The 137,818-nt window shown below is 47.5% G+C and overlaps 3 protein-coding genes across 3 annotated transcripts; 1 reads left to right on the forward strand and 2 right to left on the reverse strand.

The window, feature by feature from the left end:
* Positions 1-27,753: 27,753 nt before the first annotated feature.
* On the reverse strand, positions 27,754-29,643 carry LOC144135499 (uncharacterized). Its single transcript, XM_077668151.1, has 2 exons — positions 29,454-29,643; positions 27,754-28,205 (listed from the first exon to the last, which is right to left on the reverse strand). Exons 1-2 carry the CDS (start codon positions 29,584-29,586, stop codon positions 27,940-27,942), a joined length of 399 nt encoding a protein of 132 aa, XP_077524277.1. The 5' UTR covers positions 29,587-29,643; the 3' UTR covers positions 27,754-27,939.
* A 1,614-nt stretch (positions 29,644-31,257) lies between these two features.
* LOC144113464 (uncharacterized) lies at positions 31,258-82,288 on the reverse strand. Its single transcript, XM_077646553.1, has 12 exons — positions 82,283-82,288; positions 81,507-81,576; positions 79,811-79,953; positions 77,123-77,280; positions 74,450-74,601; positions 69,006-69,095; positions 67,575-67,810; positions 61,804-62,032; positions 51,500-51,738; positions 44,605-44,830; positions 31,908-32,016; positions 31,258-31,347 (listed from the first exon to the last, which is right to left on the reverse strand). Exons 1-11 carry the CDS (start codon positions 82,286-82,288, stop codon positions 31,910-31,912), a joined length of 1,656 nt encoding a protein of 551 aa, XP_077502679.1. The 3' UTR covers positions 31,258-31,347; positions 31,908-31,909.
* A 38,668-nt stretch (positions 82,289-120,956) lies between these two features.
* On the forward strand, positions 120,957-130,975 carry LOC144113565 (protein O-mannosyl-transferase Tmtc3-like). The gene is made up of 4 exons (XM_077646706.1): positions 120,957-121,085; positions 121,828-121,929; positions 122,647-122,730; positions 126,754-130,975. The coding sequence occupies exons 2-4, from the start codon at positions 121,894-121,896 to the stop codon at positions 127,087-127,089; spliced, it is 456 nt and encodes a 151-aa protein (XP_077502832.1). The 5' UTR covers positions 120,957-121,085; positions 121,828-121,893; the 3' UTR covers positions 127,090-130,975.
* The last annotated feature ends 6,843 nt before the right edge of the window (positions 130,976-137,818 follow it).

Consider the following 137,818-nt stretch of genomic DNA (forward strand, 5'->3'; position numbering starts at 1 on the left):
GGACCGCGATTGCACAGGTTCATGTCAGGAGACGGCCTTGGCTCCTGCCCAGGCGAAATATCTGTGCCGACACTAAACCTCGATGACGAAGGAGACGCCGACGGCGGCCTCCGCTCCTGTCCAGGCGCGATAACAGTCTCGTCAATAGCGAAGCTGTGTTAAGAAGATGAGGACGACAAGCTGCTCTGGTCAACATCGGCCTCAGATATGTTGGCGTCAGGTAGGTTGGTCGTTCGTTCGTGCCTGCTGCTGCTTCGTCACCGCCTACCTGCTTCGTTTCCTGTTGGTGCCGGCGTTTCGTTTGGCGATGCCGTTCTACGTTCGGGGGTTTTTGCTAGGCTTCAGGGTAGTTCTGCTGACTCGGGTGATGTAAGGTTGTCGGCGCACTGTGTGTAGGCATGTCTTTCACCTCCCCGGGTGATGGCTCGGCAGCCTGGTTCACCAGGCTGCCGCCCGGAAGCTCGCCTTTGAATTCATTTCTAAAAACTGGTGTCAATTCAATTCCTGTGGCGCTTGTACCGGTTGGAAATGAAAGTTTCAAAATGAAGAATCCGAAAACAATACAGCATCAACTAAAAAGTCTAACCAGTCACTATCGCGACATCTATGAAGTGCGACCTTTGGGAAGGCGTGGCATTGTTTGTAATCAGAGTGGCATTGTTTGTAATCGATACGGTACCCAAGGTGCCGTATCGCGTGCCGCCTCTCGACAGCGTCTCTAAGATTTTCTCGCAACACTGTTTGCACTAATGATGTAGAAATGGCTTGTCCTAGGCAGAAGCGTCGTGCTTCAACCTCTCCTTCTAAGTCCGCCATTCCCCAGCTCAAGATAATAAAAGGGCCTTCCAGAGTGTCTTTCAAGTCAGATATGCTACAAGAGGCTGTTTCAGCCTCTATTCTCGAATAGGCATCATGGCGGGTGTAAAGGTTCTCCACTGGAATGGCCGCTCTATTGCATATTATCTTCCTGATTTAAAAATTATTCTATCTGCTCATAACCCAGATATTGTGATCTTGCAAGAAAGTTGGCTCTCCCCTGTTAAGTCATTTTCTTTAAACAGGTTTAGTGTTTTCCATGCGGACCGCATAAATGGTAGGGGTGGCGGGTTGGTGACCCTGATTTCGTCAAAATTGTGTTACCGGGCATTAATAACTATAGAGTAACGGATTCTGATTGCGAGCTTCTAGCTATAGATCTCACTTTGCCGCACTGCTCTACTGTCGCTGTCGCAAACGTCCATTTTCCAAATGGAGTATGCAGAACAGACCACCTAGAAAGCTTACTTGCAGACTCTAGCAGGGTAATCATTGCTGGAGACTTCAACTCTCATCATGTCGTCTTGGGTTCCTATACTGATTCGCATGGACATATGTTATGGGCTTGGATGTCAGCAAATGATGTGCGGTGTTGCAATTCTCGGGCCATAACCTTTATCCGCAGACTCTCGCGCTCAGTTCTCGATTGGTCCTTGGCAGCAAAAGGAGTAGGTATAGGGGCATGGTCCACAATTGACTGTCGCACATCTAGTGACCACCTGCAAATTACTTTCACCCCATTGGTGTACCCCCTCCAAAATCATGGTTCGTTCAGAAAATTAGTTAACCTAGCTTGCAGCCTGCATATCATTTTTGAGCGCCTCCCTTACATCTGATCTTTGTTCATGTAGGACCGACAGGGCTCAGCGATTGTTTTCTTCAATGTTTAAGGCTACGGAGAGCTCCCAGTTCACTGTGCGTTCTGCTATTCGCAATAAATCACCATCCCCATCGTGGAATGACGCGTGTGAGACATCTTTCCGTCGTAGGAAAGCAGCGTGGAGGACCCTTTTGCATAATCAGAGCCCGGAAAATTCGATCAACTACAAATTTTTCTCGGCCTCGTTTAAAAGAACCATAAGAAAGGCAAAGGATGACTACAAACAAAATTTGAACACATATTTGTCAACCCCCAAAATAGGAAGGCTTCGTATCGTTTTATGAAACGGAATGTGAAGTCCTCAGCCATGCAGTTAATCAGCTCGGTGGTGCTCTCTCCACATGAGGCGAGAGATGAATTAGAGTGAATTGCTCAAGGGCTTGCTTCACGTTTTCAGGAGCAGCGTAGAGTTCCTCTGTTCACCCCCTACCCCTGCTCAGACTATGTTGTGGTTGACAAATCACAGTTATCCACTGAAGTTTTTTAATGAAATCCTCACCTCCGGGCTGGGATGGTGTTACGATCGGTATGTTGAAAATCTTGGCGCAAGGCTTCACTCAGGACCTCCTCGATCTGGTCAATACATCATTGGAAACTGCGTGGTTGCCACAATCCAGGAAGGTGGCGAAAATAATATTGCTCTTAAAAGATTCAAAGAAAGGCTTCCATATTGATAACATAGGGCCGATAGCTCTAACATCCAATTTGGTAAAGCTCATAGAAAGAATTGTGCACAGCCGCATATCCGCGCATGTTTCAGTAGTGAACGCATTGAGCTCTGCCCAGATTTGCTTTAGCCGTGGATGCTCCATTTGGTCTGCCCATGTCGATTTAGAGAGCAGAGTCTGCCTTGCTATGCGCATGAAATGAGTATCAGCATTAGTGACGCTTGACATTGCTAAAGCGTACGACAGTGTTGAATATACGATCCTTCTCTCTAGATCGGCATTATTACACCCGCCGTACTACATTTATGCATAGACCGCGAATTCTTAACAGGAACGGCCGTTCTTTTGCTCTGACGGTTCCTTCACCTCAAACACATATGCCTAGACCAGGGGCGTTCCACAAGGTTCTGTACTTTTACCACTTCTATTCAATCTGCTGATGTGACATATTCCAGTACACCCTGACGTTACAATATATTTTTATGCAGACGACATAGCCTTCTTTGCTTCTGCAGCAGACATTCATGCCCTATATCGTTCTCTCCAGGATTACGTCAAGTCGTGTCCTCCACAATGGCCGAAAGCGTTGCCATTGAGGCAGCTCTAAAGAAGCTACGGTGTTGTACGCCTCAACCTACTGTCATAATTACGGATTCAAAATCTGCAATTCAAAGGTTAGATTACGGGTTCCCCACTGATGCCTTGAGTCTTAGATCCCTACGTTTGGTGCAGAATCTACTTAGCAAAGGCTTCTCTATACGCTTTCAATGGGTGCCCTCGCACATAGGTGTCTTAGGCAACGAGATAGCAGACAACCTCGGCCATACAGCTCTCTCCGGGATTCCAGTACATGGAGTCCCTCATGAAGTCAAGCAAATGTTCAGAGATGTGGTGTTGTGCCACTTCAGTTCTTTGTGGAGCTCTCCTCATCAGCCATGTGTGACCAAGGGTCTCAAAAGGTACCAAGCCACCTTGCTGCACCGCGTTCGCACGGATTCTGCTCGTACGCCGGCGTGGATGTATAAGACTGGCCTAGCGTTGTCACCATTGTGTTCAACGTGTGGTGTGTGTGGTGACATAGAACATTACCTCTTGTGCTGTACTTTGTACAACGCGGAACGGGCTGTGTTATTCGGATCCCTCAAGAAGGCAGGAGTTCCTCACAGTTCTCTTCAGGACATTGTTTTCCCGCGCGGGAGCCAGTCGAGTAGAAGGGATGCTTCTCGCCTTCTTCTATTTTACCTGCAGGACACGGATTTGGCCTCCACATGGTGACCTCAGGAGTGTCTATTTGGGTTTTTGCGGACAGTGTTTCTGTGATTTCTATTTAAGTGTCGCTATGGTGGAGCAATTGCCGGCAGCAACTGCAAGGCTAATCCCACCGGTAGTTTACAACGACTCAACTCAATGCGCTCGAGATTTGGCTGAATACATTAAATTTGGTATTAAATGTGCACACAAACAGCGTGCTGGTTTTTAAAACCAGCATGCATCTATATATATCGCTACACTATCGCTCGGACCGCATATCTCAGGTGGAATCGTTGAGGTATCTAGGCGTCATTTATGATGCCAGTATGGATTTGTGACCTCACATCGAATAACGTTGAGAAAGGTGAGCGTACACTAGGTAGGCTACCACGAATGACTAATAGGAAATTTGGCATGCGCAGACTGATCCGGAGTTCCCGGGTTCGAACCCGACCGCGGCAGCTGCGTTTTTATGGAGGAAAAACGCTAAGACGCCCGTGTGCTGTGCGATGTATGTGCACGTTAAAGATCCCCAGGTGGTCGAAATTATTCCGGAGCCCTCCACTACGGCCCCTCTTTCTTCCTCTCTTCTTTCACTCCCTCCTTTATCCCTTCTCTTACGGCGCGGTTCAGATGTCCAAAGATATATGAGACAGATACTGCGCCATTTCCGTTCCACAAAAACCAATTATTATTATTATTGGCATGCTCCGGGACACGCTTGAACTTCTCTGCAAAGTATATGTCAGACCCATTTTGGAATTTGGCTGCATACTTTTTTCTGGCTTCCCTAAATATAAGCTTCACCCGTTGCTGCTGTTAGAAACGCGGGCACTGCGCTTCTGCCTAGGTCTCCCTCCATCAGTTTCCACCGCAGTTTTACCTGGAGGCCCGCATTCCCGACCTTAACTCCCATTTTCACCTTTTAACTGTCAGGACTTTTTTGCGGGCATTTGAGTCGGCTCCTGGTGTGGCTACACCTATTTTCGTCTCGCACCGAGCCCTCTTTCTCACTTCTCATTGGCCAAGGTTCCGCCTCCCTCAAGTTGTTTTTACTCAGAACCTTTTATCCAACATTGGTATGGATCTCAATTTTGTATGCAGAGTTGGTAGGGCAGCGTCCCATGTGGATATTGATTTTGTTTATGTTTTCTCACCTAATGCGAAGCATCTGCCTGCAAGGCCATCAACTGGACACCTTTGATCACCTTGCCCTTTACCCGCAACATACTGTGATTGCTACAGATGCGTCTGGGCAGGCCGGAAGGAAGGGGTTGGTATTTTTTGACAGTCTCTCTCGTGGAGCTTTTCGGTTAGAGTCCCGGATTACACAACCATATTTCTAGCAGAGTTTATGGCTCTTGGGCTGGCCGCTTTGAAAATTCCCACAGCTGTTTCTCAGGTGATATTCCTCTCAGATTGTCTCTCTGTTTTTTTGGCACAGCAGTCCACACGAAACACTTTTTTGAGACGCTCACTAAAGTTTTTTATTCCTGGATGGGTGAAAGAGGTGCGCTTCGTTTGGATACCAGGCCACTGCGGTATTTTACAAAATGAAGCAGCAGACTTTTTGTCAATATCAGCTCTAAATGTATCTGTTGCCTGCAGCGCCCCTAATCTTGTTCTTTTCGGTATGACTCGATTTCAGCGTTTTCAGTGTATAACCGCCACGTGCAACGATCCCTTACTCTTTGTTGTTGGCTACCAACATCTCATGTAACCATGGAAGGCTCGTGCGTGTAAAACCCGGCAGTGTGAGGTAGCGATGACACTCATGTGGTGCAGGATTCCCCGTTTAAATCTTTACTTCTGTGGATGCGGGTTCAGTCCCACAAACCTTTGTGCGGCTTGTGGTGAAGTCGAGATATTGGAGCATTTCCTACACTCTTGGTGGAGGTTTGCACATGAGCGGAGAGCACACCTAGAAATTCCCATTACAAAGTTGGGTCTCAGCTTGTCGGTTCCCCTCCTCCTCTCTTTCTGGGCGAGCGCCAGGGTTTTTGCATTGCGTCAAGTTTGCGAATACCTCCACAATTATAGAACAGCTACCGGCAGATTCCCTTGCTAATTGTTTCCAAAATTTCCGCATTTAAAAGAACGTTTTGGGCATTTTCATATATTTACTTATTTATTTCTCAGATATTCCCTCCTGATATTTTCTTTCTTCCTTTTCTTTCTAAATTACTCTGAAATTTCACCCAAGGCACAATCATTAGCTTGACACCAGTTTACCCTATTCTATGGTGTCTCCCCACTGAACCCTGGCCAATCCCCCGTCGTGGGTACGTGCCATGTCACCAAGGCAACAACAACAACAACAACAACAATGTTGGCGTCCTTGGCCAAAACCGCAGCGCTGGCTGCGGGCTGCCGCGCGTGCTCCGAGAGCGGTTTGTCCTCAGCATCAGACTTTTCAAGGGGTACAATGGGCTCGGCCTCCGTACCGGCAGGCACACTTGGAGAGACTAAGGCTGACAGAGCAAGCAGGCACCTTTACTGTCGGCTTGCTTGGTGCATCACTGGACGCATCAGCTGTAGCCACCGGTTATTCCACACACTGACTCTGAGACGCAGATGAACCACCCGTAACAGCGTCGGTGTCTGAAGCGCCGGGCTCCTTGATGGCTTCAACGGCTGCCTGTGCGGCCGGCGGAGGTGCAGGTCGGGCCGCAGCCTCTGAGTACGAGGGCTTGATCGAACATGCCACGGTAGCGTGTGGATCACCACAACGTCGACATGGCAGCACACAACCTTGGGTCACCTGGGTCACCTGAGGGCTCATGGGGACGATGGCGACGCGCTCCTTGCCGTTGATGAGGCAGGACGCATCAACTATTGTAGCCATATAGTAGCTTCGCTTTTCACAGTTACTTGGTAATTGCGTCCACCGAAGTGCTGGACGCAGTAAACTTCTTCCAATCCAACTACGGATTCTGCCGCATCGACGACATCATCCGAACTAGCCCCCTCAGGGACGACGACATCTAAGGCAAGACCCTTTGTAGGCGGCTGGCTCACCATATTGAGGCGCCCGCCAGCCGAAGGACGCCCGAACAAAAGAGCACCACCGAAGGTCGAACACCGGCCTCCGACACAAGCCGGCGACCGGAACACACCCAGAAGCAAAGTCCAGGAGAAGCCACCACCGCGCACCGCCGCGGGTGCGCTGAGGTTGATGGTATGTATGCGTCGGTATGTCGGATTCCGGTCGAGGTAACAGCGGTTTCTTAACGTTTGTTCTCCGGTTCCTTAAGTCTACGGTTCCGACGAGGGAGGAACCGCTCATAAATTTGTTCTGTGCCGCATGTGTTACCGCATGATTTTGCAGTGAGCGCTACAAGATTTAAAGCCTGAGTTGGCACTCTAGTTGTTTTATTTTAGCCTGGCTACAAGAAAATCATTTTTGACGCCTTCGGGATGTTTGATGACAATGGCGGTGGTGGTGGTAGTGGTTTTATTAAAAATATAGTAAAAAGGAAGGAAAAGATTTTTGCTAGCCCCGGCATCTGCCATCGATACTGAAGCACCTGAGCTGGGGCAGCGGAAATAAAGGATAGCAGGCAGAATGGAGAAATGAAATGAAAGAGGTAAAGGGACAGGACGAGAGGATAGGGGAGAAGTAATATGTACAAACTATTCACACAATAAGAAATGTGTCCAGGTTGTGCGCGTGATTAGTTCGTTTTAGAGGAATTAAATCACACACGCGCACAGCACTGTGTTGGTTACAACTGGAGTGGGGCGTCCAGTTATTAATCGTTCAAGGTAGAACTCGCGGCGCGTTCGGTCACTGCGTGTAACTACCTGACGGAGAACAGACGGGACGTCAAGCCCGTGTGTTCGAGGAATGCACAGAGGCTCACCAAAGTTCGCTCACGAGTGGTGGGCGTTCGAAGCGGTGGGCGTTCTTCGGTGGGCGTTCGAAGCAAGTGGACGTGTTTTTTAGCTCTCTGCTCCTTCGGACGCTGGGCCTAAGGCTTCGCGGCGTTGCGGGGTCTCCCCATGGAGGCCACAGACACCGTGAACGAGCGAAGGCCTGCGTTCGGCGGTGACAATCAGCAACACAGGGCAGGCCGCTCACGCTCACGATCACGGAGACGAACGCCATCCAGAGGAAGGTCGTCCAGCACCATTCGGCGAATGCAGGCAGAGATCGCTGATCTGCGGGACACGGTAAGGTGCCTGACGGCGGCGCTCATCACCACCTCGGAGAATCTTGAGTCCGTCATCGGGACCTTGGACGTGTCGCCGCCGGATCCACGCGTTCTAGCCTTGAGGGACGCCATGGCGCTCGCTCACCAGACGCAGAACTCCATGGCGACTCCCTCCCCGCCATTTCTGGCCACCCCTGCGCTTCCTGCCGCCATTGCTACACCTGGGGAACCGGCTGTGATGCCCTCTCCCCCTGATACTGCTGCTGCGGGCTCACCGCGGACACCTGCAGCCGAGTAGAGCATGTGCACCTCAATGGACGAGTCTGCTCTCCGGAAACGGCGACGCTCAACGGGGTCCGAGGAGGAGATGGACTCGGAAACCAAAAGGGACATCGTGGTGGCCAAGCGGGAAGCTCGAATCCCCCCCCCCCCGTCGTCACTGTTCCCTCTACCTCCACACTAGATGGAGCAGGGCCTTCCCAGCACGAGCCCCATGGAGCCCACCTCCAGCCTGCTGCTGACAATGGCGGTAGCCAACGTTTATAGATATTTGCTTTTTGGGGAAGGGAAATCGAGTAAAATCTGGGTCACATATCGGCCGACTCCTGCACCGCGCCGTAAGGAAAGGGATAAAGGAGGCACTGAGAGAAGAAAGAGCTGCCGTAGTGGAGGGCTGCGGAATAATTTCGACCGCCTGGGGAATCTTTAACGTACACTGGAGGCAAAACGCTAAGGCGCCCGTGTGCTGTAGGCGAATTCTTATTAGCAATTTGATGCAAGACATGAAGTGCACTGCTGCCGATGGCGTCAAAAATTATTTTCTTGTAGCCAGGCTAAGATAAAAGAACTCGGTGCCAACTCAGCCTTTAAATCTTGTAGCGCTCACTACAAAATAATGAGGTAACACATGCGGCACAGAACATATTTATCAGCGGTAACCTTACGGCTGCAGACTTGGCGTACACGCAATTGGAATTTATGCGTAGGTCTGGCATCGATTCTTTCTTTTCGTACGAACAGCACGCGTTGTAGCGGCGTTGGCGTTCTTGTTTTCAACCATATACTCCTGCGAGACCATCATGTTACCTACGATGCGCTTGGACGCGAGCTGGCGTTCAACTGCACGTTTAACGCACTTCGCCTGAAAATTCTTTGCATCTATGCACCTGCGCAGTCTAATTTGGTCAACTAATTATTTAAAGATGTAGATGCGTATTGAAGCGAAAAGCTTCACTACGTGAATCAACACCGCGCTTCGCGCGAGTCGGCGTGTGTCGGAGCACGGGTGACGTCACGCACGGCGCAGGTGGCCGCAGCCCACTCTTTCTCTCTCGCTCCCTAGTCACAACTGCGCATGCGCCACTATTAGCACCGAGCCACAAGTCTTCCGCCACTGCGCAGCGCCGCGCGTTTCCTCAAAATCCAACTTTAAATTTTCTGTTTACTCTTTCTTCTGTCCCTCCCTCCTTTATCCCTTCCTTTACAGCGCGGTTCGGGTGTCCACCGAGATATATGAGACCGTTACTGTGCCATTTACTCTCCTCAAAAACCAAACAAAATAAGTGAGCCGACTGCATTCATAGAGTTCATTGACGTTGACAACTTTGCAAAAGCCATTCATTTTCACGAAAGGAAGGGCGCACAACCGGCTCCGTGGGTCTGTGGAGACCTCAATCTCGCGTTCGCTTTGTATATCCTTGATTAGCTGAGCTAATGCACATTAATTTCTTTTCTTGGAGGACGTAACGTTGTGATTTTGGGCGATTTCAACTGTGGGCTCGACACGGTCGCTGATGTGCAGGGCCCCGGTAGGGGCAGACCGGACTGGAATGCGCGCGAGTTGCGCCATCTAGTCAACCAGTTCATGCACACGGACGCTTATGAGCTCCTGTATGGCTGCATCTTTGTGTGGACTTGGCGTCGCGGATTATCCTCGAGCAGGTTAGACAGGGCGTATGTACCGACGGGCCTTTCGAAGACAGTGTCCGCTGTTAACGTAATGACGCTGCCATACTCGCCGGTATACATATCAGACCATGGCCCCTTCTATCACTCGGGATTCCGGCGCCTGCAGTGTCTCCTCACAGACAATGGCGTTTGAATGCGCGCATTCTTAACGACACGAGAACGAAAGAAGGGCTAACGCGGGCCTTGCGTTTTTCGGTTGTTGGGGTCGTGTCTGGTGACTGGGACCATCTGAAGGAGCAGTGGCGTCACCATTGCGCCGCTTCTGGTCGAGCCCTTAAGGCTCGCGTCTCAGATGAGGTGCGCGTGGTTACGGCGAAGCTGCGTATTGCTCAGCGCACCCCGTCGTCTTCGTCGCTTATGTGCGCATGGACAGAGGATCGAGCTTTCGGAGAGTCTACAGCGTCTTTTACGAGCCTCCTCTTTGACAGCGGCTGCATGGCGTTGTTGACGAAGTCCAACTGCTCATTTTGAGGTGCTTCAATTTGCTCGCCAAGAGCTGTTGTACCCTCAAGGTGCCTTTGCTTTTATATCTTCCGCCAGGGTTGTGGCCAGCCAGTTGGCAGGAATTTCATTGCGTTTTTCAGCCATTTCCGGGATATTGCTCAGTCGCTCCTCTTGGTTGATCGCGATGACGTTTCCGCACACCCGTTTTTTTTTTGCAGGCCTGCTGCAGGTTGCCGCTGAACTTCATGACGGCTCCGCCAACATCAGGTGAAATCAAGGAGTCGTTGAATTCCATGAAACGAGGCTCGGCGCCTGGAGCAGATGGCCTTCCTGTGGAGTTCTATTTACAATTCTGTTTGTTTTTTTGTAGGCCCCGTTTTCTCGGTTGTGTTAAAAATCTGCTTCACTCCGCATGTCTTTCATGATTCATTTAAAAGCGGCCGCATTGCCCTTATTCCTAAAAAATCTAATTTCTCGACATGTCCGGCAGATTGGCGCCCAATCACCCTACTAATTGAGATTACAAAGTATTAGCAAAATTACTCGCTCGTCGTCTACGGGCTCTCCTCCCGTCCCTCATTTCCTGCCACCAGGTTTGCTCCATCCCGGGTCGTGAAATACACAAAAAAAAATCTTCCGTAACTCGAGATATGCTACAGTGTACTATACGGCGGCGCGCACAGGGTCTTCTTGTTTCCCTCGATCAAGAGAAGGCGTTCGACTATTTAGAGCATGAGTATATTTACGGTACACTTGATGCTTTCGGTTTCCCACCTTCTTTCGCGCTTCTTATTCAAGAGACGTACAGAGACATTTCAAGCACTCTGTTCCTCCATAGCCGGGAAAGTACCGCATTTGATGTCGGCCGCGGCGTTCGTCAAGGTTGTCCGCTCTCCCCCTTTTTGTTTGGCTTAGCATTAGAGTCATTCCTCCTGGCAGTCAATCACCACTTTCTTATTAGAGGTCTGGCTTTGCCAGGCAGTGAGAAAGTACGCGTCACCGCTTATGCAGATGACATCACACTCTACTTAGCTGATGAAAGCAGCCTGCTCGAAGCTTTAAACGTTTTTCGTGAGTACGCCTTCTTGTCGGGGGCTGAGCAGGCGAGGAACAACAAAGTAATACATTCCCGGAGTCGGTTCGCTTGCTTTTTTTTTGCACGACGGCCTGGATACGATGAGGTTTTACAGCTTGAGCTTGTTTAATTTAATTCCAAGGAGATCTGCGACAAAAAAAAAAGGTGCCTTGGCTGAATGTGGGCCCATTTCTTAGACCAGAGGGAGGCTTTCCTCGTGTCGCTAAGCGCATATTGCGTTATTTAAGTATTTTATGGCCTTGCACAAGAGCTTGCATTTAGGTTCCACGCACGACCTGCGCTCTGGTATGGTACAAGGTATAAAATTCGCCAGAATAAGCAAAATTACCCGCCTTGAGGGTCAAATTATCGAACTCCTTTCTCTCTATTTTAATTACGCCACTTCTTGAAGAAAAGAACAGTGCTAGACGTGTTGAAGACACCTGAAAGTTATTTATTGAAGGCTGAAATATCTTCTTTTCGGGCTACTTATTATTTCCTTATTTTCAATTCTTTAAAATTTTGGTTAGTACAAATGAAATGAACGTACACGTGAATACGAAATGTAAAAAAAATGTGTCAAAAATGGTAAAACACGTAAGACAGAGGCCATATTCTCATTCAAAGCGTCACCTACGTGGTCTAATCTTGTCCATCATGGGTCTAGAGTTCAGAGCAAATTTCTCTCGGGTTCTTCCTTTCATTTATTTCTCAACGTTACTATTGCCACACGAAACGTAACGGTAGTCTCATGATTGTTAGCTCATGCAACGTGTTTAAGAGAAACTGCCTAGTGGAGAAAAACCTCAATCAAGAGATGCAATTTCTCATTGTCCTCGGAGCAGGAAGAATTCTATTTTAACCTCGAAGTTTCTAAGAAAGCTGCACATATTTCCTTTGTGGCTGTACGGCTGCACTCGGGTGAATGCCAGCGACTAATTACTTCCTTAATCACTCGATTATTAAGCTCAGCCACTTACTCAAATTGTGTTGCTGCTTAAGTTGAAAAAGAATTGCCGGAACTAAACTAATGACAAACGATAACGGCGCCATAATCTGCACAGACTTCTACGAGAGGCCAGCCGTATGATCATAGTTGATTTAATACTTGGTGGTGACCTGAATTTAGACATGATGTGTGACAATATTCATACGCGATGTTTCAATGTTGTGGTTAAGAGCAATAACTGTGAAAATGTCATTTCTAAACCAACTCGTGTTACTTGTTCTACTGAAACTTTACTTGATCTCTTTATTACAAATTATGACACCTCATGTGTTGAATCAGAAGTACTGCTATGTGACATTAGTGACCACCTTGGTATATTTATGGGTGTTGAAAAGACTAACCGCCATAAAAAAACAAAGTCATGTCACGCTACCCAGTTCGTCTCTGAAAAAAGCTTAGAAATGTTCCGCGATGATATTAGCAACGCAGATTTCTCTGAGCTGTATTCTATGGAAGACTGCAACGTCGCCTATGAATTGTTTATTGATACTGTGAAAAAAGTGTACGCAAAGCATTTTCCATATGTAACCAAAAGGCAATCGACACGTATAAGAAAACCATGGATTACACGTGATTTATTAAAGCGAATAAAGAAAAAACACAAAATATACAATAACTTTATCAAATGTAGAGATCCTGCAGTGTTTTCAACATTTAAAGCCTATCGAAATAAGCTAAACAAAGATATTAGGCTTGCTAGAGATCGATATTTCTGTGAATATTTTGAAGGATGTAGTAATAATTCAGACCTGCTATGGAAAAAACTTAATTCGCTGTTGAAGCCCTCGAGAAAGGAAGGCGCTATTGAAACCATAACATATGGCGATAATGTCCTCACGGGTGCCGCTATGTCGAACGCTTTTAACAGCTTTTTCACAGATGTCACAAGCATGCCTTGTGACAATACTGACTACCCCTACATTAATGATCGCTTAGAAAATAGCTTGTTCCTTCATTCTGTTTCTGAGGCTGAGGTTGTGTCGGCATTTTTGGAACTTTCTAATAGTTCGGCCTGTGATGCGGACGATATCCAGGTCAAGCCAATTAAGTTTGTTATAGACATATTATCATCGCCATTAAGTTATTTATTCAACTTATGTTTTTTAAAGGGCATATTTCCAAATAAAATGCAGGTGGCTAAAGTAGTAGTTATTTACAAGAAAGGTGACAAGAACTCCCTTGGAAATTACAGACCTATTTCTTTGCTCCCTGTCTTTACTAAAGGCTTAGAAAAGCTTATCTTCTCTCGACTGCAAAAATTCATAGAAAAAAATGATATTATAACAGGATGGCAGTTTGGATTTCGGAAGAATAAATCCACTGAGCTTGCGCTTCTTCACGAGAAAGAATATATCCTAAACAGTTTTGAAAAGAAACATATCGTGCTAGCTACCTTCGTAGATTTCAAAAAAGCATTTGATTCTCTAAATCACGAACTGCTGATTAGAAAGCTTGAAATGTATGGAATTAGAGGTCTTCCTCTGCAACTTTTAAACTCTTATCTTTCTAATCGTGCACAATATACAACCATTAATGGTATTGAGTCTTCTTTAAAGAATATAAAATGTGGAGTGCCGCAGGGTAGCATATTGGGGCCTTTGCTCTTCAACTTATTTATTAACGACATAGTAAACATCACCGACCAAGCATCGTTTTTTATTTATGCAGACGACACAAGTATTTTCCTCTCAACGAATGACTGCGATTCCCTGATAGACAAAGGAAACAATATTTTATGCCAACTAAACACCTGGACAGAACTAAATGGATTAAAAATAAATGTGAATAAAAGCAAGGCTGTTATCTTCCGACCAAGGAATAAACTTCTGCATACAAATAAAAAGCTACTACTTAATTCAGAGGAGATTGAGATAGTAGAAAAATTTAAAACACTTGGAGTCGTTTTTCACGAAACAATGTCATGGGACCATCATGTAGATACTATCTTGCCTAAACTCGCTCGAGTCGTAGGACACCTATATCGCCTGAAAACAATGCTTCCTTCGAGGATTAAGGAGCTCATATACAAATCGTTGTTTTTGTCCCATTTAAATTATTGTCACCTTGTCTGGGGCATGACCACTCTGAATAATCTAGACAAAATTTATCTACTTCAAAAGAAAGCGATAAGGTGCATATTCCAGCTTAGTTTCAACCAGCATACAAACCAGTACTTTGAAGATGCATGTATTATGAAAATTTTTGACATCTATAGTTTTCAACTGCTTTCGAGATATAAGAAGGAGCTACTTCGTCATACTGATTATTTGGGGAGACTGGCCTCCCTAACGCCGAGCGAGAAGCTGTATAACACTAGACAACACTCCCCGTGGCAGACTAAAACTCCAAGAACAAACTACGGATTACAAATGATTGCCTTCCAGTTGCCTAAACACCTAAACACGTTACATCATAAAAATATTGACATAATTAGTACGCCGATCCGTGACCTTTGTAAACATTTCCTGTGTTTCAAAAATTAGTCTGCTTTTATAATCTTTTCATTTTTCCTTTTTATTCAGTGTTTGCATCAAAAGTTTGTAGTACTAATTTTGTTATTGTGATACTGTTGCACAATATGTATTCTTTGTTCCGCTGATGCCTTTGTATATGTAGGGGCCGAGGGCTCGTCAAGCCTTGCTGGCTTTTTTCCTCGGCCCTTTTCATCGTTGTGATGAATAAATCTCTATTATTATTATTATTATTATTATTATTATTATTATTATGTATCGGTAGTCACGAACCCCATCACCTATCAAGTGAAACAATGCTGATTTATAAGCTGAAGAAAAATTTAAAAAACGATATGAGAGCAACCCGCCGCGGTGGCACAGTGGTTACGGTGCTCGGCTGCTTACCCGATAGACGTGAGTTCGATCCCGGCCGCGGCAGTCCCATTTCGATGGAGGCGAAATGCCAGAGGCCCGCATACCCTATGATATCAGTGCGCGTTAAGGATCCCCAGGTTCTCGAAATTATCTACAGCCGTTTACTACGGCGTCCCTCGTAGCCTGAGTGGCTTTGGCATGTTAAACGCGGTAAAGCAAAACCAAATATATCTGAGAGATATTGAAATTATCCGCTTTGTAGTCGGCACTAATTAAAATACTTTCGCTGTCAGTTATCGACACGCGAAAAATGGCAGCGTTTGCTTGGGCAGATAGGGGCGTTGTGTTTCCATTGTATACGCTGCTCGTACTAAAAAGAAACTGCACGCATTTAGTCATTTGTAACTGAACCGCCGTGCGCCGAAAACGCTGCAGACCCATAGCAAGCGTCCGCTTTTCTTAAATAATTAGAGGCAACAGCACACCGGCGCACAAAAAAAATTGTATTCTAGCTTGCCGTCGAGAGTTCGTGTGAAAGCATGGAGTTCACTGCAGGCAGTGTAGAAAGGCCTTGCTGCCATCCGGGAGAAGACGCAAATCTGAAGTGCTGTCACCGAAAGTGACTTAATTTTAACCAAAGCTGCGCCCGAAGAGGACAAAAAGAAAGCAAACAACAGGCAGCCGGTAAAGGGCGTGCCGCCATGCTGCACTCGACATGCCCCGAATAAGCGGAGCGGCGGCCACGTGCTCAGCGGGCCATAGCCCAACTGCACGGTCCAGGCCCCACATCGATTTTGCGTTGGCTGATCGTCCGCCTACGCGCTGATAAGCCGACGTACGTCGCACCGGTTTCCGCTGGTAATCCCGGAGCGCAACGTGTTATGTATGCAGTTGCGCACTGCGCGCTCTGCAATCACAGCGTAGCGTGAGACCGCAGCGCTGCAAAAGTAATGCGTTCCCATGTGAACGTATACGCTATTTGTTCCGGATCACGCGGTTACGTGCAGAAACGAATGGAGTGTCCAGTACACGCACGTGGCGAAGCCGAATGCAGGGCTGAAGGCACTCTTTAGTAGTAGGCCTAAAAAAAAAGAAACTTTGTCGTGCGCCTATCATAATTCAGAGCGGTGTTTCCTTCGAGGTCCTAAATTAACTGCCTCCACAGCGACAGGCAGGTCAGAAGAGTCGTAGGCAGGTGTATCGAAGTGTGGGCGCTCAGCTCGGCACACTCGGAAAATACCAGGCATGTGCTTCGAGCGTATTTTCTTCCGTAAAAAAATCTTCCAGTCAGAATCTGTCTTTTCTTTCTTCCTGCGTGCGCTGATAAGCACGCCTAGGTCTTGTAGACTTCTATGCTTCCATGTTCTCCTACTTGAATTGACGTCGGAAATAAAAGCGACGCGCACGACGCATACTTTTTCTTTCAGCTTCCGTTTTCTATGTTACGCTACTGGACTTGAGTGAATAATACGAGAGCTTATGATTAATTCTCAAAACTTGAAATATTAATCACAGGTGCCCTGGACGCTCTGTATATTCCAGAAAAAAACGCGATCGAAATTGTAACCACGAAATTCCTCCCACCGGCAGCGACCGCCATATTGAATGCTCCCGCGACGCCACAAGGGCATACGCGGAGCAGCGTCGGCTGCTATCGTTGCTGAAATGGGCGCAACGAGGTCTCTTGTTCCTTGTACTTTCGTGGGCGATCGAAGTAGCATGCGATCCTCATATATGAGTGACTGCATGATCCGCAAAAGCGGTACCAGAAGCGTAGGCTTTCGTCGATACAGTTAGGGTCTGGTCACGTAAGCAGATTCAGCGCTCATCTGCGGTCACTGGGCTGGTCGATATGCAAATTCCGTCACAGACTCACCGGTCTGTCACACTAAACCGACGAAGACGCCGGAAGGGCTGACGACCGCGTTCGTAGTAATGTAAACATTGAGTCTAGTGGGAAGCAGTAGAGTATGGTGTGGGGGCTAGTTGGTATGACATTCTATAAATTTATAAATTAAAAAAACCCTAAAAACTTAGTAGAAACCTCATGCTAGCAACGATGACATATGCGAATACCTTCCCCAGCAAAGATGTGCTTTCATTCAGCGCCTCCGCATAGAATACAGCGGCGAGGCAAGCGACACATGCAAAACACCGCGGGACGGTGCCGCTCGTCGCTTGCCGCCTTCGCTTTGGTTTGTGCGGCCGAGCGAAAACTTGACGCCCAGTCAGGCGACGGCCTGGAAAACTGCGCCTATGTCTACCTCATCCGTATAGGAACAAATGAACCGAGCTGCCGCATTTCATATCTTCAAACTTAACACTAATCAACGGTACACTTTTACCAGATTCTTAAATTTCAGTCGACCGTACCGCCAGCCCTTTGTTGACGAGGCCTATACAGCGAATCCGCAGAATTCGTGTGTGCGACTTCAGCGATTGCAGAAAGCGAATTCACAAGTTTAGCGCATTCAAATGGCCGCCGAACGTAGTTCTGGCCACAGTGGCCTCAAAGCGGCGATTGCTTACATCGCAGGACGCCCGTACAACAAGAGAGAAGTGCCGATGTGACCCGATCTGCCGAGCATGTGCTGAAGGCAGCCGGCAGCAGTCGTCGGCGTCGATTTTGGGCAACAAATTTGGCTGTTTTCATTAATGCAAGCGGTCGCCGAACGGATCTCTAGATACTGCGATTTTAACTCAAGTATTGGTGGCATTGAAGGCAGCAGATACAATTAGCGGGAAGCGCCGGTTCTGCGCGAACCGTTTCCCTAGCAGGCGATAGCACCATCGGCGCTTATTACAGTGTTACCGTAGTGTGTAAACGAATAAAACTACAATTTGTGAGCAATAATAGGTAATATTTAGGATAAGGAGAGCCCACCTTGCGTTCGATGCCATGCAAACAAGCAGTACTGTTTGTGTACGGCTAAACAACCAGAGCGAGGGCTGCAGCTGTAAGTGTCGCATTCTGCAGGAACTACGCGGACGTACAGTAAACGCTAAATGTTGCAGTATTGTCTTGAAACATTCCTTCAGCGAATACACGTTTTTGCCTAACACTTGCAAGCAGCAGAAAAAAAAGGGGGCGAGTAGTCACATATAGCCTCGGTAGCCGGGCGAAATGCACGGAGGCGGCTATTGGTCGGTGCGGGCCGTGAAACATTCGAGTCGCGTTAGGTTTTGCCAGCGGCTTGGTTTTACAAAAGGTTTGTACCAGCCGAAAAGAATGAATGTTCGACTGACATACGCACGCACATAATATATCTACTCAAGCATGCACGAAGCCGGGAAGACGTCGCATTCGCACTTTTCTCTGTTTCTTTCGTGCCGCAAGCTTTACTGCCACCTTGTGGTAATTTGAGTTTAATTACCGAGCCGACGAATAGCGGGCAAGAACTTGGTAGTCAGCAACGGAGCACCACCGCCACGCCCTTAACGACGCACATCACGAAACGCATGCACCACACCTGCCGCTTTTCACATTCGGGAGCACTTGGCTGCTAATGAGACCACCACCGCAACATACGCATAACATGCTTATAAGAGTAAATAATACAGCAGGGGCCATCGATTTCTGTTTCTTCAACAATCAGAAGACTGGCGCCGCGAGCAAGTCCATTTTTCGCTCAACTCGCGTACTGTCCTGAAGGCCTCCGAAAAGAAAACACGGAATATGCATTTTATTTCGCTGAGATTTAACAAAAAAAACTTTTCAAGCCACCGCTGTGCACGGTGTGCATGCAGTCACCTCAACGCAGCGAACAGAGCGCAGCAGACGATGCGGAGCGAGCATGCCCTTGTGACGTCAGCGCTCAGAGAATGCCAGACCAACAAGCTGTTCGCAAAAGAAACGTTTTAAGCATACCTACAGCACCGAATCAACTGAAACTTCGGGAAATTGTAATTTGACGTGTTGGGAGTTAAATGCACTAAGCAGGGTATGCACGAAAATGGGATGCATTGGCCCCTTTAAGGCATGCACCGTTGCCTCTTTTGCTGTCAGTCTCATTCAACCTGTGACGAAATGCAAGGAAGAGCAAAGTAACAACTGTAAATAGACTCCCAGCAACCAAAGCATGCACTGTGGGCACAAGGCGGCGGCTGCGTTTCGATGGCGGCGAAATACAAATTCGCTCGTGCGTTTAATTTTCAGTGCATGTTTAAGAAATGGTCGAAATTTATCCGAAGCCCTCCACTACGGCGTGCCACGTTGTCAAAGCCTTGCTTCGTTTGCCGCGTAAAAAAAAATAATTCAAAGCAGTGCTTCTGACGCTGAATGCGGCTTGCCTTTCATACGTGGCCCCCGTATTTGAGTTGATGCCGACTTTCAGTTTTAATTGCTTTCATGTCCGCTCTCATCTTACCACACACTGCTCCACCCCACGGGTATAGTGCATTGAAGATACTCTCGGAAGCGCTTGGTTTTCGTAGCTCTAGGTACAAGCACTTATGTGCTCTCCTCAAGGTGCGCACAGGTGCACCTAAACTTATAATTACTATGCCTCACTTACCCGCGTTTATTTCAATCATATAGCGCGACACATGAACAACGTCAGTCTTGGAGTCGCGATGCCCAATTCGGGCGCTCACGTTCGCTTCTAGATTATCTGGTTGTTTGACACGAATGAACGCACGAACAAAGTGATTTCGGGTGTCAGCCGTTTGTTTTTAGTTTCGAATACGGCATCCCAAAAGATGTCGCCTCTACTGCCGATAATGCCAGACATATATGCCAGGAGTGCTTAGTACTTTATCGTCTGATTATTCGTTTGAATGCCCGTTATAAATTAAAGAAAAAAACGGAAGGAAATATAGTTGTCGCTGGCGATTAAGATATGCGTTACGTGTCTTCTGACAGCAAATCTTTGGAAGACCTTTCCACAAGGGCAAATGGTTAGCGTAGATTAGCTAATACGACTGCCGTGTAAGATGTATTACCAGTGCGCCGCTTATTTAAGAGTGTAGAGAGCCAGTTTGATATCGGTGAAAAGCGTTTAAATACGGCAAGATAATTCTGTTTTTTGTTTCTTTTCATCTGCGTGATCGTTCTTTTCTGGGAACTTATTCTCAGTACTCGCACAGGGTCGAAAAGAGTTCACTGATCTTTCGGTTCCGCGCCATGCAGCGGTGAAGTTGAAAGCGAAGGGATCAACATGAGAGCGCGCAGACGGTCTGCGTCGTTGTAACGATGGCACCGGGAACGGAACCACGAGAGTGCGACGAGACGGGAGGATGGGGAGCCAGGAACGCGCAGGACTGCTTTCCCTTTCTCCCCACTATTAGGAGAGCGGGGAAGCGCGAAGAGCAGCAAAGCAGGCCCAGCTCGACGCCGCGAGCGCAGCGTGAGGGATTCCACTGTTATGCTGGTCCGGATGTGGAAAGATGGGAAACGAAATAGCTTCCGCGGCTGGAGAGTGTAAACGGGCGACCACCTACTTGCGGCCGACCGATAAGGAGAACGGCACGAATCATCGAGTCATTTCACGTTTAGGTATTTGCGCTGGTGGACCGCGTCACATACCCGTCGCGGCAATACAACAGTGATAGGCACGCCAGCACCAAGACTACACTGCTGTGTATTGTGCCCATTGTCGACATTTTCGTGTAGTAAGAAATAAAGAAAAAGTATTGAGCAGCGACGTTACCCTTTCACTGGTTTTATAATTTGTTCCCCTTCTTTCTTTTCCTTTCTTTTCTTTTATTGTCACCATTGGCCTGGACAAACTGCCGCGATCTATGATCTCGCATCTTCATGTTGTGTAGCCTGCGTGTGAGCCTCTATGCGCGCGTGGGGTGCGAAGCCTTATGAAAACCCACAAATATCTTATTTTTTAGTGGTTTCTGAGGAACGGACATGGCGCAGTAACTGTCTAACTTCTGCAGGTGGATGTCTCAATCGCGTCGTGAGGAAAGGGATGAAGGTGGGAGTGAAAGAAGGAAAGAGAGGGGTGAAAGAGGTGCCGTAGTCGAGGGCTCCGGAATAATTTCGACCACCAGGGGATCATTCACGCCCACTGACATCGCACAGCACAAATATCTTCGAAATAAATAACGGTGCGTATATTTTTACATTTCTTGAGAGCATCAGAAAGGCGCTAGCATTGGCTTTAATTGAGCGATTATGTATCTTGCAGGTTGACCCTACACGCCTTCTCTACGTGCAAATTCTATACTATATTGAAGGTGAGCGTGCAAGCCATGCGCTTGAAAATGTCCTCGTCGCAATTCAATGACAAAGAATGGTGGCGTGACCTACTGTAGTCGATTTATTCACAGCCCCATTTGTGATGCCTCTGAAGCTACGGACATCGGCCGCATTTCCTTACGGCTTTTTTGTTAGTTTTCGCGTGTGCCTTATGCTTTTAGTGATATCCAGTTGTTTCTTTGTAGATACGCTTCGTTCCATGCCAAATTCAAATTTCTCTGTTCACCAGTAATATTATGTAAAAGGAGCAGTTCGGACTTCTATGGGGAACAAGACAGTCCGATGTTCTGTGCATAAGTTTGGGTGAGAGTGGCTGCTTCCTGTAAGGTGTTCTCTCTGTCGCCGTCGCTGCCGTGTGTGGTCGGCGGTGTGATGTCGTCGGCATAGAGTGTGCCTAAGGTGAGGGATAGTTGCCAATTTTCGGGCGAGGGGGATGAGGGTGATGTTAAATAGGAAGGGGGGGAGGACGGACCCTTGAGGGGTTTCGATACTCTGAAGCGTGTTGGAGGGGGAAGAGAGAGGGCCAAAATGTATCTCAGCCGTGCGGTCAGTAAGGAATGCTTGAATGTAGGCGTAGGTGCGCGCACCCACATTCAGTGGAGATAGGGCAGTCATGTTCGCCTGATGTTCGATGCGAACAAAAGCTTTGGAGAGATCCAAAGCTAAGACTGCCTTTGTGTGAGCAGGCAGAAGCGGGTCGAAAATGTCATGTATGAGTTGCAGCATGGCGTCCTGTGCGGACAGATGGGGCGGAATCTCACCATGCTATGCGGGTATAGATTGTTGTCCGCCATGTGCGTTGTGAGTGTTGCTAACAAAACATGCTCGAGGAGCTTTCCGAGGCATGAGGTTAGCGAAATCGGGCGAAGATTTTGAAGTGTAAGTGTTTTTTTTGGGTTTGGGTGTGAATATTACCTTCGCGTGGCGCAAGGACTGCGGCAGGATACCCTCCCCCCAGCACTGGCTGAAGTATTGCGTAATTTGTGTGATCGATTGGTCGTCCAGATTACGGAGCATGGAGTTTGTGATTTGGTCTGCCCCAGGTGCGGAGTTGGTACGGAGAGTCAGGAGGGCCGCTCTGACTTCCGTCTCAGTGATGCCTGTGTCGAGTGTTGGATTGGCTGGTCCTGTGTAGGTGGGTAGAGGTGTGGGGGCACCCGGAGAGGTGTATGTGTTCTGAAGTGTGTTTATGAGGGCCTCAGGATCAATATGTTGGTGTGTGAGGCGTTTCACATGGTGTTGTGTTGATCATTTGGTGTTTGTGGGGTCGATGAGGTGTCGGAGGAGTTGCCATGCGCGTTTGCTGGACAGGTTTCCGGCGATGCCGTCACATATCTGTCCCCAGTTGGATCGGCAGAGCTCCTCCGAGTGTTGTTGGATTCGTGTCTGCAGCGCTACCAGCCGCGTTTTAAGTGTATTGTTATATTTATTGCCTTTCCAGAGTTCCAAGAGGCTGTGATAAGCCTCCCAGAGGTAGGCTATGCGTGTGTCCAGGGTAGGGGTTTCGGTGGTCGTTTCAATGTGTTGCGTGTTGTGGTGAACGTCATGCTTGAGTGATTGCACCCAGGCGTCGATGTCTGTGATGGGAGTGTCTGGGTGGGCGGTGCGTGCAGCGCGAAGTGCATCCCAATTAACCAGTTTATGTGTTGTATAGGAGTGACGGGCGGTTTCTACGGGACAGTGATTTGTATAATGTAATGATCACTGCCCAATGTATGTTGAGTTCTGTTCCAGGTAACACCACGGATGTAGCGGCTCAGCGTCAGGTCCGGACTGGTGTTCATGCTGACACTGTTGCCGATCCGCGTGGGCATCTGAAACGTGTTCTGAACAGCGAGTTGGAGGTTCTGCAGGAGCAGCCACAGCCTGCGACCTCGATGTGTCGTGGTTGTGTATCCCCGGTTAGTATGCTGACTGTTGAAGTCCCCACCGATTAGTAGAGGATGTTTGCCTGCTAGGTGGTGTAGCTCTCGCAGAAGTGATTCCAACGAGGCCATCGGCTGGGACGGGGGTGGTATATATTTGCTATAAAGACTGAAGAAAGTGTATGTGTGTTATGTATAAGTTCAGTGATCACGCAGGGTGTCTCAAACGTGATGTGATGAGTTTTATAGATGAGGCTGCGGTGGATGAGTGTGGACGCCCTAGATTTGCTAGTGGTGTCTGAGTGTGTAGATGTGTAGCTGGGGAGGGTTGCCCGATGTGCAGTCTCCTGGAGAAGAAGTATATGGGGAGTGGGCATGCGGGTGGGAAGGAGAAGTTGCAGAGGTGCGCGCTTGGCACGGAAACCGCGGCAGTTCCAAGTTAAAATAGGGAGAAAATTAGTGTTTCGCCCTTCTATATTGGAGAGTAGGGCAGTTGAGGGGAGTGAGACGGGTGTCAATTGGTATGTGTTGTTAAGCAAAGGGGGTTTGTGCTTGCGGAGGTATGGGGAGGAGTGGAGGTGGTCTGTATTTGGGTAAAGCGATGGGTAAGGTTATGTTCCATGAGCTCCATCACCTTGGTAAGCATAGCGTCCATGCGCTGCTCAAGTTTTTCGGTGAGGGTGGCGGCAAGGTGATTGAATCTGGCCTCAAGGCGGGCGTCTAGCTCTTTGAGTTTGTGGTCAAATTTGACATCCAGTGTAGCGAATTTAGCGTCTATTTCTAGGGGTACGGGAGGCAGTGTGGCGTCTGAGGTGCGCTGCTTCTTTGCAGGAGGGGTGCTCGAAGTGTCTGTGGATGGGGAGGTCGGGTTAACGAGAGTGGTGCGGGTTGAGTAAGCAGAAAAGTGGTGGGGGTTCTTAAAAGGGAGGAGAGACGGCTTACCTCGTCGCGCAAGGCCCGGAGTTCCTGGTCTCTCGAATCTTCTTGGGAGGACTGGGGTGGCGGGGGATGACGGGTGGTGTTGCCGGAAACGCGGTCTGCCTAAGTGAGACATGAGGAGTTTTTACTGCTGTTCTGTCGGTTTCTGGAATTTGACCGGGAAGCCGTCGAGCTGCGTTCGTTGGCTGTGCTTTGTTGATCACGGCGAGACAGCCGCGATTTAGACAGAGGAGAGAGAGCGTTCTTCGGGGACGCTAGTTTAGGGCCCCGTGCTTTACAGTTCCCAGTGCCGGTCATATGTGGGCCTCCACAGAGAATGCAGCTGGGGGTACATGAGGACACATCTTCATTGGGATGGGATTTCCCGCAGCGGGGACATTTATGAGATCTTGGGTGAACACACACATCCGCCCGGTGGCCTGGGACGCGGGAGTTCGTGCAGGCGTCTATATGCTCTCGGTACGGTGTACACCCGTGGAGGGCTCCTCCATAAGAATGGCGCGTGGTACAGGTCCAGCACGAAAGGTGACTAGAATGGAACGCGTGGCCCCCATTCGGCGGGCGTCCACGACGCATGGGGCTTCCGGGTTGCCGGTGATGATTTCCTGGAGGAGAGCTGTCGGGGTCTCATTCCGTGCAGTACGCATTGGAGATGACTCCGCGTACCGCTCCGTCCGGTGGTGCTATATAAGCTGCGACTGCGAAGTCCTTGGCTTGATGCTGCATCTGTGTTACACGAACCAGCGCGAGTGCGTCAGCTTGTAGGGGCGTGCTTACAGTGCAGGTGTTGTTGACTGGGTGAACCCTTATTTGGGTACGCGTTGGTTCTTGAAGCTGGGACGCCACTTGGAGGATGGTTTCCTGTAGTAGACGGGGCGGAAGCAGGTCCAGCTGCAGCCCGCCTCGAGACCTGAATATGATCTTGCATTCAGCAGCCGGGAGCGGCGGCTGCTGCCGCGAACGCTGCGTAGCTGCGCGCGTTGCTTGCAGGTACGACTTGTCAGCGCGTGCAGTATAGGTGAGATGGCGGCACCGCTCGCAGGCGCTGCGGTTTCCTGGCTTGTTGACGTACAGAGGTCCTTGGAGCGGGCAGGCGCACTAAGGACGTGAGTCCAGTCCCTTGGGTCATAGTCGCGGGGGTGAAGAATCTCTCCCTGCACCTGCACCTCCATGGTGGAGTGTTCACGGGGGCGCGACCGCGAGCGAGCGCGGACACAGGGAGAGGCGTCGTTCGCACAGCGCGCTTGTAATCCAGGAAACGGCGCGCGCGCAAGAACGCTCAGGCCGAATGCTGGGATGCGATTTTGTACGAAGGAAAAAACGAAAGTCTTCATGGCGGCGTCGCCGCGGGGCGCGAGAGGAAGCGAGGGCGGCGGAGTGCCCTCCCTCGCAAACCGCCCGAACGGCACGCTTAACGTAGGGCATAGAGGATACATGTGTATCCTCACATCTTATATGCCTTTACTATCTCCCGAGTTCTCTAGTCCCAGTGTGCCGCTTTATATAGCACTATGAAAGGATAGAAAGACACCACGGGACCAATTTTTTCAGCACCCGAGTAACCTTGGGCAAAAGCCCAAAATCCAGCTATTCTTGAAAAAAGTAATAAGCAGTGCACAACATTCATGCGCAGTATCACCTCCAAGAACATGATTTTTCGAAGCGGCATGCAGCGCCACCGCTTAATAGAATGCTCGCAGTGTAGGTCATGAAAAATGGGCAGAAACAGCGGACACATTACCTTTTTGCTCTCTTTTTCCGACAGCATAGTTTCTCAAATGCTTCCCAAAGGAGAAAAGGCGAAGGGCCCGCAGATGATAGAAGTACAGGCGCCTCAGTACACTCTCCCGTCTGGCCGCCGCGGACAACAAGGCTGGGGAATGTTGTGCCTCTTTTCCAGTGCACTTCTGATCGTAGTAGTTAGTACGCTACAAACCACGCACCGCTGTTCGTCTGGCCGTCGACTGGCAATTGTCTTACGGTGCTTCTCCGCCGCCGACTCTGTATCGCGCACGGATGAGACTGCATAAAGACCACCGTTTGCGAAGCACAGCGCGAGAAGCTCGCAATTTAACAGGCGGTGCGGAAGGCTGCGGCGACGGCTGCGTGGTCTAAAGCAGCGCCGGGCGAAGCTATTCTGTTCGCGCCAAAGCGCGTTTATTAACCTTTTCGTTATCATGACAAAATTCTACGTGGCGCATTAAGGCTGTTCCAAGCTAGCGTATAGGTAAAGAAAATGCTTAGTGCTAAACACCGCGGGCCCAACATAAGCTATAGCTATAGCATTTCTTAGCTATCGAAATTAAAATGCATGAGTCATTACAAGCCGCGGAAAAATTCAGAGTCGATCCGGCGTGCTGAGGAGGAGGAGGAGCTAGTTTTCGGCGAGTGCCACTGTAGCGTGTGGTGTTTCGCGCATTTAGTCACAAATAAAAGCAAATCTTAAGTTCAAGTGGGTCATATATGCGTATCAGCAACCTAAACGCGCCTCGTCCTAGGTGCTGTGCATAATTTCATGCATTATTGTGCAACTTAGTTGCCTTTCGCACGAGTCTGCCTCTTAAGGCGCAGAAGCGGAGGCGCGACGAGTTTAGCGCTGCCCATTTGTAGCCCATTTATACAGTGACAAGAAGGTATTATGAGAAAAGTGAAGGCTCAGTAAATTGAGTGTACACGGCATAAAGTAGACAGCTGTTACGAGAACGCTATGCGCAAATTGCACATCTGTTCAATGTAGCTGCAATATTCTTGAATGGAAAGGAATTGCTGTGCGTAATTTGTTTGCGACACTGTTTCTTCGCAAATTTTCTGCAGGCAATAACAGGCCCTCAGATGGAGTTTTTTTGATGTGGTAGCGAGCTGGCCTGGGTCTACACATGACAGCCGTGCAAGGTTCTGCTAAGTGGAAGTAACCATCCCAAGAGTGCTTCTCGGCGACATGAGGTATGCGTGCCGGCCTTAACTCATGATATCAGGACAGAGAGGCAGCCCAGAGTACCGGTAAGCAGAAACTATTTGGCAGAATATATGACCTCACAATAACATAACAGGTGCTCTCAACCTATGGAACGTTTGTTTTCATTTAGATACAGCAAGGCACAGATCAAGACGAGGAATACTGTGGAGAGGGCACTTGGAATATGGAAGAGGAGATTCCCGTGCCTGGACATGAAGCTTCAAATCAACACCAGGATGTCTGCAGTCGTAATAACAGCTTGTGCTGCACTGCACTATTTTGGCCGCCGTCGTGCTACAGAGGAAATGCCTCCTGCTCTGTTGCACACAAACACATGCAACTCTCGGCAGCCACAGCCTCAACCAGAGCTGCAATCATTGCCTCTGGACTCGCAAAGTGGGTCCAGAGGCAGGGGAAGCAACATTCGGCACCACTTTACACAAAATTAGGTAATACGAAGGGTATGTTGCTGGGCGAGTTGGTGGTGATCGAACATCATGGAATCGCAGCGCTAACAGCCAAGGACTCAGGGAGGACACAAACGACGCAAGTTTCAGCGCAAGTGTGTGTTTGTGTCCTCCCTGTGTCGTTGTCTGCTAGCGCTGCGATTCCATGATGTTAGGTAGCATGAATGAATGAGACTCGCTCCTTCAAGAAACAATGTGTTTATTGTTACTCTTTGTTCAGCTCCTTCCTCAACACAGCAATTTTCAGCTGCAAAAGTTGCATTTTAGCCTTTTTGTTCGCACTCTAGAGTGCATGCATCTCCACTGTATGCTTCATGTGCAGCTCATGCTCTGCTTTCATGTGTTTCACTCTTAACACATGTTCTTCTCTTTTTCGTTTGCTCTCTGCTACCACAGCCTCAAGACGGGAACTCAGCTCTGTCGCAAGCACACAGACTCTTTTGGGGCAGGCGCAGCCTTGCGTCGCTGATAGCCAGCCGGCTGTGCAGCAGGAAGAATGACTTCACAAGTGGTGGCCAGAATCGGCGCATTGTGGTCTCCGTCGCTGCACTGTTGCTCCTGCAGGTCTTGGTTGCTGTAGGCCTCCTGGTCGTCTGGGGCAACCTCCGCAACCTCAGCAGCCTCGCCACTTTCAGCTTGACTGTTTTTCGTTGCTCGACACCACGGGAAGTCGAACTCTGGAGAATTGTTCGTAAATTAAACATGTTTCATTAAACTATCAGTCTTGTGCTCATAACAATAAAATATCACACTACAATCCAAGAAGAGATGTAGTAGTGTGCACAGCATCATAATGCCACACATATGCCAGCTTATCTTGAGTGCATGAGAATGTTGCATTCAGAATGTGTAGCCATAGGCACAGAGAACAGCAGTCATGTTCGCCGTAAGGCAGCAGCAGCAGCAGCTGTATGTTAGGAGTCATAAACAACTATTTGGCACTTTTTAAATAATTCCATGCCAGAAAAATTTACACAGGCTTAGAAAAGGTAGGAAACAAAAGACAAGATGGAAACAAACATCTGGTGGTATGTTTCTTTTTGTCATCTTGAGTAGTATGAAAAAAAAAGTTAAGGCAAAGCTTTACAGCTGAATATGACAACACAAGCGTCGGCATAATCAGACTGATAGAGTACACAGATGAACCTGTACAGGCTGGGAATGTTGATATTTGCAAAGCACGCAGCTAGCATTCATATTGCATAGCACTTGATGATATTACAGTAACACAATTCTCTCACTCCGCAAACCACACAGCTAAGCACAGATTATTATGGCAGGTAAATTGCACTGAGCAACATAATCCCAAAATATCTGCAACAAATTTAGAAACTGCTTGTCCCTGTTCTGCCTTTTCTTTTTCAGTCCCAATGAGGCTGCAAGATCCCATCTTCAGTCGTTCATCCCTAAACTTCCATGCTCTAGGTAACAGCAAGTGGAAGGCCGCCTGAACAAGGCATGCTGGAGTTTGTCTTTTCAAAGGCTAAGGAATAAAGACATGGCCATGCTGAGGTTAAAATCTCTTGCAATATGCAGGGCTTATCTTGCTCCTGCTCACTGTGCAGGAAGTTCAACTATGCAGTCATATGCTCTCATTTGTTGGATGACGGCTAAAAAGTTGGTGCTGGCTAAGCAAGTGTGACCGCAATTTTTATTCCTACTTCCCGATTCAATAACATGACCCCTGCGCATCCCATGCTCACAGCTTAATTTGTGTTTCAGTTGCGTGGCTGACACAGCAGAATAACCCGGTGAATTGACACGTTTTATTCACAATCAATATTGCGCGAGAAATGATTAAAAAACTTCTAAGATTTATTATGAGCGATATTTCCAATACACACATGCCCTAAACTGTTGCCTAGCTTTCACGCCGGAGTGTATAATCGGATATATATTTAAAAGTACACAAGCAAGAATCATACCATCAGCCTCCGCCTGTGGCTCGGACTGCGTCGCCTCCAGCAGTGCGCCAACGGTCGGGGTGCACTGCAAAGGCCCGCTGTTGCTGTAGTGGCTGCCGTCAGTGTCAAATGGGTTATATACCCTCGTTCCCATATGGGACGCCACGTCTCCAACGCGGTGTAACTCTTCGTCCAGCTGGCTGGGTGGTGGCGGTCCGCCCCCTGAGAAAGGGCACAGAAATTAGGCAATATTGTTACTGAATATTCTTTAATTTTCGAGCGCCTACAAACGAGGCAAATGTCACATGAAAACAATGACTTCAGCGAAACGAGCAAGAACGGCGCCAGAAAATGAACAACGAAACGGGACCAGAAAATGTACAACATGAGTGCGTGTGTTGTTCCTTGACATCGCTTTCACGTCGCCATCCATGTTGCGGAAGGCTGCTTCGCAGAAACCACAAAAGATGACAAAATTAAATACGATGATGGAGGCAGAAAGCAAGCAATTGCTTTTTTTTACCAAGCAAAATAATGAAAGCAGACCTCACCTGTGCCGAAAATGGCTTTCACGTCTGCTGCCTTCGCTCTTCGCCACTTTTCTTTAAAGTTGTCCCAGCACTTGCGCAGCTGGGCCTCAGTGCGGGGCCGAACGTCGGTGCGGCAGTTGTACTGCTCAGTGAGCAGCTTCCAGGTCTTCTTTCTCTCCAGGGAGGCCCCGTCGCTCTTTTTGCATTCGATCACAGACTTGTGCGTGTTTACCAAGTCCGTCAGGACGCGGCGCTCGCTCTCCGTAAACGTTGTTCCTTTTTTTTTTGCTCCGCTTACACGTGTTACAAACAAATAAACAGGCAGTAAAATTCAATATAATATATACAGAAAACTTAAATTCTAGATTTACTAATTAAAGAAAACACAAACAACCAAAAAGCACAAGCGCACAAGCACAACGCACAAAGCACACGCACAACACACGAGGCACACGAAAATAAACAAAAACGGACGTCGGCTCAAATAAGCTTCTTATAGCGACGGCAGGCTATCATTGTGGCTAGATAAAAAAACGTGCGTCAAAATTAGAACCAAGTTTCCTAAATTCTCCTAATAAATGTATCTCCCGTATTTTTTTAACTACTTTATATGGGATAGAAAAAAGTGATGAGTGCAAGCACTAATGACGGAAGCTTTAATTTTTTTAAGCCTCGCAACCAAGCCTCTTACTTCCGCGGTTAAGGGCGCTGTCCGTAAGGACGCCGAAAGGTAGGTTTCTGAAACGCGGCTTCGCCTTTCCCGTACCTTCCACTTTCGGTAACCTTTACGAAAGTCGCCTCTCGAGTGAAGGTAAGGTAAAGGTAAGGCCCGTTTGTGAATACGGCAGTTAGAGATGCAAGGTATTGAGAACTCTTTTGGGAGGCAGTTATGATAAAGCCATTTTTCCGATCACTTTATTGCACGATTGTGGGCGGCATAATCGTGGGTGCGTGAGGGCTGTCCCTCGACGGCACTTAAACATTAAAAGAAAGTAAAATGCAACAGTTAAGACAATTAAAAGATAATAAAACATTATAAAGCACTAAGAACATTAAAAGAGCCACCAGAAGCTAAAGCAGGATTGGCACTCCAAACTGCAGTTCACGAATGGAAAGAACGCAATGATAGAAAATGTAAAACTGGCGAAAAGTGAATAGGAAACGCGAAATAATGAAAAATTGCGCATTTGAACTCTATTTCGAATGTGTTGCGCTCCTAATCTGACTAATTAAAGTAATGTAAGAGATAAAGAGGGCTTCATGCACTAGCGTGAAAGCTTTGGGTCCAGTAATCAGATAATGCAAGGAGCCATGAGAGTGTATTCTAAACAACCAGTGTCGAATTGTCCAATTATTTTTCCAGATGTCATGGCCGCCGAAGTTTCCTGCAGAAAACGAAAAAGAACATACGATGCACTACATTAATTATGACAAAGTGACAAAGTAATTAACGCGAAATGCGACAAAATTTCCGCTGGCGCAGATGTAGCAAATGGGTTGATTATGTAATTTTTCGAGTGTTGTTCGTTGTTTTATTATGCTAAATCGGTTCTCGATGAAGTGCATGTTACGAACGCATGGTGACCGCATCAGCGAGTGCCCGCGAGCAAATCACTCATGCCGTCACTTCATTGTCATACATTCTGCTACACAGTGGGAGGTGCAAGGTTCCGGCTTTCACAGCTCCTCTACGGACGGGCCCAAACTACAAAAATAGCGTCTCTTCCTACTGCACTTCATTTGGATTTGTAAAAAGAAAAAATCGAATGATCGGCAGTTACCACAAAGTTGGCACAACGCGATGGCGTTTCTTTTTCTCACCTTAGACTCTATGACGTAAAATTTTGTTCTCATAGCACAAAAACCCGAACCCAATTTAAGAACCCAGTTATCATTCGCCTTTTCAGTATAACGTAGCTTCTAAACAGCAAGTCTCGCCGCTCACTTTCAAATGTCTGACTCCCTGTAGTTCTTCCCAATAGCAGCGCTGCGTAGTGGCCGCCCGCTCGTCGACCGCGCGACACTCTCTCCATCCACCGTTGAAGAGGCCACAGCTGCAAAATTGAACACACACACACACAGCTGAAATTCCTGAGTGAGGCAGAAAGTAAAATTTGCTCTATAATTTGAAACGGATTTTCTGGACCATAATCTAAATTTGGTTTGTTATATTGGTTAGTACTACCAATTATACATAAAGAAAAGGGCGCCTCAGAAGCACAGCAGTTTTTTTTTCGTTTCTTTAACTGATATACGCACATGTAGGTAAGCTTTTGGTGGCACCTCCCACACAGCGAAATACAATTATATCACAGCTGAAATCAGTGGTCCACCATTATGTTTACATACGACCTCCAGTCGCACAACGACGTAATTTGTGCACCCCTAGACTTGTTGCTACCACGTAGGACCGACGGTTAGACTTATTTACAAGTGTGAATTATGGGACAGTAAGGCTTAGAGAGCACATCCCATATATCCGCTCCCCATTTTCGGCTAGCTTCTGATGCAGGAATCGAAGACATACACAGCGAGTGAATAAAGCAGTGCAGTTTGAGACATTTCGCCATTCATCTCTGGATAGCGTAACTGAGGGCGCAGTTCTACATTGTAGAGTCATGTTGCGTTTGTAGTGCTATGCAGCTCAGCCACGCTACAAACGACAGCAGACACCATTACTGAACTCACCTCAAGAATCGGACTAGTGTGCTGGCCAGAAAATTCAGAATTACTCGTCATACCTCCTAAGGTACAGAATTACCAAACCCCCATAGAAATCCGAATTCAGAGCAGACAAATACACCAGGTTCAAACCGTACGCATTCTAGGACTGTACCTTCAACGGGATGCAAAAAACAGAGACACAATTAAGCGACTGAAAAAGGCCATCGCAGCCACCACGCAACTCATAGAAAGGGTTGCTGGACGCGCACATGGGCTGAGAGAGGCGGACAACCTTCGCGTAGTGCGCGCCTATACCCCCAGCCGTTTTTTTTATGCTACGCCATACCTGAAACTAACAACCAGTGAGGTCCAGCAAACAGACTCCTTGATTCGGCAAGCCACAAATGAGCACTTAAATTACCAAAAAAAAAACACTAGAAACGAAAAACTGCTCGAAGTCGGAGATCATAACACCCCACATGAACATCGCGACGCCAACTTACAAGCACATTATAATAGACTGTGCGCCTTCAATCGTCGGCGTCTTCAATGTCCCGTTTTATGATTCACCCCGACCAAACGAGTTTTCGTACAACTCTTGATATTATAATAGACTACACGCTACAGAACCGGACGACGCATACTCAGTCAGCTAGGCATCACTATCCCTGCAAACAACCCATCAATAAGAACATCCCCCACCCACATTCAGACTTTAATATGTCGTACCATTACCCAGGAACATGCACCCCCATCATGACCAAGGTCGCAGGAAGGCGCGCGCGGCAGCGCTGCACAGCTGGTACGGGAATGAGCCTGATATTGTTTGGACGGATGCCGCCTGCGATGAGCACAGAGCCACAGCGGTTATCCACAACCCATACATAACACCCCTAACTTTCGAGCTTCCTTCAGGCACCACCTCTGAGGAAGCCGCGGACACCCCTATAGCCATTGCTCTGGCATACACATACGCCCGTTACAATATTAGTGACTCAAAAACCGCCATTATATATTTTTGGCACGGGCAGGGTTCATCCCACTGCGCAATGGCTGCTGCACATGCCCACCCGCCATCTCTTCCGACGCGCTGAGCTCATCAGCGTACCTGCGTACTCGGGAAATCCCGGAAACGAGGCCGCCGACTCCTTAGCCCGAAGGTCTAGAAACCGGCCGCAGGCGGACATAGTGGAGGATTTCTCAAAGGAGCTTATGCACTCCTTTGCAGATGTCACCGCAAAATCCCGCGCTCAGCGTCTAAACTACCCGCCACCCAACCAATCCCTCACTACCAGAGAACAGTCAATTTGGCGTCGCCTGCAGGCGGGAACGTTGCCTACACCAGCCAATCTTTCAAAATATATGCCGGTACCCCAATATGCATTTTGTGCTCCCACCCAAGGCCACCCTTACCCACATACTCTTATGCCCGGCCTCCCCTGGCTCGCCGGTCCGGTTCCTCTCCGAACTTGGGAGGACAGGGAGACCTCACGATGGTCAGCGTACCTCGCCAGGCAGAAGATCGCAATGAGCCGGGCCGCATACGTCATGGACCAACACCACATGAACGTCTACACTGTCAGTGGGGTCGTGCGGAGACCCAGGAGGCCTGCGTGCCTCGGATTCTCTAGATGAACAAAGTTTTCATCCATCCATCCGTCCGTCCGTCCATCGTCCGTCCGTCCGTCCGTCCGTCCATCTGTCCGGTCGTCCGTCCATCCATCCATCCATCCATCCATCCATCCATCCATCCATCCATCCATCCATCCATCCATCAATCCATCCATCCATCCATCCATCCATCCATCCATCCATCCATCCATCCATCCATCCATCCATCCATCCATCCATCCATTCCTTTCCATCCATTCCATTCCATCCCATCCATCCCATCAATCCATCCATCCATTCCATCCATCCATCCATCCATCCATCCATCCATCCATCCATCCATCCATCCATCCATCCATCCATCCATCCATCCATCCATCCATCCATCCATCCATCCCATCCCATTCCATCCCACTCCATCCATCCATCCTTTTTAACGCGACAGCGTTAAGGAGCTCGTGTCGCAGAAAAGCCGGTGTCGGCGTCGGCGGCGTTGGCCGTGTGCGAAATATCCTCCTTCTCGCAATATACCCCACTGCCCCAACAGATAGCGCTTGACGGCAGCGCCTCCCGCTCGTCTAGTTCGGGTGCAGAGAGGAGCGAAAAATCTCCTCCTCGCAATGTACCCTACAGCCCCAACAGATAGCGCTAGACGGCAGCGCCTCCCGCTCGTCTAGTTCGGGCGCAGAGAGAAGCGAAAAATCTCCTCGCAATGTACCCCACTGCCCTAACAGATAGCGCTAGACGGCAGCGCCTCCCGCTCGTCTAGTTCGGGCGCAGAGAGGAGCGAAAAATCTCCTCCTCGCAATCTACGTCACTGCCCCAACAGATAGCGCTTGACGGCAGCGCCTCCCGCTCGTCTAGTTCGGGCGCAGAGAGGAGCGAAAAATCTCCTACTCGCAATGTACCCCACAGCCCCAACAGATAGCGCTCCACTGCCCCAACAGATAGCGCTTGAGGGCAGCGCCTCCAGCACGTCTACTTCGGGCGCAGAGAGGAGCGAAAAATCTCCTACTCGCAATGTACCCCACAGCCCCTACAGATTGCGCTAGACGGCAGCGCCTCCCGCTCGTCGAGTTCGGGCGCAGAGAGGAGCGAAAAATCTCCTCGCAATGTACCCCACTGCCCCAACAGATAGCGCTAGACGGCAGCGCCTCCCGCTCGTCTAGTTCGGGCGCAGAGAGGAGCGAAATATCTCCTCCTCGCAATGTACCCCACAGCCCCAACAGATAGCGCTAGACGGCAGCGCCTCCCGCTCGTCTAGTTCGGGCGCAGAGAGGAGCGAAAAATCTCGCAATGTACCCCACTGCCCCAACAGATAGCGCTAGACGGCAGCGCATCCCGCTCATCTAGTTCGGGCGCAGAGAGGAGCGAAAAATCTCCTCCTCGCACTCCTTGCAATGTACGCCACTGCCCCAACAGATGGTGCGCGACGGCAGCGCCTCCCGCACGTCTCGTTCGGGCGCCGTGGGGCGGCACGCAGGAATGACGCGGTGAGCGGCGAACAACGCAGTGCGCATCCAAAGCGCGTTCACCACGAAGCTTGCGGCTTGCTGCCCGTTCGTTCGGCGCGGAAGCTATGCTGGCGTTCGGGGCATCGGGTTTGTCGAGAACGATGTGCCTTCTTTCACTCCCGCCTTTATCCCTTCCCTTACGGCGCGGTTCAGGTATCCAACGATATATGAGACAGGTACTGCGGCATTTCCTTTCCTACAAAAACCAATTATTATTATTATTATTATTAACGATGTGCCGACGAACTACGACTGCAACTTGAGTCCCGCGAGTTTCGGCAAGGGGCCTGGCAGCGCTTCTACGTGGTTTGCCGCTCCGTGCGTCCGTTTCACCGCACCTAGCAAAGCGATTTGTCTAACGGGCAAGGCGTCGCGCCGAACGGGCGATGGCGTTCCGTGGACTCCCTGGCAGTGCTGCGACGCGCTGTCGCGTTCCACTCTTAAAGGCGAAGCTTGAGCGTTCTCCAATTTGTTCTCCTCGGTTTACATTCTTCTTCCCTTATCTGCCAGCGTGATCCTGGCGTCCTTCCAGAGCGGGATAGTTGAAATACTTTCCTTTTTAACTTTCTGGTCACAAAGGGGACTACGCGACAGATCCTGGCGCCCTTCCAGAGCGGGATAGTTAAAATACTTTCCTTTTTAACTTTCTCGTCACAAAGGGGACTGCGCGACAGATCCTGGTGCCTTTCCAGAGCGGGATAGTTAAATTACTTTCCTTTTACCCTTTCTCACAAAGCGGACTACGCGACAGTTACGGAGAAGTTTGCGTGACTATGTCCCCACCACACTTCAAAAGCTCATCCGGACCAAAACTTTTTCGCCCACCGCCTTAGGCCCGTTTCACATACATGCGACTGGATCGAAAATATTCGGTGAGTCGGTGTAGCCGCAGTGCGATTTTCGGTCACTGCTTTCACATGCAACACCGACACACCGAATTCGGTTGGAGCGACACACAGGGTTGCTTGATGCATGCATAAGCAACCGTTGGTCAATTGCAATATTAACACAGCAGGGTGTGTGTCGACGCTGTAATTTTTATGCGTGTTTTTAGTTATGACAAAACCTTTCACATGTTTTCAATGGAATAAATGATTTTGTATTAATCAACAATTACGTTGTTGCGCTGCTTGAAACTGCCGGGACGTGAAAATAGCGCCAGCCAACAGAGCGTCTGCTCGCTCTTTGTCTTTCCACTGGCGGAGCTTGGAGTGTGCACTCGCGCGATAACTCAGCTCCGTAAGTTCCTCAACCCCTGCGATGGCATCAACGCTCTGTCCCAATAGCGTTCGGCATCTTCTTCTGCATGAGTATTGTAGAAGAAGCTGCTTCTTCAGGAAGACAGCGACGACGACGTCGACACTCCAGCGGTCGCGTCTCCGCTCGACTCCCGCCATCGGCGGCTGATGCTACTGGAGGAGTACTTCCTGCTGGAGAAAGAAAAAACTTCTGGAGAGCCTGTGGAGCCCGAGGCGTTGTTGGGTTCGACCTATCTGGGAAAACCGAAAGTCGGAGTCAGAGTTCTATATTGCCGTGAGTTGAAATATATATTTGGCAGAGCGTATATACTTTGCACAGCGTGCTTTCAACGTATGTGCTTCTACGCGCACGCTGCTCTCTGCAGATGCCACTTCTGATGTCCGGAGACCGGGATTATTTCCGGAAGTACCACAAAATGACTCCGGAACGGTTTGAGGAGCTACATGCGCTTCTTGAGGAAGCGCTTACGAAGGAGCACTGCGTTCGTGAGCCGCTCCCTTCTCGGATGAGGCTGGCCATCACTCTGAGGTCAGTAGGTTGGTTGCAGGATTCTTGTGCGCCTGCTTCTCAGTAATTTTTTTTCTCCGGGGAAACTGCTGTCAGGATGTATTAGGTAATCGCTTACGCGACAATCACGTGAATAGGCCACAATTATTTTAATGGGAGGTACTCAAGTTTTCTTGTTTTGCGCACAGCCACAAATGTTACATTTGCACTGACAGTCTCTTCCATTTCTGTTTTCAGATACTTGTCACCTGGCATGCAAATGCAAGATGTCGCCCTCTGTTTTAGGGTGGGAATTTCAACCGTAGCAGGGATCGTCCACTTTACGTGCAGACTGCTATGGAAGGTGCTGCAGCCTGTCTGCTTAAAGGTATGAGGCATTGCAGTTCCATTTAAAGGTCGTGCTTACTTTCTTAGTCATATATGTATCATAGCTATTTGTCTACCTATATCTGCTATGCTTAGCTGCCTCATTTAATACTGAAAATGGCGTGCACTTCACTATGGCCCGTATAACTGCGCGCCTTATGTCATGGCCAATTTCTGTTTCAGATGCCAACCACCTAAAAGTGGCTAGAGGTGGCGGCAGGTTTCCCTCACAAGTGGAATTTTCCTCACTGCGTGGGTGCAGTTGATGGGAAGCATGTGCAAATCCAGGCCCCATCACGCTCTGGGAGCCTGTACTACAACTATATGGTACTAATTGTAATTTGTCAATTTTAACAGCAATTCTTATGGTGCTGGTTACTTGCAGTGCACGTACTCCATCGTGCTGATCGCTGTCGCCGACAGCAACCTGAGATTTGTTACGGTTGACGTCGGCGGCTATGGCCGGCAGAGCGATGGAGGGACCTTGAGTGCCTAAAGGTTTGGCAGCTGCCTCGAAAGAGGAGTTCTAGGTCTGCCATCCCCCAGGCAGCTCCCAGGTTCCGGGACAATTGCACCCCACGTTTTTTGGGGGGACGAAGCCTTCCAGCTTCGGCCCGACTTCCTGCGGCCGTACTCGGGAAGATGTCAGGCCGAAGAGAAAAGGATCTTCAATTACCGCCTAAGCCGAGCTAGGTAATCTAACCAAAAAGTGCTTCCCTGAGAACATGTATTACTCATTGCTATTTATTTGCAGGAGGTGCGTGGAAAGCGCCTTTGGTGTAATGGCCTCAAGGTTTGGGATTTTCCGGCGTGTTATTAATTTAAAGCCGGAAAATGTCGACTACGTCATCCTTGCCACGTGTGTGCTTCACAATTTTTTGATGGAGGACAGTTTTTGCGGATCCACTGTACATCGATCAAGAAGATAGCTTCGGAAATGTCGCGAAGGGCCAGTGGCGCACCAACCTTGAAGCCGACGGGGGCTCTGCAATGACTTAACTGCAACCTCCTGCGGGCCACAACTTCTCGAGAGCTGCGGCGGAAGCAAGAGACATTTTTTGCGAATATTTTTCAACCCATCAAGGTGCTGTGCCATGGCAACAAGCCAGTGCTGGGCTGCGGCCGTAAGGATTAACAGGGTAAAGTTGTAGGCCAGTTGGTGCGACATTATGACTAAAAAAGTCAGATGTCGGCGGCACTGTTGGGTTTCAGAATTCCTATGGCGTATCACCTGATTCTTTTCTTGAGATGCTTAGTTTTTATTTAGGTTACACTATTGTTTCCTTGGACGATGACTTGTATGTCCAAAAGAAAGGAATATTTTATTGGTTCCAGTGTGGCGCCTGTGTTTTCTGAAATTTTCTTGCCCATTTGTACTGCGTATGCTCAAGCTTAAGCTCTGTTCTCTTCATTGTAAATGTCTTTAGATATGTTGACGGTTTTTTATGTATTGTAAAGCTTTCACCTAATGACGTGCTATCTAAAGTAGCTCACGAGGTTTTAGTTTGTTTTTCCAGTTGCTCTAGCACTCTTAAATTTACCCTCGAGCTACCCCAGGATCAGTCAATCCAGTTTTTAGACTTGGAGTTGTTTTTTAGTCACTCTGAATATGTCCTGGGGCTTCCAACCCAGGTCTAGAAAAGCCTTGTTGCCCTTTGATTCTTCCCACTCTAAGGCGATAAAAAGGGGTATAGCCTCTTCATGTCTGCGATTAGCGCTTTTAAAGTCATGTGTACATAACCTGCACTCTAGTTTTGCCTGCCAGGTGGAGCGGATAGAAAATGCAGGCTTTCCGAACCCACTGTTACGAGCAGTTGCTGATTCCCTTGTCAATAAGCTGCAGAACTATCTACTTGCATAAGATTTCACACCACATTAAGATAATTTCAGGCACATATGGCACTGACAGTTTTTTCAGTGCCATGTAAACTTTCGAAACTGCGTGCAGTGGTGGGGGAGGGGAACTTGAAACTAGGCAAGAGTGCAAGGAAGCTCTTAGAAAAGAATAAGAGTGTAGAATGCACAACAGGCGTTAGTTTAAGAGAGCATGCGTGTTCCTTAGAGGAGGCTGGCGGCTCAAATCTGCCAGTTCACTGTCGCAGTTGTGAAGGTTGTTACCCTTATTTGAGCCGCACACAGATGATAAGAAGGAGGAAGGGTCAACTTGAAAGAGATTTGAGAGGGAGTGGCCATTTTAAGTTCACAACCTGACAAATATGTTAGTTCTCCTTCGCTAGCTGTCTCGCAAAAAGAACTGCGTTTTCTTGCAGTCCGAGTTTTGTTGCATAATGGTATATCTATGTTCATTCTGTGGCATCACTTTCACGAGCGTTTGTTTTCTGTGTTTCTGAACCTGGATTGTTATCATTATCAGGAGCGTTCCATTTTAGTTTTGGTGTCATTATGCTGTTTTCCAATAAAATTTCAGTTGTAAGTAACACCCTGTGTTGTCTTCTCCCTCTGTCCTGCGTCTGTTGTGGTTTTTTAGTCATAAGGCCGAAAGGCACGGTTTGAATAAAACTTACACTATGACGAAAAAGATGAAACAACGAAGCTAGCAGTGGCACGGACGGAGCGCTTGCGCTAGGCCAGCTCTCATTAAACCATCTCATTGCCATCGCTCATCTCGCCTCATTCTTCAGCTGGTCGCCACGTAACAATATGTGGTCCAATAAACGGTCCACTTGTGGTGTCTTCACGTTCTTTGGCATTTAATGTTTTTTATTGATGTATTGTGATTCACAGGTGAAGCAAAAAGCATTGCACACTGCATTTATTTGCATGACTGGATTCTTACTTTTATTTACGTATACTGTATTTACAGGTTCAGCCCTGAAAGTAATGAGACAAGTCGCAGCTTGCGCATGCACTGGATTGGGAAACCGGTTTTGGGGGAAGGAGGGGAACCTTCGGCTTCACAATGCAACGGCTCAGTTGGCTTCGATCAGGCAAAGCGACTGAAGATGTTTCAGCGTGCACCCGTTTCGTCACTGCGCCGCGGAAACCACGGAGCGAACTCTGGAACAGCGAAACGCTCTGAAGGTTTGTATTAAATTGAGAAAGTCGCCTACCGAGACATTCGACATGATCAAGACAGCATGTGGGAATGATACAATTTCCAGATCGTGAGTGTTACAATGGCACAAAGCATTTGCAAGCGGCCGTGAAGACCACGACGAGCAAGGGTCCGGGCGCCCGTCAACGACGGTTACGGTTGGTAATGTTGATTGTGTCGTCCTGAACGTTTTCACGGCCGCTTGCAAATGCTTTGTGCCGTCGGAACACTCACGATCTGGACATTGTATCATTACCACATGCTGTCTTAATCATGTCGAATGTCTCGGTAGGTGACTTTCTCAGTTTAATGCAAAGCTTCAGAGCATTTCGCTGTTCCACAGTTCGCTCCATGGTTTCTATGATGCAGTGATGAAACAGGGGCACACGCTAAAAAATCTCCAGTCGCTTTGCTTACTCGAAGCCAACTGAGCCCGTTGCATTGTGAAGCTGAAGGTTCCCCCTCCTTCCTTCAAAACCAGTTTCCCAATCTAGTGCACGCGCGCCAAGCTGCGACTTGTTTCATTACTTTCAGGACAGACCTTGTATTTACATTACTGTGGAGAGACAATCAAATGGGGTGGATAGTGCCCCTGGCTATAGGTATGGCTTTAATGACAGCAAAAAATATTCATCGCTGCCTGCTGCCGTATGGGCACTTAAGCCGTTCCTTACAACATCAAGCCGGGCATTTACTGCATCCAGCTCGTTTCTACGCGTCTTAGGCCTCTGGGGCACATTTGCCTCTGAGGACGTTGAGGCACAAGTCCTATTCTGTTCATGTGAAGCAGTGGGTTGCGGATGGCCGGTGGACTCTTGGTCGGTGGATACGTGGTCAGGGTCCACAAAAGTTTCCTCAAAGGACGGTGCTGGTGAATGTGGCCGCGGGCTTGCCTCTTCCTCTTCAAGGACAACCTCAGGCTCTATACTGCTGTGTCCTCTGCAGGAAACGCCATACATAAACATGTTTACATAGTGAACATAGCAATTCGCTTATTGAGTTTGGCGGCAGCCCTGTGAAAACCACGCCTTGCCGAGAGCGTGCGAATTACACCCGCCTGTCTACAAACCTACCATTCATGTATGTGAATTAAATCAAATAACCCGTAAAACAACGCACACATTTATATTAGATGAAGAATGCACCAAGCAAAAATGTTTGCAAAACATCAATTTCTCATTTTTGTATACTTCAAGGTGAACACAAGCAAGTAAAATCTAATCTGTGCAAAGTGTGTGGTTGTAGATATTGCAGTGCTACTTACTGCCGCATATCCATTTGGTCTTTGAGGAAACGCATTCTTTCTAGGTATATCCAGGCCTTGCTCTTGGGCACGGCCCCTGCTTAGCTTCTTGTGCAGTTCAGGATATCTCTGAGTTTTCTGCGGTACGTGTCTTTTAGGTTTCTCCACCGGCCTTGCACAACGTCCACAGTTACTGAAAAAAATGTTAAAATTAGTTAAGGAAAACAATTAACAAAAAAACTTAAATGAATTCCAGCGTGTGCCACAAAGCGTATAGCATGTTCCCAGAGTTAGCTCTGACGAACAAAGCATGGACCGGACTGCACGCTCCAGTAACAGTGAACATGCACTAAGCGGTTCGCGAATGGAATCGGTGATGAGTTTTTCGACGTTTGGCAGCAGAGAAATATCAGCACCTCAAAACGACCCAGAATAATTGTGATAATTTAAGTTATTTTAGTGCGCATTGACATTTTACAGCACGCGGATATTTTTCCACTTCACCACCATTGGAATTTGTGGCAGAGACTGGAGCATTAATCTTGCAGTCAGCGGTGAAATAAGTCATGATTGTGCCGTACCGAAACGAGTACTGGCGTGGCCCCCCGCCATGAACAAAGAAAGTGCAGATTTAGGCAAAAAAATTAATAAGAAAAAAACAAGCCTCTTCCGCACGTGAACAAAGGCCGTCAGATTTTTGTTTTCCCTTCACGATAGTCTAAATTTACTTTTTTTCCCCCCGGAATGCAAGTGCAAAGCCAACATGGGTGCGCAGAGGGTAAACAAAGGAGGAGAAAAAGTTTGCATGACTCGAGCCGGGCACAGTATTTAGAGAGCACGTGCTGCTGAGCGAGTCGGTCGCACATTCAAATGGAATTGTTTTGCCTATACGCGCTTTCTCTCCTAATAACGAGTGCAGTATATTGTGCTTTAGTGATGTGTTTATTTCCTCGCAAAACGGAACGATGCAGAACGTGCGGCTGAAAAACGCCGAGAATCCACGTGTGCAGCTACTCACATGCGCCTGCCGTATACTGTCATATAAGAAAAATCACAATCGCTCGTGGTTAGAGCTTCGGCACTGCAATCCACACCCGTTTGCAAAAACAGAAACAGAAGACAAAAAAAATTGTACGTACCTGTGGGGTCGATCTGTCGAAGGGCATCGCGAATCTCCTCCCGTATACCGGTCTGGTCGGAATTTTTCCTGTATTCGTTAGAACACACATTCCATAAAATCGGTCGCTTGGCAACTTCGTCGATAAGCAGTTCATTTGACGCAGCGCGGAATGCCATATCGACTAGTAGCCCCTGCCTGCGCTCGAAAAACCACAACACCGACTGTGCGGCCACGTGCGTACAGCGCTCCAAAACACCGTTTGCATTTGGGGCTTCGCCGCTTCCGGTACTGAACTTCCGGCGGCGGTGGCACGGGACCACAAGTTAAGATGCTCCCCTTTGGTCAGTCGCAGAGCGAACAAACCAACGCGGCGACTGAATTCCAACCGGGTGGAACTCGATCGCAAGCCGTCTGCGAATAGACCGACGGCCCTCCCCGGTCGCAGACCGACGGAATTCGCAGTGTCGCATGCGAAAATCGCATGCATGTGAAACGGGCCTTACACGATTTTGTATGACTAATAAGCAGCATAACAGTAACTCTGGCAAGGCACTTCGGCCTTTCTATGTCATGCCACTATTCCTTTTGACGAAACGTACCTTTTGGATGTGAACATAACCAATGACACGCGAGGTAGCAGCACGTATTTCAAGGGGAAAAAAGTACAGTCACTCGAACGTACAAATTAACGTGGTGGTCACGCGGATTGCGTTCTTTGTATCCGAAGTTAGTAATAGGCGGACTTCCGCTATTGCAGCAAAAACACACAGACAGGAGTGGCCTTCATTTCATTAAAAAGTCAGTTGTTATTGTTTGAATTCCGTTTTCAACGATTAGTGCACACTGCTCAATCGGTCTACGCAATGGTGACGCAGCCTGTATGCTTCCTGCACGTGGCAGAATTAAAGACGGCGGCGAAGGCTACGTGACTGGATGAGCGAGCAGGCATACCTTGTGACAGGTACTCTCATCTTTCATATTGCTGTCATTGGTTGATGATTGGGCGTGTGCAGAAGTTTCGCTTCCAACACTCCCCTGTCACGCTATTACCTCACATGTTCTACTTTAAACGCTTCGCCCAACCGGCGCGCGTGCACACACACGGACGCACGCACGCGCACACACGCGCACACGCACACCCACACGCACCAACTGGCTTTTAGCCTGTATGGGCATGCTTAGTCGGCGTTAAACTTAAATTTAAGAGTCGCATCTTGATATTTTTTGGAGGTCGACATTTCTTTGGAGGAGATAACGGGCGCTATGAGACGCTGAGAAGGCCGTAAGAAGGTGCATACTCACAAGATGTGGTACCATCCTCCGAAGTTTCTCGACGAGCTCCGCGGCGGCGAGATGTCTTGGCTCCCTGGCGTTTCGTTGGCCGCGAGTTGCCTTGGTCTACACCAGGCACTGGTTCGATGGTGGCAGCTGGATGAGTCGAAGGCCCCATGCCGCCGAGTCCAGTCACAGCCGCCGGCTCGTTTTCTTTGCTTCGCGCAAAGCTTGCGTGGCTCCCCTTCTCAGAGTCCTGCATAAAAGCAGAAAGCACATTCTGAAGCTGGAGCAGGAGCTGTGACAACGCGAGTGCATGAAACGAAGGCATCTGAAAGCGTCTTGGTTTCAGACGTCGCACTTGTAGCAGTGTGGTCTCACGGATAAAGAGCGCTCACCAGCTACGTCAACCGCGAGCCATCAATGTGGACGCACTAGCGCACTAGCTCAAGGAATGTTAACATTATTAGCGTATACGCAGATATAATGCTACTGTCAAAGGTACCGCTGGATAAAAGAAACATGGGAGAAATCAGCTGACGTCTAGTTTGAATTGTTCACATATTCATAAAAGGCACTGATGAGCTAATACACTAGAATTCGTCAAAATACGATTCGTTACTTTAAACCCTGTTTAGTAATGTGTCGTTCGTCCGAGACAGCCCTTACGACGATGAAAAGCCAATAAATTCTTTATCGCTTAATACTGATTTTTTAAAAGCATTCCAACCCGTCAATCCTATTATTCTTACAAAGTTACTGAACTACTGCGTCCGTGGAGCAGAGCTACTGGAATGATATCTAGCTCGGCCATAGAGTACAGTACGTCGATATCGGTGTCGCTAGACCTCCTGGACAAGTCGTTGTCACCAATATGCCGAAAATAAGCAATCTAGGCCCATTTTTATTCCCAGTCTATGTCACGGATAAAGTGTACTGCGTACAAGATGCGTAGTTTGTTCCATACGCTCTTGGCAGGTACTTTTCTAATGAGAACGTGTAAACTGTAAATGTCCCGAAGCCACAAATGTGCTATGAGGGAGGCCGTAGTGGGGAGCTCTGGATTAGACTACCTGGGGTTGACATCGATCGCTTTGCACACTGATGTTTCTTCAATTTAGCCTCCATAAAAATGCGGCAGTGGTGACCAGGATGGAACCTCCGAGCGACTTTAGGATAAGAAACCTAAACCGTTGAGCCACCTCTGTGGACCGAGAGAGGTTTTACAGGGTGCATCAAAAACTCTCAAGCAAAAGAGTCCACTTTCAAGCAGTATGCCGTTGGGCTTAAGACAACTACTAAACACTCAAAGTTTTCAGAGAAGAATTAACCTGTGTCCTGGGAACTTCTGACGGGTGGTGTATATCCTTACAAAACGGGCCCGCTGCAGTAGTCTCCCTTATACTATGCTGAATTCGCTCGTTAAAAAAATTAGCGATCACTGCAGCTACCCGCATTGGAAGAATGCGAAAGCATTGCCTCCTCCTCGACACTGGTCGCCTATAAGATTTGGCGCCATGGTTGTTTTCTCGTTCACTTGATTGATTTGTTATCAATTAATTCTGATTAAACCGTCATTTCATCCCGCCAAACATTTAGAGTTTTCAAATTTTCCGTCACGCTTCGTTCCCGCCCTATATACCCGTCCAGTCCATTTACCGGTCCATTGCCTTTTGCTACTAAATAATACCTATATTACATATCGGCGGACGCCTGAATTTTAATCTACCTGAATGTCAGAACCTGTACGGGAAAAGGCTGTTAGAATTTAACGGCGCTCTTATTTGGAATACCTTGCCACTAAACATAAAGCAAGCCCCAAATTTTACTCCTGCTTTAAAGAGGTTCTTTTTCTCAGAAATATTGCGAATAAGTGACTTCATATTCATTTTTGTTTAAACTATGCGTTTTATGTGTTATTGTGTTGTGGATTGTATTTCTTGTTTCATTTGTTCGCGTGCTGCATTTATTTTGTATCCTATGTTGATTATAGACCCGTTACTAGCCAGTGGCTATGGGTCTATCAATGTTAGTTTGCATTTCGCAAGATATGCAATAAATAATGAATGAATGAATTGTCTCTAATTTGTCATTTTTTCCTATCTTCGGGTTACGTATCTCACTTATCACTGGTCACGTGATTGCCCATTTCGAGCCTTCAAACTTTTCACCACGCTTTGGCTCCGCTTACTTCCTGCGTTTTCAAATTTCGCGGGCCTCTTGCTCCTGCCCGCCCACTTTTTGGACATTTTTTACTCTAATAATGAACTCTCATCCGATTTGAATTTTTTTTCGGGCCGCAGGGCAGTGCGCGCATGCGCACACTCGAGAGCGAACTTTGGTGAGCCTCTGTGCATTCCTAGAACACACGGGCTTGACGTCCCGTCTGTTTTCCGTCAGGTAGTTACACGCAGTGACCGAACGCTCCGCGAGTACTACCTTGAACAATTAATAACTGGACGCCCCACTCCAGTTGTAACCAACACAGTGCTGTGCGCGTGTGTGATTTAATTCCTCTAAAATGAACTAATCACGCGCACAACCTGGACACATTTCTTATTGTGTAAATAGTTTGTACATATTACTTCTCCCCCTATCCTCTATTCCTGTCCCCTCACCTCTTTCATTTCATTTCTCCATTCTGCCTGCTATCCTTTATTTCCGCTGCCCCAGCTCAGGTGCTTCAGTATCGATGGCAGATGCCGGTGCTAGCAAAAATGTTTTGCTTCCTTTTTACTATTATTTTTAATAAAACCACTACCACCACCATCCTCACATCATCTTTTAATTACAACCATTCGTTTGATGCTGCCATTTCTGAGATCCCCTCAACTGAAAAAAAAAAATTGGTTTTTGGGGAAAGGAAATGGCACAGCATCTTTCTCACATATCGTCGACACCTGAACCGCGCCTGACAACGTCCACCTCACCTGTGTAAAGTGGGGACGTGCACAGACACAGAGGCCTGAGTACCTCGAATTATTTCGTTAGAATAAACGTTTAACGCGGGAGCGTTGAGAGCCCCGTGTCGCAGAAAGGCTGGTGTCATCGTCGGCGTCGGCGGCGTTGGCCGTGAACGAAAAATATAAAGCAAAAATAAATAAAACCGAGTAAGAAATTTGTCGAGGTAGGGGATCGAGCCAGGGCCTCCGGAGTACGAGACGAGCAGGCTAACCACTCCGCCACGCCAGCTCTTTTCTTTTTGCTTTCATTGCCTCTTTCAACAGTTTACATGAGATCACAAAGGTATTCACAAAGGTAGAAAGGTATTCACAAAGGTAGAAAGGTATTCCAAACTGAACCGAGCATTTAGAAACCGAAAAACAAAGACTACTTCTTTCAGAAATCTACTTGCACTGTATCGCATCCTGTCTACAGTAGTAATAACATAGTTTTGCAAAGCCGAAGAAAACCTCACTTGAATAAAAGTCCGTAGGAAAGGGTTGCGTTGATCTCGAAGAACAAATCTTGACGTCACCTGCCTCAGGTACGAATGCGGCAAAGAAAGGGCCCCCTTTTCTCAAACGCCGACTTATCAATAGCGGAATTGGAATACGCTATTGATGAGCTTTACTTGGGGAAATCGCCAGGTCCTGATGGGATAACAGCGGAATTTTATAAGGCCTTATAACGCGAAACTGCTCTCCATTTACAACACATTTATTAAGTCATTTAGATGGTTTTTTACCACCGTCGTTTTCAAGTGCGCATACAGTACTTATACCGAAAACTGACAATTCAGTTAAACTTATGAAGTTACTTATGAAGTTGAAAGTATTAGCCAAACGTTTACAGTCGGTTATGGACATCTTGGTTGGCCCCCACCAGACGTGTGTAATTCAAGGGCGGACCATCTTCACGAATGTTCATATCACTCGAAGTATACTGGAATGCTGTGACGCTCACTTTAGGCGAGCTGCAATGTTGCATATTGATTTAGAGAAGGCCTTTGACCGTGTATGTCATGACATTCATTTTAAAATCCTCGAACATGTCTGTTTTGGGGAAGTAATTTTAAAACTGGTTAAAATGGTTTATAGAAACTGTACCACGAATCAGGTTGTTAACCGAGAGCTCACAGACAGAATTTTCTTGAGAGCATCTGTGCGGCAAGGCTGCCCATTGTCACCACTAGTTTTCGCTGTGTACCTATAGCCACTTTGCCAGAATGTTATAAACAACCGCTCTATTCGTTGTTTTGAACTAGAAGCACTTGAAATTAAAGTCTTGGCTTATGCCGATGATGTGGCAATTTTTTGCAGCGATCCCAGCAGCATAGAACATGCGATGTCGGTTTTTCGCAGGTTTTGTGATGTAATCAATAGCGTTGTTAATCTGAACAAATATGCGGGCCTTTTGCATGGGAACTGGACATCAGCGCCTTTGTTTCACGCGAGTGTAAAATGGTCACACGTCCCTTCGATATACCTGGGTGTTCCTCTTGACAAGTATCGAGATAACGATGACTTTTGGAAGGAGAAAATTCAAGAACTGTCTACGTGTACACAGATATAGTCGGGAAAGGAGCTGTCTATATTCGCGCGCGCAAACATATGTAGTGCATACCTGGTTTCGAAATTGTGCTATTTGTTGCAGGTCCTTTCGTGCTCTCGACTTAAAATTCAAAAACTTCATCGTGTTTTCACCGTTTTTGTTTGGCAGTCCTCATGGGAGAGGACTAAAGGTGATAATTTATTTCTGCCACGCCAGGTCAATGGTTTGGAATGAACAAAGGCGCGTACAGTGAATACGGTGTTGTCTTAGAAGGGCGTTTTAGAGACGTACAGTGGTGTATATTAGTAAATATGAGCATGTACATAGCAGAAGCCACAGTTACGCGAGCAGCAAAATACGTTTCCGCTACTTTTCCTCTCCGCTTGGCGCGCACGTAGCGCCATCAGGCGGTGCCCCAATAAAATCACTCCCTCCTCCTCCTCGCAATGTACACCACTGCCCCAACAGATAGCGCGCGACGGCGGCGCCTCTCGCTCCCCTCGTTAAGGCGCAGTGAGGCCGTGCGGGGACGCAGGAATCACGCGGTGACCAGCGAACAACGTAGCGCAGATCCGGATCGATGGATGGAAGGACGGAAGGGAGGAGCGTCACCTTTGAAACGGGGTGATGGGAGTTGCCACCATGCTCCTTTATTTTTTCTTTATTTTTGTTTAACTGTGTTGTATGTTATTAAAATTAGGAATTTAAATACGCCTCCCTGCACTTTTAACTTTGTCACTTCTCTGTTTTTGCGGAACGAATCTTCCAATCGCTCTTTGCTAATTTCCACCGCAGATTTATTTACATGACTATTGTTATCTCTAAACCCTAGGGCCTCAGGAAGCGTGAGTGTGCCTGCATCGACATTGGGATGTATACCATCACATTTTAGTAAGAGGTGTTCTATTGTTTCTACAGATTTGCTACACAGCGCATGTGTCATCTTCTTCGTTAAATTTCTTTTTGTAGCTGCGCGTTCTAAGACATCTAGGGTAAACGAAGGGCAGATATACACGGAAAAGCACGAACAGTCCCTTATAGCAAGTCTCTCATAGCAAGAGGGTGAAGAGATGTCGGGGTAATGAAAAATAAGGCATTGTGAGGGTACAACAGGTATTAAGTACTGAGAGGTATATGGAAAAGAATAATGGTGCCGGGGCTTACTTTATGGAATGCGGTTCTGTGCTTAAAGGAAGAAGTTCAGTGGAGATTAGAAGTAAATCAGACATTGTTGGAATAGCACTAGGTGCCCACGGGAAAACCACAAACAAGGCAGTACAGGGGGATATGGGCTGGGCATCATTCGGAGCACGGGAAGCTTAGAGTAAAATACTATACGAAGAACGCCTGAGGAAATTTGGCGATAATAGGTGGGTAGCTAAGGTATTTAAATACCTACACTGAAAGATCGTTGACTCACACTGGCGGAAAAGAACTGGGAAGCCTCTAACCAGTAAGTATGCCTGACACGAGGACGGAGAAAGAAAGAGCATTATAAGGCAGGTTAAAAACGCGGAAGGTAAAAATTGGATAGATTCAATGTAAAACCATAGTGTAGGACTATGGTTTTACATTGCCGTACTCTTTGAAGCCAGGTCAGTATCGATGGCAGATGCCGGGGCTAGCAAAAATCTTGCTTTCTTTTAATTGTTATTTTAATAAAACCACTTACTGCTACTACCTTTCCTTTGCCGGCAGCGGAGGCTCAGTAATTAGGGCGCTCCGCGATTGATCCGGAGTTCCCCGATACAAACACGACCGCGGCGGCTGCGTTTCGGTGGAGGCGAAACGCTAAGGCGCCCCTGTGGTGTGCGATGTCAGTGCACGTTAAAGATCGAGTTGGTTTTTGGCTAAAGGAAATGGCGCAGTATATGTCTCACATATCGGCGGATACCTGAACCGCGTCGTAAGGGAAGGGATAGAGCAGGGAGTGAAAGAAGAAAGGAAGCAAGAGGTGCCGTAGAGGAGGACTCCGGAAGAATTTCGACCACCTGTGGATCTTCAACGTGCACTGACATCGCACAGCACATGAGCGCCTTAGCGCTTCGCCTCCATAGAAATGCAGCCGCCGCGGTCGGGTTCGATATGTACGTTTAAGATTCCTATGTGGTCGAAATTATTCCGGAGCCCTCCCCTACGGCACCTCTTCCTTCCTTTCTTCTTCCTTTCTTTCTTCTTTCACTCCTTCTTTTATTCCTTCCCTTACGTCGCGGTTCAGGTGTCCGCCGATATATGAGACAGATACTGCGCCATTTCCTTTCCACCAAAACCAATACAACCATGAGCGCAGTTCTCGTAACGTGTCAACGGAAGCTACGTCCACAGTGAAAAATAGAATGCCATCCTACACGACTATTGACAGAAAACCACTGAAATCCAGAGCCACTTAGATCCTGCAGTGGTTCACGAGCAAAGAAACCGAGCTACTCACAGTACGGCTCGCCAACGTAGGAGGCTCGTCAGGCGCTTTCTGGCTGGCTGTCCCGACCTCGTGTGAGCTCTTCTCTTGACCGGTCGCTCTGGTCACCATTTGAGCAGAAGCCAGGTCTGAGATCTCAGGGACAGCGGCAGCGGGGCTAGGCGACTCCAAAGAGGATAAGTCCAAGTCACATGAGGTGATTCCGGTCCTCCTTCGACATGTGATGTTCCTCCCAATCAGTCTCAGGAAATCTGGTGAAATGCGGGGAGGTTGGGAAGGGTGCGAAACAGGGTAACGTGTTACTTATTTTTGGTAGTGGCAGGGCCGGATTAAGAAAAATGGGGGCCCTGGGCTAATTCGCATGCAGACCCCCTCTCCCTATACTGACCCCCCCCCCCTCTGTCGCCTGCTACGCTCCTGGAAATATGCCATTTTTCATTTTAATTCCACCAAATTAAAAAGAACGAAGTGCGATCAACGGAATTATTATTATTGCTATTATTATAAGGAAAGCAACAAAACTTGCTTGAAACGCGTGCTGTTGTAAACACCAACACATATGTTCACTTTGTGATTAATCAGAATGCAGTCTAGTTTTGTCATTTTCTTGAAGAGAGTGCGCTTCGTTCCTAGTGTCACCGTTTTCTTCCTCGTTCTTTGATATAGCTTCAAGGCACCAGAAGACTATATTGAATTATTTTAGAATGGCCTTACATGATTCAGCGTGTCTTGACCACCTGGTCTCAGAGAGACTTTTCAAAACAAGCTGCTGGCCAGTTCCGCCCATGCTGTCCAAAAGATACCTCCGTCGCTTAGGTGAGGCAGCAAAGAACACATACAGTCTCTGAATTACAGTGAAAAATTTGACTGCCTCAAGGCAACTCAACGCTACAATCGCCAAGTTCAGTGAATGACCAGCACACGGGACGTAGACTGCCAATTCGTTGAGGTGTTTGATTTTAGCTTGCAGTCCTTTGTATTTTCCCGACATATTACTCGCATTATCATAAGCTTGGCCCCTATAGTCATCAAGTGAGATGCCATTGGTCGTCAAGGGGGACATCACGGTATCGAAAAGATACAGGCTGGTATGCGATTAGATTGAAACAAATCCAAGAATGCGTTTGTACACTTTCGCATTTAAATAGTATCGTAAAACAACTGACAGCTGATCAACGTGAGCGAGGTCCGGAGTCGAATCAACAATTAAAGAGAAGTATTTTGCGCGTTTCACTTCGTCAAAGAGACGTTCCTTGACAGCCTTTGCCATATGCTACATAAATTCATCACAAATGGTTTTTGACAGATATGATGGGTGACTATTTACTTTGTTCCCGTAGCGTTTGAGGTGTTCCTCTAGTAAGCTGTCTCCGTGACAAGATGCTTAAGCAGCTCCTTGTCAATTGTGCTGCTCGAGTCAGAGAGGGCGAGCCATGCTGCCATGCAGCTCCGGTGCTCGACGCTATTTTCATGAGCACAAACCTTTTCTTCTGCTCTTTTCCAATAAGAAAAGCCATGCGTGATGAAAGCACTGGGGTTGCTTGATATCGAAAATAGTTTGCACATGAAACAGTAAACGGAACCTTTGGACTCCGAGTACATTAACCATTGTCGCTCGTATGCCTCCCCATTTACAGCCTTTCGCACGAAAAGATGAGGCGACATATAGCGTGTGAGTTTTGTATTGCCTTTCGGGAGACGGAAAATTTTCTTCCCGATTTTGAAAATACAATGGCCCTTTCTCAAGGCAAACTCCGAAAGCTATCAGTAATAACATCCGTCCACTTAGCAGGGTCACTTAGCAGAATCTCGCAACGTACGTCTTGCTGCGGGGGTGTCTGTACTACTCTGTTGCCGCAATGAGAAGCCGTCTTATTCGTCCTTTCGAGGCACGCTTTGTGGGTGGGAACCTGATTATTTGAATTCAAAGTAACAGGAAACAAGCGAGTCGGTTCTTGGAGTGTAGTTTCCTGGCGTTCGCCAGTAGAAGGAGGTTCATCAGGGAGGTTTGGCACCGGTTGTTCAGCAGTAGCAGAAATCAGACGTTGCGGACCGGACACCTGGAGCTCTGTGTCAGGGTTCCGGCAGAGAAGCATAGACGTTGCTGACTCAAGAACAGGACAGGGCTCGGTTAGTGTCGGTCGCCCAGAAACATGGACGACAGAGGTTGGCACCGTTTTCACAAGATCCAGACAACCAAGATGAGTCAAACATTGCTTATTGCAAGGAAACCGTGGTGATGGAGATGGCAAGTCCTCCACAGGAGCAGATTCGGCACTATTTGGAGTTTGACACGGACTCTGGGTAGAGCGATCGTTCTGCTCCGCGGAAGCTGCATTCAGTAGGTACTTTGTCATCTGTGGTAGCTTCTTTTCACGCTCTTCTCTTTCTAACTTCGCCTTTAATTTAGACGCACCACTTTGATGCTTCCGACCGAGCATTTTCCCATGAATGGATTATAATTGTTCACCGCAACGGGCACTTCGTCAGTCCGACGCGACCGCAGGTGTCCAACGGTGGCCGTCCCGATGACTGGCGCACGCGGCCTGGATGGTCCGTGGCTGGCCAGGAGTAATGCGTCCCCCAGGAGCTCCTCAGCGGGCTGGCTTATGCAAGCTTAACCGGCGGCTCGGGGCTGAATCGCAGCCCGCGATCAACTTCCTTTAATAGACGCGCGCCGCGTCTGTCTGTTACTAGCGCCAAAGCAGGCGTTCACATACGCATAGAGTTCCTTGTACAAATTCCCCCTTCTCCGTACAAACTCACCACTTCTCCCGTTCCGGTCTCGTCTTCCTATTGGCTATGAGCAATCGTCTGCTCTTGGAGGTTCTCAAAATTTCTTTCGCCCCTTCGACGCCACGAGCGACAACGAAGGGGAGAGGGCGACTCCTAGCGCGGGCGAAGTTAAGCGCTTTCCGTCGCCTCTGAGTCATCTTTTTCTACTTCTTTCTGGGAAGTTCGGTGGCCAGTCTGACCTACTTTTTTCTGTCGAGTGCGCGCGAGGGTGCGCAGCCACTAGGCGGGAATGGGCCCTGGAGACAGGCATTTGTGTCCAGCTCTCCAACTTCCCCCTTCACTCTTCCACAACCCTAGCCCGAACAGTGAATATTCCATGCCCCACGGCACATGGATAAAACCACGTGTGACGTCTTCTTTCCTTCCGTGCCAAGACTATGCCATCAGACTCATCATCTGCTATCGGACTCATCCTACCCCGCCCTAATTACCATCACGGCAAAGAAAAGTCGAATGGTAGACACTGTTGGGTTCTGCAGCACATCCTTTCTATGAGAAGGACTGCGGCGGAACTATTTGAGAGGTGGAGGGTGGCGTGGTGGTGACGAGGGGCAAGGGAGATTTAGGTCCTCGTCCCACATTACATATTTTAGGTGTTTCCCTCCTGCCCCTCTCCTCCAGACAGCACTGGACAGACGGACTGACAGGAAACCACGAAAACACTTCTAAGCAAACGCACCTCGATTCGTAAGAAAGAGCGCCCCGCCGGGGTGGCGGAGGATTCCTGTTTTTGCAGCTCGACAAGCTCTCCCAAATTATCAGGCTAAACGCATGCTGTTACATGAGGCAGGGTCCCCGTCTGCTCGTTCTGGTTTTCTCGATTCATACATGTCGCTCGAAGTTCCGTTGCTCACGGTTCCATATACTAAGCAGGTTAGAATAAATCCGCCCCCTGCTACTGTCCGAGGTGAGGCCCTGGGCTGCAGCCCCCTTAGTGCCCCCCCTTAATCCAGCGCTGCGGTAGCGGTATCTATGGCGAGATTTTATTGTAGTCGCCAAAGGCTGCAAAGAATGCCACAGTAACCGTGAATACAATTCAGTTTCTGCGTTTGGCTACTACGACTACTTACGACCACTGTAAGGGTTGCTTTGCCTGCATGCTTTCGAAAACGCCTGTATTTCCGCACGATGCACCCAAATTTTGTCGACAGCGGCGAGAGTAATGGTGTTTTCTAAATTCTGAAAACTGACATGTTTATTGTTAACGGCCGGTAAACAAATCTCTAATTGCAATCAGCTGCCTATTGGCAGGTTAAAAATTTAACTATTACAATTTAGGTAATCACTTGGCTAGTTAACATAATTCGCCCGATTTTTAACATCCGCCAACGGTGGCACTACTATGCCGGAGAAAGCTTCTGTTTATCTCAAAAACCCTATTTATAAACACGAGTGATCACATTCACTGCAACACCTGGTGTATCAAGAGCGACCTGACAGACAGTAATGTGCATGCTTGTCTCCCGAGATCTAAAAAAGAGGAATTGTCGCTAATGCCAAGTCGCCAGATGTGGTTAACCATATGCATATCTAGACGCCACTGCTGTCCGTCGTTGAGAGAATCGGGCAACCAACGGCTGTAATTCATCATTTCGCAAGTAACGCGCAGTCATCCCAAGAGAGACAAGACCTACGGGCAAGCAGAACAAGGGCATTACTGACATGAGCCCGTACTGTCTTCCGCATGCTCTGGACTTGACCTGGAAGCATGACGGCTGATTTGTTGCGGGCTCCTCTGGTCTATGCCGCAAGATTCCTCACCACCGTTGGCAACCGGAGAGTATGCGGGCACCAAACTGTCCAGATCTGGTCCATTCGTCGGTTCTTTTTCTTTGTTTGGGGGAATCCTTAGCCGGGGCACCTTCTCTGAATGCTGCACGCAAGCGCAGGCAAAAAACAAGCACTCAAGTTGAAGCAGGATGTGTGGAAATGTGATGCTACGATAGGAGCAACTTTTTTCATTACAGAGATACAAGCGGCGAAATATCTGCTGGTCGTCCGACGCTCATGGAAGGCGCGCGTGCATAGAACTGACTACGTATATAAACACTATATAAACACGGCTGTCGGCAGATTCAAGCGGTTATCGAGGTGGCTGTATTGGTTTCCTGATTACGGGCTTTTGTGAAGTTTTTGAAATTTTTAAAATCTGCAATAAAGGTTCGCTTCAGTGCCTGCAATTTTGCGCAGAGGAACAGAACAGAGATGCTACCTCTCGGCTTTTCAGCAATAGGGAAATATAGTCTTCCGACATATTTACAGAACAGGAGGCCTTCCAATACAGTTTTGATAGAATGCTAACAATAGAATCGTCCCGACAGTCCCCTGCAATTCTCTGCAGTAAGAGACAGCGCGTCGCTTGTATACAATTAATGGAGTCAGCTTGACCGGAAGAACCGAAATTCTACCATGAGCACAGTTCTCTTAACTAATCGACGAAAACGATCCCCAAAGTGAAGAACAGAGTGTCATCAGGTACGACCATTGATTGAAATCGTCTGAAAGGTAAATTTCGTCCGAGAAAGAAGCCACTCAAAATCCTGCAATTCTTCACTAGCAAGGAACCGCATCTACTCACAGCGCTGCTCGGCAACGTAGGGAGAACTTCAGGAAATTTCTGGTGCGATGTCCTCAGCTCTTTTGAGTTGCTATCTTCAGCGCTCGCTGTGGTCACCTTGTGAGGAGAAGGCAGTTCGGGGAACTTAGGAACAGCGGCTATAAGGCTAGGTGACCCCAAAGAGGATAAGTCGAAGTCACGTGGGGTAATGCCAGTCTTCTTTCCCCGTCTGATGTTCCTCCCAATCACCTCCGCGAAACCTGATGTAAATGAGAAAGGCACGATGGGGAGGGGGTGACAAACAGGGTTACGTGTTACTATGGTTGGTGGTGGTGGCGACTTTGCCGTGTTTGTGTTGTACTCACAAAAGGCTGCAACCACTGCCATAATCACCATGAACACCGAATACTTTGTCTTTTTCGTCCATCACTGCAGTGTTGTAAAATGTAAAATATCAAATGCCTTAATATCAAGTCATAGTAAATGCTGAGCTTTTCTCAATGTCCTGAAATTGCGACGCAGCGGCTTACGTAGTTAACCTGGTAACGTACGGCGTATCATGTGCGGCAAATGCTGAAGCCCGAATACTTTCATTTAGCGCTCACATGTATATGAGTTTCTCGAATTAATACAGAATCACATTTTTAATATATTTCTCAGATACAATGTCGAAGCGCCAGTCGTCAGAGGTGGAGGACGCCTGTCGAAAGATGCCTTATTGCAACACCTAACCCTAGCGGCAAAATACCCTAAAATTTCGACGGTATTACTGCTACATTGTTAGGTGAAAGAAAACGTTTAGTATTTGCATTCCGTTTTTTTTTGTTTGGCATGCTTGATTCTGCCTGATTTTATCGTTCACAGGTAAAACAATATAGTTGGCTCGTTTTAATGTTGCAAATTCCAAATTTTCTTAAAGTGCCAGTTTTTTTAGATTCGTATCTTGTAGGGAGCGAAGTGGCAAAACACTGCTGGTTCAAAACTTTATCCGATGTTGTTGTTGCTCTTAAAACTCCTAAGTTTGCGCACACGTGTCGGCAAATAAATAAAAATTGTCTTGGATGGACAGTTGAGTTAAAGGCTTATACCATCATCAGCTTGATCACGCCCACTGCAGAGCAAAGGCCCGCCCCATATCTCTCCCATTAACCCCGTCCTGTGCGAGCTCCGGCCACCTACCGCCTTAAACTTCTTAATCTCATCTGCCCACCTAAAGTCTCTGCTGCCCCTCGTACGCTACCCTTCCCTTGGAATACAGTCGGTTATATTCATGTGGCACGCACTGCCCCAACAGATTTCTTGCTCTTGATTTCGGCTAGGATATATTTTACCAGCGTTTGTTCCCTCACCCACTCTGCCCTCTTATTGTCTCTCAACTTTCCACCTATCATTTTTCTTTCTATATCTCAACTCCGGTGTTCTAAACTCGAGCTGAACCCTTTTCCTTAGCCTCCAAGTTCCCGCCCCTTAGGTGAGCACCAGTACGATACAGTTGTTGTATACTTTTCTCTTGAGGGATATTGGTATACTGCCATTCATGATCTGAGAGAACCTGCCATATGGTCGCCACCCCATTCTTATTTTTATAGTTGTTTTTCTCTCGTGATCTGGACCTCCGTCGCTGTCAGTGACAAAAATATGTTGCCTACCGAGAATGTTGAACACTAGTACTTATGTTTTCGGCTCATTAATTTTTAGATCCCCCGTTTTGCTCTGCCTATGTAAAACATCGATCACGCTTTGCTTTTCATGTCTTGAGTGATTTAGCAAGGGAATCAAATCAGCGAATTGCAGATTACTAAGGTATTCTCTGTGAACTCCTATTCACAACTGATCCCAATCCAGACCTGAGAATATATTCTGCAAACAGCGATGAAAAGTGTTGGCGACATTGTGTATCCCTGCCTGACATCCTTCCTGATTGGATTTTTATTGACTACTTTCTGGGGGACTGCGCTAGCATTGCAGTCGTTATAGAGACCTTCCAGCATTTTTACATAAGACTTCTACATTCTGATCAAGCAGTGCCTGCATGACTGCTGAAGTTTCGATTGAGTCAAATGCCTTCTCGCAATGAATTTAGGCTATATATAGGGGTTGGCTGTATTTTTTTATTTTTCTATCACCTGACTGATAGTGCGAAGATGGTCTATTGTCGATTATTCTCTACGAAAACCTGCCTGATCAATTTCTTTAGAGAAATCGAAGGTTGTCCTGATTCACTGGCGATTTACTTAGCAAATACATTGCAGTGAATGGACAACAAGCTGATTGGGATAATGTTTCAAATCCTTTACATCTGCTTTCTTAAGTAACGCTTACACTGACAAGCAGAGCAGATGTGGCCAATATTCGAGAGAAAAAATTGAAGAAAAAAATTTAACAATTTAACAAGTGCACCATTTGCGACAAAAAGAAAACTTTTAATACCGCAGAGCAAGGTAGATTCTTGCATCATTACTCAGCTTCTTTTATTGAGTCACGGCCAAATATCAGCCGTCCCCTTTAGATTTGAGAGATTTGCTGGCAGTTACCTGATATACGGGTAGGAAATCAGTTCTAAACCTCATCATATTTAATTATGAAAGATTACTTGTTGAAAGAAAATGGTATTTATCATTTCAAAGGTCAATTCCGCCCTCTTAATACGTTATGAACCACGAAAGTCGAGAGCGAGTTCCTTGAAACAGATCCAATTTGATGTGGCATATTTACCAGTGGAAGACAGGCGCTGGCCTTGACCAGCCGCCCACAGCGAGAATGTCGAGGCGGAAGCTCTGTTAAGCATGTTAGAGACTGCTTAGCTTTCTTCATCTTTATTGTTCCAGACATCAGCGAGAGCAAATTGTTTCAGCGAGAGCAAATCACGTGATGCATCACGTGCCACAAGTGCAAGAGCGAGAATCCAGAGCGGCGACCGGCGCAGCGGCGAACGGGACTGGCAAGCGCAAGAGCGAATCACGTGACACATCACATGCCACAACTGGCGAGGAGTAGTAGAAAACATTTATTCACAAAAAGGTAGGATAAAGAGAAAATGCCGATTTTTGGTGGAATCCTAATTTCAGGAACCCAATGTCCCCCGCAGTTGCTCTTGCTTGGAATATCAGCTTGCGCTGGGTCGCCAAATCAGAGCTGAGCAGTGTAGACTCCCAGTGTTCCTCGTACTGATGTTAGCCTAGTTCAGAGGGATTGGGACCGGAGCAGCCCCATGTTACATGGTATTTTGCTGGAATTCCGCCACACCAGGGGCAGATTCCGTCATATCTATCGGGGAAGAGTATATGGTATTTTTGGAGGCTAGGAAAGGTGTTCGTATGTAGTTGTCGCCAGTCGCTCGCCTCTGCCGCCGTTAGCTTACGGTGTGGTGGGGGATAGACTTGCCTTTGTGTTCGGAGGAGGATGAGGCGCTCGCCATATGTAGAGGGGAGAGGGGTGAGGTCGGGGAGGTTAGTCGCTCGTTTAGTGTATCCTTGAGCTAGACTGTCCGCGGCCTCCTTTCCCTCAATCACCTCGTGCCCAGGAGTCCAAGTGATTTGGTGCTTGCATGTGGAATTTTGAACATGTGGGGTAGTCAGAATGGGAGCGACGGAATGTGGAAGTCTGACAGAGAGGAAGAGCCGACAGGCCGACTGGGAGTCGGTCACAATTTTAGTTCATTTCTCGTGGTATCGCCATGCTGGACGGCGAGCCTGACTGCAGCAGTTTCTGCTACTGTGGGAGAGCAGTTTCGTAGGGAGGCGCTGGCGATTTCCGTGAAATTGGTGTCCAAGACGACTGCCACCGCGTTTGTAGAGTCGGGGTACATTGCTGCGTCGACGTATACAGCATTTCGTGCCTGTCGGTGTGTGCGGCGCAGGTAGTCCACTCGCGCCTTTCGTGGTCCCTTTTGAGGGTTCGAGTGCATGTTCTTCGGGAGTGGGGCTACATACACGCGAGTTCGCAGAGTCGAGAGTAGGTCTCGGTTTTCCTGGACGGCGCGTATGTCAGCCAGGGAACCCACTGTTTCCAAGATTGCGCGTCCAGCTTTGGTGGTGAGGAGGCGTTCCTTTCGGGATTCTGGGACGGCTTCTCGAATTTCTTCAATTGTGTGGGTCAGTCCCAGGTCCTCGAGGTGGCAGCTGGCCGTGTACATCGGGAGGCATAACGCATATTTGTAGGCGGTACGGATGATGGCGTCTGCTTTGTCTCGCTCATTCCCCAGAAGTGGTAGGAATGGGAGACCGTATGACAGGCGGCTCATAACTAGAGCCTGTATCAGTCGAATTGTATCCTCCTCTCTCATGCCTTTTTGGTTGCGGGTGATGCGCCGAATCTTGCGGGAGATCTGGAGGACAGTTGTCCGGAGACGCTGTAACGTGTGGTTGGCTTTCCTGTCGCTCTGAAGCCAAAGGCCCAGGATGCGGATAAGAGGGACTTCCTTTATTCTCGTGCCTTCGAGGTAAACCTGGATGTCGCCGGGAGATTTGTAGGCATAGCCCTTAATGCAGATAATTTCGAACTTGTCGGGTGCGCAGCGGAGGCCGCAATTCGCCACTTGTCTTTATACGCAAGTGACTGCCAAGGATCGGCCGAGCAGCAGCCAGCGCAGCGGCGGACGCGACTGCTAAGCGCGCAGCTGTGGCGACGAAGGTGAAGATGAAGATCGAGGCACCTGCCATGCGCGATTTTGGACATGCGGTGCGCCTCCCGTTAGAGGTCAAATCCAAGAGACAGATGACCTTCAGGCTCAGCATGAGAGGAGTAGAGCTTTTCGGTTTAAAAAAAGGAACCGTCGTTTATGTCACGCGGCCAGATTATACGACATGCGTGGCTCATCGTCTATTTCTAGACGCCACTGCTGTCCGGCGTGCAGAGAGGCGTGCAACCAACGCCATCTGATTTTTTTCCTGTCGCAAGTGGCTTAGAGTCAAACCCGGGAGAGATAAGAGATACGAGCAAGCAGAACAAGGGCATTACTTACCGAAGGCCGTTGTGTCTTCAGACTCCCCTGGACTTGGACTTGACATGCGGCACAGTGCCCTGGGAGGATGGCGGTTGATTTGTCGTGGGCTCCTCTGGTCGACGCCGTACGCCTCGGCACCGTTGGCAACCAGAGTGTCTGCGGGCTTCAAACCGACAAATTCTTGTCCGTCCGCCTCCTCCTTTCGTTTGTTTGGGAGAAAGCTTTCGCGGGGCGCATTCTCGAGATCCTGCACGCAGGCAAGACGCAAAAAGCAAGCACTCTGATTGAAGTAGGACTTTGGGAACTTCACACTACGATACTGAGCCACTTTGTTTCTTTCGGAGATACAGGCGGCGATATATGCAGTGGTCGCAGCACGCAGGCGAATAGGTAAGCGAAAAGGGTCGATCACGCATGTATAGCACGCCTGTCGACAGCTTCCACCGCTTATCTAAGAGTTGGTGGTACTAGCTTGAAATGGAAAGCGTCAAGGATGAGTGCCCCGGCAGCATGACGTAAAATGCAGTTATCTGCAGTACCACTGAAGTTAACATCTTCTTGCGAGAACAACGAGTGCTGTGCGCGTTGCAATGCCTTTCAGATCGCTGCAGAGACCGATCACGTGCTTACAGGTGTCCTGGTTCAAACGCACAGTCTTTCCCCTTACTTGGGAGTTCAGGCGGACACGAAGATCAATGGGGTTTAACGTGCTAAAGCTGCACGTGCGTTGTTAGGGACGCTATGGACGAAGTGTCTGAATTTATTTCTTGTACCCGAGATTCTTTAACTTGGAGTATCTTTGTACAGCACCCTGGTGTTTTACATTGCACCTCCACTAAAATTCTACAGCCGCATGAGGGATTCAGTCCGGCAGCGTCGGGCTCCGCCACCGAAGACAACAACAACTGATCCGTCGCAAGGTATCTTTAGAGTTCTGTATCAATGATCCGTTCAGTGCGAGCACTTTGGTAAGTAATTGACCTGACATAACATGAAGGATGCAAATAGCCATCGAAACAAAAGAGCATTGGAGAATTTTTTTAGTTATTCGTTTTCATCAATGGGAAATTAACAGTATTCTTTTATCTTTCAATATAATTGATAAGAAAGCAGAAGAAAAAACAGCCACATGCCGCCGATTGGATCCGCACCCAAGGCCTCCGAATTTCGCGTCCAGATAAGCCTCGCCTGTTAAAATGAACAGTTTTGATGCATTATAATCGCTTCTTTAAGTTTTCAAATATGGCTTCAGATTTATCACTATTCTTTGTTACTGCACCTGAATAATCTTTCAGCAACGATCCCAACCGTTACTGGTGAATAAAAGTCATAATGTTAAAAAATAACCCCGAGAAGGTTTATGTTCTTTCCCCTGTATTTTGTGCATCGCCGCAGACGCCTTACCCCATTGAGAGATCAACACGAGAGGCGAGTTATTCGTCTGCTCGTCAAACGCGATCAGATAGTTCTTAAGGGATCGTGATCACGCGCGAGAGTTTTTACGGAGCTCACGACTGTTCGAGCGTTGTGAACGCATTGTTGAAAGCTCCTAGTCGTCAGCTAAATAGAACGCGTGCGAAAGCGTTGTTTCCGATTCGTACCACTGCCGAATGCACACGGTCTACATGTGCTGCCGAGTTCCTTTCAAAGGCGGAAGTTTTACCGTTCGGAAGTTGAGTTTCCACTGTTTCCATTGCCTGCTTGCCTTAAAGGGCATCAAAAAGGTGCTCTCAAAGTCGCGGTACGCTTAGGATGTTCAATGATGGCACTTCACAGATACTCTCGAGCGAGAATTTTTTATGCGTTCGGTATAATATTTGAAGTTCCGTGGCCTCCCCACCTTTTCCTCTCCTGTCGTAAATATTTGCAGCCGCAGTGGCGGCCGCCATGGTAGCGGCCTGACGGCTGAAAAAGTTGGCGCGGCGAGCCAATGATAACCCTCGGCTCCTGACGTCACTTGCTCGACATGACGTTGTATGACAGGTTTCGTGCAAAACCCCGGCACCGCTGGTCGCCGCGCCGTGCGAAAGCGGGAATTTTCGAATATGTAGTGTAAAACTCCACTTCGCTTCCGAGGTCTCCTGCGTGGCATGGACGCTTGGTGGCCTGTACTCTCCATAAAGCAAGCATTTTATAGCCAAGCTCGAGCACCATATTCAGCGACCCTTTAAGACCGGCAGCGGTACCAAACGGCCTCAAATCAAGCTATCGAAGCCTAGAGAGCCCCAAAGAATACATTCATGTAATATTTGTATCTGGCTACTAGTCGGTGGCCATCTGGCTACAGAACAAGATTTACTTGTTCCCCTGGAGCCTTCAACCGGAATTCAGCTGGTGGCAAATTAGTGTCGTTCGTAGACAGTAACCGTACCCGAACTCTGGAATGCAAGGCCATGAATGTGCACGCGCTGGCATTCGTCTGCAGCTGCCGCAGACGACTGCCAGTGTTCTTCATAAGTACCATGAGTGAAGCTTTAATCGTCGCCGTCGTTTAAACGGTTACCTTGTTCTTGTTATCGCATGGAAAGGAAAACAGAAATTGACATGAGCATAGTTCTCGCAACGAAGTAAGAAGAGCAATATTGGTTTGGATATCGTATAGTTAAAGACTGACTAAAAGCGCAATGCCGCCAGAAGTAGCGGAATCGTGTCAGTAGCAGTGAAAACGTGAGATAAGGGTTTACAGAGTACAACCTTTGTGAGTAAGGTTCCGAGACTGATGCCATTAAAAGAAATGCGATTAACATTGAAATTATTTTGCAGCACCCCTTCAAATTGTCTTTCATGCAGTCTATACACAGCTTCCAATGTTTCTTGAGGTTTTGGGAACACTTTGAAAACGCTTCTTTTGGCAGGGTTGTGACCTCCTTTGTAGTGGCGTCTTGAATGGCCTCCACGCTCCCATCCATTTAGGGCTCTCTTCACACGAGGATACAGAAAAAAAATTGCATGGGGAGAGGGCAGGCAAGTATGGCGAATGAAAAAGTACAGTAATGCTGTGCTTGGCGAGAAATTTTGCCACGCTGAGAGCAGTGTGCGGCCTTGCGTTACCGTGGAGAAGGCTCCATTGTCCAGATGCCCATAAGTCAGGGTGACGGCGTCGCAGTGCATCACGCATGTGTTGGAGCACGCGGATATAAAACTCCTAATTCACCGTCTGCCCTTCTGCCTTGTGGGACGAACTCGTGGTGTACGACACTTCTGGCATCGAAAAAAACTATCAGCATCGTCTTTGTTTTCGTCTTCTGTCGCCGCACCTTTCTCGACGCCGGAAAGCTTGTGGACCGCCATTCGGCGCTGTGGCTCTTTTTTTGAGAATCACTTTGAAAACACCATGTTTCGTCTTCAGCAATGATGCTGTCGACGAATGCAACATTCTTCTCTGGTTCAGAGAGCAAATCAGCGCTAACTGTTTGCTCGCGTGTCCTTTTCCTGTGTGAGAGAGTGCGGCGCTAGTCTGGCATTCAGCTTTCGTTTCCCCAAGTTCTCAAGCGAAATTTGGTGGCATGTTGTCTTACTAATGTCGCGAGCATCTGATAGCATGCGGACTGTAATGGTGAGGTCTTGCTGTACGATTTCCTTCATCCAAGCCATGTTGTTTTCATTCCGTGAGGTTGAATGGCGTCCCTGCCTTGTGTCGTCTTCCACCGACATTCTATCCGAAACGAGCCCCCTGTGCCAGCCGAAAACTCGCGCGCACGATAATGTCTCTTTGCCGTAAGCGTCACGAAGGAGCTTATACGTGTGTGTGGCTATCTTGCCAATCTTCACACAGAATTTTATGTTTACACGCAGTTCGAGGTGGACGTCAATCTCTCCACATTTACTCACACTGGAATGCGCAAACGACCATTGACAACGTACTTTTCTACATGTAGTGCCGTCTAGCGGCTGCCACAGCAATTAACATAAATAGCTCAGGTCATCCCTAAAAGACGGCGCTACACATATGCACCAACTTTTGTTTTGGGGAATCATTTCTACAGAAAAAAATAAATCAGTCTCGAAACTTTACGGACAAAGGTTGTATGTTATGAAGTTTTTATGGTTTCATGGCGTTTAACGTCACAAAAAAACTCAAGAGGGACGCCGTATAGTGATGCGCTCTGGATAATTTCGACCACATGCGGTTCTTTAACTTTAACGACATCGCACAGTACACGGGCATCTAGAAATTCACCTCTATCGAAACGCGAGTGCCGCGTCCCGGATCCAACCTGCGTCGTTCGGGTCAGGAGCCGAGCGCCCTAACCACTGAGTCACCGCGGTGACTTAGATTATGTTGAGTTTTTTTTTTCGAAATCGGCCAAATCGATCTAATCGAAAACCGAGAATAATGCATATGTTTGTTACACGCACAAACCTTAGCGGAATCCAAGATGTTATATGATATGCTTTACATGTTATAACAGCTCTATACCACAATGTAGCCAAAAATTACGCAAATAATTTTGTTAATATCAGTATATAAACTTTGTATTTGATTCTTCTATGCCAGCCTCTGGATTTAGCCTTGCTTTGTTTAGAAAAGTTTTTCTGGAATTATTTTCATTGTCTATGAAAAAGCGCTTAAAAACTATGCTGCAAATACAGCAGGAAAACAATTAGAACATTCATTGCGTGCAGTTGCGTGCGCTGCTCTGCTTTCACATCAGTAAGTAAATACAGATAGAAGGCTTCTGTGAGAAGCATTGACATGACAGCCTTCTTTTCTAGTGCTCACACTTTGGTAGCAGAAAAGTAAATTCGCTAGAATGTATAGGGTCTAGAATATATTTTGCATCACTGTTACACACAACAATCCGAGTTCTTGAGAAATAGGAAACGCGTACAGATGGAAAACAAGACGACAGCTAGTATTTTTTCCCGTCAGCCATTTCGCTTGTAATAATGGATTGAGATATCCACTGCCAACTAGTCTAACTAAACACTTTCACGTTAACTGCAGCAGAGGCGCATCCTTGCTTCATCGGCAACGGGGCCGATGATCCCATCATTATCGTCGTCATCTGGTATCACATCTTCCCCCCGATCTCTTCGCATCGTACGCAGTCGACGAGAAGGTAGCCCGGTGGAAGGAATAAATGAAACCACGCTCAAAACAGACCCAGCTAAGAAGCTCTAGCTGTTGTAGAAAGCTCTTACGAATATATTTGGCTCATTTCGACTGGTACATGAGCAGGATCTAACGCATTTTATTTGATATAGGATTTGCTAATAGGTTTTTAAACGTTACTCGGCATCTTTCGTTCTGACAGCTACTGAGAAAGTGGGATCTATAAATTAGTTGTCTATTACAGGAAAATTGTACTTATTTTTATGCTTCTGAAACCAGCCCATTTTGAAAAATTATGTCCAAATTAGGTCTTTAATGCAAGGGACGCTTTTACTTACATTCCCATGAAGTGTATATGTACATTTTGTTTGTTTCCATTCTGAACAACATACATTGCTTAATGTTCCTTAGACGCCGAATATGCTTACATTATGTTCACTTGTTTTTCACCTCTATAAAATGGATGTCAGAACTGCTGCTGTAAATAAGATATCGGTGACTAGCCAAACTGTAATCAAGCATGGTTTTAGCCCACGTAACCATTCCAGAATTGTGTACTCGTCTGGAAGAAGTAAACTTTGATTTACTGCTCGCTTGCTTTTTGTTTGCTTGATTATTATTAACTACCTAATTAATTAATTAATTTTCATTAACTTATTGATTGGATGATTTACGCAGACAAAGTAATGACAATCTTTCGTGACGCTTCACAAGTGCATACCCGCTTACTCACAGCAGTGCTGGTCGAAGAAGAAGGCTTTTCAGAGGCGGTTTCCTGGTGTTGCGGATCGGCCACCTCTGGAATGCGGCTCTGAGCATAGACGGTCACCATCTTTTCACCAGGTTCGTTACCCTGGCGTAATGGAGCCGTTGGGTTGGGCGACTCGAGAAATGCGTAGTCCAAGTCTCCTGCCCCACCATCTGTCCACCAAGGGCCGCGGACCTTGCATCCAAGGGATTGTACGGAACCTGATGGCAACGTTAAAAAGAAAAGTAAGCGATAAGTTTGAAGGAGTCTTCCTGCTGTGTCCTGCGTTGAGTTAAAACTTCAAGTCATTAGCGCTAGAAAAAAGATGTCGCGCTCAGGCCGGTTGCTTACGAACGTTTTGACAAGTGGACTTGTCTTTGTCCGAGCAAAGAGATTGTCATTGGCGGGGTTTAAATAGGGTCATCTTCCTAGACGACCGTATTTTTATTACGGCAGGGTGATCTTCCTGGATGACCTCATTTAAACCCCACCAGTAATGAACGCTTTGCCCAGACTAAGGCTACTGTACTTGTCACAAAAATTTCAAGCACCCTGAGGATTTCTCTGCCTTCTTCAGTTTGTGATTATCATGAACCACTTGATCAGTTTCTCTCTACTATGGACTTTGATCGGTTACGTTCATTACTACGAACTTCCCTTTACGATTCCGTGATTTCTACTATATCAAAAGTAAGCTTTTTTTTCAGACATTCGTACACGATAAGCACTATTTCGACGAACAAGATTCAGCCATCCACACTCACCATTATCGCAAGCGCTGAGTCTACTCGCAGTGAAAGGCCACTCCCGGCGATCTACTGACCCAGCCGCACTAGCCGTAGCGGCCCGTTTCATCGAGTTTAACTTCGTCCTTAATACTCCCGACACTTTATCCGTCTTCGTTTTCATGAGACAACATGTAAACGCCGAAGGTTGTAGCAAACCGCCATTCCCGCACCGCAGTCAACTACTCCGAGAAAATTGTGGGGAACTGCCAAATACACCGCCTGCGATTAAGCTCTGACTGTATGCTAACGGCACAGAGAGGATAATCCTCGTTTGTTGATCAGATTCCTAATATCAGAAATTAGCGGTGCCGAAAGTAAAGAAAACGCTACTTTTCAGTGGCGAATAACAAACCAGACTTTGCCTAAGCTAGGGGGCCTGTATTTGAGTTATATTGATATTTTTGAATATTACCATCGGCGCACAGACCGCATAGGTCGTGACGGCCTCCGACTGTGACGATCTACTGTTCAGACTGGAGCCTCGGATGCTCTTTGCGGTGACCGCTACGTAAGAACTGAAAATTGCTTAAGCAGATTACGACACTTCCCAGCGAGGCACTGGGAAAATTAGGCTTGAAAATTTAGGAATGCACCAGTTCAAAGCAGAGCAAGGGGAAGAACAACTCACCTTTTGGCGTTGGTGCCCGAGGCTTCCCAGAGGAACCGGAGGGACGTTCGCTACTGGACATGGAGCCCCGGCTTTTCCTCTCTATGGTTTCTGTAAAAATGTAGAAGGACATCTGTTAATCTTATTAAGCGCTTTAAAAAGTTAAAACTACATCACAGGAATAGCTTCGCAACCTATTAAATTCATTTAGTTGACATTCAGAAAGCCTGAAATTCGAGGTGCGTATGGCAGTACATGGCAGAGAACAGAAATGCGGAGGTTGATAAAATTTTGCCTCATTGACACACTGCCGCTGTTTCTCACAGTTTCTCCAAAAAATGAGCAAAAATAACGCATTAATCCTGCACGATAACAGTGTTGGCGAAGGAACAACAGCAGAAGTTTCCACTTACCTTCCGACTCCATGTTATTAATTATAAATGGCACCAGAATGAACACCGCATGGCACCACACATTCCCTAAGCCAGCCGAATTCATGTTGAAGCTGATAGGGCGTTTCTTGCGGCAAATTGTATCTGTGGCAAGTTACCGTGTGCGGAGACGTTATCGCTGGGAATGTGTGCTAACGACAGCGACGACCTCCTGTACATGTTGGAGCCGCGGATTCTCATTGCGTTGACCGCTGCGGAAGTATTTGTAAAAAGTTTTCAGCAAAAGAGGGCATTTAGGAGGAATGTACAGGCGCTGGTTTAAAAGCTGCACATCCGGATGTTTCAAGCAAAGTAAGGGGTACAACAGAAGACCAACACACAGTCAAGCACTGATGCCGGAGGCTTCGTAGAAGAACTAGAAGGCCCATCAAAGATACGGATGCGTCCGCTAGACCTGGCACCAAGACTTTTCCTCGGCGTGACCCCTATTAAAAGCAAAAGGTCATTTTGTCGAACTTTATCGGGATTTTTGGTAGGTTCAAATAGCATATCGATAACCGAAAACTGCTTATTTTTCAAACCTCCTTTCCACCTGCAGTTACCAACGGCACTAACAAGGAGAAAACTGGATAAGAAAAATATGGAAATTTAAGGCGGATAGTGCGAAAAGTTTGGTTGACGCGAACTTTATCGTATATAAGGGCATTAAGTAGGCAAGTGTGGTATGTGTGCTTGCAAAAGCGCATAAAAAGACAAGCGGACGAAGGATGAACATATAGACTCGCAACTGAAACTTTTTTCGCAACAGGAACACGTATAAATAGGAAAAAAAACGCCGAAAAACCGAAAAGCCGCAATCGTCACATGAGTAAGTTCTCACCCATCAGGTGATGGTAAGAGCTCAAGTACTATGTAAGACTGGACACGGGCTTTAGAATCTTCAGAGCCTGGCGCTCAACGAAGAACACGACGAGAAGCGCCGAACGATCGGTCGCTCGTGCGTGCTCTGGACTGAACGCGGTCTCTGTTCTGTGCCTGGACGGTTCGGCTGGCTGTTCGTGACGCTGTGCTTATTACTGTGCTGTGCTCTTATTACTGTGCCGTGCTGTGGTGTGCTGTATTAATAGTGTGCTGTGTTCTTATTACAACTAAAACAGAGTATCTATGAAACCCAAGTGAGGAGGCTAATAATTAAATCCCTACCTGTCGTTTATCTGTACCGATTTTGCTAAGCAGTGAGAATGCAAAAAGCAAAAAAAAGGTTCATTACTCTTTCATGATGATTATGTCGGCCAAGAAAAAATCGCTAAACATAAGGAATCACTCCACTGCTTGATTCTTGTTCTTTGTCGACAAGCACAAAAACGTTTTTTTATGTTGTTTCACGACCAATGGCGACTCAGGCCATGAAGGACGCTGGAGTCGAGGGCACCTGGCAGCGTAGTCTCCTGGAACTGGTGTCTACAGTGCGCAGCCGCTTGAAACATTTAGGCACAACGCTCCTGAACGCAAGTGGTTTCAATCTACATCGCTACACCTTCTACTAACCTAACCAGAATAAATTCTGTTGTGTTCTCCCATGCTGCCTGTCAATCAGGTGTGAGCTCTTTCCTAGAGAGTCATGGTGTGGTGGTAGTTTCTTCTATTCTCTACATGTGTGTGCATTCCGCACTTAACACAAAACAGCCATACACTGCACTTCGGAATACCCGTAGTTGTATGTGAGACAAGGTTCCTTATTCATTGTCTTTCTTACTCGAGAGCTACGAAGCAAACGATTAGTGCAGAAAGGTTTTAGCCATTAAAAAAATTCTTTACACAGCGAGGGCTCGCGCCCTGCACACACCATAAGGCCGGAACGACAATGTGGCGTACGTGGACGCAGCGGAATACCGACAACCCCGAGAAAAGCGTTTGCACTTATCGCGGTGAACTGGAATGGCGCCCAGTTTGCGGCCTTGTCGATAGAAACCACCTACCCCGAGACCGCGGATGAAGCGGCAAAAGCATTGTCTTTAGCGAACACGCGTGCTGATATTATATTCAGCGACTCCAAAACAGCCATTCGCAATTTCCCGAGGGGCCGTTTCACATCTACCTCACACCGCATCCTTCAAAACACAACCCTTCCGATTAGAGAAGTTGAATTGATCTGGGTCCCGGCACACTTGTCTAATCCAGGGAACGAGGCGGCTCACGCGCAAGCCCGAGGTTTCGTCGACCGGGCAGTGACCGCGCCCTCCGACCCGAACTTAACGAGGGACGGGTTGATCTCATTTCATGACATCACCCATCACTTTAGGCTCACCCCAGAAATCGTTAGCAAAAGCGCAGGAAGTTAACTGGCGCCGACTGCAAACACGCTCCTTTCTGAATCTGGCAGTGCTTGACCTCATGTACCGTGACCAGTACGACCCAAACTGCCATAAATGTGGTGAAAGAGCCACATGCCTGGCGCCGACTGCAAACACGCTCCTTTCTGAATCTGGCAGTGCTTGACCTCATGTACCGTGACCAGTACGACCCAAACTGCCATAAATGTGGTGAAAGAGCCACATACGACCACATTCTGTGGAATTTCGCAAATTATCCGCCTCCGGCGGAGTTGATACAGCTCCCTTCTCCCGAGCAGTGGGAGGCCGTGCTGGTCAGCTTGTACCCAAAGATTCTAGTACGGGCAATCGAGCGGGCCAGTGAGGTCACCGCCAGCCATGGGCTAGCGGCCATCTAGTATGTGTCTCCTGCAACCTGCTCTAGATGCAATAAATGTTTTACAATCCAATCCAATTGTCCTTAAAACACAGACCACCAGCTGAGGCAAGAGTATTCTACACGGTACATATTTGCATAAAGGCCAGAATACAGGGTCGTTGAGCTTCTTACTGAAATCCAAAATTTTACAAAGAGCGTGTATATATATATATATATATATATATATATATATATATATATATATATATATATATATACAGAGGCTAAAAATGACGTCCGAGTAAAAATCGTGTATGAAATGAACGTACGCCAGCAACACCTTTTTGTCGGCTCGAATTTTGTAAACTTCAGAGGTTGGGTGTTCGGATCCTACCGGCAGCATGTGCTTGCTTTTTCTTCTGCTTTATAATCATAATCTTGAGAGATAAAATCATTACGCTATTAATGTCCCATTAATCACCAGTATCAATAATATATCTCCTTTGAACATTCATTTCACTGACTGTTGGCTTTCTTCGTGCATATTAAAACGAGCCCCTTCACCCCTATATAAATAATTATGCGGTGGAGAATCACAGGTTAGGTAACGCTGCAGATGAGGATCACCGCCGCCGTGCACAAGCTCACCGCTCGAGGCCAGGGCATCTCCCACCAAGCCGCCCTGAGGCTATACAATGCCGCAGCTTTGGGGGCGGTGCTCTATGCTCTGCCGCTCGTCACGGTGCGCAAGCCGTGCTGGAAGAAACTCGAGCTGCAGCACCGCAAGTCCATGCGCGTGTGCCTAGGCCTGCCCAAAAACTCGCAGTGCGCCGCCACGTTGGCCGACGCAGGAGCGTGGCCACTTGAGCTCCCAGCAGCGCGCAGGGCACTGAATCACATCGACCGGCTTCACCGCGCACCGGACGGCGGCTCGCTGCTACAGCGTATGCGCTCGCACCCGCGCTCACGAATGGACGCGGTGATGCTCGAGTATGAGCAATCGACTCAAGGCCCTCCCACCTACGGCTCCTGCGCGCCCTGGCCTGCTGCCTCGGAGGTACAGCGAGAGATCGTCGGCATAGCGGAAAAGCGGAGCACACCTCTCTGTGCTGTGCAGCAGCTGGCCAGAGCCGTCATACACGAGGAGCTCCAGGACCATCTCCTTCGTGTACACCGACGGCTCAGTGGCCCGCGACAGCTGCTCCCTTGCAGCGGCGGCTACCATCCCCGCCCTGCGACTGCACAGCCAGCAACACGCAACCTTCCTGGGCTCCTCTACCACGGCGGCGTTGATGGAGATCCTGCTCGGGCTGGACCTGCTGCTCACCCTCGGCCCTCCGCCGCCCAGGAGTGCTCTGCCGTGCGACTACCGCGCCGCCCTCAGCCGCCTGCAATCTAACGGCCGCGGTACCCCACTAGTGCGGGAAATTCGCTCGCGCTTCGAGCGCCTCGCGCAGAGCGGATGTGCCGTGCGTGAAAAGTGGGTGCCCGGTCACTGCGGCATCGCCGGCAACGAAGAAGCTGACAACCTCGCGACCGCTGCACATCAACTACCTGCCAGCGATCTGCCCCTTGCGCTGGAGGACGTGCGTGCGGCCATCCACGACCTATCTCCGAAAGCAGCACCCCGACCCACGCAACGCAGGAGGTGAGCGCATCAACAGTATCACCGGCTGTCGCGCACTTACACGGTCACAATGTGTAATGATCCTCCGCGCGCGCATTGGCTGTGTGTGGCCAGGGGAACGACGGGAGCGTCACGGAATGGCGACGAGTTATGTGTGTGACGGATTCGGTGCAGTGGAAACACTTGAACACCTGCTCCTTCACTGTGCCGCGGTCGCCGATGCTCGTCGCGATATGCTTGCGGCCTATCGGGCACTGGGCATACTACCAGGCTCCCTCAAGACGCTATTGTGGCCGTAGGGCAGTGCGCGCACTCGTGAGCGAACCTTGGTGAGCCTCTGTGCATTCCTCGAACACATGGGCTTGGCGTCCGGTCTGTTCTCCGTCAGGTAGTTACACGCAGTGACCGAAAGCTCTGCGAGCTCTACCTCGAACGAATAATAACAGGACGCTCCACTCCAGTTGTAGCCAACACAGTGCTGTGCGCGCGTGTTTTAATTCTTCCATCATAGCTAATCACGCGCACATCCTGGACACATTTCTTATTGTGTAATAATTTGTATATACTACTTCTCCCTCTATCCTCTCTTCCTGTACTCTTGCCTCTTTCATTACATTTCGCCATTCTGCCTGCTATCCTTTATTTCCGCTGCCCCAGCTCAGGTACTTCAGCATCGATTGCAGAAGCCGGAAAATGCAATGGCAGTGCCCCGGCATGTAGAATGTACACGGAAGAAAGTTTCCATGGGGTACAACCTGCGGCCCGGAGCCGAGTCTCCGAGTCCAGGGTAAACGTGCCGAGGAGCATCCGTCTCGACGCGTTGACGTCCTCGTCTTCCTCTGGGATCACGGAGAGCTCTCCACGCTGTGCCTTTGACATTTTCCCCGGAGGATGCAAGGACGGCCTCCTGCGTTGAAAACGGCAATGGAGCACCCTCGTTTTTCGCCTCCAATGTCCAACTATGCAGTGTCGTGAGGGCCCACTGTGCTGTCTTGTGCAGGACTGCTTGCGCAGTGAAAGAGCCCAAATGTCCCCTTCAACGATGTGCAGTCGTTCAGTGTCGTGCACATCTACACTTAAGCGTTCAATCTGTGCCCGTGGAGTGGACTCGGGTATGCACTTGTGTGAGGCTCGTGCGGCGGGAAAGATCTTATTTCGTCGCGCAGACCAAGCGATCTGCGTTTCCTTCTGTGGGTGCGGCGGAGTATACTTGAGCTACTGCCAAAGACCCCAGCCTCAGGCTCAATTCGGAAAACAGCGACGTCCAATTTGATTGCTCACTACTTTATCATCCATTCGGCGTAGTAAGGTGCGAACTTGTTTTCAGCACGCTATACTTAATCTTAAAGTGATGGCTCGTGTTAAGCCTGGCAGCATACTAAATTCATTGCTGAGCCCCTACGCGGAATCCTTGGTCAATATTCTAACTTGGCTGCTCCAGTTAACATTAAAGCACAAAGCACTGTGTTCTCCCTTTCGATTGGCACACAGCCCGGGTACTATCGATATCCAAAAAGAAAGTGACCGTCTTTGCTTTAGTAACTATCGCCTCGTGACATTAATCTCTACTACGTGGAAATTTATGAAACACAATTATCAAACTTCAGTCACATTCTTGGAGAAAACTGCCTTGGTCTCATTTTAGCATGGATTCCGGAAAGAAGTTTCGACTGTCAGTGTACTGGTAAATACTATATGTGTATTAAGGCTGCTTTTTGGACAAACAGGGCACTGATTGACTGCCAAACAACGCGCAGACAGCACTGTCGGAAGAAAACACGCAACAGAAGCGCTAGCTCACAACAGCTCTACTCGTCACAGTGAAGTGAAAAAAATACACTACCTTACCGTGGTGCAAACACGCATTCATTGCACGTGCCATACTTGGCTCGCACTAACATATTCAAGAACTCGTTTAACCCACCTACTATCGACCACTGGAATGAACGCGCATTAGTAGTCTCTTCCACACTTGAACTGCCTTTAAACAACGTGTATTCAATGCGCTTTCTTGAAAATATTTGGTCTTTTAATACTTTGCTCTTTATTTGCAGTAGTTTCAAGTATTTTCCAAGCGGTCTTTGTTGTTTAATACATATTGTTCTTCGCTCATGATTTCGCTGTCTTACATTTCTTTTGCCCTGTGGGACGCCTGTGCTAGGACAAGGTCACCGCGCGCGAATCGCGGTGGGTAGGCAATTTTTTGGAAAAACAACAAAACTGAGGACACCGGAGAACACAGCAGATATCTACACGTACGCTGAAATTAGAAACGCCACTATTGGTAAGACTAGGGTCTGTGCGCCAGAACTTCAAATCAATGGCCAGCAAAGGTGCCACCTACCCGGAGGCTCCATCTAAAACACGAAATCGCTCGCCTTACGGAGAGCCGTCCACACCACAATCACCGCCACAGGTGAATTTGCGGAACGGAGAATTTTAAATCGCTATCGAATCGTAACTGGCTCATGCGCATCTATAGCAGAGCTGTCCGCACCAACTGCAAAAGATGCGGTGACCAACGACTTAAGGAAGAGACGTCGGAACAAACGGCAAAATTATATGGACACCGGGTCACACTGGCGTGGAGGGGGAAACGCAGCCGTGAAATCGGGTCTGGTTGATCAGACATACAACGCCCCACACCTCAACTTCCTGCCGAACACGGTAAATCAAAAACCATATCGAAAGCTTGAATGAAGGCTCCCCCGCAAAGCACTGATACACTACGTTCGCACCTAAATAAAAGCAGACAGCAGGCGCCGGTTAGCGGAAAGAACACAAGCGCCGGTTTTTGACACTGAAGCTCACTCGGCTACAAGAGTTCTTACACGAAGCTCTTGAACACGCAGCGTACACCCCGTACATACGCCAGAAATGTGCTCTTGCCAGACGGGAAACACCTGTGCACGACAGATGCAACCACTTCCAAGAACACTACAAAGGAGATCTCCAACATTTTATGTGGACTTGCCCATTACTCTCGAGGAAGAAAATTCATAATTCAGCACATATCGCATAACTGCATGGCTAACCTAGCAGACCAGATACGATCCAGCACCGAAGCACAACATGCCATCGCGGCACGTAGCAGTTCGAGCGGCCTGCTTCGAGTAGTGTAGCTGGCCGACGTATGTAAGACTTGCAGCTCTGAAGGCTATGAAAACGATCGACTAGAAGTCGCTTCTGCGCCTGCACCCCAAATCCTCCTAATTCCCCAACTGTGACCGAGAGCCATCCCTTCCTTGCGATTATGACTTCATTCATTTACTTCTATGTATTGCCCTCCTCCTTGGTCTTCAATTCATCCAGTACGTTTTCAATAAATAAACTGCACTTGGCTGGAGAGAAAGCCGACCACCACTTCCCGATGCCTGTTGGTCACGGACGTGGAAGTGCGACGGTGAATAATGGTAAAAAATACGCACCGGTCCTGAATGTCTGCATCGTCGTCGGCGTCGGAGACTCGGGCCAGAGTGAAGTCGACACCGGGATTCATTATCTCATCCAGCAAAGTCAAGGCTCGTGACTGGTACTGGTACATTGTGTGTGAGTGCTGCCTAGCCATTTTCAGCCACGTCTTTACCTGCACGGAGTGTTAGTAAAGAAAAGAGCTCTTTTTCACTCATAGTAGGTGTTCTTGGTCCATGGGGGGTTTAACGTCCCAAAGCGACTCAGGCTATGAGAGATGCCGTAGTGAAGGGCTCCGGAAATTTAGACCACCTGGGGTTCTTTAACGTGCACTGACATCGCACAGTACACGGGCCTCCAGAATTTCACCTTCATCGAATTTCGACCGCGCGCGGCCGGGATCGAACCCGCGTCGTTCGGGCCAGCAGCCGAGCGCCATAACCACTCAGCCACCACGGCGGCCTTATAGTAGGTGTACGTTGTCAGTTGTCAAAAGGCACAATTCTCAGTCACAAAGAAGGTCGTTAAACGGGGCCCTGAACCACACTCTCCTGGAACAGCAAAACGCTTTGGAAAAAAACAACGTCCTTTATGGAGCTCTTTTAGCCGGTCAAGGATGAATATAAAACGTTTATCTTTTGCAGCTTCCCCCAATTCGAATAATTCACCCTATTTCCCTTTCATCTAAGCTTCCGGTAACATCGCCGCTTATACCAAGACCACAGTGCAAGTGACGTTGCCAACTGCAACACAACTTGCACTAGTACTTCATTAAGCAAATAGTGGCGGATTACGGTGGTCGCGTGCTCCACACAAGTTTCGCGGCGTAAGGCGTAATACCCTAGTACAGCCCAAAACAAAGGCTTCAGCTAAATTTCTCTTTTTTTAGATTGAAATCCCAAGTTTTCAATTTCGTACTAAACTTTTGTGCAGCTTTAACAAGTAATTAAGACCTCCCCGAAGGGACATCGTTGTGTAATTTGGTGCTCTAACTTCGACAAACCGAGACAAACATTCCAACTTTTTGTCTTATGCAGAACAAACAAGTTCTTGTGATAGAAAGGTCGACTGGTACGGCCTTCCCCGCGAAATTGTTGCTACTACCTACCCATCTTCCTTTTTGCAACTTCTGTATGACCATTTTTTTCAGTAATTAGTTACCATGATCCTTACTGCATGTATAAGATGATCCTTACTGTATGTATAAGAACCCACCTGTTCTGTAATTCCCCTGTGGGGGACTTATAAGATAATAAACTAAACTGAACTGAACTGAGCCGTTCTAGGCAACCCTTCTTACTTAAGTGCGCACACTCAGAAGTCAACCTGGGAAACATTCACAGACGACAGATTCTTGAAAGCATTTACCCTGAAAGCCCACTTTGAGAACTTTCGTTTGCCAGCTCAAGAACTGCGGGTTTTAGATTATGGCATACATTAGCATCGCGGACACGTCTTGTTAGTTGAACAGCATAGTTTTCACAATGTGAAAGGCGTCATCCATATAACTATTGCTGAAATAAAGTCGAACAATCGTCTATAAAACCACTGCGGGAATGATATCCTGATTAACTTGTATGGCAAAAAAGAATAAAATATATTTAAAGGCCCTCAAAGGAATACTGAGACAACTACATTCAATTACTCTCCTCTAAAACACATCTGGCTATGTTCAGGTTGACTGGGCAGCAAAAAACTGATTTATCACCTAGGAAAATGGGTTTAAAAATCTTCCCGCCAATCGAAAGTTCACAGCTAAGGGCTTAGCTAACTTCTGCCAAACTTCGAAAAATGATAACCAGATCTACGAAGGCTTACCTTGCGCAGATTGATAAGCTATTGTCATCGCCAGGTAAGCGTATTTTTAAACACTCCTCGTTTTGCAATTCAGAGAGGTAAACTAGCCCAGTTTATAATCAATAACTTCAGCGAAAAAATTTCAGTGCAAGGTGCCGAGTGTCTCGAGAAATGCCCGTGAAGATTTTTTTCTTAAAAGAGACTTCCTAGTTTATTTTTTTTCGCTTGAAATACAGCATGCGAGATTTAAACATCACGTCCCTGTACGCTCTTGCATAGGGATAATATGTACCCTCAACCGCGCCCTAACTGCAGGAAATAAATTTCACAAAACTGTAATGGATAAACAGTTAGCCGGTCATAGCGTCAGTTATGCATGAGCGCGTGGTTTCAATTTCCTATCACGATCACAATGCTGTTGGATAGACGCTATCATGCTGGACAGAAATTGTTTGTGCTGGCCTATCTGAATACGTATGACTAGCTCTCATCGCAGAACCACGGCCCGCTGCGAAGACGAAAAGACAGGTAATTTAAATTTGTTAATTAGCAAAAAGGTGAATTAAATATATATTCACCTGTACAAGACGGCTGTGTGCGTGCTCCAGTAAAACCTTCGTCGACATCGTTCACTAAAGAGTGTTAAGTTAGGTAAGTTGTACTTAGCATGCCATTTTAGGTTACTTCAGCGCAAAAGGGATGGCTACAGAGGTATTTCTCTTAGTCTCGTCCTTTTTCGCGCTATAATCACTGAAAATGACACTCCGTTGATTTTCTTAAAGACTGTCAAAATCTAGCTCCAACGCATTGTTTATTTCGAGGAGCAGGAGAGACGCAGTAACACATGGATAGGAAAGACGTCTTTTTTTCTCGCACTACACTTAAACCCTTGCAACATTGATTCTTACCTGCGGCAAGCCCAGGTTGAACACCTTCTGCTGGCGGCCGTTGGACTTCTTTAACTCACTGATCTCTTTCTTGGAGGCCGCCAGAGCTCGTGCCAAGATCTTGTTCTTCATAATAACAGCGCGCAGTCTCTTCTTTAACGTGTCTGTTTAGGGAAAGGCGAAATATCAAGCATGTCGGCCTTTTTATTACAACAGCACTACCTCACAGGCGAAGCTGAAAAATCCGGGGTATGTGTGCCGCCTCAAGCTTTGACCTTCGACGTAGCGCCAGCAGCGGAGGCCTTGCGCATTTCCTCCATCAACGCGCGAAACCGGCACTCCACTCCGCCCCCTCCTCCCCGGCGCGCGGCTGCTGTAGCGGCTGACGATAAGACCATGCATGCGGTTACCTTTGAAGCGGTGTTGCCTTATGTGCTTTCGCACGTCCTACCCGAATTACCTACGTTGAAGCCGTACCATTTTTTTTTTATTTTGGGTGTAACCAGATCCCACGCCTATTCCAGCAAGGTGTGTTCAAATTACATTGAACTTTCGCAATGCGCTACAAAGTTTTCGGCGTGTTTCCCTCTAGATGGGCTGCACTTCGCAGAACAGTAAAGCTTCTGCTGAAGTATCAAACTTTAGGTAATCCCTTTACTTCAAGGTCGCTCCTTTCGGTGTTTATCCACTGGAAACTTCATCCAGAGCTAAGGAAGTAGACGCTGAAGAAGTCCATCTGAGAACAGGCATTTGAGCTAGTCGTTTGAGTGTTCGCCTAGCATGAGGGAAGTGCAGGGTTTGATCACCAGTGATACAGTGAGTACAAGCTTTCCTCTTACAGTTGTTTTGTGCTTAGATTCTTTACAGTGAAATACTTGAAAATAGGTCATTGACATAAACTTGAGTACACAAAACAGGGTAGCAGTGACCTTTACCGCATAAGACGAATTTCAGTCCCTTACAGATAGATTTTATGTCAAGGGAGGGTAATGTGACGAAAGGCCGTTTTTTAAGCTTGTGCAACCGATGGGTACGCCACAGGACTGAAAATCGAACCCCGCATCTCTCGCATGACAAGCGAACTCTGAAAGCGCAAGGCCGCATTCAGCCACAATTTGACAATGCGCTCTTGAAGGGAGCCTACGCCCTTCTTCCTTCAAAGAGGAAAGAAATGAATACACTCCTTCCTTCAAAGAGGAAAGAAATGAATACACAACATAGTTTCAAAGGAAAGATAAAGATGACTCAAAACACGTAAAACCAGGACTTCTGGTAAATGTGCCTCTTCAATAGTGAAGTGCACCTCAGAAATGGCAAACTTTATCACCCCGACTTCTTTAAGTACGCCTGACCTGCTCGAACTTCGCAGTGACATCCATGATCTAGCGCCTGAACTTAGCGGTAAACAAATATCTTGGCTACGTTATCATGAAATTAAAGCAGTACCCCTTGCACGCTCAGTTTTTTTAGCTCTCTGGCAGCACGTTCGGAGCACCGAAAATCCCAAGAGAGATAAAAGGCGGCCACGATCGCCTTTGTTCCAGCTCGAGTAGCAAGTAGCAAAGCCATCGGTTTCACCTCGTGTGGTCCTGTGAACGCCGGCTAGGTAATGGTATGTACTTACTAGTTTCTCTCTTTCCATGCAAGGCAGCAAGAATCACTACAGGCGAAAAATTGAAACCCAGCCAAGCAAACCAGTGGGCGAGGGAACCCTCACCAATATATTCCGATGTATTCATGATGGAACTCTGGTTGCTCCTGTTGCCCCAGCGGATGTTGAACTTCACCTGCAAAATACATTGAAATAATCCAAAGTTTTGTTAAAACATGGAACCTTGCTCGGAAGTGAGACGAGTAAGTTGAAGGCCCTTTACGGCTCGTACTATAGCTGTCACTTTCCATTCTATGCAGCAAAATTTCGAAAAAAAATCACAGGGCAGTTACGAGTGTAGCGCGAATGCGTTAGCGTAAATTGTGTTGTGACAGTAAAGAAAGGTGGCGGATGCCTTGTGAAGAAATTCGCCTTTGAAGGTGGGGACTTTCCGCAACTTACTCCATCACCTACAACGGCCTTCCAAACTCTACACTTGAGGCCCCGATACAATAGCCGAGGTGCAAGCCGCAGCCCGTGCATCCCAGCGCAACACCGCGCAACACCGCAACACAAACGCTATTATTTGTAACCCGAGTCATGCACATATCAAAGCCATCACTGACTTCATCAATGAGGACCTCTAGGAGAAGGGTATTGCAATTCAGGATTGGCGTCATGCCGGAATTATCACCCTTCCCAAGCCCGGCAAGCGGCCATCACTTGATTCCCTCCGGCACAGCTCCCTAACATCATGTTTAGGAAATCTCTATGAACGAGACATCTACACTCGCCTCAAAACTATATTGAAGACAATAACCTCTTCCCCCTACTATGGTTTGGTTCAGGCCAGGGCTTTCAGCCCAAGACGCCTTCCTGCTCCTGAGAGAATAAGTACTTACCAACATCCCCAGAGATCAAGAACATCTCATCTTGGCCTTAGACTTAAAGGGCGCCTTCCACAACATATTCCACGAGGCGATCCTTCAAGCCGTAAATGACTTTAACGGCGGAGAAAAAGTATTTGCTTACGTGCGTACGTTCCTCACGGGCCGCACGGCCACGATAGGCAATTGACAAAGCCGCTCCGACGTCAAAGATATGCCACACAAAGGCACACCTAAGGGAGCTATTATTTATCCCCTGCTTTTCAACAATGCTAACATTGCTATGCTCAGGCTGTCGCGTGCTATGCAAGCACTTACAAATGTCGGTTTCACTATATACGCGGATGATATAACTATATGGGCCATAAAGGGTTCCCTGGGCCAAAAGGAAACCACCCTACAATCAGCAGCCCGCCTTTGTATAAAGAGCAACCTCTGTGTTACCCACACCATCCAGACTCTCAAAACCACCGCAAACCACATAGCTCGCATGATCAGCGGCATTACCAAACATCGCCAAGGAATGCGAGAAGAAGACACTCTTCGGCTGGTGCAAGCGCTCGTACTTAGCCGAATCTCATACGGACTATCCTTTCAAGCGCTAAAAAAAGGAGAGGAGCAGCAAGTTGACACAATCATAAGAGAGGTATGGAAGACGGCCCTTAAGCTTCCTAAAAACACCTCGACAGAGCATCTGACCGCTCTAGGAACTTCAACACCTTTGCGGAACTACCAGCAGCCATTCATGCATCTCAAACACTAAGACTTCAGACCACCCAAGCTGGACGAGCTATCCTACTCCGAGTAGGCACAGTTGCGGACATCCGCGCACTAGACGCTCAATCCGCTCTAGAAAAACAACACAGGAAATACATCAGCGTGGCCCCGATACCGAAACATATGCTTAAAGGCGTTCACACAGGGAGACGATGAGCGCTGGTATCCTACCTACGCCGACGCCTAGCCAATTCCGCGAACGTGGTTTATGCTGACGCCGCAACATACCCGGACCATGACAAGTACGCAGTGGCGGCAGTAGACCACCGCTTCTCCACTCTATTCACTGCTTCTGTAATAGTCAAAATACCAGCGGCCGCGGAGACCACCGCCGTGGCCACTGCCATTAGACATTACGAGTCCCAAGGCCAAAGCGCTCATGTGCTCACAGGCTCGCAACACGCGTGTCGAAACTTCCCGAGAGGCCGTGTTCCCAAGCACGTCAGTCGGCTCATGGGCACTGCACCCCTCGCAAAGCACCACCAAATCACCTGCCCCCCATGCCACGAGGGGCTGGAGGCAAATGAGAGGGCACATGCTCTAGCTCGAGGCAACATCGACCGAGCGGGGCCACAAACCGTGCCCGCTTTTACCCCTCTACATTCGGGGTATAACGAACGCGTCGAGTTTCAGCGTCTTGAAAGGAGACACTTCCGTCCACCTCATAGGAAATTAGACAACCCAGACTCCGTCTCTTGGCGGCAGATCCAGACGAACACATTTTCAAACATCCATAGACTACATCTCATACACCCAACATTATATACTCGGACACATGTCCCTGGTGCCAGGCCCGCCCTACACTCTTTCACATTTCGTGGGGATGTTGGGCCGAACCAAACGCTATACAGACAGAAAGTACATTTGAGCAGTGGGAGGCGCTGCTGACCAGCGTTAACCTGGAGGACCAACGGACCCTAATACAACAGGTACGCGGGCAGCTCAAGCCAGTGGAGCGCTGGAATGAGGGCCCCACCCATAAGCTCGCCCGACTCCCCTTCCTTTAATAAAGTTTTTCCTCCCCCTCCTCCGCAACTTTGTATTTAGCAATAGACAAATACCTCATATTTGTTTATTTTTGTCGACTGCTATCTATTGTGGGATGTCTGGCTCTCAATTATAGAAAAAAAAAGTAGCAATAAAATTAACTTCGTAGGCAATCGTTTCCCGTCCTCGTAACCTTGCTTTCGTAATCCGCTGTCCAAGTTAGTCCCCTAACCTTGATAAATAATTCTAAAATGACAACGTTCCATATCGCACGCAATTCAAAAGCCATTCCAAAAGTAGAAATGGCATCGCAGGTAAGCGCTTTTCATGTTTTCATACAGAACACGAAGAGCTTGTTTTTGGGCCTGCGAATAAATGGCTGCAGATTAGAGGTTCACCGATGCAGAAGACAAAAGTGACAGCTTATCACATACGCAGTTTGCCTATACCGGGTGTGACATGGAAGACTAAGTATAGTTTTGAAAAATAGGATTTTTTAGGCAAAAATATGGCTTTTGCGGCACGGTATTGCCAGGATTGGCGGACGTCAAAAAAGCGGTGAAGAATCTTAACTAGTAAAATGGTTAACTAATTTCATTAAGTTTAAAACTATTAGAGTTAGGCGTCTAGTTGCAATTAGAGCTTTGTACCCGACCATTAATAATTAATAATAATATATTGTTGGACACCTGAACCACGCCGTAAGGGAAGGGATAAAGGAGGGAATGAAAGAAGAAAGGAAGAAAGAGGTGCCGTAGTGGAGGGCTCCGGAATAATTTAGACCACCTGGGGATCTAACGTTCACTGACATCGCACAGCACACGGGCGCCTTAGCGTTCTGCCTCCATAAAAACGCAGCCACCGCAGTTGGGTTCGAGCCCGGGAACTCCGGATCAGTAGTCAAGCGCCCTAACCACTGAGCCACCGCAGTGGGTTCCGTTAGTAATAATAATAATTGGTTTTTGCGGAAAAGAAATGGCGCAGTATCTGTCTCATATATCGTTGGACACCTGAACCCGCCGTAAAGGAAGGGATAAAGGAGGGTGTGAAAGAAGAAAGGATGAGAGGTGTGCCGTAGTGGAGGGCTCCGGAATAATTTCGACCACCTGGGGATCTTTAACGTGCAGTACGTGACATCGCACAGCACACGGGCGCCTTAGCGTTTTCCCTCCATAAAAAAGCAGCCGCCGCGGTCGGGTTCGAACTCGGGAACTCGGGATCAGTAGTCGAGCGCCCTAACCACTGAGTCACCGCGGCGGGGCCCGTTGTAACCACCGTATCAGTTCTTGTAATTTCGAAAACGCGATTACTCTCGCCGCTGTGGCTCGACAAAATTTAGCATTTTCGACTCTTTACGTAAGCATGAGGGGTTGCATTGCCTGCAAGTTTTCGAAACCGCATGTAATTTCACACGAAGCTGCCAAATTTTATCCGGCCGCAGCGGCTAAGACAATCGGCCACCTACAAATCTCTAGTTGCAGCTACACACCTAACTCATAGTCAAAAAGTTAATTATTAAGAATTAGTTAGACATCTGACTAGTTAACATGTTTCATCGTATTTCTGATGCCCGCCAACCCTGGCAATACAATGCCGCAAAAACCATTATTTTACCTCAAAAATTCAATTTTTGAAAACTGTCTTCAAGTCTTCCTAGTAAGACAAGGTATATTAAGCTCATTCAACCAATTCACTACGACCATCTCGACCTATTTGCCTGCGCTCTTTCACAAATGCGGTATGTCAGTTGTCTGTCGACTGCGACATTATCATGCCCCAAAACAAGACCACTTGTCTTTAGATACGCAGTGTTATGTATAATGCGCAGCCTATTTTTTATGACCCACGATACTGACAACTTACACAACAGTGCTTTCGTCGCCAGCAGCGGTTAAAGAGTACCTGTCACAGTGGCATTAAACGGACCATTCCTCCTCTGGCTAGTGAAAAGTACAGTACATCCCTTTTTCCTTACAATCGAGTACCGTTCGTGCAAGTACTGCTCTAGGAAGGAGAAACCATGCTAAACATTTCACAAGATGTTCTTATTTCTGGCTGGTTCCGACAACTGGAAACAATGGCCACATTTATTCTTACTTAACGTGACGCTCACTGCATTACATACGCAGAATAAACATGTGCGCTTCACAGCACTGAAAGCCTCTTACAGCTTAGAAAGCGGAACATTGCGCAACTAGATTGGCCGCGACGCCAGCTGCGAAAGAGAGTAAAGATAGTTACCTGCAACTGCAAGCAGGGCGAGTGGCGCCAAAGCGCTGTAGCGCAAAACCGGTGTGAAAGGAAATAGTAAATACATGGTTTCGCGGAATGCTAAACTGACGAAATTGGTAAAAACCAACGACCTAGCTGCAAACCTTAAAACGTCACTTTATCACTATCGGCGTAGTGCAAGGAAGTACAGCAAGTAGAATCTGCCAACAGATCGAGAAACTAAGCTGAGCTTACCACACTGGAAGCTCCTGGCGACGCCATCTTAGGTGCTACTTCACTGATCACTCACTGAAAGGAAATGAAGACGCCAATGGCGTACGCCCACCGCAGGACATCAGCAGCGAACCGTCGTGGGTACAGCATGGAAAAGACGAAGGCAATGCTCGTGATGTCTTTGTCTTCTGTACTTCATTGTCTTCTTCATTGTCTTCTTCTGTCTTCTGTACACAGAAGCTACTACCATACTCAGCGACTCTAAATTTTGAATTGAATTGAAAATTTATTTCTCCACACACATTACCGTGGAAAAAGGGGACACTGGGCAAAAAGCTGCATAATGCAGCTTGAAGTAGCACCCAGTGCCCCATGAATACAACGACAGCAGTGTGTTTCGCGAACATCAAGCTGAAGTTGAGGTAAATATCCCCATCAAAACAAACAAAGAAAAAGGACAACAATAGTGTAACCCTGACCGCGTACACAACAGAGATGCACATAAACAATAGGAACAATAGACAATATAATACACCAAACCTATTTACGTTGATGCCACAATAGATTCGAAAATGCACATGACAGATAATCACTGTTTCTTTCAGATGTCTTCTATAAAAACATTATTCTCTGCCAATGTGTTGAGGTAATTTCCTAGGTTATAGGATAAGGACTGTTTACGGTATAAAGTACGGCAAAAGGGTAGAAGCCAAGGTAAAAGACATCGGGTATTGTACACTGGTGTGTATTGATGTAGATTAAAGGCAGCAAGGAACAGTTGATTGTTTGTTTTAACTGCATTTTTGTATGCACATGACAATATGAACTTGTGCAATATATCAACAGAAAAAATACCATATTGTTTAAAGTAAGGAAACGCATGGGAATGCCATGGTTTGCAATCGATCTGACAGCACGCTTCTGTGCAACTAAGATCTTGTGTTTGTTATGTTTTGTTGTGGTACCCCAGACACTTATACAGTAGTTAATGGTTGGAAGTAAGTATGCATTATATATAAGAATCTTTATCTTTGTTGGAAGTGTGTATCTATGTCGACACAGGGCACCATTGACTCGGTTCATTTTCTTGCGGATAGTGTTTATACGCAATAATGCGAGGGGCAGAATTTCTCAGGTGGCAATGAGCATATTGGGTCAAACCAAAGACTTAGACAGAATTATTGAATTGATATGGGTCCCGGCTCACTCGGGGAACCCTGGTAACGAAGCGGCATACATAACAGCTCGAGGATTCGTCAGCCGAGCAGGGGACGCTGTCGTTGCTGAGAGTTTTTCGAAGGACGGCCTATCATCTTCTCACGATATTACTAATCATTTTAAACTTGAAAGGAGGATATTCCCTCCTCCAGACAAAGCCAAGGAGCAAGAGACCACTTGGAGGCGACTCCAGACGCGATCCTTCATGACGCCTTACCTGTTGTCAAAATTCTACCCCGGTGAATACGACCCTGCATGTACATTATGTGGTGATTTAGCCACTTATGATCACCTATTGTGGAATTGTAAAGAAGAGCCGCCCCCGAAATCTCTAATACAGGTTCCTACTCTCGAGCAGTGGGAGGCCGTGTTGGTCAGCTCAGACTTGGGAGTTCAAACCCGGGTCATTGAATGGGCTACCCAGGTCGCTGTCAGCCGTGGACTGATAGCCACCTAGTACGGATCGCCTGCATTCTGCCTTTTCTGACGAATTAAAAGTTTTCCAATCCAATCATTGACTAGTTCAGTTTTCTTCCCTGCTACAACGAAGGGTGTGGTCCGATATTTTTTATTTTTCTATGCTGCAATATTTCTATTCGGGAATGGATATGAAAAACGCTGCACTCAAACGGACGTTTGGAATGTTCTCTTCTCAAGGCGCACGTCAGCTACCACCGCCAAAATAAAGTGTGCGGACAAACACAAATATAAGAAAAATAAGTGGCTACATATTAGTAAGTATTAACGATTTTAAATATATTTTAATTACTCATTAAACATATTTTGTCAGAGTACATTTGGTTGGAAAGAACAACGCTTTTTTTTAATAAAATAATATGTATGATCACGTTCCCTCACAGCAGCGGCCAGCGGCTCTTGTGCCGTCCACCTTGACTACTCTGCGGCTTGCTTGTCGCCGGCTGCCGGTTAGTGGCCCCTTAGCCGGCGTATCTCGTCATCTCGTGACTTCGTTGCGTGCGGTTGCTCGCCTTTTATCTGCGTTGATTTCAAGTTCTTGGCTGCCTTTTTTTCTCGTTCTACGTTCCAGTCGGCTACGCGTGGGCGCTTGTTTTTTTTTCCATACCAGCCATAGTTCTAGTCGTACGGTTTTGACGATACTGCCTTCGGAAAGACGTGTGGTTTAAGTCGTAAAGCGGACTGCACGCGAGGAACTGGTGCTACACAAAAAAATGTCAAAGAACTCTGCTGCTGACATCGCATTGCAACGGTGGTTTTGGTAGTTGGTAACCCGTTTACACTGAGTGCCTGTAGCAGCAAAAAATGTCTGTTATCCATGCGATCTAAAAAGCAGACCTAATTTTGCCGGGAAAGCGCAGCACAATTCACAACACTCTTACGCCATTTATGCACAAGAGGCAACTGCCTCAATCTGGGCTCGTGCAAAGTTTAGACTTGTCAGTGCAGGACGGTCAATACAGACTAATACAGATATTTCGCGCACGGTGTTGCAGTACTGCAGTGAAACTCATGAACAACAATTGTCCTGCTGCAAATCGACCTGGCTAAGGCGTTCGATCGATAGAGCCAACCACTTATTTTTGAAGCGAAAAGCTTCACTACGCCCGCTTTTCAAGCCGTCAGCGTGGCCGCAAGTTTGACCTTGAATCTTGCATAGAGGTCAGCGAGGCCACAAGTTTCCCGTTGAATGTAATTAGAGGTCAAACCATGAGCATAACTGGTGGTAGTACGGCACGACACATGAAGATGGATGGATGGATGGATGGATGGATGGATGGATGGATGGATGGATGGATGGATGGATGGATGGATGGATGGATGGATGGATGGATGGATGGATGGATGGATGGATGGATGGATGGATGGATGGATGGATGGATGGATGGATGGATGGATGGATGGATGGATGGATGGATGGATGGATGGATACGGCTGAACCCTTTATATCGGGCAGTGGCTCAAGCCACCCAGCCATGACTTATGAAATTTTACTCTTCTCTTGATTTTAGCCACCAATCAGATAACCTTCGCTTGGTTACTTCTACCCGCTTAAAATCTACTTTCCCTTCACTGTCCTTAAACCCCAATGCCAATGACGTCATCTACAGCAGCGACGCCAGCGACTGTTACACCAACTATCTCGACTTTGACCTTTGATCTTTGACATTGACGTTCGGTAAAGCGGGAAAGCGTCTGGCCGCATCTCATGAGCAGATAAAACGACGATGCACTTTGATGCGTTCAGCGGAATGCTAGGAATGATCGATGAGACGCGTCCGCCAGTCGCTCGACCACAAACGTAGCCAGGGAGATGCAGCTTCTCGCTTTCGACGAGGGTTAACCAGGCCTAGTCTACCAGCAATTTTTTCTCTTTTACATCACGTTAGTATTGGTTCAATTCTCTCTATTATGGGATACGCCTTTGCTGCAAAATCTTATACGCGCTTAACAGTAAACGGCGGTCTCTCACAACCTGTCTGTATTCAGTCCTCTCTGAAACCAGGTTGCCACTCTCCCCGCTCCTGTTCGCAATATACTTGGAGGCGCTTTGCGTAAATGTTATAACTAGTAGAGCCGTCAGTAATTTTCGTGTTATGGGTTACGAACCGAAGGAATTAGCTTATGCAGATGACCTCGCGTTTTTCTGCGCTGATTAGCCAAACATCTATGAAGTTATTCGTTTAATGGAGGACTTTGTTCGGTGTCAGGTGCTCGGATTAATCGTTTTAAGAGTTGCGGTTCCTGGTTTGAATTGTGGGGATCCAACCTGCTAAATATGCTGGTATGCAATGGACACGTCGGCTACCCAAGTAGTCTTGGTCAAAAAACTGCAGGACGCTGTGAGGTTGCTCCGAAGATAAGAGCTCGGGGGAAACGTGCCCTTCACTCTCGTGCTTCTGTTGGTAACAGCGCCCGTCACGATCTAATGCAGTGTTTATTCTGCCTGCTGCGTTCTTGTCTTAAGCCCGCCACGCGGCGGCGCTTTGAACGAGTAATAACGTTGGAGAGGGCGAAGCTGCCCGGCACTGGAGCGATTTTTGAGCAGCCGTGAAAATTTACGCAACGTGATGTAGCACAGAGAATCGTGGCGATTTTTATTACGTTTCCATTGCTTTATTCTGAGCTTATTCACAAAAACTCGTCTACTTTGATACACTGGTTTCGTAAAGAGCAGGATGTAAAAAGGAAGCAGTGCGTTCATCATCTCCTGGCCGTGGTCATCACGCGACCATGAAGCTGATCTTCATTATCACAAGGTGATAATCTCGTGGCTGTGGTCTCTGCTACTCTACTCCGAATTTAGAGCAATAACTCACGTAACCGTAACGCCTAATGAGCACGGGACCCACTTGCATCGGATCATGTATGCATGGAAGGGGCACTAACCGGAATGAGTCAGTATTCCACATGTCGTTAACACAGGCCAGACAGTGGTCACATTCCAAAGTGGGGAAGGAGTGGTTGTAACTCTAATGGCTAGACAGGGAAGGAGACTGTCCTCTAATTCCAAAACGTTTTTACACTATGTCTGTGGATATATAAAAGACCGCTGCTCCGATCACAAGTATACAGTCGTTTCTTAGTGGGCAAGTGTGTTTTACGATGTATTTCAAATATTCTGTATTACAGAGGTCGCTACGAGCACTTTCCGAAGGGAGCCCTTTGCAGTCGAAACGGCGGCTTCTGATCGCGTTTTCAAAGAAGGTTAGCAAATGGTTCACACACCAAAACACAACTTGGTTACACACAAGGGTGCTCGGAGGCAAGTCAAGGTCACATTTTAAATTTGTGTCTCCTGTACGAACAGCAACACATTGAAAATATGGAACCGTGTCGGTCGACTCATTCACAATACACAAAATAGCTATCACGGTAATTTGAAGGTCTGGGCTTCTGAATTTGCAGAACAAAATATAACAATTAGCAATCTTGGCAATTAGGGAATTTTCTATGACACAGCGCGTTGCGAGGGCATCGGGAAGCTTCGCCCTGGCCAGTGCCATTACTTGCACAAAGCGCAGTGGCGCGGCGTTCGAAAGATAAACCCGCAGCTGGTAGAATGTAAGCTGCACTAGGTTCTTCGCGGGCGCCTTATCAAGGGACGCCCGAGAGTGAGGGGCATGCTTCTTCTTCTTCTTCTTCTTCTTCTTCTTCTTCTTCTTCTTCTTCTTCTTCTTCTTCTTCTTCTTCTTCTTCTTCTTCTTCTTCTTCTTCTTCTTCTTCTTCTTCTTCTTCTTCTTCTTCTTCTTCTTCTTCTTCTTCTTCTTCCTCTTCTTCTCCTCCTCCTCCTTCTTCTTCTTCTCCTCAAGTAATATGGCTCCTCCTCCTCCTCCTACTCCTTCTTCTCCTTCTTCCTCTTCCTCTTCTTCTTCCTCGTCCTCTAATAACATGCTTCCTTGTCTTCTTCCTCTTCTTCAGCGCAAGCGAGTGGTGGTGCGCGCTGTCGGTGGCAGCGCCACGATAGCGGATCGCGGTCGTTCTTGGCCCATTCACAGCGGCCTGAGGTTTTTTGACCAAGACTGTACCTTGGCGTCCCTTTGAGCGCTTATTAGCATAGTGCGCATTACGGGAAAGACAGAGTGCCCAACTCTTCAGCGCTATGCTCAGACTTGTGTGTTCCACGGTCTCCCAATTTTTGCATGGCGACCGCATGTAATCTGTTTCCCGCCAATGAAATTTACTATCCTTCCCAAATTATTCATTGCAAAAGATCCTATATACAACGTTTTCACAGAATTGTCGCCACTTTTGTGTGGGATTCGTCTCTAGAATCTATGAGGCGTGTGAAGCTTTTCGGCCTGTAAGAGCTGGTGGCCTTGGTTTAGTCCACCTGTATTGCATATCCGACAGATAGTTTCACTTTTCATGTTTTTCCGTGACGCTACACACCCAATAGAGCGTGCATTCTTGCCAGTTAAATTAGTTAATGCTTTGCTAAACCTCACTGTGCCTTCAAATTTTTCTGATCACCCGTGTTTCAATGACTTAATGCATTATGAGTAATTTGGCAGTTCGTTTCCTGCTTATTCACTCCTTCCCTGAGTTCCTGTTTTCAGTGTCGAGGAAACGTTTACACGAGGATTTAATTTCTATGTTCTTCCTTGCGCCTATGTACCGCTCTGTGTATTTTGGTCTACCGGAACATCACGTACTGAAAAGAGTACGTAAAATGTCCCTCTCACCATATACGCACACATTTTTCCATAAGCTACATTGCCAGTTGAAACATAAAGAATAGCATTCCTGTGACTACTGTAATTTGCCGCTGTTGTGATGTTTCAGAACTGATTGAGCGATTGAGCATTGTTTCATATATTGCAAAGATGCAATGCTCTTTTGAGGTATCTTACATCGGGCATTGAAAAAAAAGATATAATTCGGCGCCGCATTCTGTTCTAAACCAAACTTCTTCGCAAACTACAGCCATCTTTCGCTTCAGTGGCTGTCATTACAGACACTCTTTTTTTTTGTGTTCGGCTCTTGCTTCAGCTGTGGATTCGCCAATCTTAAACACCTTCCATTCATTAATGCCTCCGCATTTGAGCCTTGTTCACTTGATATGGGTGCCAGGTCATAGCGGTGTGAGAGACGATGAAGTTCGGGACTGCCTGGCAAAGGCGTCCCTCAATGGCCCCGTGCTACCTATCGTTCCTGCTAGAGCGTACATCACAACAGCTAGGTTTCGAGGACAAAAATTGTTAAAAATGACAACTGGATTTCTCTTAAGATCTGTTGATTACCTGCACCTAATGTATTCGTGGACCAGGCAATCAAGCCATTCACGACAGCTTGAGGTCTCTCTATCAAGGCTCCGCTCACAGATCCCACCCTTAAATTTTTATTTGCACAGGTCTGGTTTGGCGCTTTATCCCGTCTGTGTATTTTGTGATGAGCACAAAACCGTAGACCATTTTTTAACGCGACAGCGTTAAGGAGCTCGTGTCGCAGAAAAGCCGGTATCGGCGTCGGCGTCTTTGGCCGTGAGCGAAAAATGGCGCATCTCGTTGGACACCTGAACCGCGGTGTAAGGGAAGGGATTTTAACGCGATAGCGTTAAGGATTGATTGATTGATGAATTGAATAATGAATAATGAACTGATTGAATGATTGGTTGGTTGATTGATTGATTGATCATTGATTGCGCGATAGATCGATCAACTGATCAATTTATCAATTGATTGATCATTGATTGCTTGATTGATTGATCGATCGATCGAGCGATTGATTTTGATTGATTGATTGATTGATTGATTGATTGATCGATTTTCCTTCCCTTACGGCGCGTTCCGGGTGTCCAGCGAGAAAAGTGAGACAGGCGTCCTTTCCCTAAATTGTCCAACGGGCCACGCGTCGCGATGAACGGTAGATGGCGTTCCGTGTACTCCTCGGCAACGCTGCGACATGCTGTCGCGTCTCACTCTTAAAGACAAAGCTTAAGCGTCCTCCAATTTTTTGTTGTGTCGCCGCTACACCACGATGAGAAGATGGTTTTTAGAGAAGCCATTACAACAGCTAGGCCTTTGTTTGAGCAGCCCAGTCATATTGTCGTTTGGAGCCACCATACTTGGGTACAACCACAAGTCTGTTTTTACCGCCGTCCAAAATTTTTTAATGAAATCAAATCGCCTACGTTGGTAAATTTTTTCCCAATATTATTTTCTTACAATTATCATCATCATTAAACCACACGGTTATAAGCCTGACTGTCGATCTTCTGCGTGCGTTATGCATTTCCCGTTTCATTTCACTGTTCCATCTTGTTTACTTCTTCCTTCCTCAGCATTCTTTTTATTTTCGTCCAGGGAATATTCACCTGAAAAACTCTATGTGCCACCGATTCTTGGCCAATCCCCCTATGTGGGCATGTGCCATTGTTTGAGGGTTACAACTACAAATACCTCACTGCACTGCCCCTTGTTGATGAACCCTGAGACAAGTTGTTTTTGATAATACTACACAGCCTTTAGAAAACTCGCATGATCGACACACAATGTAAATCTGTTATTTCTGCAAAAGACCACTTCAGCAGATTGATTGTGCATCTAAAGGCATTGTATGTCCAGATCGAGTTTTAACCAGGGCGGCAACCAATCCTAGTGCTGGGCTCTTCATTGCCCTTTTTCTAGTGCAACGTTGCTTAAGTGTGCCCTAAAATGATGTAGTAGTGATGGGCTCTGTGTTTTCATTTCTCGTGCTTCCTTGTTTAGGTGTGGCGTATGACGCATTGTAATGGTTTGCGATTGTTCTCCTCATTGTTTGTACACAGTTCACGTATATAGAACATTGGATCACTATAATAAATACCATCTAAAAAAAGCGGTCATATATAGCACACGGCTCTCAAGCACTGGCCTGCAAAGGTGGTCTGATCGCGCCGCCGCTGGTTCAAATAACAGTCGCGACAAAATTTGTTTTATATATTTGTTTTTCTTTCGCTCTAAAGGACCACTGTGATTCGCAGAGAGGTGGCCGTACGCATTGGGTCTCCTAACTGGGAGAGTATTGTTTTTATTTGATGTTTGCGAACATCCTAGGTGTTACGTTCCTTTTTTTAATGTTTTTCTTGTCATGAACAACGAAACGACAAAGCAGCTTTGACGGGAAGAGCTAAACACCAGTAAAGGCCCGGTGGACGCTTCCTTCAAAGTACTGGAAAAATTGCAGCGCAGCAGTAACAAATACGAGACGAGAAGGACGCAAACACAAGCGCTGACTAACAACAGTGTTTTATTGCTCTGAGCCAGCCTATATAAGAACTAGGTACAAAACAACAAAACAGAAACCAACACATCACCTCACGCATTCGTGGCACAATTATCGGAATTGTCTCCCGTTCCTCCAATCTTTCGTCCTATCATTGGCGTTCAGAAATGACATTTCTTTTTCACTAAGGCACAGAGAGGGGTTGCTGACACACTTATCTGTATCAAAGACCTGTAAAAACATTAGCTTGCAAAAAGAAGACACGCATCTCCAGACGTGTTCCAACAACACGTAGCGTGCTCCTTTGCTAAGCACTGTTCGAGAACCGCTTACAATGACGTCACACGAACGCGAAACTCCGCTTATTGTACGTAATCGCATACCGAGATCTATCAAGCAACATACCACGCCGAGTGTGTTTGGTTTGTCCCACCGCGTGTAGGCCTGCTCCACGCAGGTCTGCGAGGCATAGAAATAGACACGCATTCCAATTATAAGTGTTTTCGTGCCTCTGTGCGCCTGATCTCGACAAGGCAAGGAATAACGCACACACGCAAAAACAAAAGAACTGAAGGCACGTCCGGCTGCCGCTGAAGTTCTTCCCGTAACGTAGCGACTAGTGTGCGCAGCGCCTGGTCATTGAACTCGCGTAGTCTGCATGGACAATCGAAGCATGATAAGCGTGGTTTCGCGTTGAGGACATGCAGCAGGCGCGCTGTCGTTGCATCGTTCTTATATACAGCCGCAACGCCGAGAGGTATGCATGGCGAAGAGCCTTGCGGTATAACGAGGAGGAGTTTACGAGAATATTTCGCTGCGGTGTGGTGTTACTGACTGCAGCAGCTGCCCTTGACAACACGCCAGGGGTGGCGATATAGCTTGCATGTGTACATGCACACAAATGTCTCAGAGGTGGTTTGCGTACTCGTCCCTATACTGACCAACGGTGCGTTGCTTTGCCATGGGTAGGTGTAGATCAATGCGCTGCCCGCAGGAGACTTGGTTTCTTATGGTCCGGCTGAACATTTTTGTCCCGCGCGTGGGGCATCGTCGACTTCTGCAACCGTGTTCGCATCTTGTACAAGATGTCGAGAAATGAGTGAACTATGGCATGTCCGGTATGTTTGGTTCCTTGCTTTGTTGTTGTCCCCATTGGTTCTAGTTTTGTTTTCTTTGCCATGTAGCGCGTAAATTTTTATTTATTTATTTCCAACACCTCAGTGACCTCAGGGGAGAGGAGCTTTGCGTGAAAGAAAAAAAATCAGAGGGCACTTAAGTCTGCTTAAGGCGAGAAATGCGTAAGCATTGCGTTTGTCTACTCCTGCTGTTATCCAGTTTTCAGTTACGACATGCTACACCACTTTTAATTTCTCGCCTGCGACATAATACACCATTTTGTTACATCCGGTGTAGTTAACTATATCCAATTTTCTCCTACATCATGCTGCAGCACTTCGCTGTATCTAGATCTTTTCGTTATATTTGATATTCGGTTACGACATATTACACCATCTGCTTATTTTCAGATTCATCTGTACTGCGTGTAGAATTGGCAGATGCACTTGGTTCCATGCCCCTCAGGATCCGCTGTTCTGGCCACGCCGGGATTGCAGGCGACGAGGTGATAAACCTGCTACACCACGATACATTATACCGGGCTAATGGAGTCCCGCAGCCATACCCTCGGTCTAGCAAGAAAGTCATTCAAAACAAGAGGCCCATCTACTTCCATTTTGGCAGCCTCCACGAGAACAGGCAAACCACTGCACCCATTAGAAGCCTTCGTAAAATCAACTAAACGTCCTGCTCATACCGCCACCGTGGCTTCGTTTTTACACGTCCCAACCTTCCCTCTTTCTCAACCGAGCCCTCTTTCTCACTCCTCATTGGCCAAGGTTCCGCCTCCCTCAAGATGTTTTTACTCAGAATTTTTTATCCAACATTGGTATGGATCTCAATTTTGTATGCAGAGTCGGTAGGGCAGCGTCCCCTGTGGATATTGATTTTGATTATGTTTTCTCACCTAATGCGAAGCATCTGCCTGCAAGGCCATCAACTGGACACCTTTGATCACCTTGCCCTTTACCCGCAACATACTGTGATTGCTACAGATGCGTCTGGGCAGGCCGGAAGGAAGGGGTTGGTATTTTTTGACAGTCTCTCTCGTGGAGCTTTTCGGTTAGAGTCCCGGATTACACAACCATATTTCTAGCAGAGTTTATGGCTCTTGGGCTGGCCGCTTTGAAAATTCCCACAGCTGTTTCTCAGGTGATATTCCTCTCAGATTGTCTCTCTGTTTTTTTGGCACAGCAGTCCACACGAAACACTTTTTTGAGACGCTCACTAAAGTTTTTTATTCCTGGATGGGTGAAAGAGGTGCGCTTCGTTTGGATACCAGGCCACTGCGGTATTTTACAAAATGAAGCAGCAGACTTTTTGTCAATATCAGCTCTAAATGTATCTGTTGCCTGCAGCGCCCCTAATCTTGTTCTTTTCGGTATGACTCGATTTCAGCGTTTTCAGTGTATAACCGCCACGTGCAACGATCCCTTACTCTTTGTTGTTGGCTACCAACATCTCATGTAACCATGGAAGGCTCGTGCGTGTAAAACCCGGCAGTGTGAGGTAGCGATGACACTCATGTGGTGCAGGATTCCCCGTTTAAATCTTTACTTCTGTGGATGCGGGTTCAGTCCCACAAACCTTTGTGCGGCTTGTGGTGAAGTCGAGAGATTGGAGCATTTCCTACACTCTTGGTGGAGGTTTGCACATGAGCGGAGAGCACACCTAGAAAGTCCCATTACAATGTTGGGTCTCAGCTTGTCGGTTCCCCTCCTCCTCTCTTTCTGGGCGAGCGCCAGGGTTTTTGCATTGCGTCAAGTTTGCGAATACCTCCACAATTATAGAACAGCTACCGGCAGATTCCCTTGCTAATTGTTTCCAAAATTTCCGCATTTAAAAGAACGTTTTGGGCATTTTCATATATTTACTTATTTAATTCTCAGATATTCCCTCCTAATATTTTCTTTCTTCCTTTTCTTTCTAAATTACTCTGAAATTTCACCCAAGGCACAATCATTACCTTGACACCAGTTTACCCTATTCTATGGTGTCTCCCCACTGAACCCTGGCCAATCCCCCGTCGTGGGTACGTGCCATGTCACCAAGGCAACAACAACAACAACAGCAACAATGTTGGCGTCCTTGGCCAAAACCGCAGCGCTGGCTACGGGCTGCCGCGCGTGCTCCGAGAGCGGTTTGTCCTCAGCATCAGACTTTTCAAGGGGCACAATGGGCTCGGCCTCCGTACCGGCAGGCACACTTGGAGAGACTAAGGCTGACAGAGCAAGCAGGCACCTTTACTGTCGGCTTGCTTGGTGCATCACTTGACGCATCAGCTGTAGCCATCGGTTATTCCACACACTGACTCTGAGACGCAGATGAACCACCCGTAACAGCGTCGGTGTCTGAAGCGCCGGGCTCCTTGATGGCTTCAACGGCTGCCTGTGCGGCCGGCGGAGGTGCAGGTCGGGCCGCAGCCTCTGAGTACGAGGGCTTGATCGAACATGCCACGGTAGCGTGTGGATCACCACAACGTCGACATGGCAGCACACAACCTTGGGTCACCTGGGTCACCTGAGGGCTCATGGGGACGATGGCAACGCGCTCCTTGCCGTTGATGAGGCAGGACGCATCAACTATTGTAGCCATATAGTAGCTTCGCTTTTCACAGTTACTTGGTAATTGCGTCCACCGAAGTGCTGGACGCAGTAAACTTCTTCCAATCCAACTACGGATTCTGCCGCATCGACGACATCATCCGAACTAGCCCCCTCAGGGACGACGACATCTAAGGCAAGACCCTTTGTAGGCGGCTGGCTCACCATATTGAGGCGCCCGCCAGCCGAAGGGCACCCGAACAAAAGAGCACCACCGAAGGTAGAACACCGGCCTCCGACACAAGCCGGCGACCGGAACACACCCAGAAGCAAAGTCCAGGAGAAGCCACCACCGCGCACCGCCGCGGGTGCGCTGAGGTTGATGGTATGTATGCGTCGGTATGTCGGATTCCGGTCGAGGTAACAGCGGTTTCTTAACGTTTGTTCTCCGGTTCCTTAAGTCTACGGTTCCGACGAGGGAGGAACCGCTCATAAATTTGTTCTGTGTCGCATGTGTTACCGCATGATTTTGCAGTGAGCGCTACAAGATTTAAAGCCTGAGTTGGCACTCTAGTTTTATTTTAGCCTGGCTACAAGAAAATCATTTTTGACGCCTTCGGCATGTTTGCTGACAATGGCGGTGGTGGTGGTAGTGGTTTTATTAAAAATAATAGTAAAAAGGAAGGAAAAGATTTTTGCTAGCCCCGGCATCTGCCATCGATACTGAAGCACCTGAGCTGGGGCAGCGGAAATAAAGGATAGCAGGCAGAATGGAGAAATGAAATGAAAGAGGTAAAGGGACAGGACGAGAGGACAGGGGAGAAGTAATATGTACAAACTATTCACACAATAAGAAATGTGTCCAGGTTGTGCGCGTGATTAGTTCATTTTAGAGGAATTAAATCACACACGCGCACAGCACTGTGTTGGTTACAACTGGAGTGGGGCGTCCAGTTATTAATCGTTCAAGGTAGAACTCGCGGCGCGTTCGGTCACTGCGTGTAACTACCTGACGGAGAACAGACGGGACGTCAAGCCCGTGTGTTCGAGGAATGCACAGAGGCTCACCAAAGTTCGCTCACGAGTGGTGGGCGTTCGAAGCGGTGGGCGTTCTTCGGTGGGCGTTCGAAGCAAGTGGACGTGTTTTTTAGCTCTCTGCTCCTTCGGACGCTGGGCCTAAGGCTTCGCGGCGTTGCGGGGTCTCCCCATGGAGGCCACAGACACCGTGAACGAGCGAAGGCCTGCGTTCGGCGGTGACAATCAGCAACACAGGGCAGGCCGCTCACGCTCACGATCACGGAGACGAACCCCATCCAGAGGAAGGTCGTCCAGCACCATTCGGCGAATGCAGGCAGAGATCGCTGATCTGCGGGTCACGGTAAGGTGCCTGACGGCGGCGCTCATCACCACCTCGGAGAATCTTGAGTCCGTCATCGGGACCTTGGACGTGTCGCCGCCGGATCCACGCGTTCTAGCCTTGAGGGACGCCATGGCGCTCGCTCACCAGACGCAGAACTCCATGGCGACTCCCTCCCCGCCATTTCTGGCCACCCCTGCGCTTCCTGCCGCCATTGCTACACCTGGGGAACCGGCTGTGATGCCCTCTCCCCCTGATACTGCTGCTGCGGGCTCACCGCGGACACCTGCAACCGAGTAGAGCATGTGCACCTCAATGGACGAGTCTGCTCTCCGGAAACGGCGACGCTCAACGGGGTCCGAGGAGGAGATGGACTCGGAAACCAAAAGGGACATCGTGGTGGCCAAGCGGGAAGCTCGAATCCCCCCCCCCCCCGTCGTCACTGTTCCCTCTACCTCCACACTAGATGGAGCAGGGCCTTCCCAGCACGAGCCCCATGGAGCCCACCTCCAGCCTGCTGCTGACAATGGCGGTAGCCAACGTTTATAGATATTTGCTTTTTGGGGAAGGGAAATCGAGTAAAATCTGGGTCACATATCGGCCGACTCCTGCACCGCGCCGTAAGGAAAGGGATAAAGGAGGCACTGAGAGAAGAAAGAGCTGCCGTAGTGGAGGGCTGCGGAATAATTTCGACCGCCTGGGGAATCTTTAACGTACACTGGAGGCAAAACGCTAAGGCGCCCGTGTGCTGTAGGCGAATTCTTATTAGCAATTTGATGCAAGACATGAAGTGCACTGCTGCCGATGGCGTCAAAAATTATTTTCTTGTAGCCAGGCTAAGATAAAAGAACTCGGTGCCAACTCAGCCTTTAAATCTTGTAGCGCTCACTACAAAATAATGAGGTAACACATGCGGCACAGAACATATTTATCAGCGGTAACCTTACGGCTGCAGACTTGGCGTACACGCAATTGGAATTTATGCGTAGGTTTGGCATCGATTCTTTCTTTTCGTACGAACAGCACGCGTTGTAGCGGCGTTGGCGTTCTTGTTTTCAACCGCATACTCCTGCGAGACCGTCATGTTACCTACTATGCGCTTGGACGCGAGCTGGCGTTCAACTGCACGTTTAACGCACTTCGCCTGAAAATTCTTTGCATCCATGCACCTGCGCAGTCTAATTTGGTCAACTAATTATTTAAAGATGTAGATGCGTATTGAAGCGAAAAGCTTCACTATGTGAATCAACACCGCGCTTCGCGCGAGTCGGTGTGTGTCGGAGCACGGGTGACGTCACGCACGGCGCAGGTGGCCGCAGCCCACTCTTTCTCTCTCGCTCCCTAGTCACAACTGCGCATGCGCCACTATTAGCACCGAGCCACAAGTCTTCCGCCACTGCGCAGCACCGCGCGTTTCCTCAAAATCCAACTTTAAATTTTCTGTTTACTCTTTCTTCTGTCCCTCCCTCCTTTATCCCTTCCTTTACAGCGCGGTTCGGGTGTCCACCGAGATATATGAGACCGTTACTGTGCCATTTACTCTCCTCAAAAACCAAACAAAATAAGTGAGCCGACTGCATTCATAGAGTTCATTGACGTTGACAACTTTGCAAAAGCCATTCATTTTCACGAAAGGAAGGGCGCACAACCGGCTCCGTGGGTCTGTGGAGACCTCAATCTCGCGTTCGCTTTGTATATCCTTGATTAGCTGAGCTAATGCACATTATATTTCTTTTCTTGGAGGACGTAACGTTGTGATTTTGGGCGATTTCAACTGTGGGCTCGACACGGTCGCTGATGTGCAGGGCCCCGGTAGGGGCAGACCGGACTGGAATGCGCGCGAGTTGCGCCATCTAGTCAACCAGTTCATGCACACGGACGCTTATGAGCTCCTGTATGGCTGCATCTTTGTGTGGACTTGGCGTCGCGGATTATCCTCGAGCAGGTTAGACAGGGCGTATGTACCGACGGGCCTTTCGAAGACAGTGTCCGCTGTTAACGTAATGACGCTGCCATACTCGCCGGTATACATATCAGACCATGGCCCCTTCTATCACTCGAGATTCCGGCGCCTGCAGTGTCTCCTCACAGACAATGGCGTTTGAATGCGCGCATTCTTCACGACACCAGAACGAAAGAAGGGCTAACGCGGGCCTTGCGTTTTTCGGTTGTTGGGGTCGTGTCTGGTGACTGGGACCATCTGAAGGAGCAGTGGCGTCACCATTGCGCCGCTTCTGGTCGAGCCCTTAAGGCTCGCGTCTCAGATGAGGTGCGCGTGGTTACGGCGAAGCTGCGTATTGCTCAGCGCACCCCGTCGTCTTCGTCGCTTATGTGCGCATGGACAGAGGATCGAGCTTTCGGAGAGTCTGCAGCGTCTTTTACGAGCCTCCTCTTTGACAGCGGCTGCATGGCGTTGTTGACGAAGTCCAACTGCTCATTTTGAGGTGCTTCAATTTGCTCGCCAAGAGCTGTTGTACCCTCAAGGTGCCTTTGCTTTTATATCTTCCGCCAGGGTTGTGGCCAGCCAGTTGGCAGGAATTTCAGTGCGTTTTTCAGCCATTTCCGGGATATTGCTCAGTCGCTCCTTTTGGTTGATCGCGATGACGTTTCCGCACACCCGTTTTTTTTTTTTGCAGGCCTGCTGCAGGTTGCCGGTGAACTTCATGACGGCTCCGCCAACATCAGGTGAAATCAAGGAGGCGTTGAATTCCATGAAACGAGGCTCGGCGCCTGGAGCAGATGGCCTTCCTGTGGAGTTCTATTTACAATTCTGGTTTTTTTGTAGGCCCCGTTTTCTCGGTTGTGTTAAAAATCTGCTTCACTCCGCATGTCTTTCATGATTCATTTAAAAGCGGCCGCATTGCCCTTATTCCTAAAAAATCTAATTTCTCGACATGTCCGGCAGATTGGCGCCCAATCACCCTACTAATTCAGATCACAAAGTATTAGCAAAATTACTCGCTCGTCGTCTACGGGCTCTCCTCCCGTCCCTCATTTCCTGCCACCAGGTTTGCTCCATCCCGGGTCGTGAAATACACAAAAAAAATCTTCCGTAACTCGAGATATGCTACAGTGTACTATACGGCGGCGCGCACAGGGTCTTCTTGTTTCCCTCGATCAAGAGAAGGCGTTCGACTATTTAGAGCATGAGTATATTTACGGTACACTGGATGCTTTCGGTTTCCCACCTTCTTTCGCGCTTCTTATTCAAGAGACGTACAGAGACATTTCAAGCACTCTGTTCCTCCATAGCCGGGAAAGTACCGCATTTGATGTCGGCCGCGGCGTTCGTCAAGGTTGTCCGCTCTCCCCCTTTTTGTTTGGCTTAGCATTAGAGTCATTCCTCCTGGCAGTCAATCACCACTTTCTTATTAGAGGTCTGGCTTTGCCAGGCAGTGAGGCAGTACGCGTCACCGCTTATGCAAATGACATCACACTCTACTTAGCTGATGAAAGCAGCCTGCTCGAAGCTTTAAACGTTTTTCGTGAGTACGCCTTCTTGTCGGGGGCTGAGCAGGCGAGGAACAACAAAGTAATACATTCCCGGAGTCGGTTCGCTTGCTTGCTTTTTTTTTTGCACGACGGCCTGGATACGATCAGGTTTTACAGCTTGAGCTTGTTTAATTTAATTCCAAGGAGATCTGCGACAAAAAAAAAGGTGCCTTGGCTGAATGTGGGCCCATTTCTTAGACCAGAGGGAGGCTTTCCTCGTGTCGCTAAGCGCATATTGCGTTATTTAAGTATTTTATGGCCTTGCACAAGAGCTTGCATTTAGGTTCCACGCACGACCTGCGCTCTGGTATGGTACAAGGTATAAAATTCGCCAGAATAAGCAAAATTACCCGCCTTGAGGGTCAAATTATCGAACTCCTTTCTCTCTATTTTAATTACGCCACTTCTTGAAGACACCTGAAAGTTATTTATTGAAGGCTGAAATATCTTCTTTTCGGGCTACCTATTATTTTCTTAATTTTCAATTCTTTAAAATTTTGGTTAGTACAAATGAAATGAACGTACACGTGAATACGAAATGTAAAAAAAATGTGTCAAAAATGGTAAAACACGTAAGACAGAGGCCATATTCTCATTCAAAGCGTCACCTACGTGGTCTAATCTTGTCCATCATGGGTCTAGAGTTCAGAGCAAATTTCTCTCGGGTTCTTCCTTTCATTTATTTCTCAACGTTACTATTGCCACACGAAACGTAACGGTAGTCTCATGATTGTTAGCTCATGCAACGTGTTTAAGAGAAACTGCCTAGTGGAGAAAAACCTCAATCAAGAGATGCAATTTCTCATTGTCCTCGGAGCAGGAAGAATTCTATTTTAACCTCGAAGTTTCTAAGAAAGCTGCACATATTTCCTTTGTGGCTGTACGGCTGCGCTCGGGTGAATGCCAGCGACTAATTACTTCCTTGATCACTCGATTATTAAGCTCAGCCACTTACTCAAATTGTGTTGCTGCTTAAGTTGAAAAAGAATTGCCGGAACTAAACTAATGACAAACGATAACGGCGCCATAATCTGCACAGACTTCTACGAGAGGCCAGCCGTATGATCATAGTTGATTTAATACTTGGTGGTGACCTGAATTTAGACATGATGTGTGACAATATTCATACGCGATGTTTCAATGTTGTGGTTAAGAGCAATAACTGTGAAAATGTCATTTCTAAACCAACTCGTGTTACTTGTTCTACTGAAACTTTACTTGATCTCTTCATTACAAATTATGACACCTCATGTGTTGAATCAGAAGTACTGCTATGTGACATTATTGACCACCTTGGTATATTTATGGGTGTTGAAAAGACTAACCGCCATAAAAAAACAAAGTCATGTCACGCTACCCAGTTCGTCTCTGAAAAAAGCTTAGAAATGTTCCGCGATGATATTAGCAACGCAGATTTCTCTGAGCTGTATTCTATGGAAGACTGCAACGTCGCCTATGAATTGTTTATTGATACTGTGAAAAAAGTGTACGCAAAGCATTTTCCATATGTAACCAAAAGGCAATCGACACGTATAAGAAAACCATGGATTACACGTGATTTATTAAAGCGAATAAAGGAAAAACACAAAATATACAATAACTTTATCAAATGTAGAGATCCTGCAGTGTTTTCAACATTTAAAGCCTATCGAAATAAGCTAAACAAAGATATTAGGCTTGCTAGAGATCGATATTTCTGTGAATATTTTGAAGGATGTAGTAATAATTCAGACCTGCTATGGAAAAAACTTAATTCGCTGTTGAAGCCCTCGAGAAAGGAAGGCGCTATTGAAACCATAACATATGGCGATAATGTCCTCACGGGTGCCGCTATGTCGAACGCTTTTAACAGCTTTTTCACAGATGTCACAAGCATGCCTTGTGACAATACTGACTACCCCTACATTAATGATCGCTTAGAAAATAGCTTGTTCCTTCATTCTGTTTCTGAGGCTGAGGTTGTGTCGGCATTTTTGGAACTTTCTAATAGTTCGGCCTGTGATGCGGACGATATCCAGGTCAAGCCAATTAAGTTTGTTATAGGCATATTATCATCGCCACTAAGTTATTTATTCAACTTATGTTTTTTAAAGGGCATATTTCCAAATAAAATGCAGGTGGCTAAAGTAGTAGTTATTTACAAGAAAGGTGACAAGAACTCCCTTGGAAATTACAGGCCTATTTCTATGCTCCCTGTCTTTTCTAAAGGCTTAGAAAAGCTTATCTTCTCTCGACTGCAAAAATTCATAGAAAAAAATGATATTATAACAGGATGGCAGTTTGGATTTCGGAAGAATAAATCCACTGAGCTTGCGCTTCTTCACGAGAAAGAATATATCCTAAACAGTTTTGAAAAGAAACATATCATGCTAGCTACCTTCGTAGATTTCAAAAAAGCATTTGATTCTCTAAATCACGAACTGCTGATTAGAAAGCTTGAAATGTATGGAATTAGAGGTCTTCCTCTGCAACTTTTAAACTCTTATCTTTCTAATCGTGCACAATATACAACCATTAATGGTATTGAGTCTTCTTTAAAGAATATAAAATGTGGAGTGCCGCAGGGTAGCATATTGGGGCCTTTGCTCTTCAACTTATTTATTAACGACATAGTAAACATCACCGACCAAGCATCGTTTTTTATTTATGCAGACGACACAAGTATTTTCCTCTCAACGAATGACTGCGATTCCCTGATAGACAAAGGAAACAATATTTTATGCCAACTAAACACCTGGACAGAACTAAATGGATTAAAAATAAATGTGAATAAAAGCAAGGCTGTTATCTTCCGACCAAGGAATAAACTTCTGCATACAAATAAAAAGCTACTACTTAATTCAGAGGAGATTGAGATAGTAGAAAAATTTAAAACACTTGGAGTCGTTTTTCACGAAACAATGTCATGGGACCATCATGTAGATACTATCTTGCCTAAACTCGCTCGAGTCGTAGGACACCTATATCGCCTGAAAACAATGCTTCCTTCGAGGATTAAGGAGCTCATATACAAATCGTTGTTTTTGTCCCATTTAAATTATTGTCACCTTGTCTGGGGCATGACCACTCTGAATAATCTAAACAAAATTTATCTACTTCAAAAGAAAGCGATAAGGTGCATATTCCAGCTTAGTTTCAACCAGCATACAAACCAGTACTTTGAAGATGCATGTATTATGAAAATATTTGACATCTATAGTTTTCAACTGCTTTCGAGATATAAGAAGGAGCTACTTCGTCATACTGATTATTTGGGGAGACTGGCCTCCCAAACGCCGAGCGAGAAGCTGTATAACACTAGACAACGCTCCCCGTGGCAGACTAAAACTCCAAGAACAAACTACGGATTACAAATGATTGCCTTCCAGTTGCCTAAACACCTAAACACGTTACATCATAAAAATATTGACATAATTAGTACGCCGATCCGTGACCTTTGTAAACATTTCCTGTGTTTCAAAAATTAGTCTGCTTTTATAATCTTTTCATTTTTCCTTTTTATTCAGTGTTTGCATCAAAAGTTTGTAGTACTAATTTTGTTATTGTGATACTGTTGCACAATATGTATTCTTTGTTCCGCTGATGCCTTTGTATATGTAGGGGCCGAGGGCTCGTCAAGCCTTGCTGGCTTTTTTCCTCGGCCCTTTTCATCGTTGTGATGAATAAATCTCTATTATTATTATTATTATTATTATTATTATTATTATTATTATTATTATTATTATTATTATTATTATTATTATTATTATTATTATTATTATTATTATTATGTATCGGTAGTCACGAACCCCATCACCTATCAAGTGAAACAATGCTGATTTATAAGCTGAAGAAAAATTTAAAAAACGATATGAGAGCAACCCGCCGCGGTGGCACAGTGGTTACGGTGCTCGGCTGCTTACCCGATAGACGTGAGTTCGATCCCGGCCGCGGCAGTCCCATTTCGATGGAGGCGAAATGCCAGAGGCCCGCATACCCTATGATATCAGTGCGCGTTAAGGATCCCCAGGTTCTCGAAATTATCTACAGCCGTTTACTACGGCGTCCCTCGTAGCCTGAGTGGCTTTGGCATGTTAAACGCGGTAAAGCAAAACCAAATATATCTGAGAGATATTGAAATTATCCGCTTTGTAGTCGGCACTAATTAAAATACTTTCGCTGTCAGTTATCGACACGCGAAAAATGGCAGCGTTTGCTTGGGCAGATAGGGGCGTTGTGTTTCCATTGTATACGCTGCTCGTACTAAAAAGAAACTGCACGCATTTAGTCATTTGTAACTGAACCGCCGTGCGCCGAAAACGCTGCAGACCCATAGCAAGCGTCCGCTTTTCTTAAATAATTAGAGGCAACAGCACACCGGCGCACAAAAAAAAATTGTATTCTAGCTTGCCGTCGAGAGTTCGTGTGAAAGCATGGAGTTCACTGCAGGCAGTGTAGAAAGGCCTTGCTGCCATCCGGGAGAAGGCGCAAATCTGAAGTGCTGTCACCGAAAGTGACTTAATTTTAACCAAAGCCGCGCCCGAAGAGGACAAAAAGAAAGCAAACAACAGGCAGCCGGTAAAGGGCGTGCCGCCATGCTGCACTCGACATGCCCCGAATAAGCGGAGCGGCGGCCACGTGCTCAGCGGGCCATAGCCCAACTGCACGGTCCAGGCCCCACATCGATTTTGCGTTGGCTGATCGTCCGCCTACGCGCTGATAAGCCGACGTACGTCGCACCGGTTTCCGCTGGTAATCCCGGAGCGCAACGTGTAATGTATGCCGGTGCGCACTGCGCGCTCCGCAATCAAAGCGTAGCGTGAGACCGCAGCGCTGCAAAAGTAATGCGTTCCCATGTGAACGTATACGCTATTTGTTCCGGATCACGCGGTTACGTGCAGAAACGAATGGAGTGTCCAGTACACGCACGTGGCGAAGCCGAATGCAGGGCTGAAGGCACTCTTTAGTAGTAGGCCTAAAAAAAAAAGAAACTTTGCCGTGCGCCTATCATAATTCAGAGCGGTGTTTCCTTCGAGGTCCTAAATTAACTGCCTCCACAGCGACAGGCACGTCAGAAGAGTCGTAGGCAGGTGTATCGAAGTGTGGGCGCTCAGCTCGGCACACTCGGAAAATACCAGGCATGTGCTTCGAGCGTATTTTCTTCCGTAAAAAAATCTTCCAGTCAGAATCTGTCTTTTCTTTCTTCCTGCGTGCGCTGATAAGCACGCCTAGGTCTTGTAGACTTCTATGCTTCCATGTTCTCCTACTTGAATTGACGTCGGAAATAAAAGCGACGCGCACGACGCATACTTTTTCTTTCAGCTTCCGTTTTCTATGTTACGCTACTGGACTTGAGTGAATAATACGAGAGCTTATGATTAATTTTCAAAACTTGAAATATTAATCACAGGTGCCCTGGACGCTCTGTATATTCCAGAAAAAAACGCGATCGAAATTGTAACCACGAAATTCCTCCCACCGGCAGCGACCGCCATATTGAATGCTCCCGCGACGCCACAAGGGCATACGCGGAGCAGCGTCGGCTGCTATCGTTGCTGAAATGGGCGCAACGAGGTCTCTTGTTCCTTGTACTTTCGTGGGCGATCGAAGTAGCATGCAACCCTCATATATGAGTGACTGCATGATCCGCAAAAGCGGTACCAGAAGCGTAGGCTTTCGTCGATACAGTTAGGGTCTGGTCACGTAAGCAGATTCAGCGCTCATCTGCGGTCACTGGGCTGGTCGATATGCAAATTCCGTCACAGACTCACCGGTCTGTCACACTAAACCGACGAAGACGCCGGAAGGGCTGACGACCGCGTTCGTAGTAATGTAAACTTTGAGTCTAGTGGGAAGCAGTAGAGTATGGTGTGGGGGCTAGTTGGTATGACATTCTATAAATTTATAAATTAAAAAAACCCTAAAAACTTAGTAGAAACCTCATGCTAGCAACGATGACATATGCGAATACCTTCCCCAGCAAAGATGTGCTTTCATTCAGCGCCTCCGCATAGAATACAGCGGCGAGGCAAGCGACACATGCAAAACACCGCGGGACGGTGCCGCTCGTCGCTTGCCGCCTTCGCTTTGGTTTGTGCGGCCGAGCGAAAACTTGACGCCCAGTCAGGCGACGGCCTGGAAAACTGCGCCTATGTCTACCTCATCCGTATAGGAACAAATGAACCGAGCTGCCGCATTTCATATCTTCAAACTTAACACTAATCAACGGTACACTTTTACCAGATTCTTAAATTTCAGTCGACCGTACCGCCAGCCCTTTTTTGACGAGGCCTATACAGCGAATCCGCAGAATTCGTGTGTGCGACTTCAGCGATTGCAGAAAGCGAATTCACAAGTTTAGCGCATTCAAATGGCCGCCGAACGTAGTTCTGGCCACAGTGGCCTCAAAGCGGCGATTGCTTACATCGCAGGACGCCCGTACAACAAGAGAGAAGTGCCGATGTGACCCGATCTGCCGAGCATGCGCTGAAGGCAGCCGGCAGCAGTCGTCGGCGTCGATTTTGGGCAACAAATTTGGCTGTTTTTATTAATGCAAGCGGTCGCCGAACGGATCTCTAGATACTGCGATTTTAACTCAAGTATTGGTGGCATTGAAGGCAGCAGATACAATTAGCGGGAAGCGCCGGTTCTGCGCGAACCGTTTCCCTAGCAGGCGATAGCATCATCGGCGCTTATTACAGTGTTACCGTAGTGTGTAAACGAAAAAAACTACAATTTGTGAGCAATAATAGGTAATATTTAAGATAAGGAGAGCCCACCTTGCGTTCGATGCCATGCAAACAAGCAGTACTGTTTGTGTACGGCTAAACAACCAGAGCGCGGGCTGCAGCTGTAAGTGTCGCATTCTGGAGGAACTACGCGGACGTACAGTAAACGCTAAATGTTGCAGTATTGTCTTGAAACATTCCTTCAGCGAATACACGTTTTTGCCTAACACTTGCAAGCAGCAGAAAAAAAAGGGGGCGAGTAGTCACATATAGCCTCGGTAGCCGGGCGAAATGCACGGAGGCGGCTATTGGTCGGTGCGGGCCGTGAAACATTCGAGTCGCGTTAGGTTTTGCCAGCGGCTTGGTTTTACAAAAGGGTTGTACCAGCCGAAAAGAATGAATGTTCGACTGACATACGCACGCACATAATATATCTACTCAAGCATGCACGAAGCCGGGAAGACGTCGCATTCGCACTTTTCTCTGTTTCTTTCGTGCCGCAAGCTTTACTGACACCTTGGGGTAATTTGAGCTTAATTACCGAGCCGACGAATAGCGGGCAAGAACTTGGTAGTCAGCAACGGAGCACCACCGCCACGCCCTTAACGACGCACATCACGAAACGCATGCACCACACCTGCCGCTTTTCACATTCGGGAGCACTTGGCTGCTAATGAGACCACCACCGCAACATACGCATAACATGCTTATAAGAGTAAATAATACAGCAGGGGCCATCGATTTCTGTTTCTTCAACAATCAGAAGACTGGCGCCGCGAGCAAGTCCATTTTTCGCTCAACTCGCGTACTGTCCTGAAGGCCTCCGAAAAGAAAACACGGAATATGCATTTTATTTCGCTGAGATTTAACAAAAAAAACTTTTCAAGCCACCGCTGTGCACGGTGTGCATGCAGTCACCTCAACGCAGCGAACAGAGCGCAGCAGACGATGCGGAGCGAGCATGCCCTTGTGACGTCAGCGCTCAGAGAATGCCAGACCAACAAGCTGTTCGCAAAAGAAACGTTTTAAGCATACCTACAGCACCGAATCAACTGAAACTTCGGGAAATTGTAATTTGACGTGTTGGGAGTTAAATGCACTAAGCAGGGTATGCACGAAAATGGGATGCATTGGCCCCTTTAAGGCATGCACCGTTGCCTCTTTTGCTGTCAGTCTCATTCAACCTGTGACGAAATGCAAGGAAGAGCAAAGTAACAACTGTAAATAGACTCCCAGCAACCAAAGCATGCACTGTGGGCATAAGGCGGCGGCTGCGTTTCGATGGCGGCGAAATACAAATTCGCTCGTGCGTTTAATTTTCAGTGCATGTTTAAGAAATGGTCGAAATTTATCCGAAGCCCTCCACTACGGCGTGCCACGTTGTCAAAGCCTTGCTTCGTTTGCCGCGTAAAAAAAATAATTCAAAGCAGTGCTTCTGACGCTGAATGCGGCTTGCCTTTCATACGTGGCCCCCGTATTTGACTTGATGCCGACTTTCAGTTTTAATTGCTTTCATGTCCGCTCTCATCTTACCACACACTGCTCCACCCCACGGGTATAGTGCATTGAAGATACTCTCGGAAGCGCTTGGTTTTCGTAGCTCTAGGTACAAGCACTTATGTGCTCTCCTCAAGGTGCGCACAGGTGCACCTAAACTTATAATTACTATGCCTCACTTACCCGCGTTTACTTCAATCACATAGCGCGACACATGAACAACGTCAGTCTTGGAGTCGCGATGCCCAATTCGGGCGCTCACGTTCGCTTCTAGATTATCTGGTTGTTTGACACGAATGAACGCACGAACAAAGTGATTTCGGGTGTCAGCCGTTTGTTTTAGTTTCGAATACGGCATCCCAAAAGATGTCGCCTCTACTGCCGATAATGCCAGACATATATGCCAGGAGTGCTTAGTACTTTATTGTCTGATTATTCGTTTGAATGCCCGTTATAAATTAAAGAAAAAAACGGAAGGAAATATAGTTGTCGCTGGCGATTAAGATATGCGTTACGTGTCTTCTGACAGCAAATCTTTGGAAGACCTTTCCACAAGGGCAAATGGTTAGCGTAGATTAGCTAATACGACTGCCGTGTAAGATGTATTACCAGTGCGCCGCTTATTTAAGAGTGTAGAGAGCCAGTTTGATATCGGTGAAAAGCGTTTAAATACGGCAAGATAATTCTGTTTTTTGTTTCTTTTCATCTGCGTGATCGTTCTTTTCTGGGAACTTATTCTCAGTACTCGCACAGGGTCGAAAAGAGTTCACTGATCTTTCGGTTCCGCGCCATGCAGCGGTGAAGTTGAAAGCGAAGGGATCAACATGAGAGCGCGCAGACGGTCTGCGTCGTTGTAACGATGGCACCGGGAACGGAACCACGAGAGTGCGACGAGACGGGAGGATGGGGAGCCAGGAACGCGCAGGACTGCTTTCCCTTTCTCCCCACTATTAGGAGAGCGGGGAAGCGCGAAGAGCAGCAAAGCAGGCCCAGCTCGACGCCGCGAGCGCAGCGTGAGGGATTCCACTGTTATGCTGGTCCGGATGTGGAAAGATGGGAAACGAAATAGCTTCCGCGGCTGGAGAGTGTAAACGGGCGACCACCTACTTGCGGCCGACCGATAAGGAGAACGTCACGAATCATCGAGTAATTTCACGTTTAGGTATTTGCGCTGGTGGACCGCGTCACATACCCGTCGCGGCAATACAACAGTGATAGGCACGCCAGCACCAAGACTACACTGCTGTGTATTGTGCCCATTGTCGACATTTTCGTGTAGTAAGAAATAAAGAAAAAGTATTGAGCAGCGACGTTACCCTTTCACTGGTTTTATAATTTGTTCCCCTTCTTTCTTTTCCTTTCTTTTCCTTTTTTTGTCAGCATTTGCCTGGCCAAACTGCCTCGATCTATGATCTCGCATCTCTTGGGCGCCGAAAAACCTTCATGCTGTGTAGCCGGCACGTGAGCCTGTATGGGCGCGGGGGGGGGGGGGGGGGGGGAGTGCGAATCTTCATGAAAACCCACAATTAACTTAATTTTTTAGTGGTTTCTGAGGAACAAATATGGCGCAGTAACTGTCCAACTTCTGTAGGTGGATGTCTCAACCGCGTCGTGAGGAAAGGGATGAAGGTGGGAGTGAAAGAAGGAAAGAGAGGGGTGAAAGAGGTGCCGTAGTCGAGGGCTCCGGAATAATTTCGACCAGTAGGGGATCTGTCACGCTCACTGACATCGCACAGCACAAATATCTTCGAAATAAATAACGGTGCGTATATTTTTACATTCCCTGAAAGCGTCAGAAAGGCGCTAGCATTGGCTTTAATTGAGCGACTATGTATCTTGCAGGTTGACCCTACAGGCCTTCTCTAGGTGTAAATTTTATTCTATATCGAAGGTGAGCGTGTAAGGCATGCGCTTGAAAATTTTCTCGTCGCAGTTCAATGCAATTCAATTTGTGATGTCTCCGAGGCTACGGACATCGGCCGCAATTCCTTACAGCTTGTTTTTTTTTTAGTTTTACCGTGTGCCCTATGCTTTTCGTGATATCCAGTTGTTTCTTTGTGGATACGCTTCGTTCTGTGCCGTATTAAAATTCAAATTTCTCTGTTCCCCAGTAACATTATGTAAAAGACACAATCTTTCCGTATAAACCCCACTCTTATCCCAAATTCACCTCAAGAGTGAAAACAATGCGCATTCGCTTACAATGCATTACAAGAATGCTGTAGAATAGCGCTTAAATTTATACAAAAAAAATACTGTGAAAAATGGCAATTTGCATTATGAAGTCCTAATGTATTCGCATATACGGCTTATCATTGTGCCTTAGTGAAGAACTATAAGTTAGCTAACTGCAGTTCTTCACAATTATCGCACATATCCCGTCACATGTCCTGTCACCCAAAAAGCACTCAAGAGGAGTGGAAGGCAGTCTCCTGGTGAATGCTAATTTACTTCATGTACTTGATTAGAAGCGCACGCTGTGTATCCGAACCCGTCGCGGTGCCTCAGTGTTAATTGTTCAGCTGTTGAGGTCGAGGTGGCTGGCTCGAATTCCGCTGCGACGGCCGGATTTCAATAGAGTAGAAATGCGGAAAAGCTTGTCTCCTTACTGTGCGATGTTAGTGCGCGTAAAATAACATCACGTGGTCGAAACAAATCCGGAGCCCCCTATTACGGCGCACCTTACAGCCCCATGTGCAGCTTTGGGACGTTAAACTTCGCATACGACCACCATGAGGCCGCAGCATTGGTCTTGGCTGGAGCGGCACGTTGGTGTAGTGCAATTTCAGCGTGTGCAAAAAAAACCGCATGTGGTCGAAATTCATCCAGAGCTCTTCAATAGCCCAGCTGTAGCTTTGGCACTTAAAAAAAGCTATGTGTTATTTAAGTTACCTGTCTAAAGGCAGCCAGGGCTGCCGGCAGCTGGTAAACGATGTTGTGCATTCATTTGGGCGTTGGTGCGCCATTAACTGAGCGCAGTTTGTTTGCGTGCAGTACTTTTGTTTTTTTTTACGTCTTGAAACAGTTTGTATCTTGTCTAAGCTATAATAATTTATTTGCTTACACGTTTTTTTTCACGTAATTTTTTTTCGCGAACTAAAAAATATGAATGATTAATTAAGTTGCCGTCGAATATATTGGTTGCGAAAAAAAAATAGGAACCTTGGCGTTGAAAGTGGGTGATCCTAATGGCTGCGTTCAAAATGCCGTAAAATATTGTTACAAGAATTTTCCGATTAATGGACGCACTCGTTTTTCTCCACTCAGATCACGGCAACAATGATCGGTGCGCGCGTTTGTGATCGCACCTTGGGAGAAGACACAAACCGCGAACAAATGCTGCGCATATCCCGTGTACCTTATTCTCCAGCGTCGCGTGTGTTACGCTATGCAGTGGTTCGTACCATGAGCCGTGAGCGTACCATGAGCAAACTAGGCCCCAAAGAAAACACTCCTAAAATGCCATCTCGCTCATAGCTGCGAAGGCAACGCTGTCTTCCAAAAAAACTTTCTTGACATTAGAAGACAGGCTTAAGAGTGTAAACACAACAGCAAGTTTACAACGCGATGATAAATTTAATAACAGCAACGTTATGTGTATCAATATGAGACAGGTGCTCTTATACACAGGTAGTAAAGAAGTTTCACCGCGCAACATCGTCTCACTTAGTTTTATGCCAAGCCGCCGCGGTGGCTCAGTGGTTATGGCGGTCGGCTGCTGGCCTGAAAGACGCGGGTTCGATCCCGGCCGTGGCGGTCGAATTTCGGTGGAGGCGAAATTCTAGAGACTCGTGTACTGTACGATGTCAGTGCACGTTAAAAGAACCTCAGGTGGTCGAAATTTCCGGAGCTCTTCACTACGGCGTCCCTCATAGCCTGAGTTGCTTTGGGACGTTAAACCCCCATAAACCAAACCAGCTTTATGCCACGTTTTGTGGCCAATTAAAAAGATGATTTCCCTCTTAACCAGTGATACTATGTAAAACCCAAAATTTTTTCGTATCAGTCGCATCTTATAACACGCTTTCATCAGCAGTAGGTTCCTTGAGTCGTGTTTCAGGCAGTGATCACTGTAAATGCAATATTAGTTTCCTGGCACATTTTCGGAAGCGCGCTCACAATAGTGTGCATGAAATTTTTTTCTTTCTAAGAAGAGGTAAGAACCAATGCGTAACAGTTTGAAACACTGTTATGGGCGATATTTACTACATCACGTCGTCTGCTAGCTCGCACGTTTTCTTTTTTTTTTTTCGAAGTTTCACTGCATGTTTATGGGCTGTGCTCAAGCCCTTCGGGTATTGTCCCTGATTCAAACAGAATGCTCACCTGTTTTTGTATAGGCCCGCGACGAATGTGAATCAATGCACAGTTGTTACGTTAACAAGAAAGCATCTGCTGACGTTCACATCTCTTGTGGCATTTTACGAGGTACAGCTAGATCAACATTCTTCAACCAACTATGCCTGGATCCCCAACCGCCTTCCTGTTGTGAAAGCGCTTCGCTACTGGAGATTCTAATTTCCACCATTGTTGCCGACACCTATTGTTGGCGTCATCCGAGAGGGAGATGCCGATTACTCTGCAAATGACAGCAGACTGAAAGTTGTTCCAAAACGCAGCCGCACAGAATGTGCAGTACCGGCTTGGATTCCATTCACGTCCGCAGCACCTGCAACCGTTATTTCATGACGAATTGCGCGTCGTATTCAGTGATTCATTGCAAGTTTACGGCTATAACTGTATGAGGGATTTTCTTCGAGGTGAACAGCATCGGAGTCGTAGTGTGTTGTGACCGAGAACTGCCACGTTAACCCAGCGCTCTTCAATTGTACCAGTGGCGAAAATCCCTTTCGAAACCCGGCAACTCCCCGCGCCCATTTGGTGGAAGTATTTAAGGTGCACCGTGTGACGCAGTCCCCTCCTCTTCGCAACGCTGTAGGCCAGGAATTTTACTGAGTACGAACGCATGCAGATAAGAGCCAGGGCTTCGTTTTGCCTCCACACTAGTTAGTTGCCGAGAAGCTGTTACCGTGCAGTCGGCCTATGTAATTGCGTTCTCTCAACGGTACACTACCCCAACTTCAGGTTTCGCTTCCCGGTTGGTATGACTGCTTTTTAAACGACGATTGGTGTAGTAAAAAAAGGACGGGAAAACAATTTTTTTCATCAAAGGGATTCGATGTGCTGACACACGCGTCCAAATGTGCAGCGCTCATCCATTGCGCCGGAGAACCGATGGGCATTTTCCTTCTTAACAGTGTTCTTATCCGCTTTCATAAAATGTCTCCGATTAACCGCCACGTGACACTGTTTAACAGTGGCCCGTACATGGTGCTGAACCATTTCAAGGACCATAGCCCCGAGCATCATCATCATCAAAACCAGGGCACCCAACTTACTGGTACCCACCCGCTGGGAAAGGTAAAGCTTCAAGAAGCTATCTATCTAGCGGACTGTAGCGTTCAATTCAGCATGGCAGCCTGTGGGCGACCAGGGTGATGATGGCTAGTTACGTGGACGTTTTGCGTGTCACGCCGAAGTTGAAACAAAGCTTAATGCAAGCTAACTGGGCGCTTAGCGGCTTAATGTCATCATCGTTATAATTTTTTCGTCCTTAAGGGCCCCTCATGAGGAATTACTGTGGGGGAAGGAGGAGAACATGAAATGATCACGTGTCACAAAAAATAGAACACGTGAACATAAATACGAGTAGCGGCCACAAGTAACACATTTGTGCGCATTGGAACAACGTATTGTAAGAAATGAGCCGTGGCGGTGGCTCATTGGTTATGGTGCTCGGCTGCTGACCTGGAAGACACGGGTTTGACCCCGGCCTCGGAGGGCGGATTTCGATGGAGGCGAAATGCTACAGGCCAATATACTGTGCACGTCAAATACCCCAGCTGGTCGAAATCATTCGGAGCTCTCCAGGACTGCGGTGTACTACATAGAACAAGTAGCTTTAGGATGTTAAATCCCATAAAATCAAACCATTTTAAGAAATACTTTGGAATGAAGAATCAGTAAGTCATTAAGAGGATGTAACAGGAGCTATTCACATAAACGATCTATCAATTTCTATCCGTACCAATTTGGTCAGGAAGTTCGTTGCACTTCGCGATAGCAGTTCTAGGAATGATTAACGGCGGCGTTAGATGAACCATGCAACCGCTGAGCGCTTCTGCAATTAAACTTAATTACGAAATAATACCGTACAATTTTCAGCATGCCCGGCGAAAGAGAAGCATGTGCCGGATAACGCGGGAGTTGCTACATGCCATGTCAGCGGGCGAGAGAAAGCACAGGGCTCAGCAAGAGCGGGCGAAGCTCGACCGGACTGAATCCGGTCAGCTACTTTACTGGGCTCGGATAGAACCGAGTTCGAAGGACACTTTAAAGGCAGCGATTTTCCTTTTCACAGCATAAAACTGTTTCTTGGCAATGGATACTCAGAGCTGCAACTGCGCCTTCAAGACATCGAAAAATGTCATCCGCGTGAGCGGGTAAGTCCCCATGAGTCGACTGAGTCCTACCCAACCGCATTCATTTGGACAAAGTTTTCTGGGAGGAACTGGCGCCTGGGATGCCACCCAGAATGTTGGAGCGCAGTAGTTCACCTTCCCGCCTGTAAAAACGTTCTTTTCATCGTTGTGAGAATTCCGGAACAAATACGGTAGGACTGTGGTACTGTCGCCAGAGCACATTCCTGAGTTGGCATTCCCAGCTATGTCATGGAGGTAGGCGTAGTAATTAATACTGGAGAAATTTATTTCTACGGGCAGCGCGGATTTCTAAATATTAATGTGCATCTCTGTATTTATCATTTCGAGTCAATACGCCCAACTGCTTGGGAAAAGTGAACTTAAAAGTAGTTTACTGATGACAAAGTCCTAATAATAGATCCTCACATTTGAGGCGACATTATTTCTTCGCATGTTTTACTACGTCCCGCCAAGGTTCCTATCCTACCACTCGTCGTTCAGAACACGATGTGGCAGGCTTGGAGGGCGACTCCGGTGACCAGGCTAATCATGACGATGCCGGGGTCAATGGTGACTCCGCCTTGCACACGCATGGACCACTGTGCAGCCGCTGCACTCATTCACCCGGCCGTCAATTTCAGTTGTTTTGCACCCACAACGAAGGCGAGGCAAGCACTTGCGCCCCATCTCTTGCTGCTGGCAGCCTTCCTGCTGTAACCTCCTTGTAGCCTCGACGTCCCGCTGGCCCGTAAATGTGGTGCGCCTGATATTATCGTGCTGCGCGGCCTCGTGTGCGAGCTTCTCTGGCTCATCCTGGAGGCCAGGTGCACAATGCGCAGCACGGGCACCACCAGCGGGATTAAATCAGAAAGGGTGGGAGACCAGCGGCAGTGTGGCAGAGAGCCAGCCGCTGGTGCACAAGTTCTTCCTCGTCTTCTCTGACGTCGGGGAGGCCAGATGGCGCAAGGGCACCAGCCATGTCACCAGAGTCGCCGTGGGACCGAAGACTCGAGCAGCATGCTGAGCTAGATCTTGGGACAGGATGGCGTGTTCTTCTGCACCTTCGGGGGCGTAGAGGCCTGGTGGCGTATGCGCTGTTGGTGTGCGCACAACATGAACAGCCGAGGGACAAACGACAGCAGCATTATCCTGGACGAGATCTTCCAGCAGGACTTTGAGCTGTTCCACGTCTTCGATGGTGTTCACGGCAGATGACACAAGCTCACCAGGTACCTCCAGAACAGTGCTTCTCGTAATTGGGGGCACTCGACTGGCAGAGTAGTTGAGAATCAAAAGGACGACGCGGCCACCCTCGAAGCGAAGACGGTGCAGGCCATGTGCAGCGGGCACAGTTGCGCGTCGAGTGTGGATGACGATGACATGGTGCCCGGCGTCGACTCCAGTTTCGACCAGACGTCCATGCTGACCAGTGTGCTCCTATATGTCGTCAGGAAAAGCCAATTCGGTTCGGTGGAGCGTAGCATCGGGCTGGTTCTGGGCAGAACCGCGGTGGCGCTCCAGAGTCTGGAAGAATGGTAGGACGCTCTTCGGAGCACCGGATAGAAGAGGAACGCTGGTTACCTCTGCATGGTATCCCCGCCTCCCGCCGTAGGCGTCCATCCACTGACCATCCGGCGAGCGTCCACCGGACGCAAGCAAATATCTCCATGACGACCGCGGTTGATGGTCCTCATTCTCGTTAGGCTGGTGGGCCACCGAAGAGCGCAGGGCAGCAGCCTCCAGAACAGTAGGGAAGCTCCGCATGCGGGCGCAACACTGGGCTCCCGGGATGTGCCAGGCTACGATGAGAAAGTCTCCCTGGCTGTTCGAAGTGGCGGCGCAGCCCTCCCTGAAGGCCTTTGGCGCTGTCTGCTTCCGTTTGACCGCGCGCTGAGGCATCTTCTCGTTGTCCTAGACTCAGAGGCAGCCCAGGGCGACTTCGGTCACAAAGGTAGCTGAGATGCAAGGCTTCGGGTCCTGCAGAGGCAGTTCTGAGCGGGCGTGGCACGTTCGTTCGGTGGCTTACGCCGAAAGCGGCTCGAGGACACGTTGTCGCGTGTGCGCCCTGTTTAAACGAGCTCGTCCTTCTTTTCTCCGGTATTCGCTAAAAGGGGGCCAAGATGTGGTTTCAGTGCGCAGCGTGGACGGCGGTTTAACAAGTGAAGCATGTATTTGCCAACCACCTAGATTTGGTTTGCATAGCGCAGCTGTTGTTGCGGCTTGTTCGCCCCGGTAAAGGGCGAAAGTTTGGGAGTGGATGTAGGAATGCCGTATAATGTCTACATTTATGGTTTTTAGCGTCTCTCACGTGTGCGGTGTTCTTCGCGAGCGCAGTTTTCATAGACCCACGCTGCATCAGAATGAAGGGCACACGCACGTGTATGCTGTGTACATGACCGCTTGGGTAGGATTACAGGTTAGGCATGTCATCCAGCTGGGCATCGAAAACGAAGGCAAAGAAACCGAAGGAGCAGAAAGCCTGGATAGAGTACACGGGCTTCTATTGGAGCTCCGGTAAGAAGTTCAAATTGTAATTAGAGGCTTAGATAAATGAATAACAAAAAGAGCCTTTCCAGCGCCACTACTGTATCAAAGACGTTAAGAACACCGGAGGAAATTTTCAGTAATTATCGCTTACAGCCCGCCGCCTCCCCTCGTTAGGTAGCACTTTGCGTTGCCGCTTCGCATGAACGCTATAAATGATGGGAGTACCCCATACATCGGCACTCAGCGATATGCTTTTCATGTACGTATGAGTTCCCACACTAGCTCGTACTCGTCGCAAAATGATTGCTCTGTGGTTTGGACGCTGACGCACTAAGAGGTGAAAATCAGCCCGCATGGTTTAGCTTGGCCATATTAGCGGTAGTTGGCTGAGCCCAAGTTGGCTTCAGAGGGATGGAGGAGCTGCTGGCCGAGGAAGGAGTGAGACTGTTCGCAGCTACTTATCACATGGCATACAAAGTGCAGGCCTCTGCGAACCCACCTGAGTGGCTCGGTGAAAAGGTCGCTCGCGTACGAGCACGTTGTCAAAGGCAGAGGCGTCTGTACATTCGCGAAGGAGAGGGAACGCACGGTCGCGCTCTGGCACTCTGGGTCGATCGCGCTTAACCCATTGAGGGGGAGGAGAATGGTATAATCAAAGAAAAAGCACAGGCATTCTTGCAGTACCCTCGTCCGCCATTGTTTTACATGGCTGCAGTTTTTTTTTTTACTTTCCAAATCACACTGATTTTCTCGCATATTACGGTCGCAGGTACAACCCAAGCTGCGTAGTGCCCTCTTCAACTTGGCCTTGTTGCTGTCTGAGCAGCAACGACCCATGGAAGCCATGAGGTTCTTGAAAGACCTCCTCAAGGTTCGACATCTTTTCTCTGATTGAGATCATTGTTTTCTTCGTCGCTGACGCTCTCACATGGTTAACTGTAAGCAAAAGCCGCGACACCGTACCTAATAGCCGATTCAGTGGAATTTTTATTAAGTGAATGAATAAGCGGTGTTCGTTTTGTAGCACATTATGTACAATTTTCAGCCTACAACCTTCTTTGGCAGATTGGCCATTCTCGTCAGATTTTAAGTCATCAGTGGTGCTATTTGCTTACAATAGCGATACATCTTATCGCTCAGGTAACGTCTCGTTTGTTTCAGTCTTTGCTATCTGCTGTTAAATACACATCTATTTTTTTACGCGCGTTACCTTGGCTTCGCTAGCCATAAAAAAAAAGTTTCAGTTATAACGCAGCAGTTACTTTTTCTCTTCGCCAATCAAGGCTTTGTCAGACAAGCGCGTATTTTCATCATCTCGGCGCAAGCCCTGCGCGCCGTAGCAAAAAAAGCAGCCCGTCCTTTTGAAATCAAACTTAACACCGTTTGCCCTATAGGCGTTTACCGGAGACTAGCCGGTAAGCCGCGCACCCGAAGCGCCCGGCACGCCAGAGGGGCTTTGTCGGCAGCGGCCGCCTGGCGCAGGGCTTTCCGCCGCCCTTGCTGCATATGTCCGCGCGGGCCAGCTGCTCATGCAGGGTCACTGAAGCGTTCCTTTGTTTGCCCTCTCTCCTTGCTTCCCTTGGTCCAGTACCACCCGAACCACATCAAGGGCTTAGTACTGCTCGGAGACATCAACGTCAATCACCTCAAGGATTTGGAAGCAGCCGAAGAGGTGAGTCTCGAAGATTAGCGGCTACTGCTCCTACGCGCCTAATCCCGTGCGAACAGAAGCAAGTGCAGCTAAGACGACGAGGATGAAGCACCATGCAGGACGTCCAATCAAACAAAACAAATCCCCCCAGTACTGTCACAGGCACGCACGCGAACGAGAAGGACGCACTGCGCTAGTGAGACAGCCCTCCACTCATCCGCTCCTGACGACGCGGAGAAGGTCTAAGGTGGGGAGGGCGGTCCCATACAATTTGAGCGCCACGGACAGCAGTGGCGCCGAGCCGCTTTTTTTTCTTGTACTGAGTAATGGCATTGGGCAGAGCAAGAGAGGCACGAATCAGTGAATCGGAGCGGCTGAATGAGGCGACATCGCTAAAAATAGTGCTCACATAGGATATTCACAGACGCTTGCACAATCGAGTTCAACAATCCTTAAAACCTAGTCGCGAAGATTTAAGCAGCTTGCTTCAGGCTACGTCTTTTTGTTTTGTTTTGTTTTGTTTTTGCAGAGACGTCCGTTTTCGATCATTTTGCCATTGGCGGGGCTACGAAAAGAGGCAGTAAGCGTCAGCTTTTCATTGAACTAAACGCTTGACGCATTAAAAAAAAAGATATTTAAGAGCTAGTACTTTATTCAGTTCTTTCATAGTAACTGCCCAAAGTGCACCTTTTTTATAGGTGACCGGTTATAGACGAGGGCGAATTAAATAGTTACACGCATATGCAAAAAGTTCTTAAAAAAAACATTACCCCTAGATTTAACTTGAAGGTAACCTAACCTTTAATTTATTGATGCTTTTAAAATATCAGGCATTCAACTGTGTATGAAAACGATTGAAACAGAAGTGACTCTGCAGCGTCTTTGGCCGTTTCACTGCAAACAACGGCAAGCTTCGAGGACCTCTATAGAATTTCAAGAGGTTGTGCCTTCGGATTTTGCGTTGCTTAGCAAACAAGGCAGCTAGCTCCAAACTTGGCGTCTAAGGGCACTTCGCAATTTGCGTCGCAACTGGCCTCGGAATATCCTTCAGTATCTTAATCGTTTTCTCTCAGCTGACATAAAGCTGACGTCACCACTTCTTTTCTCATTTCCCCACCTTTAAAACATCACCAGTTAATCATGATAGACAGCTGCAGCTGATCAACGTTTTCTAAATGAGTTTTTTTTTTTCCGCAAGTTGCAAACAGTCTAATGTGCGCTGCTTCTTAGCCAACGTCAATCGTTCATGCAAGACAGGAAACGTAGATAATGGTTTCGTGAGAACAGTGTTAGCAGGTCAAATTTCTCTTCATAAAGACTGCAGGCAACTTTCTACACAGGTGACGCGGTGTGCAAAATGCTACATTTCCTCGCTCTTTCGGGAAGTGAAAGGCTTAGAAATGCCTCTACGTCAAGAATCTGCCGCGATGAGAATGCGTGCATATTTTAACCCTTGAGCCCAAAACGGTTGAGTGCAGACTCTTTACATTACAGGGGAAGGTTTAAACGTGCTGTTCATGCGGGAGTATGACCTAATTTTATTTGTAAAGATTTATCTTTAGCAGTTTCAAATGCAAACATTGCGTTCATGCAGAGACAATCTTAATTGTACCCAGTATACAGATGTCCCCTGTAAAGCGTGCACTGCCTCAAAACACTTCGATTTGCTAGAAAGCCACATTCTCAAAATGTATTATTGCGCCGATGTTTAAACTCCTGTACATAAACAAATTTGTCACGCCAATGCAGTAATTAATTCTACCGTCACAAACGCCCATAGAAGGGTTCTACCGTACTGAATTATTGTTTTTTTTGTTTTGTCACTGTTTACAGTGCATATAGTGATTCTCTTAGCCTGCCTGTGCTGAATATTTGTATTTTGATTTTTAATGCGCGAATTATAATATCACTCATAAAGACTTTAGATATATTTCCACTGTAGAAATGATACATCGATCACATGCCGACATAGCGCGCGCGCGTCCGTGTGTGTGAATGCGCGTGCGAGTGTGTGCGTGTGTGCGCGTGTGTGTGCGCGTGTGCGCGTGCATCTACAACCATTTTGTTTTATTTGACAGAACATAAAAATGTTGTACCCATCAGGCGTGATTTTTTTATTCACTATGGATTAGATTGGTGTGAATTGTGGTATGCAGTTAAACACTGAAAAAACTGTTCTTTTAAGAGTAACAAGAAAGAAATTCCCGTGTACTTACCAGCTTCAAGACCCGAAAACCATAATATAGGTGGAGTCATATACGTACCTTGACGTTACGCTTACAAATAAATTAATCTGATCGAAACACATATCAGATACCTCGGTTGCTGCGCTTCGGAAGCTGTGGTTCCTGAAGAGAAAACTTAGGACTGCTCCTGCAAGTACTTAACATCTGACATATAACAACTGCGTAAGAGCTAAACTTGAATACGCGGTGGTAGTTTGGGACCTGCATAATAAAAAAAAAGATATCCTGCAACTCGAGCATGTGCAAAGAAAAGATGTGCGGTTTATTTTTGGGAAATATAAAATAAATGATTGACCTTCTATGCTAATGAAACAGTACACCTTACGCACTAGAGAATCCGGAAGACAGTTTCCTCATTTTGTGAAATCAGTGCCTACTAGGAAAAATAAAAATCAAGTTCCATAAACGCGTCAAAGCTCACTGTACGAAGAAGACCACACACTCAAGAACGCTCATTGGCACCAATGTTCGCCCGCACAAACTAATTTAAAAACAGCTTCTTCCCCCGAACTGTATCCGAATGGAATGTATTACCTCCTCACATTTTTCAATCAGGTAATATTAAAACAGCATCAGAACGTCAACTCCTTGTTTCTTGATTTTTTAACTTGTATTAAGATGACTTTCTATGTATCTTTTCTTTTTGTTTTTATTTGTTTGTCTCTGTTATTATATATGTATATGCTTGTCATTTCTTGTTAAACGATTGACTATGCCCCTCCTGCTAGGGCCATACATGGTCTGCAGTATTTCAAATAAAATAAATAAAGAAAAACAAAGCATACATATGGCGTGGTTATTTTTCGGTGCATATATAGGGTGCGGGATACTGTGTTAATCTCGGTGACGACTGTGGTTCAAAATACATGCTATACCTGTTGCTCCTTTGACGAGAAACATTTGATATGACGCATGTACCGTCTTTACCAAATGTGACCAGGCTCGTTTGACGGCGGCGCACACAGAGGTGGGAAACGCTGTTCTTATCGGTGCAACCATCCGCGGTGATGCGTGTCTGTCCGCAAAGCTTCACTGCAGCCCAGGCTTGTGGCTCTTTAGTCGTACTTTGTGTCGAGTCTATTTTCGGCTCTCAGTCCAATGAGCGACAGTCGCTGCTACGCACTCCCGTATGCATTGCCATGGGTGTAGAAACTGTTCCTCGCGTTTGTATCGTTTTGTTTTTCAGCTAGAAAGAAGTATCGCCCGAAGCATTGACAACTGAATCTTCTGAAGATTTATTGTCTTTCGCCATCCACTTGCAGATATTTAGTTCGTAATTATCCTTCGTGTTTTTCGTGTAAAACTGTTGTCGTCTGAGGAATTTCACTATGTCTGTGCCAATTGTCGTCGCTTATTTCAAAGGAAAGAAGAGTAGCCGCCACCGCTAGAGGTGACAAAAATTCGTATTCAAACTCCCGTTTCAAGAAAACCTACTTCTCCTTCTTAATCGTCCTTTGTTTAAAATAATCAATTTTCTTGATCGATAAACTGGGGGAAATGACAGATGGAGTTTACTTCATGTTTCATTTCTCCTCTGTTCAACAACTTGCGGCATATACATGTTAATTATACTATAAGCGCCCCTTCGAATAACTTATTTTCCATTGCATCCTTTTCCACGGCTTTTACAGTCGTCACATTGTTCCGTTCTTTTTTCAGTTTTGGTTATGATTCGGCTTTTACGTTTTTTTTTTAATCGATGCAGTGAAGTGCATGCCGCGCGAGCGACTCACTCGCTCCTTTCCTTGCCTTACGCCTTACTCTTTCTCTCACTCCCATTACTCTTCGGCGGTGGCAGTGCTACCGCAGGATCCTGGCCCTTGACCCCGGCAACGTGCAAGGCTCTCACAACCTGTGCGTCGTGTACGTGGAGCGCGGAGAGCTGAGTCGCGCCGAGCGCTGCTTCAAGCACGCCACCACGCTGGACCCCAACGCCACGTACATCCGCGAGCATCTGCAAGTTACGCGGACGCTGCTGAGGAACCGCTCGGGGGACGCAGCCGCAGGCGGAGAACGCCGCTCCGGCGCCGGCGCTCTTACCGGCTCGCCGCCTCAGCCGCCGCCCGTCCTGCAGCCGTTCGCTGCAGCAGCTGCTGCCTCGTCGGCCGCCGCATCTGCCGCGAACGCGCAGTGACTCTCGCCGCCCTAGGCGTTGCCCCTGGAGGAAATTGTGCCTCGCAGCAGACCCACTGAACATGAGCCGTCAACTTTCGGGACCGTTAACCGGACGGCGCCATTGAAGGGTCCACCATGCGTCGCCGTCAGTGCCGCCCGGTGGCGAAAGCTGCGAGCGTCAGTGCGCCCTCGACATGTTTGCGGTGTGAGAAAGGGCGGCCGCACATTCCTGTGGCTACGTTATGTACGCCGTTGGGGCTTCGATTATGTGTGTTTCTGTGTGCGTGCATGACGACATCCGGAAGAAGAGAAAGTGAGAGAATGAAAGAAAAAAAAACATTTCCGGGGATACATACGCAAGCTAGCGCCACCGCATTTTTTTCTTTTTTGCATCACGAATTTTGTGCACCCTGTTGCACAGTGATACTTACAGTGGCACATTCCTCAGATTACTTCGGCAAGCTGTGAACGCGGCCTGTTAACAGGAGTGAAATTGAACGAGCATGCCTCTTGAAGGCACTCGTTGTTACTACTAGCATCTGACCAGAAGTGTCAATAAGGGACTCATGGCTGCGTCGACGAAGGAAGACTGTCGCTCTTGGTTTTAGATTTGAGTACCTTTGTCTCAGGCAAGGTGCATAAAAACAAGTTCCTAATTAGTACGGTGAACTGACTGCACACCTCCTTCATATTCAATTAATAGTACTAAAGACACTTTCTTGTGTTCACTAAAATCAGGAGTCAGTATGTCATGCAGTATTCTGTGAGATACAGCAGTGTCGCCTAATTACGATGCGGTTTTTGTAGCGTGAGCTACACTGGTCGAGGTTGCGCAGTTTTGCGTGGGTCCTGGAGAGCCGTGCTGCGCATGCGCGAGGAGCTGTGACTTCACACGGCGCACAGCTGGCGCGCCGGAGCCGCCGCTGACGCGCGCCCCTCGCCGCTCTGCGCATTCCAGAGGAGTGACGTGATAGCCGCGGCAGACGCACTGGCGCCGGCGCGTGCCCAGCTGTGCGCCTCCGTTGCGCAGTAGCCAAGTCTGACGCTGCGCCAGAACCGCTTAATAGCGTCTCTCATTTTGTGCGCATGCGCATAGGTATCAGTGGTGGTATACATATAGCGGGGCGTTTGCAAGTGTAGTATAGCCATGGAGAAGGAAAGCGAAATTGCTCCTCAGCGGCAATTGAGGCTCAGCGGCTCAGCGTAGCTCACGCTACGTATATACTGGCGACCTAAGCCACTCCTAATTTTTTTTTGTGCGAATAATCATTGATGTGACAGAGCCGTGGTATGCTAGCTTCATACCGGCAGTAAAGAAATCGGCGATTAACAAGCAAGATATGTTGGATCGATGCCTTGTTGAGACCACCTGCAATCTTTTTGAGAACGCAATACAAACAAATGCGTTTTGCTTTATTTATTATAACGCGTAAAATTAATTTTGTCTCTTGTTTTAGTGACTGGAAAGAAAAGAGCATGAATTATTGGGGGGGGGTAGGCAAGCACGAGCGTTAAACTAGACAGCATGATGAATCATGCCTTTTTGTCTACGGGCAGAAAACTCAGTGAGCGATCTCGAAGAAAAGTTAACTGTGCCAGCCGTTATGAGCCGTCACTTTCATTGGTGCAAAATTTGCTGTCCGAGCGTAGAAATCGGGCACAGTGCTGTTTCCTTCGGCATTTTTCTCGGCATGCCTTGGAGGAGGCCTGTCAACGCCGTCTCGGAAGGTGCCGATGTCCAAAAGCGACGTAAGACCTCTGGTTGCAGCTTGCCTATCTGGAATGTGGTATCTTTCCTTCGCGATCAGTTGCTACGGATTCTGCTCGTAGACAAAGAGGGGGGATTCACTGTGTTGGGAAGCTGAGCGCTTTTACTTGTCTACTCTCCCGTCCTTCGTCGTATCTTCTTTTTTTCTCCAGCAGTCACCAAGACATGTCATGCCACCGCACCCAATTAGCCGCCTCAGTCCAATTAAATTTATTTTTACTTTCAGAAACACCCACGCTGAATTCTATGCGGCCTTTTGTTGCTCTTATGGATACAACAGGTCATTTTTTTGTTTGGCAGGAATACCACCTCCTGCTTTAATTTGTCGTCGAATCTGTTCACTCACAGAGAACCGCAAGAAGTGTAGGTTTTCTTAAAGCGCTTATTGTTACTTTAAAGATGTAGAAGGCGATCACTATATCCTAATCTCACAAAGCCGAGACTTTCGGCTTCAGAATTGCAAACGTAGAGCATAGTTTGTTCAAAGTGCCAAATTAGATGCGTGTCAAGAACAAATGAATCTTCTTTCCTTTATCTTTCTTTTTTTGCACACGCATGAATGGTGTTTTTGGCTCTTGCTTCAAACGTTCAAGTAATATTGGGTACTTTTAATAGTCTCAGTAGAGGCGAATGAAGTTTCTTTGGTAATTAAGTTCACCGTTATTATCTTAAAGTGTCCCGAGGCTATCGTGCCTTCGGACTCTTTAAGGGTTTCATGTGCTCGTTTCGAATTTTTCGCCTGTTCCTTTTTTCTTCGATAAGAGAGCGTAATCTCGCAAACTATTTTCGACATGTACATGTCTACTGTCGGTCGATAGAACCTTACGACAATTTCACAGTCTTCATACCTCCTGCCTTGCTCGGTAAGAGGTGTTTCGGTTTTATTTGTGGGCAAGAAATTCAGAGCTATGTCTTAACCATTCATTTTTGTCTAAACTTTAGGCAGTATAGTAGCCGACTGCGCAAGCGAACAAAATATTCCTAGAGTGGGTTGTAAATAGTCAGATCTGAAGAAAAAGAAGTGATCTTGAAGTTGCACTTAACGTGGCGTCACATCATGTACATTTGCATCTTGTATCACAAACCAATGATTGAGTTTGCAGCCGCTAACGAGACACGGGATCTATATTTCGGCAGATAAAAGTCAAACATAAAGATAATGCATAATAAAAATATATACATATAAATATATATATATAAATATACAGATATATAATGCTGTGCACATACCGTTTGGATACAAAACCGTGAGCGCCTGTACATAACGCGCAAGTGTAGCTTGTATATATTAGACTGGATATCCGACGGTCATATAGACGAGATGTGACGTCGTTATATTTTGGAGTATTGCGCGAACCACGACCGAACATCAAGCAGGTCTGTCTCTGTCTGTGTATACGGCGCATGTGTTATGACTGGTGCTTCTCAATGTAACTACAAGGGGACAAAAAGAAAGACTATTGTTAGACCGGCGTTTAGGCGGGAGGCTGTGCAGTGAACGCTGGTGCGCGGGGAAGTGTACATAGCCATACCGAGAAAGAAAAAAGAATTTTTCTATTAACTCAAGTGAGAGCCAGAAAACTGTTTTAGGGACCACGGTGCACTTAGCTAGAGCAAAATGTCGCTTCGATAAGTATTTGATCTGCGCACTCCGGCATAAATTCCTTGCCTCCTGCTTTTCGCCACTTCCTCTTTTTTTTTTCTTCCTCCACTCCCCGGCAGCATCCCTAGACTGTGTTGCGTGGTGTGGACCGTCCCCTGCCGGCGCCTTTGTTCTTGTCTACGCGCTTGCATGCTTCGGATTTCGCGGTTGACGCTCGACACATACTTGCCCGTCACTGAGTTTGTGCTGCCGCCGGTTCTTTGCCCTCCCGTCGTTCCAGGCTGTTTTGTGGTGCACGTAATTGCCTTATCGCCACCCCGACCCGCAACACTGTCCTCGCCCGATTTTGGAAAGGTTGTGTTCATTGTTCTTGTGCGTTAAAAAGTTTGCGTGAACGTCGCCGCCGGTTTGCGGCTATTCTTGTTTTAATCGATGGCTGTCGGATGCGTAAGGAAAGATTTTCAGTGTTGTTGTCGCTCGTGTTCTGGCGAAATAAAATGATACTTCGGAATAAAGGCACATATAATGCTTTCACTCCGTTCTTCTCTGGTGCTCTTTTCTCACGAAGCTTCCATTTGTGTTTGATTCCTGCTGCCCCATGCAGCGATGCCGCCGCATTCTCGTTTGCATTTCTCTGCGGGCCTCCTCTTATTGTTATAAAACGGACACCAAGGCCGTTACTCTGCAACCTAATCGGCCCCTACCTCACCAGAGGGCGGTCTCGGCATTGTTCTACAATTTACAAGCTACAAGGCAACAATTCAAGTTGCGATTCTACGTTGAGTTTGCAAGCACTGAGGTCTTCATTGCGAGATTATTTTTTGGCGATGCTATGGTCGCAGCATATGACGAGGAGGACAACTTCAATTTTTTTGGAACGCGAGTACATGGATCAGTTAGGAAGTGTTTTAAATTTAGGTACGTAATTTTTCATTTCAAAGATGGGAACAATCTTTATTCAATACTCACCTTCCTTTTTGTGTAATTCCTTCAGTGACCACGTGTTTCCAGTTGTTCATAATCAAATTTACCGCTCAAATCACCCTTCTCCCACAATTAATCTGTCTTTCTCTGAAATGACGAACGCAGGCTTTAGCAACAATTATTCCGTTTAGCCGTGTTTCATCCTGCCGGGGTTAAGTAATCGCCAACTCCGACACGTCGGTATGCCGAACAGAAAATTGGTCGAGTTAGTAGACCTTCCTCTTCATAACAAAACACAATGACGGCAGAAAAAAAAAAACCACACGTCGATTACGTATCTGCTAATTGCAGATGATCGCCGTCAGGTGGCATACATTGCACATTTTCAATTGCTGCATTTTCTTCCCTGCAGCCACGCGTGGGCGAATGATGATTACGTCTCTGTTTTGGCAGGGTTGCAAAGAGTGCTTTGTAAGAAATGTGGTGACACCGACTTGAGCCTCCTGATTGTGGAGCGCGTTTGCGGGCAGCGTCCAACTGCCTTCGTCCTCTGTTCGACCCGCCGCTCGTTTGTGGCCCTGGCCTCTCGCATACGTTCCACCTCGGCTGCATCTACGGCCTTCTCGCAACGCGTCTGATGCGCCACGTCGCCGCTGGCGGCTTTATCATGACTGCGGCGGCTGCAACCACGCAAGCGCGCAAGATGCTGCGCCACGCGGTCATTTCAGAGTAGTATATTGAGCGGCGTTTCAAGCCGTTCGGCGCCGTCTTGTTGCGACCGCGCGGCCGACTACTATGCGGAGGCCGGAAACCCTATTTAACAGCTAGCGCTGCAAAGCATTATGCTGGAAACGCAACGCCGTGCGTCTAATCCCCTTACATCACATCGGCTTCTGATACATCTAGTGCGTCTAACCGCAGTATGAATCGGGCAGAGTGAATTGTACATAGCAGTCAGTAATAGCCATGTAAGGTTTTAGAATTTCGAACATGTGACATTTTACCCGCCGTGCCGCCTGTGCTCCGTCACGTCACGCGCTGCTATTCATTAGCTTCCCACGCATACGCACCCAGACATAAATGCTGTACCACGAAGAGCATGCAGCCACAAACAGCTACCAAATGACCCTCTCTCCTACCACGCCGACGCTAACTTGAAAACCGAAAAAGTAGTAACGGCAAGCACGGATCCGTATGGCAACACAATCATCAATCACCACCACGACGTTTCCTACGTGGCGACAGCAGAAATGCTGGCCAATGCACACGCCATCGTCAACCACGAGCACCACTCCCAGGAGATCATAGTCAGCACGCACTCACAGGCTGCTTTGCGGGCCTTCACTTGAAATCAACTGCCCTCCAACATACTGTAAGCATGCTAGAGCTGCATGTGGGCAACGCCACCCAGACATATCGGTCCACCTCGAACGGCCCCCAGGCCATTCATCCTGCAAAGGAAGCAGCAAAGGAAGCAGCAAAGGAAGCAGCCACCTTGTAGAAGCCGCAGGCCTCTTATTTAACACACTAGAGGAACGCGCCACGATGTATCGACATGCGCATTAAACTTCCTTCACGCTCTCACATCAAAGCAGGCCCCTCCTCCGCCACCTAAATGCCGCCACTACACATGTACCGTCAATACAACCAAACGCAGCCCTTCCGTGGGAGCGCATTCCTAATATTGCTGTGGACCCTGTTACGAACAGCGGCAGCCCGTCTGGATTAGCAACGGCGACGGAAAGTCTCGCCTTCTGGCATCCAACACTTTTGCCTCTTCGGGGTGGCTCCGAGCAACGCGATGGTGATCGCTCCCACGTTTGCCGCCAAGGACCACGCGGAGTGGACCCGGGTGTCAGCTAGTTACAATTAGCAAGCGTCGCCCGGTTGGATTAAGGGACCCGAGAGAGCGGAGGCCTGAAAGACACCGCAGCGAACGAGCGGCAGTTATCTTCCCCAATGGTCGTGACTATGTTGTGGAACAAAGGGACCTCGTTTCCGGTGGAGGACGGCGTGCCGAGTGCAGCGGAAGGCTAGCGGTCATCGTCCGCAATCTACGCAAGCATCTCAAAGAACGAACGACCCCTTTTGGCTTCTCGACCCGACCTTGCGATCTAGCCTAGCGCGTCGGCTGTCATATAATGAAGAACAGGTATCAGCAGCGCGTGGAAACCTTCGACTGGCCAGGTAAGAGACGTTTTTAGCATACCGGAGACGTGCTACCGGAGACGTATACCGGTTTACCGGGCCCCTCTTGCGCGCGCGTAGTGGCTCCTCCTCACCCCAACAACGCCATTGCGCATGCACAAGAGAGGTCCGGTAAACCGGTATACGCCTCCGGTAGTACGTCTCCGGTATGCTAAAAACATCTAACATCAACTTTCGCAGTCGACGTGAACCCGACGACATCCGCCTCTCTCCCAGGCTCGACTTGTGACGGGGGCGTGTCCTTTTGTCCGGTGGTTTGAGTTTGTGCGCGTGAATGAAAATTTCTGCCCACTTCCACCCCGGCGAGGGCATCCTCAACCTAGGGAATTTAGGGACGAAGAAAGATATAAAACTCGACAGCGAGTGCAGTGAAGATCATACTCCCTTAAGTTCCTCCATCCGGAGAGACCCCAATTTTGATTCTCATGCTTGTAAAAATGTAATAAACCATACTGTACAGTTTCCCTCCTTAACGGAGTCCAACAATGTCATTCGGAGACGTTACCTGCGGGGCTGAGCGAGTCAGCCCACTCAAGGGCCCCTCCGTCTCCAACTCTGGTGGCACCGCTGGGGTTGAAACGCAATCACCAACACTGGTGGCCGGGAATGGGTTGGAGCCCTATCCCCCGAGCCCATACCTGCACGCATGAGCTTCGGCAACTGCAAAGAACTCAGAAAAGCGTATCGCTACAGTCAACCGAAAACTCATTACAACACCTACATTTATTACACGGATGCCGGCCACAGAGGAGAATTGACGATCAAAGCCGTAATATCCGATTACTGGCACGACACGAATCTACATCTGAACATGTCCTCTACTGTAGATGGCGAAATAACGGCCATAATGAAAGCCATTACACTCCCAATATGCCAGCACGACAACTCCTAGTAAGTACGGGCAGTCAAGACGCATGCCAGGCCTTCCACCAAGCGCACATACTTCTTTATACACATTAATAATAATAATTGGTTATGGGGGGAAAGGAAATGGCGCAGTATCTGTCTCATATATCGTTGGACACCTGAACCGCGCCGTAAGGGAAGGATTACAGTCTCCATTAAAATGTACAATGGAGCCAACATATACAAATCTCATCCAGTGGATGCCTGCCCACGAAAGCGTACCGGGGAACGAGGCAGCGCATAGTCTCACCCGCGACTGCAATTATTTGGAACCCCCATGCCTATGGCCAGACTTCCAGGACACGAGGACGGCACAGTCGACAGATATGCGAAAGAAAGACGCCCTGTACTACAAGAACTCACAGACAACAGAATAACTATACCTCCACCCCTACGGGGTGTATGACTAGCGAAGAACCATGTGTACTGAGGCGTGCACCGACCCATTACTTTGAAGCTTCGTCACATTCTACCACTTCACAAGGTCCCCAGATCCCCCTACCTGTCCCTAGTGCGAGGACTTACCATCTTTCACACACACACGCTCACTTCACTTCACTTCACTTTATTACCTTAAAGACCCCACTTTGGGGGTGTTACATAAGGGGTAGAAGTACAAATATAGGTTGAATATGATTGCTTACATGATATTTATGAAATGCATATTTAAATTGTTCACAAAACTTAATTGGCAGGTGATGGCATCAATGTCGTGGAGAAGGCCATTCCAGTCTTTAGCAGTGCGAAGAAAAAAGGATGCGGAAAAAGGGACGGTGCGGGTGCGTTGGCATGACACTTGCAGTGGATGGCCGGTGCGATGTGGGAATGCCCCACACCTCAAGAATTCCACACAAACGCGCTCAGCGCAATAGATGCAGCCCTTCATCCCACCTCCCTTCAATGACAGGCTCACTCCCAAAACTGGCATTGGCCGCGTCCTTGGCGGGTTCAGAAAAAAGGCCACTCTCAGAGGACCTTGTACTGGGCGCCTGGCCGCTGAGATGGAAAGCTATCCAGGCAACTTCAGGCGCTTCTACTTTTCTTGTACAACACGGGTCTTAACTCGCGGTTGTTATTAGTCGGTCTACTGATGCTGGTGTATACGTTTCCATCTCTCTTTTATCCATCTCGTCCCCCATTATGACCCTCTTCCCTTTCCCCACTGCAAAATATCTGACCAGATGATAACGTCTTCATGCCAACCTCTGCCTTTCTCTCAAACAAACCTGTCTCTCTCTCTCGCTCGCCAAACAAATCCAATCCTACATCACCATTATTCAGGCTCTTATCCAACACGTCCGTAACGTGCCCGGGGAGACCTGGTTGACGGCCACAGAACTGAAAAGCCCCGAAGAGGGGGCTAAAAGATCAAGCAAAACTTTGGGCCTTCTTAACCAGATTCCTAAAGAAAATGCGAGAGCATTTGTAAGTTGACCCAACCTCAAATATATCAAAGGATCCTCCAAATTTTAGAAGTATAGCCCACCTCAGAAAATTGATTAAGGTGAATTAGTGAGTGATTAAGGCGGATTAGTATGGGTTAGTGAGTGTGTTAAGGTGGAAGAATGGGTCGGGTTAGTATAAACCCATATGATAATTGAATGCAAGGTACTCGAGCATTTTAGTGACCAGATTTTCAAATTTGGCGTTGCTGATGACGTCCTGACCCTCTCGACCAATCAGGGAATTTCGTTACGGAAAAAACCCGGTGGTTGGGGCAAAAAAAGCTATCGAATTAAAAATTCGTTTTCTTTTCTCTCTCTCGACAGGATACGTATCGGTCCACGTGCATGGCCAAACCGAGCTCCTCGTGGATCACACTGTCATGTGCACAGATGGCGCAATTGCAGCGGCCAGGAATCTCACGAAAGGCCACCGATCGAGATGAGTCAGATATGGCCGGATAACGGGTTACGTATGGTCAGCGTCAAAATAAACACGAATAAGACAATAAAAACAAAACGAGTAAAAGGAGCAAAATTTAGCTGAAGGGTCATTTACGCGAAAAGCGACGCGCTAAATCTTGGCATTTTAGATTCGGCTGAAAAAATTCAAATCAGTTAAGACCAGCACAGGCCTTGTTTTGAAGAAGAAAAAAATTGTTATTTAAATATGCTGCTAAATGAAAGAAATCGCCTTGATCTGGACATTTTTAGAAAGTTAAAGTTCAGGAACCCTTCCTTCCCAAAAAAGTTTGCCTCCGCATATAGTCATGTATTGAGATGCCATGCTGCGTCCCCCAACCCCCTCCCTGCCCCCCCCCCCCCTAAAAAAAAAACTGCGGATGACGCCATGTTGGTTCAGAATAGAAGAGCCTAAAAGGAGAAAAAAATTCAAGATTTCCTCATTTTTAAAGTAAATTTGGAGTCGAAATTTGAGAGAGAACTCTTTTGCATTGTTGTCTGAAACCTTGTTACAGCATTCTTAGCGCGAAAGTTTAAAACTCCCCTTGCATTATTCTTTAATTTAATTGCAAGTATCTCGATTTCTGCGAAAACGGCCGCACTGAGGGCCAGGAAACACTATGTGTACCAGGGCGCTAGACCGAACAAAGATAGCCAAATGGTCAGCTCATTCAATTAGTCTCGCATATCAGAAAATTGGAAATGTACATTTTGTTGTTGGCAAGACATGATTTTTTAAAAGAGAGTCGCATCAATGTGGCCACCCTGTTGGCAACACGTGGCGGCGTCCGCTACGGCCGAGTGAAATACGGTCCTTCGATGGCATTCGGTCAGCATACGATGTGTACTTATACTCTTATGCACTGGTAATCAGAGGAAGCATCGTCATTCACCCGAATTTGAAAAGGCAGAACCTGCTCCAGCAGCCTTGGTCGTCTAATCATTCCTACGGCAAGCGAAATGACCTCTGAGTTGTATTACGACACCGTCCTCACTTCAATATGTCTGCAGGTGGACGTCCGGTGTGCATATACAGCGGGTCTCATATCTAACTTAATACAAATGGTTTATTAAACATTGCATTCGCTATTCACCACGGCTTTGGAAGTTGAATAATCTGGTCATCCTGATACCTAAATCAAGCGAAATGTAAATAATAAATGCTTAACCATCCAACACATTCGAACTGGCTGTTTAAATCCTGGGTTTAGGTCAAAACTATCATGTGAATAACATGGCGCGTCCTGTATACCGTGATCACGACCGTGGGCATGACCGTGAGCATTCCGCCCAAACATATTCTTTAAGGATAACTGAAATGGTGAAATCGCTCCATTTGGCCGTATTATCGCAATATGTTCAACGCTGATCGAAGCTACTAATGTTTAGAGTGAGACCGGAAATAAAAGCCATGTTTTACCGACCGTAGCAGATG

The sequence above is a fragment of the Amblyomma americanum genome, chromosome 1 (assembly GCF_052857255.1).
Source record: "Amblyomma americanum isolate KBUSLIRL-KWMA chromosome 1, ASM5285725v1, whole genome shotgun sequence".
Classification (NCBI taxonomy): domain Eukaryota; kingdom Metazoa; phylum Arthropoda; class Arachnida; order Ixodida; family Ixodidae; genus Amblyomma; species Amblyomma americanum.

Coding starts and splice junctions, on each gene's coding strand:
- LOC144135499 (XM_077668151.1), bottom strand. CDS start 29,586: ATGGGAACGAGGGTATATAACCCATTTGACACTGACGGCAGCCACTAC. Junction 28,206..29,453: donor GCCACAGGCGGAGGCTGATG/GTATGATTCTTG, acceptor ACAATTCTCCAG/AGTTCGACTTCCCGTGGTGT.
- LOC144113464 (XM_077646553.1), bottom strand. Junction 77,281..79,810: donor TCAACCTGGGCTTGCCGCAG/GTAAGAATCAAT, acceptor CACTCCGTGCAG/GTAAAGACGTGGCTGAAAAT. Junction 32,017..44,604: donor GGAGGATGGTACCACATCTT/GTGAGTATGCAC, acceptor TCAATTTTGCAG/CTGTGGCCTCTTCAACGGTG.
- LOC144113565 (XM_077646706.1), top strand. CDS start 121,894: ATGGAAGCCATGAGGTTCTTGAAAGACCTCCTCAAG. Junction 121,930..122,646: donor TCTTGAAAGACCTCCTCAAG/GTTCGACATCTT, acceptor CCCTTGGTCCAG/TACCACCCGAACCACATCAA. Junction 122,731..126,753: donor ATTTGGAAGCAGCCGAAGAG/GTGAGTCTCGAA, acceptor CGGCGGTGGCAG/TGCTACCGCAGGATCCTGGC.